The following is a 144,179-nucleotide window of genomic DNA, read 5'->3' on the forward strand; positions in this document are numbered from 1 at the left end:
GGCTCCAGGAACCTACTTAAAAAAAATTAAAAAACAAAAACCGTTCTGAGGAATGGCAGCATTGTTCTGCTGGCTGCTGGCCATCCCTCTGATAACTCTTGAGAGAATAGTAATCATTTTGATGAATTCGCTTTCAGCGTCTTGTATTTTGATAAAAATGCTTAATATAAATGTGCAACATTTGGAATTGTTAGACTGACAGATTGGAATCTAACTTCTGATTGATAAGTGTTTGCAAAGATAACTCAGAAGTCTTTATAAGTTCTGGGCAATTGAATGAAATAAGTGTACTGGAATTTTTAAGTAAACTTATCTCTCCAGGGGTACCTGGTGGCTAGTCAGTTAAGTATCTGACTCTGATTTCGGCTCAGGTCATGATCTCAGGGTTGTGGGATGGAGCCCCACATTGGGCTCAGCCCTCAGTGGGGGTCTGCTTGTCATTCTCCCTCCTCTTCTGCCCCTCCCCCTGCTCACACAACTTATCTCTCCGGGCCAGGATGTCTATAAAATAATCTCATATTTTGTCTTTTTATAAATTGTGGTATAATTGACATACATTATATTAGTTTCAGGTATACAATATAATGATTTGATTTTTTTATATATTACAAAACAATCACCACAATAAGTCTAGTTATTTTTTTTAATTAATTAATTAATTAATTTATGATAGTCACAGAGAGAGAGAGAGAAAGAGAGAGAGAGAGGGGCAGAGGGAGAAGCAGGCTCCATGCAGGGAGCCCGATGTGGGATTCGATCCCGGGTCTCCAGGATCGTGCCCTGGGCCAAAGGCAGGCGCTAAACCGCTGCGCCACCCAGGGATCCCAATAAGTCTAGTCATTATCTGTCACCACAGTAGGCACAGAATTTCTTTCTTGGGATGAGAACTTTTAAGTTCTATTCTCTTAGCAACTTTCAGCTATGCATTACAGTATCATTAACTAAAATTGCCATGCTGTACATCACATCCCTAGGACTTACTTATTTTATAACTCGAAGTTTGTACATTTGGACTCCCTCCATCCATTTTGCCCACCCCCCTACCCCTAACTCTGACAACCAGCAGTCTGTCCTCTTTGTTTGTGAGCTTGGTTTTTTGTTTTGTTTGTTTATTTTAGATTCCACATATAAAGGAGAATATACAGTATTTGTTTTTCTATGTCTGATTCATTTAACTTAGTGTAGCTTCCTCAGGGTCTATTCATGCTGTCACAAATGGCAGATTGTGACATTCTTTTTTATGGCTGAATGGTATTCCAGTGTGATTTTATATATATGTGTGTATATATATATATATATAATGTTTTCTTTATTCATCCATTGATGGACACTTTGGTTGTTTCCATATTTTGGTTATTGGAAAAAATACTGCAATGAACATAGGGGTGCATATATCTTTTTGAGTTAGTATTTTCATTTTCTTTGGCTAAATATCCAGAAGTGGAAGTGCTGCATCATATTGTAGTTCTGTTTTAATTTTTTTCAGAACCTCCATACGGTTTGCCCTAGTGGCTGCACCAATTTACATTCCCACTAACAGGGCACATCCACATCCTCACCAACACTTACTTCTTTTGCCTTTTGATACTAGCCATTCTAACAGGTATAAGGTGATATCTCATTGTAGTTTTGATTTGTCACCTTTTGTCTTTCTAGTGAAACAGGAAACATTAGAACCATGGTTTTCCCAGTGATGTATATCAATGAGGTAAGTCCTGGGAGGGAGCCACATATATATTTTACTTGTGGAAGCTTGGAAAACTTCCATTATGATGTCTACTATTGTAGCTCTGTAATTTAAAATGTGAGAAAGGGGGAAAGGTGATTTTTAAAAATCTGTCCTCAGAATATTTGTTTATATGTTTATATGAGGCTGCCAATGTTTGAGATTTGAAAATGACAGAAACAAAATTTCCTTTCTCAAGAACATATTTTGGGTTCTGTCTTCTGAGAAGCTGGTTATGTAAGAAACAAAGTGCAAAGGTAAATGAAGTAATGTCAGACACTGTCGAAGCAGAATAAATAGCCAAAACTCAGACAGATGGGCAGTTAAACCTTTCTTTGCATCTCCTCCATCTTTGAAACTCTCCCGGTTTGTAGAATGTTATCAGTTTACCATTCATGTAGTTGAGCAGGAGAAAAAGTGGGTAAAATTAAAATGATTAGCAATATTACGTGGAAGTTTTATGTATGGTGGTTAAAGAAATGACTGAATAAAATGAGATACATTCTCATTAATTTTACTGGTGTATGGTTACCTTATCTTTTATATAGCATTGACGGTTTTTCTTACTTTATGGTAAACAAACATATATCATAGGACATAGATCGTGTCATAGTTCAAACAAAAAGGATTTCCCTAATGAAATATTTCTTTCTTTCACAATGTACCCACAAAAATTTTATCCCTAGATGTTAGATATAAATTGAAGTTTTGCAAGTAAAAACTTTTTTTTGGAAAGCTCAGAAAACACCTGCTATGTAAGACACTTTTGATAAATTCTTTTATGAATCATGTGCATTTATTGTATATATATATATATATATATATCCTCAAGTTCCCTCTTTCTTCCACCCAGTTTTGTGGGGGAATACACTTGTAAGGGTGTTCCTTCTCCAATAAATTCTTGATTGGCTTGCTTCTGTTGTTAACAGTAGCGTCATTTTAAAAAGTTTTTATTATTTTTTCTGTTCCCTAAACTTGTTCTGTGTAGAAGATTCAGTAACGGGGATTGGCAAGAAAAAGGAAAATTAAAATAACTTTCACAAAACCTGGGCCACACTGACATTGTTTTGTTCTTGACTTGCTTCGTTTTACTCAAAAATGTTGTAAAATTGTTTCCAATTATACCTTTGTAAAATATAATTTAACAAAAAAAAAATATATATATATATATATAATTTAACATCTTACGCTTCGTAAAACGAACACATGCTCTTTATAGACCTCTTGGAAAACTAAAAATCTGTATTTTAGAAGTGAATTACCATACAGATATTGAATCATTATCTTGTACGCCCAAAACTAATATGTTATGTGTCCATTATACCTCAATTAAAAAATTTTTTTAATATTTAACAAGTGAATCACTGATAAACTGTCCCTCAAAGACAAGTATAGCTGACATCTGCTTATGTTGTCTCTTAGTATTTTTCTAGTGTTGATATTAGATAGTTGAGACCATCCTGTAGATGCAGTTTTATAACATTCTTCTTTTTTTTTTTTTATAAAGATTTTATTTATTTATTCATGAGAGACAGAGAGAGAGAGAGAGGCAGAGACACAGGCAGAGGGAGAAGCAGGCCCCATGCAGGGAGCCCAACATGGGTCTCCATCCCAGGACTCCAGGATCACGCCCAGGGCTGAAGGTGGCGCTAAACCGCTGTGCCAACCAGGCTGCCCTCTTTTTTTTTTTCCATTTGGCATTACTTTGGTAGCCACATTTATAACCTTTGAAGGGTTTGTGCTTACAATTCTAAGATAAGGCTTTTATCATTCCATAGGAAAAATTTAGGCAATACTTACCAACTTTTAGAATCTATTTGTGATTGCTCCTGAGTCATCACTGTTCTTGTTTGTGGAGAGGCACATGAAAGCAGGGCTTTTTGAAAACAAGGAGGGACCCTGTTCTGGCAGCTTATGTTCATAGGTATGGCATATTTGAAGTCCCCTCCAGCTCAGCCTTTGCTTTGCTTTGCTTTTTGGTTGAAGACTATATTGAGTCCAGGGAATTATGGAGTAAAACCCTGTGCTTTCGGTGCCTCCCTAGAAAGAATTCGACTTTACTCTAGAAAAAGAAAACATTAAACCTTGAGGTGACCTTGACATTGCTCTCCCACTTCCTTTTTTCAGAGAAGGAGACTCTAACATGGATGGATCTTGGTCAGTTGCTGGAACCACCAGCCCTAGAAACGCATCCTTTGTTTCAGTCTAGTACAGATTCAGCCTAAATTAAGCCGAAAGTTTCATTTGTTGCTCATAATTTTTATGAAATTAAGTTCTCCAAACACCTCACTCATTGTAATTTACAGAGATAAGATCTTTGTTCTGTTTAGAAAGTGTTATCCTAGAACATTTTCTTGGTTATCAACACCCTCTGGAATTCTAGTGAGCCTCAAGACTTCCTTGGACACTCTACTGAGACCTCTGGTCTTTTTTAAGAAATGTATTTTTTTAAGAAGCATTTTATTAAAGATTTTATTTTTAAGTAATCTCTACACCTAACATGGGGCTTGAACTTATAACCTAGAACTTACAGCCTAGAGCCCAAGAGTCTCATGCTCTACTAACTGAGTCAGCCAGGTGCCCCGAGACCTCTGGTCTTGATTACTAGAGATTAACCAAAACAATAAATTATACTTTCCACATACCATTGTTGGAATGTTTCATTCATTCAACCAACTGACATTAATGTAGCACCTACTGTGTGTAGAGTGCTATTCCTAAAGTTGAGGTGACTGAGATATAAGTCTTTCCTCTGGAAATCTGTCACGAGGAGATCTGCAGATAAACAGACAGTTACAACACAGAGTGCAGAGTGATTTTAGGGGTGTTTTAGGGGAGTAATTTGAAAGAGCAATAAAGGGCTAACCAGGCCTGAGGTGGCCAGAGAAAACTTCTGGGTGGAAGTTAGGCTGAGTTGGATTTTAAAGGATGAGTTGGAGTGGTCAGATACAAAAGATGGTATTATCTCATTATTTTTTTAATACTTTTTCCCTCCTATTTCCAACCTTCCTTCCTTTGAAAGGAAGACATGTTTTCAGGGGAAAAAAAATGTAAATGAGTAAATGCCCCCTCTGGTTACTCTAATTTATAAATGGATTTTCGGTATCTCTGATTTGCTAATGGGAAGACTTACCCAAACCGTGTTTAATGATTTGGAGGAGAGATATAGCAAAAAAAAAATCTACACCCTGAATATTAAGTAATCGGGGGATATTATTTTCTTGCCTTCCAGAGTGTTCTCATTGATAAAGATACTGCAAGTCGACTAAAGTCTGTGATTAACACTACTTTGATCATCACCAACATACCCTACATTGTCATGGCGCTGGGTGTGTTTTTTGGTTTGATCTTCACTTGGCTTGCATGCAAAGGACAGGGATCCATGGATGAGGTGAGCAGTGGCTGAAGGAACTTCTCTCTTACTGGATAACTTTATCTGAGGAAGTCAACTGTACTTCATTGAAGGGCTGTCAACTGGCTCTCTCACCCAGAATCCTCAGGATGGATTCTGAGATTTTATGCTGAGCACAGTGACTTCGTGGTTACATCACTACTAAACCAAATGGGAAGCAAGGGGAGTGTCTCAAAGAGGGATGAGTAATACAATAGTATTGTCCCATCTTGGGGGCTGTCTTCATGGATGTGGAATCCCTGGGAGTAAGCTTAATGTTTCTGAAAATAGCCAGAAAGGAGAGGAAGATCATTTAACAGCTAAACATCTGGGCTTTGGTGTCAGACTGCCTAGGTTCAAATCCCAATTCTGCCATTTAATGGTTATGTGGCACTAGAAACTGTGCCTCAGTTCTTCATCTGTAAGGTGAGATAAGAGAGCTTGCTTTTGGAGGTTTTTGTAAGGATTAGATGATATAGTAAACAGAAAGCAGTTGGCCCAATGTTAGCATTTAGTAGGAGCTCGATAAACATTAGTTATGTGATGAAATAATTCGAAGATTGTAGAGCAAGGCAACCAGAGACTTGCTTGGAAAGAATCGTATTATATTAGAAGATACCTATCACTGAGTCGTCACTGCATAAGAAATGACTGGCGCAGGGGAGCAGTAACTTTCTTGGAGTGAAGGGAACTCCCTCTACCCCCCCCCCCCCCCCCCCCCCGCCACTCCCCAACCAAATGGATGGGCTAAATAAGGTTAGGTTGGCCTCCCTGAGTGACCAGCCAGCCAACCTAGCTCAACCTTCAATAAGCCTTTCCTGTGGGATCCTTTCTTAAAATTCTCAGCAACTTTCCTTTTTTGCAACAAAGGCTTCCCCCCACGCCCCTTCTAGCTGCTTCAGCTAAGTGTCTGAAGCAAATGTGAAGTAGGAAATGAAATAGGTTGAAACCATCTCAATAATATTAGCTCAGATTTCCCTGTGTTCTGTATTCTTCCATGATTTCCCTTAACCTGTGCCCATCAAGTTAGCATGAATTAGGTGTGAGGCAATTATTTTGCCATTTCTCTGTGTGGATCTCACTTCCAGTCTGATGTGCCATCACTGAGATTTCCATAAGCACAGGTGATAGCCCATGTATGTTATTACCACTCCTACAATTAACTACCTTCATGGAATCAACAAGCAAGCAATGATTGAGCAGCCCCCACCTCTGAGACATTGTTCTCTGACAGGTTTCAAACCAGGGAGGAGCCAAAGCCATGGAGTGTGATGAGGGTTATAGTCCAGGTGGATACCAGGAAGGGCACTGCTCTGGTATCAGGGGTGGGGAAGGGGAGGTTGGAGCAGGCCTCGTGAGAGGGTGAGGGCTGAATGGCAAAGCAGCAGCAGGCTGAGTGACAAGAGAGGTGAGTGTGACAGCTGACATCCTGTCAGTCTCCCCTCCTTTCATCTTCCTCCACCTCCTGCACCCCAACGTTTTCCATCCTGGGAGAACTTTCTGAAGTGAATACCTGACCTCTCTGTCCCCTCTCTTCCGAGTCTCAGGGAACTCCAGATGAAAGAGCACCCCTCATACGAACCTAACCTAACGGAGGCCCGAGCTTGGTGAAGGAGCCCTGTGACTGTCCTGACAGGGACCCAACATGAGGAAACTATCCACGTCTTCACAGGAATGTTGCCTGTTGTAGTGAGGAGGGAGGAGACCCTGTGCTGGCAAATGACCAGAGCATTCTGGCAGGAGGTTAAAGAATGGACTGACATGGTTGCCTATTAGGCTTTATAAAATTGTTTTGTTTTCCATGTGTCTAGCAAGTATTTAATAAACTCTTGTATAGTAATTTTTTTTGTTATCAGGTGCTGGTAGCTCCAGAATTTTGTGACCACTGTTGTGGTTAAAATGTATCTGTATCGCTTGTTAACGTTCCCTGGTCTAACCTTACTCAGTGAGCTTTATTCACCAAACTTTGTGCTCAAAATATATCAATACTATTTTATGTTGTATTCCTCCATTCATTTCACCCCAAAAGAGAAGTAAATAAGAGTTCGGAACCCAGGGTAAAATGGTAGCCTCATTCAGTACATCATTAAAATGCATCTTATTTCCTCTTGAAAAAACGTGATTTATTGTATTTCATGCTAATCGTCAGTTCAGAATTCCTCCAGGAAAATAATTCAATCTTTTGACTACTTTCACACTGGCTGCAAACCAAGCAGGGAAAGCATAGGGTGAGGGGAGGTTATGCAGTGGAGCAGTACCCTGGAGTTGATAGTGATAAACCCCTGAGGCTTTTGTATTTGTACTTTTGTGAATTTAGAGAATGCAAACATAATGTTGGTGAGGACATTCTTCTCATAAAGAGTAGAAGTAAATGCTGGTTGTGAATTTGTGGGTAGCCTGGATTTTTTTTTCTTTTTTTTTTTTTCTTTTTTAGTTTAATGATCTTAATGTGGAAAGGTGCTTCTGGGAAGTGCTTCTGGGAGGTGTCTAATTTTTTCCCCCAGTCACCCTTGCCAAATATGATACCCTATTAAGTACAATATTATTGAGTGATTCTTTGTGCAGTTATTTATGAGTATGGGAGATCTCTCCATATCTAGCTCAGTGTTTTTCCTTCCTCACATCTGGTGCCTTCCAGTTCTATGGCTCACTGTCACTCACTGAATAGAGAAACACGTGCCTTGCACTTCCTGTGACAGTCGTCTTGCTGACAGAATGAATGACGGTGTTTTAAAATATTGCACAGGAAATGCTTTAAAGAAAGGTCCCTGGGCACCCAGGAGCAGAACTATCTCTCCTCAGAAGACCTTGTGGTTTGCAGTGCCACCTAAATCAGAGGGTTAGGAACCATCATATGTTACAAGTTCAAGCATATTTAAGGGAATTTTCTTCCTCCTCAAAGCTCACTATTCATTTTTGATTGAGAAACTTATACAGTTATCCAGCAAAGTGCACATAGAATTTCTTAACAACTGAATCATTTTATAGGATTTTCTGTCTAAAACTGGATTTCAAAAAAAAAATAAAATAAAACTGGATTTCAGTGTAAGCAAGTGAAAAAAAGCAAGCCATGGATTTCACAAATATAGCTTCTGATTCCTCTATGGAGGCAATAAATCCCATTGTTTGCCCTAATTTCTTTCTCGCTACACTAAAGCAGGATGTGACATGTTCCCTTCCTGAAGGGGCAATTCATTGACTCCCAACTTCTCTATAAATTAAGAGAACTTCTAGATATCCCAAATCACCAAAATGTGAAAAACTAAATCGAGAATATCTTGTCTTCAATAACACCAAATATCTAGATTCTTTAAATTTCTCAACATTAAACTATATAATTGGCACACCTTCTTCTTTTGTGCATCCACTTACCCACACCAATAAAACTGGTAAACCAGTGCATATTCATTGTTTCACCCTATTATCAGAGTATAGTCATCTGTGAGGAGGAAATTTTTAAATACTATGAATGATAACAGTTGATTTACACTTTACACTGAATTCCACACAGGCAAGGGAGACCAAAAATATATTACTGCCATGTGATTTTTTTTTTTTAAATCTTTTTTTTTTTTTAATTTTTATTTATTTATGATAGGAACACAGTGAGAGAGAGAGAGAGGCAGAGACACAGGCAGAGGGAGAAGCAGGCTCCATATACCGGGAGCCTGATGTGGGATTCGATCCCGGATCTCCAGGATCACGCCCTGGGCCAAAGGCAGGCGCCAAACCGCTGCGCCACCCAGGGATCCCTGCCATGTGATTTTTAATAGTTATTTGGCTTGGAATCCCATTTGATATTCTTTCTGAAAAATCTGTGGCAAACCCAAAAGCTGCAGTCAAGATTATAGATTGGTTAAGAAGAATGAATGTGCCTATTGGCTTTAGGTTGAAAATAACAAACTATTCCTCATGCATTATCCTGGAAAGGCCCCCAAAGTCTTCGTGATTCTCATAATCACAGAGTATGTGTGTCCTGTACTATGATACTCCACTTAGGGAAAAACCAGAGGGAGGCTACCTTGCTTCTCTCAGAGAAAATTGAGAGTTAAGCACAGGACAGCAAATGGGCTTTGCCACTTTTAGCTCAAGGCTTTTCCTCCTGGACTTTATTTCCTCATGTTCTAGAAAGATTGCTAATGGTCAAGTGGAACAAGTACTATATGACTAACCCCTATTGGGGTTTTTACTTAAGGTAGGCTTTTTTTTTTTTTTTTTAAAGATTTTATTTATTTATTCATGAGAGACACAGAGAAAGAGAGGCAGAGACACAGGCAGAGGGAGAAGCAGGCTCCATGCCGGAAGCCTGATGCGGGACTTGATCCCGGGTCTCCAGGATCACACCCTGGGCTGAAGGCAGCCGCTAAACCGCTGAGCCACCTGGGCTGCCCAAGTAGGCTCTTTTTTTAATTTAAATTGCTTGAGATTTGAGTTCTGCAGAAGGTGACCTTCACACTTGGGCATTATTAGTGGACTTAATTGCTCATGGCTATTAAACAGAATACTGAGCAGAATGTTCTTACTGTAGCTTAAATAGTTGGTTCATTTCATGTGATTCTTGACGTGTTTACTTCTATCCTTAATGCAATGGAGTATTTTGCTAATAAAACTATTTATATGAAATTGCACTGGAAATGGTATGTCATCAGATGACCACTCATCTCAAGAGTTTCATTTGAAAGATGCTCTTTGCCTCTTGACAGATGCAGGCCTGAATCTCATCTGTTGGGCCATTTGTGACTTCTGTTCAGCTGTGGTGGACAGTTCTAGGCAGCCTGACAAGTCGAACTTGAAGCAGGTCCCATACTGTGCTCATCTGCCCGAGGGCTTTCTCCAGAACCCTGGAAGTCCCACAGAAGCCCTGAGGGCTCAGGAGACCCAGTATTGACCCTTAACCAAAGGGGCAGGAGTCAGCTGATAAGTACTTCAGTCCTCAGAGGTTCATTCTATGTGGTTCCTCAACTAGGACTGCCCACAGTAGGATTGCCTTCATATCATCATTTCTTCCTTCCCTGTCTCACACTCCCCAAGCCCCCCTCCACCACCACCCTTTCGACTGCTGCTTCCTCCCAAATAACCTACCTGCACTAACATCCTTATTCATGCCTGCTTCCAGGTAAACATGAACTAAGTGCATGCAAGTCCACCCAGAAGGGCCTGGAAGGGCCAGAGAGCTATGGGAGAGGTAGTGGACCTATGTTTCTACAGACATTGCTACTGAAATTATTAGTCTCCAAATTAAGACTACCTTTAAAACCTTTCCCATCCAAATAACACTGCATCTTATTTCTGGAATCAGAGCAAATTCAGATCAGTCATAACATATCTTAGCTCAGTGTTATAAATGTCTTTATGTATCAAGGACACTTGATCCCCGACGTATGTGCTTCCAAGGAATCCTGAATTTGATTTTAGCCGGCTTATGTCATAAGGGGAACTCTGAATATCTATTTCTGTTTTCTCAAAGGTATATAGAGACATCTGGAATGTGGTAACATACCAATCTGCATTATTTCAAATCAAGAAGAACGGTCCAGAAAATATATTTAAAAGAATACTGATAAGGGGTGACATGTGCTGCCAGGTATTAAAGCATATACATACCCATGAACAGTAATTAAGAAAGTGTGGTATAGGGTGAGTGATAGAGAATAGAAAGTCCAGAAACATGGATACACGCCTAACACAAGATAAAGTTCCCATTTCCAGTGATAACTGTAGTCTTTCATGTATTCGGCTAATGTATATTTTATTTTTAAACCTTTATTGAGCCATAACTCTCATGCCATAAAAATTTAAAAGCACAACACAATGGTTTTTAGTAAATTTACTAAGCTGTGTAGTTTTAGAACATGATCACCTCACTAAAATTCCTCATGCTGGTTTATAGTTAATCTCCATTCCCATTCTCAGCCCCAAGAAGCCACTAATCTACTTTCTCTGTATAGATTTGCTTTTTCTGGACATTTCATAGAAGGAAACTCATATAGTGTGTGGTCTTTAGGGCCTAGCTTCTTTCTACATTATACTTTAAAATAATGTATTCAACAGATTTTATTGGGTAGCCCCTTTATGCCAGGCACTATTAACTAGGCTACTGGATCTTACAGTCTACCAGGGGAAACAGCAACCAAATAATCATAAATGTAAAATTTCAACCAAGTGTCACGATACTCTGGGAACATGGCTTGGAATTGAAGGAAGGCTTCCCCAAAGAAGTAGCATTTACTGAGACTGAAGACTAGGTGTAATTAGGCAAAGTGAAACATTTCAGAGGAAAGAGGTCATGGCCAGGAACAGGAAGAAACACATTTATAAGTAACAAAATATTTGCTCGGAGTTCAGAGGGAAGAAAAGTGGAAGATAAGGTTGGAGAGAAAGGCAGGGTCCAGGTCAAGTTGGGTCTTATTAAGCCAGTTTAAAGATTTTGGTCTATTTTAAGACCAATGGGAAACCATTGAATGTTGTAAATTGGATTTTGGGAGACAGGAGAGAAATGGGACACGTGGCAGGTTTGTTTAGAAAGGCCTACACTAACTGCAAGGTGAATGAATTGGAAGAGTCTACATGAATGCAGGGTGGTCAGTTTGGAGGCTGCTGTGTTAGGTGGGTCCCTTTGGGGTCTCCGTTGGCATGCAAGATGGATCTTGCCTGGGGGTGTCTACCACAAAGCCGCATAGCAGGGGCTTTATTGGGGAAAATAAAGATATATAGGGGCAGGACAGCAAGAAAAAAGGCATCCTTCTTGTCATCCCATGGAGAGGCCAATATGGGCCAGAGTCCTGTTTGGTCTCACAAAGGAGCACACACATATCTGCCTTCTAGTCCCCTCTTTTAAGGAGCAAGCATGAAGAAACAGTCCTGTCAATGAAGGAATGTACAAGCCACCGAGCAACAGGAAGTTGGGATTGAGGCGAATGCTTTATAGAAATTGTGAATGCAGCTGCCTATGGAATGTTACAGTCTCCACCACTGGGGTAAAGAAAACTCTGGTTCCATGGGACCTGAGCTTGTGTGCAGAAGGGGGAACTCTTAGCCACAGCTAGCTTGTTGTCCAGGCAACCCAGAATGAAGTCACAGTGCAACAGTCCTGCTCATTGCACTTTAGGGGTTACTGCAGTGTCTAGGTAGGGGTTGGCAAACCTTGTCTATAAAGGGCCAGATGAAAAAGTTTTGGCTTTGCAGGCCTCTCTTGTCACAACTACTCAACTCTGCTCTTGTATAATAAAAGCAGTTGTAGACAACATGTAAACAAATGGATGTGTCTGTGTTCCGATAAAACTGTATTTATACAAATAGACGACAGTCCACATTTGGCCATCATTAGCTGATCCCTGATCTAGGCAAAAGATTATGGTAATTTCAATTGTGGAGATGGCAGTGGGGATGAAATATTTTACAAATGTTTAAGAGGAAAAATATGTGGGACTTGAAGATGAATATGGGAAAGGCAAGGGAGAGGGACAGGTCAAATAACTCATTCATCCGTTCCATGGTCCTGAGTAAGGTCTGTCATGGGGGCAGGCACTCTGTTAGCAGTAGGGATACAAGTAGTAAAAACAAAAACAAGAACAAAAAAAACAAAACAGTTCCCTACCTCACAGATCTTATATTAAATCTGGGAAGCAATATATAGGTGGTAGTAAGTACTAAGAATATTTAAGTAGCCACAGTGACAAGACAGGAATGTGTTATTTTAGAAAAGGTAATCAGGGAAGGCTTCCTATGGAAGAAACATTCACCCATTCCTTTCATCCCCAGTCTTTCTCCCCTTCCATCCATTATTTCTGTGATTTCACTCTGCGGGTTCTCCTAGCTCTCCAGCCATACTCTCTCAGGTTCCCTTGAGGGCTGTTCTCTTAATTCCTGTGATCAGCTGCAACTTCTCTCTTGGTAACTCTTCCTGACAATCTCATTGACTCCCTGACTTCAATGACAACCTAAACACCTACAACCAAAACACAAATCTCTGTTCAACCTCAGCCACATGTACCAAACACCTGCTGGATATCCTCAGCCAGACTGTCCCCAAATCCAGAAAGTAAAAAAAGGGAATTTTTCCTTGTCTTCGTTCCAAATTCCCATTGCTGGGGAACGGCATCACCATCTACCCAGCTGTACATGCTAGGAAGCAGGACTCTTGCTAGACTCCTTCCCTCTCCCTCCCTTCCCTCCACATCCCATTAGTCATCAAGGCCATCTGCTCTGTGTCTCACCCTGCGGTCCTCTTCCCTGCCTCAGTGCTCTCACTGGGACTCCTGCAGTTACTATTGCCATGATTTAATTTTTGAACAGGTAAACCGTTTACATTTTCAAAAAGCATAAAATGGGTTTACAGTGAAAAGTCTTCCTCCACCCTCTTCATCCTCCCAGAGGCAACTAATTTACTCACTTTTTAATATATACTTTTCCAGGAATAGTTTATACAAAAATGTATATTTATATATTCTAAACCTTTTTTCAGTCACTAAAATTGTAGCATACCATAGACAGTTTTCTATGTAATACATCTTTGAGATCTCTCTTTTCAGTAAAGAGCTTTACTGTTCCCATTTCATGCCTGAATAGTATTCATTTGTATAAATGCTGCTTTTTAAGCAAACCCGTTTGTTTCCAGTCACTGGTTATTATAAACAATGCTGCACCAATAACTTTGTATTCCATAATTTTGCCAAATCATTTATAAGATAAATTCCTAGAAGTAGCTGGGTCCAAGGATTTGTAATTTTGATAGACAAAATGGCTTTTGTTATTATTTTTATTTAGGTATTTAAGCACACAGATTTAAGAATCAAATAATTCTATAAGGTTATTAAAGGAAAAAAAAAAGGAACCTAAACAGATACCCTTCTCAAAGAAACCTGTTAACGCCTTTTTTTTTTTTTTTTTTTTTACCACCATGACTATCATACTTTGGATGATACATTTGTTGCTATAATGTGTGAAATAAAGTAGATGCTCAAAACATACATATACACCTTTCCTAATTGATATAGTCTTTACTTGCTTCAAAACTTCCCACTATTTGTACAATCTCCATAATTCTTCTTAATTTCGTGTATTCCTTTTCTTTTCAATGATTGATGTAAAATAGTGTAATGTCTTTTCTCTCACGAGAGGTGAAATATCCAAATCACAAAATACTGCAGACAAAAGTTTGCAAAAATTAATGTGATGCAGCATATATTCTGAAATATTAACAATAAATTCAATTCTTTTGAAAATTATCACATTATCATTAATAATAAATAAATAAATTATTAATTAATCATTACGTTATTTTACAATAATGATTGAAATAAACACTTTCACCTGCTGGCTTCTAGCTCCTTCCCTCCTTTGTCTTTAAGATGACAGTGCTAGAGAGATTAACACTTGGGTATGAATCGCGGATACAAGTGTTAACATTTTCCATCATCTTGAGAAAATTTTCAGTACCATACAATCAAAAAATCAATTTCCAATACACCTGTACATGTCTTAAAAAATGCATTCATAAACAAGAATGGGAAAAATACCAGGCCAGCACCGCCCTGGAGACGAGCGGGCGCCCTGAAGACACCGGGTCCCGTGGCTGGGCCAGGATGTGCGTCCACGTCCGCGCGGAGCGCCAGCTCCTCACTGAGACCCTCGCCTGGCCTGCGAGGGGAAGCAGCCAAGATGGTCGCGCCGGAAGGGCCCCCACGAGATTCGCCGCAATCCAGGGCTGAAGAGTCTGTTCCTCAACCCCTGGGGCCCAGAGGAGGGTGTGTACGGTGGGTCCGGCCACTTGTCATTCGCGGACTCAGATCAAACGAGAGCAGCAGAATACAAGAAAGGCTCCGAAAGAGGCTGCTTCGCGAATCCTCGTGAGCTCCAGCACTGCCGTGGGCTCCACGCTGCGGAGACGACGGCGCCCCCCACCTGGGCCTCGCTGCACCCCCGTATGCAGCCCACCGCACACCTTTCCCCGGGGCCCTCCCCACCGCACCCCGTCAGGCGGTCCCGGCCGACGCCCCGGGAACGCCCCGCGCCCCAGAAGCCCTCAGGCCCCGGAAGCTGCCGGACCCGGCGCGCTCCCGCCAGGCCCCGCCCCCGGCGCCTTTCCGGCGTTCCGGCTTCTCAGGCTAGGCCAGAAAAGGGCCGGAACTTCGTGACCCGCAGGCAGTTCTCCGCGGGACTGAAGAGCGGAGCGCACGGAGTGTCGTGGGAGCGGCGCCTTAGTCCCCTGCGCCCGCGACATGGCCTTCAACTTCGGGGCTCCCTCGGGCACCTCTGGCACCGCCGCGGCCCCCGCGGCCCCCGCGGGTGAGTGATCCTCCCGGGAAGGGAGGGAGGCCTCCGGTCCAGCCCCTCGGCCCGAGATTGTCCGGTTCGGAGACCCGGGGACTTCAGGTGCCTCGGCCAAGGGCGGGCAGCGGCAGGGCGGGCCCAGGCGGCTCCTGAGGAGGCCGCGGGGGATTTCGAGGCCCAGCCTGTGGCTCTCCGGCTGCGCGTGGGTCCCCGCAGAGCCTTGCCCTCCTGGGGTTCGCTTCCCGCCGCCGGGGAGTCCCCGAGAGGCCAGCCAGCGGCTCCGCCTTCCCACTGCCGGAGACCGGCCTGGCTGTCCCCGCGCGAGCCTCCGGGGCCCGCGGGAACGTTTGCTCGGCTCCCGCTGGTTGGGGCCGGCGGGCCGCGGGCGCTGCACTGCGGCCCCCTCGGTCCTGGCCCCTTGGTCAGTGCTGCGGGACTTCACGCTCCTGCTCCTTCCTCCTGTCCCCGCCTCCACCTCCGCTTTCTTAACTCGCTGGAGCGAAGTCAAGGTTTGTCCTTGTTCCCTTCTGTGAAACCTGCTGACTCTTCTAACCCTTTTCTTGCTTTCTTTTCCTTTTCTTTCCCTCCCCCGTTTTAAAATTTTGTTTCTGTGCCTACACGCCGATCAGGATTTGGTGGGCTTGAGACTGCCAACTCCACCGCCAGTGGGTTTAATTTTGGGGGTTTCGGATTAACTGCTAATCCTGCAGTGAACTTTAATATTGGGAATTTCGGTGTTTCTACTACCGCGGCGACTCCGTTCAATTTTGGTAACAGTCTGGCAAGTGCAGGTAGATACTGCGGGTCGTATGTGTGACGGATGTTGGGAGCTGGAGTCCAAGAATGTTCTGTAGTTCCTAGTTTTGGGAAGAGCAGCGACTTGTCTAAAGAGGAAAGGAAATTCATTTCCTAGAGTCGAATCAAAAACATTTGTATCTAGTTTTGACTGTCTTAAAAGATTTGGTTTTTAGAAGTCTTGCAAGTTATAATGTTCCTTTGTTAAACTTGCATTTAATTGGACAGAATATACCTTCCAAGTGATAAGAATTTGGAACGGATTATTTTAAGTAGAATATGTTTCCCAAATTGTTATGTTATCTCTTACAAAATAGAAACTCACCAGTCAGGCCCTTTTCTCTGGGATTCTTGGACTCCTGCAGTCATTTTTTTCATCTTTCCTGCATCTTTCATTGCAATTTCATTCGACTGTCTTTGTGTTTCCCAAGAGAAACAAGTCTTATACGAACAGCAATATCCTGTATTTTTAAAATGTGTTTAACAACAATAATGTATTTCTTTGGTCCACTTGGCAGATTAGGATGCATTTCTATAAGATATGTAATTATAAAGAGTCTTGGTTTTTCACAGGATTTTTTGAGAAATAAGTAGGGCAGTTTAATTTGTCAGATAGCATTGAGTCTAGTAGGTAGGCTAGACATATTTGTATTAAATAATAATGAAGATTTTAGTACCTATATGGATTGAAGCTCATTGGAAATTTGCAAAGCACAAACTATAATGTGTTTATATGTATATATAAATTTAAAATAGGTCTGTGTATTTTACATAGTTATCCTATAGAAAAGTCTTGTTCCTCTGCTGCTCGTATATGAATATATTGTCCATATTCTCTTGCATTATGCCACTTCTACCCATGCCAATTATATGCATTTTGTAAACATTATTTATTCCCTAAAATTTATTTGGAAAGTCTGGTATTTGTGCAGTATTTGTTAGAGCAGTACGAATATCACCTTGGCATCTGATTTGAAATGTTTTGAGAAATACGTTTGAATTCCTTGAATTCCAAAGATAAAACAGTCCTTGTCGTTAAGGTATATTTAAAGTGATCATGTATCACTGTCATTTACTGTCATGTACGTTTATTTTTCCATTTGCTTAAAATTGGCACTGGGTAAAACAGCTGTATTTTGAAATTTGTGTTTCTGAACAAAGCCACCCAGCTTGTAATTCAACAACAATAAATAAACTTATTGGTATTTGCTTGATTTCATGTTCATTTGGAGTTATCACTGTTAAGTGTTGAGTTGTGATAATATAACTGTATTTTATAACTGTATTTTAACCACTTCTATGTATGTTCAGTAACTGAACCTTCAGCAAGGGGATGATAGAAATTCTTATTTTTTTTATTATTTTTTTTTAACTCTTGTTTATTTTGTATCTTTACAGATTCACTATTACATTTTTGGTATTAGGAACCATGATAAGCTACTAATATTGTGTAGCCAAATCAGAATATATCATAGTTATTCTATGTAAGGGAAGATAATGAAAAAGATTGAGAGCAGTGTTTTATACTTTTTAGTTGATTTTTTTTTTTTTAGTCCAAATGTTTACAGTTTGCAGTACTGCAATAGAACCTACAAGAAAATAGCGTATTTGGTTATGACTACAGTATGCAGTCTATTCTTGAGTAATTTTCCAAATCAAAATTATATGGTGAATATCAAAAGGTTGAGGTTTTTTCTTTCTTATATCCTTTATGTAACATGAATCTATCTCTTAAACTAGAAATATAGGAAATTAGAAGTTAGAATTGTGAAAAACTGTGGCGTAATGCAGCACTAATGGTTCAAACATTTTTTTTTTAAGATTTATTTATTTATTCATGATAGAGAGAGTGGGGGGGCAGAGACACAAGCAGAGGGAGAAGCAGGCTCCATGCCGGGAGCCCGATGTAGGATTCGATCCCAGGACTCTAGGATCATGCCCTGGGCCAAAGGCAGGCGCCAAACCGCTGAGCCACCCAGGGATCCCCATTTTTCTTAAAAGTCTTTTTGGCACCACATTGGTAATCAGGTAAAAACTGACAATAGGAAAAAAAATATAAAACAATATTAGATTGTCTATATTCCATCCCATTCATATGTCAAATTACATATGGTTAAGATTAGTTTCATCTCTAAACTTACCTAAAAATTAAATGTGTGTATCTGTCGGTTGCCACACTGGTGCAGAGAACTATGCTAGTTCCACTCTCCTTTCCTACTACTTCATTCCAGTTGAAACTTGTTTTTCCCCCCATATCTCTTTCTTCAAGAAACACATTCTTGTTGTAGGGAGGTCAGTGTGTTTCCTTTAGAAAGTTGCAAAGTTTTCATGAAGACTAAGTAGAAATATAAGCTGAAATACAAGTTAATTCACCAAACCCAAAGTTGCAAACTGGCCCCACAATCTGCTGATATGATGTTTCACACTATTTTAAAAACATTTGAGATGCCTGGGTGGCTCAGTGGTTTAGCACCTGCTTTCCACCCAGGGTGTGATCCCGAGTTCCGGGATCAAGGCCCATATCCCTGTATGGAGCCTGCTTCTCCTTCTGCCTGTGTCTCTGCCTCTCTCTCTGTCTCTCTCTCTGCCTCATGAATAAATAAATAAAATCTTAAAAAAAAAAAAAAAAATTTGAGTTTTTGCCCCTCTCCCCCAAATGAATTAGGGTTTAAAATTCTGTAAATTTCACATAGAAAATTTAGATCCTCTGTTTCTCTTAGAAAAAATGAAATATACAACACTATGAAACTACCATTCTCCCAGAGCAGTAATCTGGAATTTAGAAATTTTTTTTTTTTTTTTTTGCTGCCACTTTTAAAAACTATTCACATTGAACAGTTCTATCAGTCAGTAAACATCCAGTCTATTTCACTCTTTAATGTTATCAGCCTTAATCTTGTAGGGATTTGAATTTGCAACTCCTACTCTAAAAAGTACATGCATAGTCATTTTAGAGTTTGTTAAGCATGGTAATAGGCTTAACGTTTTCTTAGCTGTAACTGTTAATCACCCCTTTAGTTTGAAGGGTGTATATTGCATTGTGGTTATTTCTATTTTAAATACTTAGTCATTATTTCTTGCAACATACTGACTTCATGATGAGTAGCGTAGTTTTTTAAAAACTGAAGTTGAAAGTAGAGAAAGGAAAAATTAGATCAAACTATTTTGTCTTTTTATGTGGTAATGATGTAGAATAATTTGAAAAAGAAATTAATGCATACAAAAGATTCTTCCTTTCTGTTTTATTTATCCTTTTTAAATTAGGTGGGTTTGGAGGATTTGGGACAACATCTACAACAGCAGGTTCTGCTTTCAGCTTTTCTGCTCCAGCTAACACAGGTGCTACTGGTAAGAAGATATCTAAATCATTTGTAAAGTGAATGAGCTAGACATCAGCTTTTTTTTTTTTTTAACTTATGCAATTTAAATTTTTCCTTCAAAGGACTCTTTGGTGGTACTCAGAACAAAGGTTTTGGATTTGGTACTGGTTTTGGCACAACAACTGGAAGTAGTACTGGTTTAGGTACTGGTTTGGGAACAGGACTGGGATTTGGAGGATTTAATACACAGCAGCAGCAGCAGCAAACTAGTAAGTATAAGAGGCCTTCATCCTACTTCAAATATAAAACTGTAACATGTACCTAACATTGAGTGCACTGTTCAAAACACTTTAGTGGATATCTCTTGTTTTGAAGATTTATCAGTATTCCACAAAATTCCAAAAGCTACTTCTCATGTTTATATATGATGATAGCAACTGGGGAGAAGAGAAGACTGACTGACAGGATGAGGATATTAACCCTCTGTGTTTAATAGCATTCTGTTGAACTTTCGTTGCTGAAAGTAACACAGAAAACAGCACAGAAGTACAGCTTAATGAATTATATATAAGGTGATCACCTGTACCATTGCCTGTGCCGGGCAGTGGCCCTGGCCAGCCACTTGAGAAGCTCTTCACATTGCCCTCGCAGTCACTGCCCTGTCAGAGGAACTATATAATTCTGTCTTTCATGGTGACCTGTTCTTTACTTGACTTTATAATTTTGTCATGTAAGTGTAAATATTATTTAGTTTTATTTATCTTCAAACTTTGTTAAGTTCCCCTGTAGCCCTTTTTTTGTTTTGTTTTTACAGTTTGCTAAATCAGATACTTGTTCTATACAGTTTTTCAAGTCAGGACTTTACTAGATTGCATTCCTGTGGTATAGTTTAACATATTTTGTATGTAGTCTTCTCTGTTTCTTGTAAATTGGGTTGGATCTAGACACTTTGGCTGCAAGACTATATTGCATTCTTTATTAAGAGGTATATAATGTCAGTGATGTCTTTTTTGTTGTGTTAGCAGTAGCCATTGGTGATCAGTACTTAGATCCATTAATTTTTTAGGGGTTACAAAATGGTATCATTCCAACCCTGTGACTCCTTTTACATGTATATTATAAAGAAAAACTTTATTATTTGGTTGATTCTTTTCCATATTTATAATTAGTTTTCATGGCGATAGAGTTCTGAAGACCTGCAGATGACAAAGACATTTGTTTGTGAAAACCAGAAGCCCTCTGCTCAAGTTTTTCAGTTGATACGGAATCTTTATTAACAGTTTTAGTCTCAGGGTTCACGGCTGTAGAGCCCTCCCAAGACCATCTTTTTTGATGACAATCGACAGGCTGCTCCGTTCCAGTGTTCAATAGAGAACAGCTTTGAACCTCTCCCTTTCCTCCTGTAGTTTTTGCTTCCTTTTTCTTCAGCAGATATTCTCCGTTGCTCATCCTTTTCTTTTTGTTCTTTCAGCTTTCGTTGTTTCTCCTCCATTTGCCTCTCATATTGGATCCTGGACTTTCTTTCCTTCTCAAGGATCTGGGTTTCTTTTTTGGCTTCTTGTTGTCTCTTCTTTTCTTCTCTGCGCTCCTTCACCAGTCTCTGCTTCACATCATTTTTAAGTACGGATCCATCGATGACTGGTCTAAATGTTGATCATAAGATCAATTTGAGGACTGTGATGGAAGAGAGCAGAGACCACTCTGATTCTGTCTTTCTTCGGCAAGGGCATGAGCTGCAGCAACCATCCGTTCGCGCAGCCCCCTGAGGGATGTGCTGCCGCCGGCGCGCTCCGCCCTCTTCGAGCCGCCGAGTGGAGAACCTCGGGAGGCGCAGGGGACCCAGTGCGCAGGCTCCGGTGTGACCGTCTCCTATAATTAGTTTTCAAAATAAAGAGTTGGAAGAAAAAAATAAAGAGTTGGTTTTCTGTGATTCTCCGATGGAGACTAATTGCATTTTTTTTAATGTTAGGAACTTAAGTATTTCAACTATTTGGTATTTTTTAATCTGTTGCAGTTATTATCCTTATCGATGTTTGAACTGTCCCATCTTTGGCCAAAGATACAAGGCTTTTCAGGTTGGCTTCCAAATCCTTTGACACAAGCTTTGAATTAGTCTTTGATAGCATCCTTACTAGCTGGTATGGCGATATGTTCCAGGGTTATCTTGTATGATTAATTTATTTAATTCTCACAAGAACCTTATGAAATAGTACTCTTGTACCACTTGACTGACTGTATGTTATATGTCAGGCATTGGGTATATAAGGTTGAGAGCCACAAAGCCTGTTTATAGTCTACTTGGAGATAGAATGACAGATATCTAATTAGAATAACAATATCCATTTATACAAAATACATATATATGTGAAAGTTCTAAAATGAATCCCTACAAGGTGCTGTGGAATACAGAGGAAGAACTGAATCTTGAAAGAATTAGGTTAGATGAAGTCAGAAAAGGGTATTCCAAGTAGAATAACTGACAAAAGCATCATTGCATGGCATAGTATAAGGAATTTGGGACCTGCTGCTGTAAGGAGTTTGAGTTTAACCTACAAAGATTATGGAGCTGTTGTCTTATTTTTAAAACAGGTGCTTGCTGTCTGGCTATACCATCTGTGATATGTCTAATCTCAGTTGTCTGCTGACTTCCTGGACAGTACCTCTTATTCATTTAAAACTTTAGCAGTTGGCTCTTAGTCTTACTTTACTTTTCAATTTCTATCTGGGTTAAACATCACATGGCTGTATACTCAAACAGCCATGCCGTCTACCTTTTTTTCCAAAGACCTCTTCCACTTTACCTAAACAGTTCTTACCCTGGACCTTGGCAACATCTGAAAATGTTCTAATTTTAAAATCACTAACATGAACATCCCACAACTTGCTCTTTTAGCCTGCCTTTATAAGAACTTCCAATATAGCTGTTCCTAGACCTCATTAGGTCTTTAAACCAGTGACATTGTCATTTAGACCATTTTCTATTCTTTATCTGCTCCTTCTTGTCTTCACTATCCTCTCTAATTAGCTTAGATTCTATGTCCTTCCATTTCAGTCACTGGTTGCCAATATGCTAAACTTCCTTGTCCTTGTATCATGTGCCTGGGGGTGGGGGGGATCCCACGCTGGTGTAAGCCCAACTGTCTATCTAGATACTGCTTGAGAAGATCACACAATACAAAATACTGAATAGTACCCCTAAATTCTTAATCACTGACCTAACTTGGGGCCTCAGCATTACCTGGTAATCCTTTGAAGTTTCTCTATTTAATTTATTCTCCAACCTTCTATAATAGTTATTTTAAACCTTTATTCTCTTCAAATCTCAGATTTCTCTGTTCTTATTTTCAGCAGATAGCCTTGACCTCTTCTTCATAGAGAAAACAGTAATTCCTCATTGTAATTCCTTCAGCTTCCCAGTACCAAATCTGTTTATCTACCTCCCTCTCTGCTCATCCTTTTCTCTTTTCACCAGTGCTCTGGATCTCATTCTCCCAAAGGACCCTTGTACTGTTGGTTATTCTTTCCAGTAACCCCCCCACCCCCAATAGTCAACTTCTCTCCCCAGTGATCCTTCTTACCCACATTTCAACAACCTGAAGTATCTTTTTCCTTAAAACAGTAACCACAGAACAAAACTACTTTAATCTCATATCACACTTCAGTTGCTGTTCTCTGTTCCCCTTTATAAATTACATGAAATTGTTATGGAAGAAGGGGATCCCCTTCTGTTGTCTTCTGTTTCCTCTTAGCCCACAGTGATTTGGATTCTGTTATTTTTTACCCAAATAGTTAAGATCATTAGTCCTCTCCAATCCAGTGAATACTTAATGTTCTTTACTTATGAAACATTTAACACAAAAATAAGAGAGTAAAATGACCGTATATTCTACTGAATAGATTCCCCCAAAAGTCAGAATTTGCCGTACTTGTTTTATCTATCTCCTTTCCTCACTCTTTTTTTTTTTATTACTGAAGTATTTTAAAGCAAATCCTAAACGTGTCTTTTCACTCTCACTTTACTATGCCTCCCTCTTTAAAAATATGGACATCACTCCAATTCATTATTTATAATTCCTTGGTATCATCTAATACCTAGTCCTTAATCACATTTCCCTATGTTTCATTCAGGTTTTCTTCAGCTCGTTTATTCAAATCATGAGCCAAACAAGATCCTCACATTCATTTTCTTTTTATGTCTCAAGTTGTGTGTGTGTGTGTGTGTGTGTGTGTGTTTTAAGAGAGAGCGTTGCTCAGAGAGGGAGGAGAGGGAGAAAGAGAGGGAGAATCTTAAGCAGGCTCCCCAACCAGTGCAGAGCCTGATGAAGAGCTGGATCTCACAACCCTGAGATCATAACCTAAACCAAAATTAAGAGTCAGCTTTTTTTTTTTTTTGGGGGGGGTAATAAATAAAAGCTGCATTTCTAGAGAAGCCTAAAAAAAATAGAATATTAATTTTTTTAAAAAAAATTAAAACATTTGAAATTTTTTTTTTTTTTTTTTTTTTTTTTAGGAGTTCAGCTTTTTATTGAGCAGCTTATAAAAGTTTAGTCAAAGAGACCAAAGCCCATGTCATCATCAGACTCCTCAGATTCTTCTTTCTTGGCTTCCACTTTTTTCTCCTCAGCTGGGGCAGCAGCGGTGGAAGGAGCAGGACCTCCCGCTGGCGCAGCGCCAGCTGCTGGGGCAGGTCCACCAGCTCCTACATTGCAGATGAGGCTCCCAATGTTCACGTTGGCCAGGGCCTTTGCAAACAAACCCGGCCAGAAAGGCTCAACATTCACACCCGCTGCTTTAATGAGGGCATTGATCTTATCCTCCGTGACCGTCACCTCGTCGTCGTGCAGGATGAGGGCCGAGTAGATGCAGGCGAGCTCCATCCAGGCACCTCTCAAGTTTCTTTTAGTATAGAGAGTTCCCCACTCCTTTTTGCCCCACTCCTTTTTGCCCCATCAAGAATTGGAATTGGAGAAACTGGGCCAGTTGTCCTATGAAATGTCCCCAAATCTAGGTTTCCTTTCGGTATCATTTAACTTTATACCCCATTTTCTTTTTCTTTTTTTTAATTTTTTTATTTATTTATGATAGTCACAGAGAGAGAGAGAGAGGGAGAGAGGCAGAGACACAGGCAGAGGGAGAAGCAGGCTCCATGCACCGGGAGCCTGACGTGGGATTTGATCCCGGGTCTCCAGGATCGCGCCCTGGGCCAAAGGCAGGCGCCAAACCGCTGCGCCACCCAGGGATCCCTATACCCCATTTTCTAAAGCTAAATGAAGTTAGCTTTATATTCGATTCAAGTTTGACTTCTTGGCATGGATACTTTGCCAGTTGTGCAATGTACTTCATACTGCATCACATTAAAAGGTTTATCCCTCTTTTGATGACACTAAGATTGATCAGTGGGTTCGGGGGATGACACCCAATCTGTCTTGTAAAGTTCCCCATTAGTCTTTAACTTAATGGTTTCATTCATTGATGATCACTGCCTCAGTTATTTTATTAGGAGTTGCAAAATGGTGATTTTTGCCCTCCCTTTCACACTAAAATTCTGTAAAAGGAAGTTTTTCTTCGTCCCCCAAGAGTGCTTGGTCACCCTAAAATATAATTTGTATAGGAAAGGCAAACTAAATTCTTTTTATTTATTTATTTATTTTTTATTTATTTATGATAGAGAGAGAGAGAGAGGGAGAAGCAGGCTCCATGCACTGGGAGCCCGACGTGGGATTCGATCCCGGGTCTCCAGGATCGTGCCCTGGGCCAAAGGCAGGTGCCAAACCGCTGCGCCACCCAGGGATCCCTAAATTCTTTTTAATTGACAAGGTTTTTTGTTTGTTTTTAAAATATTTTATTTATTAAATAGAGAGTACACACACAAATGGAGCAGTAGGCAGAGGGCGAGGGAGCAGCAGACTCCCTGCTGATAAGGGAGCTCGATGTGGGGCTCCATCCCAGAACCCTGGGATCACGATCTTAGCTGAAGGCAGATGCTTAACCTACTGAGCCACCCAGGTGCCCCTAATTGACAGTTTTTGTAGGAAGTTGTTGGTAGCCTGATTATTTCCAGTGGTGTCCAAGGAATTGAGGTTTTTAAATTTTTTGATCTTTTAAAAAATATAATTCTGAATGCATGAGTTTTATTAAATTGAATGTGCTTGAGTTGGTTGCTTTTTTTTTTTTTTTAATGCTCAAATTGTCAGTTTTGGCTAACATGAGCCCTTAATTTCAACAATAATCTGGTCAATTTTTTTCTTACCTCATTGTTTAGTACTCCTTATTGCTTCTGCTGGTTTATGTTCCTCTTCCTCTTTACCAGAGATTTGCACATGCTGTTCATCTTTGCCCCTACATCATGGCCTGGCTGACCTCTTCCTTTATGCCTTAGTGAATTTCTAGTGGAGCAGCCTTCTTTTGACCTTCCGCGCCCCACTTGATTAGCTCCCTCATTTAGTATTCTCATAGCCTCTGTACTTCTCTGAGGAATTTACCACAGTTGTTACTATTTGTTTGATATGCTGTTTGTTTACCACTCTGTCCTTAGTCTTTAGCTCTGTGTCTGATATTTAGTGGATACTCATTCGTGAATGAAAGTACGTATTTATGTATGAGATATAAAACCTGGAGAGACTATGTATTGTCAGAAAAATGTAAGGGAAAAGAGCTTTTCAAGGAGGATGTGTGTTCAATGAAAGTTGAAGATTTTTCTTTAGGAGCTGAAGGAATAATCAACAGCATGAGGGCCCTGGGAAGGTAGAAAGGTATGAGAAGTCTAATATGTTAAGGTTTGAAAAGAATGTTTTGGATTTTGTAATTTGAGCTCATCTATTCCTTCCAGCTAGTGAACTCTGAATAGACTAGTATGGCTGTAATCTAGTTTGAAGTGTAAAAAGGAAGCTAAATGTAAATCAGTACAGATCATAGTTTATCTCATTTAGAAGTTGAGATAAAGTGTAGGAATTTTTCTTGGCAAAAGCTACAATAAATAGCTTATTGAGCTTTTAATAAGGATTCAAATCTTCTGGCTTCTAGTTAGTCCATTTCTTTACAATTTTTGTATGTGCCCATTTGGAAATTAATACTGTTCATCTGGAAGGTAATAAGAGACCCTTTATAGCCCTGTAGCAGCCCCAATGATCTTGTGGTATTTAGAATCTTTAGACCTGAAAGAAAACTTAAATATCATCTAATATAGTAGCCCTAAAACTCAAGAGCATTTGGTGTTCATGATTTTTCTCTTACCTATGTACCATTTGTATTATTAAGAATTTTCTTTAAGTCAGTTTACTTTTAAATATTACATTTATTTTAAAAGGAAGATTTGTACTACTGCTATACATGGAAAACCAGTATTATTTGCTATAAAGGCAGGATAATTGAAATTAAGTACACAGAAGATGTAATGTTTGTAAGTTCTAATTAATACTTTTGCCTTAAGCTCTGACCTTTAGACTTTTTTCCTTTGATATAATATGAGCTAAACAGGTGTTTGTGAGGCATTAAAAGCAGGCTAGCATTAAACTGAGACTTATTTAAAATATATTATCAGAAAATTAAAAGATTTTTTTTTGTTATGTGAATTAGTCCATAATTAGTCAACTGTTGCCTGACAGCTATAATTTCATATACTGGGGATATTTACCTCCCACTTTGGAAATACTGGCCTGATCTAACAACTTTACCCTTTCTGTTGGAGAAATTGTAGCACAGACTTATCAAACCTACACACCCTGCTAAGGTTTTTAGCTTAGAAGCCTAATGATTAGTTCAACTGTTCTTTTTACTGTATATTTCTTCATAATAAGAGAAGGAAAAGTGCTTGATATTGATAAAATACTGATACAATGATTTTTTGTATCCTCCAATTTGTATTTATTATATACATATAACAGCAATAAAGATTTAAGAACTAATTCTGCAACTTCACAAACTTTACTTTTCCATGTCATATCCATTCTTTTTTTGTTGTTGTTGTTGACGTGGGTCTAATAAGGACTCCATCTAGTGTACTGGTAATGGAATTATTTGTATTAAAAAGATAATCATTAGAAAAGTAAGTTTAACATTATAAGGACTGCCCTAGTATATTAGTTTCCTAATGTTGCTGTAAGAGTATCACAGACTTAGTGTATTAAGTTAATATTTATTATTTTACAGTTCTGGAGATTAGAGATTCAGAAATGGGTTTCACTGGGCTAAAATCAAGATATTGTTGGCACGGCTGTGTTACTCTAGTCTTTCTCTGCATTTCCTGGCTTGTAGCCCCTTCATCTTTACATCACTTTGAGTCTGACTTCCCCCTTCCCTCCTTAGGACCTTTATGATTGTGTTGAGCCCATTCTGATAATCCAGGATAGTCTGAACAAAGTCTTTTAATTTAAGCACATCTACAAAGTTTCTTATGCTGTGCAAAGTAACATATTTACAGATTCTGGGGATTAGGATGTGTGTGTGTGTGTGTGTGTGTGTGTGTGTGTAGGGGGGTGCGTTGTTATTCTGCCTACCATACCTAGGATCTGAATTGATTGATTCTTTTTTTTTAATACTAATTATGGGGTACATTTCTAGCATTAGGTGGTCTCTTCAGTCAGCCCACACAAGCTCCTACCCAGTCCAATCAACTGATAAATACTGCAAGTGCTCTTTCTGCTCCAACGCTGTTGGGAGATGAGAGAGATGCTATTTTAGCAAAATGGAATCAGCTGCAGGCCTTTTGGGGAACAGGAAAAGGATATTTCAACAATAACATTCCACCAGTGGAATTCACACAAGAAAATCCCTTTTGCCGATTTAAGGTATTAGTATTTCTTTTGATCCTCACTTGAGTGTGTGTAAAAGAGAATATAATACTGGATTTAAATTATAGGAAGAGAGCAATTGCTTGGTCTTTAGTACTCCTTGAACATGGTGCAATTATACTTTTGTTTTAAAGATTTAGAAGTTATTAAATTGAAGTGATTTCTTACCTATATGTGATTAAAGGTGACCAGAATATGAATGAAGGAAGGTGTGATTAGAATGTAATTTAAAACTGAGGAAAAAATGTTAACAGAAGGGGAGTGGTCTGCTTTGCATCTATAAAGAGACCCAAAACTAGAATTTAGTGATAATTCATCTAATATTGTCCAGGAAAGTACACCGTGGCCAGCAGACAAGAGTATAAGTTCTGTTTGTCACTATTATAGCTGCAATTAAAGCCATTAAGACAGTATAATCTATTTTCTTTCTGATTTCCATGCCTACCAAACAACTTGCCTCTCATTTGAATTTGACTTCTCAGAGATTCTGTATCATCAGCAGTGAGAGTATTTAGGTCAACTTGATGGTTTTTTTTTTTTTTTTTTAAGATTTTATTTATTTATTTGAGAGAGAGTGCGTGCACCATAATCAGGTAGGGGCAGAGGGAGAGGGAGAAGCAGAATAATCGCCACTGAGCAGAGAACCAGATGTAGGGCTTGATACCAGGACCCCAGGATTGTGACCTGAGCCGAAGGCAGACACTTAGCCAACTGAGCCACTCAGGTACCCTGATGGTGTATTTTTCATAACTAATGTATTACAATCTAGTTTATACTTCAGCCACTTTTTTTTTTAAGACGTACAATTTTTTTTTAGAGAAGAGCACACACATGTGCAACCTGGGTGAAAGGCAGACGGAGAGAGAGCATGGGGCCTGACATGGGACTGGATCTCATGACCCTAAGAATCTGACCTGAGGGTGGTGGGGAGGGGCAAGGAAAGAGGGACAGAGAGAATCTCCAGGATATTTCCCACTGACTGAGGAGCCCTACATGCAGCTGGATCCCACAACTCTAAGATCATGACCTGAGCCAAAATCAAAAGTCAGATGCTCAATTGAGTGAGCCATGCAGGTGTCCCGGCCACTTTTCAATGGCAAAAAAAATCACTTTTTGTTGCCTAGGTCAGTGTCTAATCAATATGTATGTAAGCCTGTGTTTGAAGCTTCAAGGCTGAGGATCAGACCCTTTTCAACATGGTTAAGTGACAAAAAGTGACTATCTTATTAAAAAATATCTCTTTATCTCATCACTCTAACAAAAAGTTTTTAAGTGTATTATATAGTTGAAATTTTAATACTTTTGTTAAGTGACTAAGGGCTATACCGTGGACATAGGCTGAATATAACTTTTTTTTAAGTTGATGTATAACATACAAATGGCAAAATGAGAACTAGTCTAGAATGAATTTAAGTTCTTTAAAAGTTGCATTATGGGGTACCTGAGTAGCTCAGTTGGTTAAGCGTCTGACTCTTGATTTTGGCTCAGGTCATGATCTTGGAGTTGTGGGATGCAGCCGTGTGTAGGGCTCCTCAGTCAGCAGGAAGTCTGCTGGAGATTCTCTCTGTCCCTCTTCCCTTGCCTACATACATACATACATACATACATACATACATACATAAATAAATAGTTTCTTTTTTTCTTTTTCTTTTTTAATTTTTTTTTATTTAAAGATTTTATTTATTAGAGACACACAGAGAGAGAGAGAGAGAGAGGCAGAGACACAGGCAGAGGGAGAAGCAGGCTCCATCCAGGGAGCCCGACGTGGGACTTAATCCCGGGTCTCCAGGATCAGGCCCTGGGCTGAAGGCGGCGCTAAACCACTGAGCCACCCGGGCTGCCCTGTTTCTTTTTTTAAAGTTGCATTATAAATGGTGACAAGAGAAAAGGCTTCTATCTAAAAGAGTAATTCTTTAGAAAGGTATAGTATGTCATATTTAATATTATGTTAAAAACTAACATTTTTCATAAAGTTTTATATTACATGAAACCATAAAATGATGTAAATATTCTTTATAGTAAGTTTGACAGTGTTCTATTTTTAAAATATTTATATTCAGAAAAAAAAGTATAGTAAATCATTTATTTGTGTATCTAAAACTTAGTTTAAGATTCCGTAAGTCATGGGGCACCTGGGTGGCTCCATGGTTGGGCATCTGCCTTTGGCTTAGGTCGTGATCCCGGAGTCCCAGGATCGAGTTCCACATAGAGCTCCCCAGAGGGAGCCTGCTTCTCCCTCTGCCTGTGTCTCTGCCTTTCTGTGTCTCTCATGAATAAGTAAAATCTTAAAAAAGAAAAAAAAAAAGATTCCATAAGTCAATATAGCAAAATAAATTAGGTCTTGGTCCATGACTTTTCAAACAGTCATTTTTATAATGACATGCAGAATTGTTTCATCAGAATTCAGGAACACTCAACAATAATGAATATCGAAGTTCTTCAGAGGAGAAGCTATTTGGTTACTGTTAAAGGGGACATTTTAATTTCACTATAAGTTTATATTATCCTTGGGTAAAATAGTTTCTCTTTATACTTTTGTCATGACCTAGGGCACAGTGTGGTGGGAAGAATCATTCTCTTCATTAGTAGATATTAAACTGTTTTCCCTGTTTTAGCAGGTATTTAAGGTATTAATATTAAACATCTGATGTAAAATCTGTACATTTTTAAAAATTTTGTTTACTTTGTCATTCTACAGGCAGTAGGATATAGTTGTATGCCCAATAATAAAGATGAAGATGGGCTACTGGTTTTAGTTTTCAACAAAAAAGAAACAGATATTCGAAGCCAGCAACCGCAGTTGGTAGAATCATTGCATAAAGTTTTGGGAGGAAACCAGACACTTACTGTAAATGTAGAGGGTATTAAAACATTGCCAGATGATCAGTAAGTATACGTTAAATATATTTATTTCTGTGTGCCTTGGTTCAAAGAGAGTGATCCAACAGCATTTTTGTTGATAAAGCACAAATTAAATCTTAAAGCAGAATGTTATCACTCAACTAATGATTATTCAGTATTTATAGCAACATTTGTTTAAAAGCTTTTTTTCTTAATCTTGGAGTTCATTTTTTTTTCTTGAATTATTTTTGTTTTTTAGAGGTGGGAAAGGCAGAGGGAGAGAGAGAATCTTGCAGGCTCCACGCCAAGTGTGGAGGCCAGATGCGGGGCTTGATCTCACAACCCTTGTATCTTGATCTGAGCTGAATTCAAGAGTCAGACATTTAACTGGCTGAGCCACTAAGGCGCCCCTTAATCTTGGAGTTCTTAATTTATCAGATGCTAATAATTCTTTAGATTTTTCATTCAGAAACAGGAAGAAACAGTAATCATGGCTGTGTATACAAATCAAAGGCCACAAAGATGTTACTGGAAAGTTTTAACTGATGACTGTTTATGCTCCTTCATGGATAAATACGATTAATTTACTTGTCTTCTGTATAATTTTTACACTTAGTGGCAAAAACATTTACTTGGGGATATTTTGGGTTAGAAGAAATTATTATTATCAGTGAGATATAATATGTGAGATAAGCTTCAATAGGATCTCCAAAGTACTTCTCAATTCTGGAAAAGATAGTAATGTTTACATAGGACTTTGCAGCTAAGCAAACCTTTTATAAATATTAAAATGTCTGTCTCATTTTAATTTTATTGTTATTTAAGTTGATTTGTAAATGAACATACTATTAAATAAGTAAGGGTTCCTCATTTTCCAAGATTTAAGAAAATACTCTTTTCTCTTCTAAAATGACAAGTTCTGAATTCAGCTAGCACCTTTCTGAAATCACATGCTGTACTGTTACTGAGTTGTATCTATGAGTTGTGTGCTATTTTATAACTTGTTTATTTTTCCCCCAGGACAGAAGTTGTCATTTACGTTGTTGAACGCTCTCCAAATGGTACTTCAAGAAGAGTTCCAGCTACAACACTATATGCCCATTTTGAACAAACTAATATAAAAACACAGTTGCAGCAACTTGGTATAACCCTTTCTATGACTAGAACTGAACTTTCTCCTGCACAAATCAAACAACTTTTACAGAACCCTCCTGCTGGTAAGTTTTTAGTCACAAAGTTGAGGAAATGAAATATTTAAAAATATATAAGCTTCCTCTATTTTGGAATGTGTTAGTTGATTATTAATAAAACCAGTATTTATTATGTCTGCTAATTTGGGACAAAGTTTTAAATGTTTTTATTGTATGTATTCATTTAGCTTTTTTATTATATAGCTAATATGTTTGTTAGAAATTTTGGAAAATAAAGAAAAATGGTCCATAATCCATCTACCCAAAGATAATTCACTTTTAATATTTTTGTTTCTAACTTATCTCTTGTTGTGAGTATTCAAGTAAAATCTAAATGTGTTCTCACAAGGAGTACCTGGGTGGCTTAGCAGATGAGCATCTGCCTTTGGCTCAGGGTGTGATCCCAGGGTCCTGGGATCGAGTTCCGCATCGGGCTCCCCGCAGGGAGCCTCCTTCTCCCCTCTCTCTGTGTCTGCCTCTTTCTCTGTGTCTCTCATGAACAGATAAATAAAATCTTTAAAAAAAAAAATGTGTTCTCATTGAAAAGGATTATAGATGGCATAACTAGATGGACTGTATTACAGACCCTCTTTATCTCCTTTGCACAGAAATAGCTACTACTAATGATTGTACTCTATTAGTCCTTTATTTTTTTATTTTTATTTTTTTAAAGATTTTGTTTATTTATTCATAGACACAGAGAGAGAGAGAGAGAGGCAGAGACACAGGGAGAGGGGGAAAGCAGGCTCCATGCAGGGAGCCCGATGTGGGACTTGATCCCGAGTCTCCAGGATCACACCCAAGGCTGTAGGCGGCGCCAAACCGCTGCGCCACCAGGGCTGCCCTCTATTAGTCCTTTATCTGTGATTTTAATATAACATATATATATATATGGAAATCCTTTTAAAAAAAGGATTCTGCACTGTACATCAATTGCAACTTGCCTTTTCAGCTATAGTATTCCTTAGTACTTCCTTTTTTTTTTTTAAATTTCTTTTTATTGGAGTTCAGTTTGCCAACATATAGCATAACACCCAGTGCTCATCCCATCAAGTGCCCTGCTCAGTGACCATCACCCACCCAGTCAACCCAACCCCCCCCCCCTCCCGCTCACCTTCCTTTCCACCACCCCTTGTTCATTTCCCTGAGTTAGGAGTCTCTCATGTTCTGTCTCCCTCTGATATTTCCCACTCATTTTCTCTCCTTTCCCCTTTATTCCCTTTCACTATTTTTTATATTCCCCAAATGAATGAGACCATATAATGTTTGTTCTTCTCTGATTGACTTATTTCACTCAGCATAATACCCTCCAGTTCCATCCACGTCGAAGCAGTGCTTGGTACTTCCTATCCAATGTCAGTAAATGGAAGTATTCTTTTTAATCTACATGGAATACCATGGATGTACCTTACTTCACTTGAGTTATGTGTCGTTTCTTTTTATTATTATAAACTATGCAGCAATTAAATATCCTTGTAAATATGTCTTAGAACAAATAGGTGGACATGTATTTTAGATCTCTGGTAATGAAATTTTTGAGTCAAGATTACGTATATTTTATGTATTATTAGATACTGCCAAATTGCTCTCCACAGAAAGATGTACACACTGTAACAGGAATGTGTTATTTTCATATTTTTCATTTTGTATAACATTTTCTTACTTTGATCTGTCAACGAGATTATCAGTCATTTTTCACCACTCTGCAAAAATCACTTTTCATTTGCATTTCCCTGATTTCTAGTAAAACTGAGCATCTTTTTGTATGTTTATTAGCCACTTTTGTATCTTTTGTGAATTAAGATTTCAAGTAATCCATTTTCAGTAAGTGTTTTTGTCTTCCTTTCTGATTTATAGGAGCTTTCTATATTCTGGAGGTTAATCTATTATCCTGTAGGTTATAGGTATTTCCTTTCAATCTATAATTTTTTTTTAAGCTTTATCCTACAAAAATTTTCATTTTTGTAGTGGCCATATTTGATAGTCATTTTTCATTACAGCTCCTGGGTTTTTTTTGTTGTTTTTTTTTTTATCTTACTTTAGGAAGGCCTTTCCCATACAGATATTTAAAAGATGGAGAATAGTTTTTTTGTTTGTTTTGTTTTGTTTTCAGAAAAATTTCTCCTTTTTGATAGGTGTTGATCCCATTATCTGGGAACAAGCCAAGGTGGATAACCCTGATTCTGAAAAGTAAGTGTATCTTCAGCTTATTTTCATATAGGAACTAAAATTGCTATCAGGGAAGCAAACAAATGCCAACCATTTATTATATTTCTTACACTTGATGTGAATTTTTTCATTGCTTTTTAAAGAATGTTGACCCCTGGCTTGTTCAGTTGGTAGAGCATGGGACTCTATCTCAGGGTCATGAGTTCAAGTCCCACATCAGGCATGGAGCCTAATTAAAACATAAAAATTTGCTGGTAAGGATGTATAGTATGGTGAAAACTTTGAAATCTAAACTTTACTTGTTTGTAAGATAAGGTTGAATAAAATCTGTAGTTTAATATTATGATTTCATAGTCATTGATCTGCCTTTGAACCCTAGAAATTTATTGTGAAATTACATGAATGTGGTTATGAGAATTCTAATTTCTTGTACTTTGTAATACTCGTAAAAAACTTTAGATCTGATAAGTTGGCCACTTGAATTTCCTCAGGTTAATTCCTGTACCCATGGTGGGTTTCAAAGAACTTCTTCGAAGACTGAAGGTTCAAGATCAGATGACTAAGCAGCATCAGACCAGATTAGATGTAAGCATTTAACTTCATTCTCTGCCTCTGGGAATAATAAAAGAGATTATGCACACTTCTTTTTACCATGTGGATTACTGTTTTATAACAACATAGTATATGCTGCAAATTAACAATTATAGTTTTGTGCAACTACTTAATATAGTGCCTCCAAAATCATGTAAATCTGATTTGATATATTTTAACAATGAATTGAGAATTGTTGGCTTAGCATTGTTATTAGGCTGTTATTTCCATTTCCAGCCAAGGAATGCATATTACTTAATTAAACACTCTTATTTATGATGCCTTACCAAAATGAAGGCTACAATTGTGATTCTTTGTTGGTGTAGTATAATTGTAGATTAATGAAGCAAACTTAAATTATTGAATGCTTAAATCTCTTAATATCTTTCTAAGTAGATTTGTAAGTAGATCTTAATATCTTAATAATATCTTATTAAGTAGACTGTAATCAAATACTTAAAAGTTACCTTCAAATTCTCTGATGTGATATAACCTGTTGATTCAGTCTCAATAGTGAAAAGCTTCCTGCTTTAGGAAGCAACCCATTTCATTGTGTCAGTTAACTCAAATTGATATAAATTCTTTTGCTTACATTAATTCAGTATCTGCCTAGGTATAATTTATACCCATTTTCTCAGACATTAATTTGCAGGTGATCACTGTGCTTCCAATGGTAGCACTACAGATATTTGAACATCATAATCATTTCTTCCTTTGTAGTATTCTCTGGCTATAAATTTAAGCATGGTTTTTCATGTGACATGATTTCCAGAGCCCTGATTATCTTAGGCTGGACACTGAATTTATCAGCATCACTTTTAAAATGAATTGCCGCAGTACTTACTATAAGTAGGGTATGACCAGAGTTCTTCAAAGTAAGACCAAAGAAGGTATTACCTCTATTTGTGTTAGTCTTAGTAGAGGTTTGTCAATTGAACAAAGTTTGTGGTCTCATTGATTTTTTTCTAATATTTTGTTATAATTTCATTAATTTCTGTTTTTAACCATTTTCTTGATTCTGCTTGCTTTGGGTTTTTCTTTTTTCTAGTTCCTTAAAGTAGCAGCTTAGGTTATTAATTTGAGACTTTTCCTAATATAGCATTTAATGCTATTAATTTCCTTCTAAGCACTGCTTCAGCTGATTCAGGTTAGGTAGCCTTAATGAAATAGGATTTTAACTCTGTAAGGTTAAGACTTTATAAGATAAAACCATATGATTTCAGGCCAGGCAAAGAGCAAATCCAAGGTACAGAGGCATAAAAATGTATTTGGGTGTATAATTAGTATTCTTCCCTTTTCCCTCCACTCTCATCACTCCCTCTCAACAGTTAATACTGGACCATACTTTCCAGAAGTAGTCTTATGTAATTGTTTATTAAGGCCACTCCTGGATGTCACTTTATAGATACTAACTTTTTCCATTCATGAGCTGGTGGTTAATATTACTAAAAATTCCTCATTTCTGAAGTATGTTTTATTTTTCTGTATAGTGACTCATCACTAAATTTCCTAGAGCTCTTAAGGAGCCTTTGAATGGTACTTTTTAGTTTTTACATGCACAAAAGGAAAGAAATATAAAGCAGATATAAAGTGTGTATTTTGAGAGATGAATCCAATCTCATTTTAGAATTAGACTTTGCATATAATAAACCTCATAAATATTTTGATGTCTATATTTCAAAACTTTCTTTTAAAAAACAGATCATATCTGAAGATATTAGTGAATTACAGAAGAATCAAACTACAACTATGGCCAAAATTGCACAATATAAGAGGAAACTCATGGATCTTTCCCATAGAACCTTACAGGTAGTAATTTGGAATTTTTTTTGAACATTTTTAAGACTGTTTGACAGTGCCAAATATAGATTTTTGAAATAGAGAAAAACACACTGAAAGAAGTATTAGTGATTTGAACTGAAAGTACCTATCTTTCTCAGTAAAACTTAGAAGATGGAGGAGAGGTCTCACAGGAGTGGGTAAAGAAAGTAAGTATATTCTAAAATTTACCTCTTATTGAAGGGTAGAAGCAGTGAAGACGTAAGTCATCCTGGTGCAAAGAAAACATGTAGCATATCACTAACATCTAGTTTTCATAAAAGTAGTAGGAAAAAATATTTGATTTTCAGTGTTAGAAAAGGGGCTGTAACCATTAATAAAAACAACAGGATGAAAAACAATAGAACTTCAAAATTAACAAGAGGGAATAAAAGCATGAATAGCAACAAAAACTGAAATTATAAACTATCATGAGAACAGAAATACTACCTACCAAAATCAATGGTATAGAGCAAGAGCTATATGGCAGAGTAAAATTTATAGCCTTTAAGCCTTCATTTTAAAATACAAATGCAAAAAACAAAACCTAGTACTCAAGAAGTTAGAAAGGCTATCCAGAAAAGCCAATAAGAAAGAAATAAAGATATAAAATGAAACAAGAAAACCATAGTACAAAAAATAAACTGAAAGCTGTTTCTTTGAAAAGATCTTTAAAATAGCTAAACATCTTATGAGACTGAAGAAGGAAAAGAAAAATTAGTAGTGAGAAAGGAAATATTCCTATAGATAACAGAACAGAATGAGAAAATATTGCATGCAATTCAGGGCAACAAATTTGGGAACTAGGGAACAGCTTAATTTTGCTGATTTCAAATATGCTAAAAACTCATCTATAGAGACACAGAAATCTTAAATAGACAAATACTATAGAAACAATTGAGAAACTTACTAAAGATCAGCCATGAAAAATACCAAAGCCAGATAGTTTAATCGCTGAACTTTGTCTAACCATTAAAGAGCTAATTCCAAAGTTACTATTCTAGACAAAAGAAAACATATATAGACCATTTCTCCATTTTAAAAAATCACTTTTAGGGATCCCTGGGTGGCGCAGCAGTTTGGCGCCTGCCTTTGGCCCAGGGCGCGATCCTGGAGACCCGGGATTGAATCCCACATCGGGCTTCCGGTGCATGGAGCCTGCTTCTCCCTCTGCCTATGTCTCTGCCTCTCTCTCTCTCTCTGTGTGTGACTATCATAAATAAAGAAAAATTAAAAAAAAAAAAATCACTTTTAAACAAAATTCACCAACCGTATTATCACTCATTTAAAGTACGCAATTCAGTGGTTTTTAGTCTAGTCTGTGCAACATTGCCACAATCAATTTTAAAACATTTTTGATCACCCTAAAAAGAAACTCCATCCCTATCAGCAGTCACTCTCCAGTTTCTCACCAACCTAGGCAACCACTTCATGTCTCTCTGGATTTGCCTTCTGGACACTTCATATAAATGGAATCCTGAGATACGGTCTTTTGTGACTGGCTTCTTTCATGTAGCATATGGTTTTCAAGGTTCATCTATGTTGTAGCATGTAGCATTCCATTATATGAATATACCACATTTTTACCCATCAATTGATAAACATTTTGGTTGTTTTCCGTTTAGCTATTATGAATGTTGCTATTAACATTTGTGTATGAATGTTTGTGTAAATGTGTGCTTTCATTTCTCTTGGGTACATAAACCTAGGATTAGAATTGCTTGGTTTTTTTTTTTTTTTTTTTTAAAGATTTTATTTATTTATTCATAGAGACACAGCTAGAGAGAGAGAGAGAGGCAGAGACACAGGCAGAGGGAGAAGCAGGCACCATGCAGGGAGCCTGGTGCGGGACTTGATCCCGGGTCTCCAGGATCACACCCTGGGCTGCAGGCGGCGCTAAACCGCTGCGCCACCAGGTCTGCCCCTAGAATTGCTTGGTTCTATGGTAACTCTATGTTTAACTTTTTGAAGAACTGGTAAAAACTTTTCCAGAGTAGCTGCACTATTTTACAGCTGTTTTTGTTACCCCCAAATAAAAATCTATTAATAGATACTTTTAATAAATAGAGATACAAATTATGCTAAGTGAAGAAAGCCAGATTTAAAAGCTATATATGACATGATTCCATTTATATTATGTTATGGAAAAAGCAAAACTAGAGAGTTAACAGATCCATCCATAGTTGTTGCTAGGGGAGGTAGTAAGGAGAGAGGAGTGACTACAAGGAATAAATGGAAATGTTCTCTATCTTGATTGTGGCAATGGTAACATGACTTTGTCAAGATTCATAGTAACTGTACACCTAAAATGGGTGAATTTTGTTTTGTGTGGATTATACCTCAGTAAATATGACCAAAAACAATAGAAATGCAGTAGTTTTAAATGAAATATAAGCAAAAAGATTCCGACTATTTATCAAATCCTAAAGGAATAAACTGTGACTAAGTAAGGTTTATTTCAGGAATGCAGGGTTGGCTTTTATAACAAATCTTATCAGCATGTAACTTATTATGATCAACACATTAAAGGAAAAAACATGATAAAGACTTACCAAACTGAACAGCAAACATTCAGAGAAGCAAAGCACTAAAATCACATTTCAGAAAGTAATATCCGATATTATTCAGTGTTATCTTGGAAGTTTTCATAAATATAATGAACAGGTAAGTAAGTAAACTAACTTAAACATTGGAAAAGATTATCTTTTTGCTATTTGCGAGTGGCATGATTGTGTATCTAGAAAATTCAAGGAAAAAAGCACAGATTATAGCTAGATCCAAGATAAATGTACAAAACCCAGCATTTTTTTATACTATTAATGGATATAGGAAGATATTCCATTTACTAGAAGGGAAAAAATTGTAAAATACTGAAGAATAAATTTATGAGGGAAGTAAAAAATGTGGATTTAAAGTCTTTGCAAATAAACCTATAAACCATATTCTTAGATGAGAAGATTTACTATTCATTTTATAAGGTTAAAAATTACAACTTTTAAAGGCTTGATTAAAGTCGTTCAGTTTATAAAGGACAAGTGTTTTGAGAATAGCTTTTGGTGGAACACAAATAGAGGGACTTGCCAGATTTTAGTACCTATTTTAAAGCTTCTTCAACAAATCAATGTGGGATATAAAGACAACAGAACAGAATAGAGAATCCAAAAATAAATGCCAGTATATCTCAAAATTTGGTATGACAAAGTGGTGGTGGTATCTCAGTTCAGTTGGCTTATTTAATAAATAATGCTAGAGTAACTGGCTGTCTGGGGAAAAAATGGACTGTTCTGTCTTACCAGAGACAAAAATAGCTGGATTAAAGACATTTAACTCTGTAAGAAATTTGTGAAGCTACATGTACACCTATAAGGATTGGAGAGATTTTTGGCCAGAAAGCCAGGAACTATAACCCAAACTGGCTATGTAATTAGAAAGTTTTCTGTAGCAAAAGATATCAGAAGCCATAGTCATGTGACAGCTATCCGAAAAAGAAAACTAGATTTGCAAAGGGCACTAACTATTCATATTATACAAAGAGATCCTTTAATTTTGACCAAAAGAGGAAAGAATGCATGAAGGCAGTTCATAGAAGAGCAGATGCAAAGTAGTTAACTATTAAAAGATGATCCTTTAACTTTCAGGGAAGTACACTTTAAAGAAAAAAATGTAGGCTCCATTTACACTCATTACTTTGGGAAAAATTTAAACTTCTGATTGGGATGGGGGGAAAAGGGTACTACTCTTCATGTAGCTTATGAATTTAAATTGTGAAACAGTCTAGCAGCTTCTTTTAGACTGAAAACATGCTTTTAAACCCAGCAGTCTCATTCTTGGGGGTATCAGCAAATCTATATATAAAAAATGTTTATAACAGTATTGTTTATAATACCAAAACTACAAACAAAATATATCTCTTAATAAGAAGAATAACTGAATAAATTGTTGGTTATTAATGCATGAAAAATTATGCAGGCATTAAAAACAAATTAGAGGCATTATCAATATGCTAAATGTGGACTGCCAAATAAAAATGGGCAGACCTAATTCAAATCTCGAACTGTTAGGATTCTTGCTGTATTGTTAGTGTATTATTCAACTTGTTTTCTTTCGATAACTAATAAAGTTACTTACATAATTAAAAAGAATCATGATTCTGTTGATATTGTTGGTGGATTTTCTTTATATAGGTCCTAATCAAACAGGAAATTCAAAGGAAAAGTGGGTATGCCATCCAAGCTGATGAAGAGCAATTGCGAGTTCAGCTAGATACAATTCAGTGTGAGCTGAATGCACCTACCCAGTTTAAGGTAGGTATTTGTAAGATCATAAAGCTAGAATTTGCTAGTCTTCAAAAGGGAATTTTGTATACTGGTTTTTATTATTAAGTTTTTTGTTCTCTTTAATCAAAACTTCCTTTCTAAAGTAGATGCTTAATGATGATGTTTCACATAACAGAGAGAATTAGAAAACTTTATTAGAGTAGTAACCATCTTTTTTAAAAAAGAAGATTCTCTCTGGGTGCCTGGGTGGCTCAGTTAAATATCCGACTCTTCATTTTCCACTCAGGTCATGATCTCAGGGTCATGAGATTGAGCCTCTCCCTGTCAGGCTTCATACTCAGCAAATAGTCTGCATGATATTCTCTCACCCCCCAGACACATACACACACATGTGCACGTTTTTTTTTTTTTTAAGATTTTATTTATTTATTCATGAGAGACAGAGAGAGGCATTGACACAGGCAGAGGGAGAAGCAGGCTCCCTGCAGGGAGCCTAATGTGGGACTCGATCCCAGGACTCCAGGATCACGCCCTGAGCCAAAGGCTCAACCACTCAGTTCAACCACTGAGTCACCCAGGTGTCCGCACACTCTCTCAGATAAATCAGTCTTTTTTTTTTTTCCTAAAGATTGTATTTATTCATAGAGACACACAGAGAGAGAGAAAGAGAGAGGCAGAGGGAGAAGCAGGCACCATGCAGGGAACCTGACGTGGGACTCGATCCCGGGTCTCCAGGATCATGCCCTGGGCTGTAGGCGGCGCTAAACTGCTGTGCCACCGGGGCTGCCCTCAGATAAATCAGTCTTAAAGCAAAAAACCTGTTGTTAGCAATTGTAATTTGACTTGGTCTTATATTTTTAGGGCCGACTAAATGAACTGATGTCCCAAATCAGGATGCAGAATCATTTTGGAGCAGTCAAATCGGAGGAAAGATATTACATAGATGCAGATCTGTTACGAGAAATCAAGCAGGTAAGTGCACTAAGCACTAGAGTGCATTTTTAAAAAGGTGAATTCACATCCTTTAGGTTTGCTATTACCCAAAAAACACAGTTGTTGACAAGGATGTGAATAAAATACAATCCGTGTGCATTGCTGGTGGCAATGTAAAATGGTGCAGCTGCTGTGGAAAACAGTACCTCTGTCTACCATATGATCCAGCAATCATTCTGTAGTTCTGGATATATGCCTGGAAGAATTGAAAGCAAACTCAGATGTTTGTACACCTATGTTCTTAAGCCAAAATGTGGAAGCAACTCAAATGGCAGATTGAATAAATAAACTAAATAGGGTATATATACATTGTGGAATATTATTCAGCCTTAAAAACAAAGGAAATTCTGATACTCAGTACAACATAGATGAATCTTGAAAGTATTACGCCAAGTGAATTAAGCCAGTTTAAAAGGACCCATATTGTATAATTCCACTTTTACAGTATGCCTAGCATAGTACAATATGCCTAGCATAGTACAATTCATAGCAGCATGGTGGTTGCTAGGGGCCTGAGGGGAAGCGGGATGGGGAATTAGTATTTATTAGTATTTAGGAAGATGAAAAGTTCTAGATTGTAGTGATTTTGCATACTACTGAACTGTATACTTTTAAAAATGGTTAAAATAGATATTTCTGTTTTGTATATTTTTACAATAAAAGATGAATTCAGTTATTAGAGGTACCAGAGTCCCCAAGGCACTGCTATTCAATGGGTAGGTGATAGTGGCAGCAGCAACAGCACCTGAGAGGTCATTAGAGATGTATAATCTCAGTCCTTACTCTGTACCTACTTAATCTACATTTTATTTGATGTCCGTGATTTGTAGTACATTAAAGTTTGAGAAGTAAGTGCTCTATGTCCTATATTCCCAACCTGTCCACATATTAATTGTGATTATGTAGAGATATGGATCCCCCTCAGCCCTTAGGGGAGGTTAGGAGTGGCCAGAACCACTCCAACCACTTTTAGGCTCCTCTCATTTGAAAAATTTGGAAAGTACTGCTCTAGTTTATTTTTCTTAGTGTAAATAGAGATTGATTTAATGAAAAATAACCATTGACTGTACATAAAGATATCAGATTTGTAGAACGTATTAGGACGGTTGGTGTGGCCCTGAGGATTTTAGATGGTTACATTTGGCATCCACAAATCCAATTTTTTATTATGTGCTTTAGAATGGATATTGTCATTTTATACAGCTAAAGACCAATCTGGCTCCTAGATTCTTGGGAACTGAGGTATACGTACACTTGATTATATTCCATTGTATATACCTGCAATAAAATTAGCTGAGAAGATCCAGCATATTGAGGTGAAGAACCATATTAAAGAGTTTATGCAATACAATCTGGGATAAAACAAACACCTACCTAAAACAAAAGCAGTATATTGTTTTGGGATTGAATCACATCTCATCACCTAGTTTATGACCTTAAGCAAGTTTCTTACCTGCATCTCAATTTTTGTATCTGTGGCACCACAGACTGCCTAAAAGAATTTTTAAATAACTTATTTAATACCCATGAAGCTCTTAAAACTTGCTTTAACACTTGAGATACTAAAACATGTTTGTAATTATAGTTAACACCATTATCATAATATACTTGAAAAGTTTGTTTTCAGAATGATTGTTTTGCTAGTCATCTATATTTGAGTACCTTGCACTCTTTTTAAATACAAAATCTGCATCTTATAAAATTTACATCTTCTGTAAAGTTTCTTTTGAAGACTATTGTTCATTTTTTTACAGTATGTTATGATAGGTCATAGAAATGTGTTTGCAAAAGATGTAATATGAATGTTTAAATATGCACATGCACTGTATTTAGGGCAGCTATTAAGTGCTGTGTTGCTAGTAAAATAGTGAAAAAAGTCCTTATTCTCATGGGTAACTTGCAGTTTAATTTTAATAGATCAATACATTAATATATATTTTTAATTCCTTCTAGCATTTGAAACAACAACAGGAAGGCCTTAGCCACTTGATTAGTATCATAAAAGATGACCTAGAAGATATAAAGTTGGTAGAACATGGATTGAATGAAACCATCCACATGAGAGGTGGTGTCTTTAGTTGACAGTTCACAAACCTATGTGAAGGGTTTGTGAAATGTTATCTTCATGCTACATCAGACCTTCCCTAAGAATGAAACTGACCACACGGAGGGAAAAAAGGAAAACAATCCTCTCCTGGCTTTTGAGGAGGTTACTGACAATTTTCAAATCTGAAATGACGTCCACTTCACAGTTCTTCAAAGATAGCCTTTGAAAGATTTATACCTGAAAGCTGTTCTTTACTGTAATAAAGTACATAAAAGTACATAATTACCAAAAATATGTACCATTGTACATTTTGATAACAGCATTATTCTTAAAACTAATCAGTGTTTAATGATTATTCTCCATTGAGCCTGTACTCTGCTTTCCATAGCAAGGAAATATGAAATACCTACTTGCACGTAACAAAATAAACTGTGTAACTACCTGGCTATTGGAGCTTTGTACTTCAGAATGTAAACGTACATCAGTTTTTATATATTTGTGAATTCATCTGTGGGAGGAGTAAAGGAAATCCAAGAGTATTTAATGATTAATGTGGTTTTCTTTTCATTCTGTAAAGATTTGAAAATATATTTTTATATTATTTTACTTATTTGGAATTTACAGAACACACTTAAGTGATTACGATATAGCAAAATTACATTTTATCATTTTTGCAACTTTTTTGTTTTTTAGGCCTTTATTTCTAAAAAAGATGAAAATTTAAATAAATTGATTGTACTTTTATATAATTCTGTCTGATGCTTTATTTGGCTCTGAGAGAGTAACCATTAATGTCCTCATAAATATTAAATCATAATGACAATTCAAGGATTTCAGTCTTGTCTGATTTTTTCCTCCTATGGGGAATGTATCAATGCTGACGTATTTTGACTAGGTTATGGCAGAGAAAACGTATTTTAAGTATCATCTAAAGAATTCCCTAGGGGCACCTGCCTGGCTCAGCGGTTGAATGTCTGCCTGTGGTTCGAGGCATGATCCTAGGGTCCTGGGATTGAGTCCTGCAGTGGGTTCCCCACAGGGAGCCTGCTTCTCCCTCTGCCTGTATGTGTCTCTGCCTCTCTTTCTGTGTCTCTTGAATTAACAGAATCTTAAAAAATAATAATTCCCTAATATATTAGTATTTGTAAACACTAGAGAATCTGAATTAGACATCATGATGTGAAAGTGATTTATCAGATTTTCTGACTACAAACTTCACACGTGGCCTGCATGTTGGCCCTGCCTATAATGCTTGAACTTTGCATTTCTTTATAATGGTTTGGCTTGTAATGAGAGGTGTTTTGAGAAGCAGGCCCGTGAATCTTGCTGTTATGTTTACGAGGATGGTGAGGAGTATGATAAATATCTAGAGGTCATCCTTTCAGATAACCACTGAAGGAATTTGTCCAGTTGCAAACTGGGTAACAGTTGTGTAGGAGACTGGGAACTTTATTTATTTATTTTTTTTTTTATTTTTATTTTTTTGAGACTGGGAACTTTAAAAAATGACTGGTTCTAAGCTGCTCAAAGTTTGCAGCTACTTTTGCCAGGCTGATGGCATGCAAACTTGTTATATGCCCTCTTCCATCATACTTTCCTACTCAACTCACTGTTGCAATTCCAATAGTGCTGGAAGAGAAATTTCTTTTCTTGAGTTTTCTCCTTGGCCCAGAAAACAGGCAATCTCACATCTTTCTCTTCTGTGTAGCAGAGTATAGGAGTTCCAGTCCCTTTGTACACCGTTTTACAGTGGAAAGAGTTGTTGGTCTGATGAGGATTTTTACTTGAGCCATATATGCCAGTGCACAGATTGCTAATACCATGTTCACTTCTCACAGCCTTTCATTTTTCATGCTCTGATACTTTTAGGATCTGCCTTTTAAAGACTGACATAGCCTCTTGTTTCAGTCCCACTGACTGCATGTGTTAAGGCAGGCCTATCAACTTTGTTCATGTAGCCTTTTAGATAATTGGACCTGGTCAAATAATAGGTGTGACCAGAGCAAGTAAGTGGTAGTCAAGTTTGTGGATGGGTCCGAGGATAGGTAGGAGGGGGAAGACCCACTTTGGCCTGAGGATAAGGTTGTGTTCTCCAGCACTATTAGAGAAGTTCTATGTTTAATCTCCAACTAATATATCTTCGACGGCTAACAGTTCTTGTGGATAGCCCACTCAAAATTCTGACATGAAGAATGGTAAACAGAATTGAAGCAACTAAGACTGCAGGTAAGATAATAGCACAGGAGAATCATGAGATTTCCTCTTACCAAAGACACTGAGGATGCACCTACATATAATACAACTAACTCTGACAACGACCTCAACACTAGCAGCACACCTCTTCCACAGCCAGAGATATAAAAAAAACCACATTAGAAGGGCAGAGGAGGCAAAGATGCAGTTGAGAATCAAACACCTAGCATGATTACCCATAAGCAGGAGGGATAATTACAGGTCTTCCTTAGTAGGGGATCTGATCTCAAAAGGGCACCTCCACCCACCCTGGAGACATGCACTGGGAAGATGAGCTACCATAACACCCGGCTTTGAAAAATCAGCAGGATTCATAACCAGGAGACCTGGAGGGCAATAGGAAACTGAGACTCCTCTCTTAGAAGGGTCACTGGGTTCAAGAGCAGCACAGAGGTAGTTGAAAGTGTCTGGCTTATACATGGAGATTTATTGACTAATTTTAGGGTATGTTCTGGAGGGTATGGATCTGTGGACATTCTCTCCATGAGCAGATCTGCTAGTGCCCCACATCAGGCTCTTTGCTCAGCAGGAAGTATGCTTCTCCCTCTCCCCCCACTGCCCCCCCCCTCATGCTCGCTTGTGCTCTCTTTCAAAAATAAATTTAAGAAAAGGAAGGGACAGAGAAATATCTTGCAAATGGATGCCACAAGAAAACCAGGGTAACAATATTTATATTGGGCAAAACAGACTTTAAAACAAAGACTGTAACAAGAGACAAAGAAAGACACTGTAATAATAAAAGGGATGACCTAGTAAAAGGATATAACAATTTTAAATATTTATGCACCCAACATGAGAACAGCGCAGTACATAAAACAGTTAATAACAAACAGAAATAATAGTAATACTATAGTAGTAGGGGACATTAGCACCCCACTTACATGGATGGACAGTCCAAAAAGAAAACCAACGAGGAAACAGTGACTTTGCATGACAAACTGAACCAGATGGACTTAATGTTATTCAGAACATTACTTCTTAAAACGGCAGAATACACATTCTTTGCAAGTACACATGGAACATTACAAAACATCGTATATTAGGCCACAAAACAAGCTTCAACAGTTAAAAAAAAAAAAATCAAACCCATACCATGCATCTTTTCTGGCCATGATACTATGAAACTAGAAATCAACCACAAGAAAAAAACATTCAGTAAAGTACTTAAAACAATCCCATTTACAGTTGCACCAAAAACAATAAAATAGGAATAAACTAACGAGGTAAGAGATCTGTATTCTGAAAACTATAAAACACTGATGAAAGAAATTCAACATGATGCAAAGAAATGAAAACACATTTCAGGCTCATGGGTTGGAAAAACAAATATTGTTAAAATGCCTACACTACAGATTTTTTAAGATTTCATTTATTTATTCATGAGAGACACAAAGAGTGAGAGAGAGGCAGAGACACAGGCAGAGGGAGAAGCAGGCTCCATGCAGGAAGCCCAATGTGGGACGCGATTCCAGGACTCCAGGATCATGCCCTGGGCCGAAGGCAGGCACTAAACCACTGAGCCATGCAGGGACCCCCGCCCCCACCCCCCGCCATACTACAGATTTAATGTAACTCCTATCCAAATACTTACAGCATTTTTCACAGAGCCAAAACAATCCTAAAATTTGTATGGAACCACAAAAGACTGAATAGTCAAAGCAATCTTGAAAAAAACCTGGAGGTATCACATTTCCCGATTTCAAGTCTCATTACAAAATGGTAATAATTAAAACAGTATGACATAAAAAGAGACATACAAGATCAATGGAAAAGAACAGAAAGTCCAGAAATCCACAATTACATGGTCAATTAATCTTCAACAAAGGATGAATGAATATGGGAAAGAGTCTCTTTGACAAACAGTGCTGGGAAAACTGGACAGCAACATGCAGAAGAATGAAACTCGACCACTTTTACCACACACAAAAATAAAATGGATTTAAGATCAAAATGTGAGACCTGCAACCATTAAAATGCTTGAAGAAAGCATCCGCAATAATTACTCTCGTATCGTATCGGCTGTAGCAACATTCTCTAAGTATGTCTCCTGAGGCAAGGGAAAGAAAAGCAAACATAAACTATTAGAACTTCATCAAAATAAAAAACTTCTGCATGGCAAAGGAAACAATCAAACTAAAAGCCAACTTACTGAATGGGAAAATATATCTGCAAATGACGCATCCAGTAAATAGTATCCAAAATATATAAACAACCAATCCAACTCAATACCCAAAAAATCAACCTGATTAAAAAATGGGCGGAAGACATTGAACAGACATTTCTCTAAAGTTGACATCCAGATCATCAGCAGACACATGAAAAGATGTTCAACATCACTCATCATCAGGGAAATGCAAATCAAAACCACGATGAGATATCATTTCACACTTCAGAAAGGCTAAGATAAAAAACACAAGAAACAAGTGTTGATGAAGATATGGATAAAAAGGAACCCTCTTGTTCTGTTGGTGGGAATACAAATTGGACAGCCATTGTAATAGTATGGAGGTTCCTGAAATTAAAAATAGAACTACCTTATGATTCAGGAATTGCACTACTGGGTGTTTACCTAAAGAATACAAAAACACTAATTCAAAGAGATACGTGCACCCCTATGTTTACTGCAGCATTATTTACAATGGCCAAATTATGGAAGCAGTGTAGGTGTCCATCAATATATGACTGGATAAAGATGAGATAGTATATACACACAATGGAATATTATTCAGCTGTGAGAATGAAATCTTGTCATTTGTAACATGGAAGGATCTTGAGAGTATAATGCTAAGCAAAATAAGTTACTCAGAGAAAGACAAATACCATATGATCTCACTCATGTGAAATTTAAGAAACAAAACCAATGAACAAAGGAAAATTCAAAGAAAGACAAACCAAGAAACAGACTCTTAACTATAGAGAACAAACTGATGGTTACCAGAAGGGAAGTGGGTGCAAGATGGGAGAAATAGAGAATAGGGATTAAAGAGTACGCTTACGATGAAAAAAAATGATTAAAATATGTAAATAAAATGAAGGCTGTAAGAGGGACAAGGGTACTAAATAATCATAAAGGAATCAATCCAACAAGAGGGTGTAACAATTATACACCCAATATGTAAGAACCTGAATATATAAAGCAAATATTAACAGACCGATACAATTAGTAAGGAGACTTTAACACACCACTTACATCAACAGAGAGATAATCCATACAGAAAATCAATAAGGAAACTGGCTTTGAACAACATGGATTTAACTGATATATATAGAACATTCCATCCAACAACAGAATACACATCCTTTTCAAGTGCACAGGAAACATTTCCCATGAAATATCATGTGTTAGATCACAAAACAAGTCTCAATAAATTTAAGGTGACTGAAATCATATTAGTATCTTTTCCAACCATAACATTATGAAACTGAACTCTGTTACAAGAAAAAACACAACCATGTGAAGACTAAACAACACACTACTCAATAAACAATGGGTCAAGAAATAAATGAAAGAAGAAATAAAAAAACACCTTTAGACAAATGACAATGGCAACACAATCGTTCAAAATCTTTATGATGCAGCAAAAGCAGTTCAAAGAGGAAAGTCTATGGTGCTAAACCTATTTATCAAGAAACAAAAGAAATCTCACACAATCTAACCTTCACCTAAAGGAACTAGGAAAAGAACAAAGCCCAAAGTTAGTAGAAGGAAATAATGAAGATCAAAGCAGAAATAAATAACATATAATAAAGAAAATAAAAATGATTAATGAAACTAAGCTGTTTCTTTGAAAAGATAAACTGATAAACTTTTAACCAAACTCATCAAAAAAAAAAAAGAGGTCCCAAACCAGAAATGAAAGTTACAACTAACACCACAGAAGTACAAAGGATTATAAGACACTACTATGAATAATGTGTATCAACAAATTTGACAACACAGAAAAAAATACATAAATTTCCAGAAACATACAATATTCCAAGATGGCATTAGAAACAGAAAATGTGAAGAGACCAATTGCTGGTAACAAGACTGAATTGGTAATCAAAACACTCCTAACATCAAAAGTCTAGGACTAGATGGCTTCACAGGTGATTTCTACTCAACAATTCACTTTTTTTTTTTTAAAGACTATATTTATTTATTTGACACAGAGAGAGAGCACAAGCAGGGGGAAAGACAGAAGCAGGCTCCCCACTGAGCAGGGAGGCTGATGCAGGGCTCAATCCCAGGGTCCTGGGACCATGACCTGAGCTGAATGCAGATGTTTAACTGACTGAGCCACCCAGGTGCCCTCCACCCAACATTTAAAGAAGAGTTAATACCTATCATTTTCAGCTATTCCAAAAAAAAAGAATAGGAAAGAATGCTTCCAAATTCATTCTACGAGACCAGCATTATTCTGATACAAAACCCAAACAGAAACATTAGCAAAAAAAATTATAGATTAATATTCATGATGAACATAGATGCAAAAATCCTCAACAAAATATTCACAAACTGAATTCAACAATACATTTACAAAGGATCATTCACCATGATAAAGTGGAATTTATTTCAGGGATGCAAGAACAGTTCAGTTTTAACAAAATGAAGGATAAAAATTCTGAGTATTTCAACAGATGCAGAAAAAAACATGTGACAGAATTCAACATCCATTTATGATAAAAATTCTCAACAGAGTTGGTAGAGAGGGAATATAATCCAACATAATAATAGGCCATATATGACAAGCCTATAGCTAACACAGTGAAAAGCTGAAAGCTTTTCTTCTAAGATCAGGAACAAGACAAGGATGTCCACCCTCACCACATCTATTCAACATAGTACAGGAAGTCCTATGGATCAGACAAGAAAAGGAAATAAAGGCACCTACAATAGTAAAGAAGAAATGAAACTATCACTATCTGCAGGTGACATGACACTATATAAAGAAAACTCTAAAGGCTCCACCAAAAAAATATCAGAATAAATTATTTAGTAAAGTTTCAGGATAAAAAATTAATATACAGAATCTGTTGTTTCAATATACGAATAAGTATGTGAAAGAAATTAACAATCCTATGTATAATTGCCTCAAAAAGAGTAAAATACCAAGAATAAATTAAACCAAGGAGGTAGAAGACTTGCACTCTGAAAACTATTAAGATAGTGATGAAAGAAGTTGAAGATGATACAGATAAACAGAAAAATATTCTGTGCTAATGAACTGGAAGAATAATGTTAAAATGTCCATACCAACCAAAGCAAACTACAGATTTGGTACAATCCCTATCAAAATGCTAATAGTATTTTTCATGAACTAAAAGCAAATAATTCTAAAATTTGTACGGAAAAACAAAATACCCCAAACAGCAAAAGCAATCTTGAGAAAGAACAAAGCTGGGGTATCATGCTCCTTTATTTCAAACTATATTACAAATCTATCATGTTAAAAACAGTATGGTATTGGCATAAAAAAGATACATTATCTATTGAACAGACTAGAGCCCAGAAATAAACTCACATTTATATGGTGAATTAATCTATGATAAAGAAGGCAAGAATATAGAAGAGAAAGTCTCTTCAATAAACGCTGCTGGGAAAACTGGATAGCTACACCCACACACAAAAATAAACTCAAAATGTATTAAAGACCTAAATATGAGACCTGAAACCATAAAACTGCTTAAAGAAAACAGAGGTGGTAAACTTCTGGACATTGGCCCCAGAAATATTTTCCTGGATCTGTGCCTTCAGACAAGGGAAACAAAAGTAAAAATAAATAACTGAGACTACAACCAATGAAAAGGCTTTTGGAGGGACACCTGGGTGGCTCAGTGGTTGAGTGTCTGCCTTTGGCTCAGGGTGTGATCCTGGAGTCCTGGGGCTGAGTCCCACCTTGGGCTCCCTGCATGGAGCCTGCTTCTCTCTCTGCCTATGTCTCCGCCTCTCTCTCTGTGTCTCTTATGAATAAATAAAATATTTATGACACACAAAAAAGTTGCTTACAAATAAAATCTTAAAAAAAAAAACGGCTTTTGGAGAGCAAAGGACTATCAACAAAACAAAGGCAACCTACAGAAGGGGAGAGCCTATTTGCAAATTATATATCCAATGATACCCCAAAAATATAAAGAATTTGTATAACTAAGGAAAAAAATAAACAATCTGATTGAAAATGGAGCAGAGGATCTGAATACGCATTTTTTTACAAAGAGGATATACTGATGGCCAACAGACACATGAAGAGATGCTCAACATCACTAATCATTAGGGAAATGCAAATCAAAACCATAATGAGATAGCACCTCACACCAGTCAGAATGCCTAGTCTAGTACCAAAGAGACATTTAAGAAGTAAGTTCTGGTGAGGATGTAGAAAAAAGGGAACACTTGTGCACTGCCGGTGGAAATGTAAATTGGTACAGCCAATATGGAAAAAAGTATGGAGGTTCCTAAAGAAATTTTAAAAAGAAATACTATATAATCCAGTAATCCTACTACTGGGTATTTAGCCAAAGAAAACCAAAACGCTAACTCGAAAAGATATATGCACCCCAAGTTCACTGAAGCATTATTTGCAATAGTCACAATATGAAAGCAACCCAAGAGTCCACTGATAGATGAATGGACAAATAGGTTGTGGTACATATGTACAAGAGAGTATTACTCAGCCATAAAGAGAATGAAACCTTGCCATCTGTGATGACACATAAACTAGAGGGTATTATGTAATTAAGTCAGACAAGGAAAACCAAATACCATATTATTTCATTTATATGTGCTATCTAAAAAACAAGACAAATGAACAAACAAAACACACAAACAGACCCATAAATACAGAGAACTGGTGGTTGCCAGAGAAGTAGGGAGATGGGTAAAATGGATGAAGGGGATTAAGAGGTACCAGCTTGTACAGTGATAGCTGGTAACTACACTTATTGGGGTAAGCACTTCATAATAGAATTCTTAAATCACTGTTGTATACCTGAAACTAATATACTTCAATTAAAAAGTTTTAAAATAAATATAAATAAGCCAGATTGGCTTATTGGGGGATGTGTAGACTACTTTTTTAAAAAAAGCACATTGAACCCATTAACACCTAGTTTAGATTTTAAGTAGTTTTTCTCTTATCTTTCAAGGTGGACTTAAATCGTTTTGAAACACTGCAAAATGTAATAAACAAGTGCCTGTTACCAAAGCTCATGCCTAAATCAGTCACTATTCAACCACCACAATACCTTGGGAAAAAGGATACCATATTGTATAATCTCATTTTTTCCTTGCTTACTTAGCATATACATTCATTCACTACTGTCTACTTTCCTGGGTTAATATGAGATTTAACTTAGGGACTATTATGTAAAACACTTGGTAAACACTCATGTTTACAGAAACATAGTCTTTATCAGAGGAAGATGAAGAGATGAGGGTGATACTATTTGAAGTCAAAGTCTGATCTTTCAAAGATAAGTAAAACTTTAAAATTCTAATTCAGGAATTAAATTCATGTTAATCACTAACAGTACTAGATATTTTAGTATCTAACAATTTTAATTAAATTACATCCAATAATCTTAAAGTCTTTTATTGAATTCAATCAGGAATATACAGTGCTTTTGCAACCATAAATTAATATAGAAATAAATGAAAAATGAATTCTATGACATATCTGGACCAACTCTGAATTTGCAAAGTAAATAAATACTCAGTTCTCATTTTATCAAGTGACTCTGACCAACAAGTGAAAAATACATCATTCCTGTTGGTTTCCTGTGGGATCCCTTGAGTATACATTTTTTAAAATTTTTATTTACTTATGATAGTCACACAGGGAGAGAGAGAGAGAGAGGCAGAGACACAGGCAGAGGGAGAAGCAGGCTCCATGCACCGGGAGCCCGATGTGGGATTCGATCCCTGGTCTTCAGTATCGTGCCCTGGGCCAAAGGCAGGCGCTAAACCGCTGCGCCACCCAGGGATCCCCCTGGAGTATATTTTAAGTAAATAAAGAATGTATTAGACTACAGAGCAACAAAGAGATATACAGTGGAAGCACTGATTAAAATGATGGATGTCCCCAATGGTGGAAAGAGCATTTTGCCAGAAGATGCAGAGGGATGTATTTTGGGACCTGGGACCGGAACTGGACCTGGAGCTGTTAATGAGAACACACAGTAATTGACACATGTCATTTTTGTATCTGAATTTCATCCACCTACACCATTTATCCTTAATATGTAGACATTCAAGTTGAGTTGCAAACTTACCTAAATACTAACTAGAAACAATGTTGAAATAAATATAGTTCATGAGATTTCAGGCTATATTTTCATATATATCATCAGGGTGTGCTGACATAGGTTTTATCTAGGATTCCACAGCCTTTTTAATATCTATGTAGACAAGGTACTTTTGCTGTTGTACTAATTCTCTAGAATTCCTTACAATTTTTTGTTTCAATTTCTGTATATACATGCAAGGTAAATTTTAATTCTGTGCCTATTTCAAGTCTACATTTCTAAACTTTTTTTTTTTTTTTTTTTTTTTTATGATAGTCACAGAGAGAGAGAGAGAGAGAGGCAGAGACACAGGCAGAGGGAGAAGCAGGCTCCATGCACCGGGAGCCTGATGTGGGATTCGATCCCGGGTCTCCAGGATCGCGCCCTGGGCCAAAGGCAAGCGCCAAACCACTGCGCCACCCAGGGATCCCTCAAGTCTACATTTCATATGTATTTGCTAATAGCTACCAATATGAGATTAAATATAGCTGCATTTTTAAACACTAATTTAGAAAAAGTTATTTCAATTTTTTCCCTTCACACATGAAACACTGGTCTGGAGGAAACAGCTTCCCTTTCATCTGAACTAGTGAAGAGAAACAGTGGAATCCATCCATGTGAGGATGATCTGTTTCACACTGCCCTTAACTGAATTATGGCTGTGTTTTGGTTTAGACTGTAGAAGGGAGAACTGGGAAGTATCCAAATGGGATCACCACTCAGATTTCAAGAGAAACAGCCAATAAATTTTATAAGTCTTTAACTCTATATTATCAATTCACTTGCCATAATTATAAACATGCAGTTCTATGAATATAGATGGGGTGCACTCATACATTAGTTTGTTACTATAGAGCAGTGGCTCTCAAGGGAGTAGTATAGTACTTCCTCATAACAGGCAGTCCTAATTTGTCAATCACAACAGTGCAGTAGAAGTAAAAGGCTAAATATCTTGCAATGCTCTGGAGAGTGTTTGTACAATGAAAACCTAACCCATTTCCACACAAATTTCAAATGCAGTGGAAGACATACATACAAGTTAATAACCTGTATATAATGCATAAGGCCAGAACGTAGACTTCAATTGTACATAGAAACATTATTTTTGGATCGTTTTAATAAACATCAGTTTCTATCTAGCTTCTATTTCTTGTCTTTCATTTTCTTATACTTGCACAGAATAGCTTCTAGTCTTTTTTTAAATCCAATTTGTATAAGTAAATACAATGAACTGTTCACTATCTTTTACTATAATAGAGACACATACTGAAATCTATATGTTTGTTATAAGTTATAATTAGGACATTATACTTGATATTCTTATGGGTGCAGGTAGGTCTTATCTATGAATGATATTCCAGGACGCTATAAAGTCTTTATAAATATTTGTTATAAAAAAGGGAGAACTGGGTTGATGGGGTTGAGAACCACTGCTCTAAACAGAACAGAGTTGAAAATAAAGATATAAAGTCAAGTTGCTCCCACCATATACAAACATTTGCATATGACACTATATTGTTACTATGATGCCTTAAACTCCTGAAACTTTGCTCCTGTTATTGAGGAAAAATAAATTTGTTACTTTTTCTATACAGCAGATCAGACATTATCAACTACGGAAATGAAATATTTCTTACCAGGATTGCCGATACCTTCTTGACTTTTGTCTTCTAAAATATAAACAGATTTTGAATTAATTACATTGTACATCTATCCAGAAGAGAAAAATCTGATTAAATGATTAAGTAAACTTGGCTATCTCTGAAAATGGGCCTGCAGAAAAGAGTATTAGGTTTAGATTTATGTGTGGCATTGGGGAAGGGTTTAAATTTTACTCACTTGTGCTTTGATTTTTTTTTTACCATCTATGTGTATGTTTTTCCATTCAAAGAGAGATTAAAATTTTATTTACAAAAAAGTACTTTTTCTGCACACTGAACAAGTACATTAATACCTATCATTTACTGAGGGCTTTCTATGTGTCGTGCTTCATGCAATTGATTTATGTACATTGTCATTTTTTAAAAAGATTTTATTCATTTATTCATGACAGAAAGGGGGGGGGGCAGGCAGAGATAAGCCAGAGGGAGAAGCAGGCTCCATGCAAGGAGCCCGATGTGGGACTCGATCTGGGGACTCCAGTATCACGCCCTGGGCCAAGGCAGGCGCCAAACCGCTAAGCCACCCAAGGGATCCCCCACTGTCAGGCTTTTTACAGTCTAAATAGGTCGGCATAGTTACCAGTATTATATAGATGTTCTTCAAAACTTGATTAAATCACAAAGGTAACCAGATAGCAATGTTTGATTATAAAGCTTCTGCTCTCAATTACTATGACATATGACCTCATTTACAACGCTATACTAGCACTGAAATATTACGATATTGCCATATTTTGATAACTTTGAAGCCAAATGCCAATTCTAGGAGCCCAGGATAGAGGTGTATTTTCTATAACTAAATTTGGTTGGAAGACAAGTGTCACGTGACAGAAAGTGAGCAAAATTTGAAAAGCATGAATCCTAGTTTTCTCTTTCTAGCCCTTTACAAGTTTCTTAAATTTCCTACAGTCTATATCTTCCTCTCTGAAATGGCAATAACAATATTTATCTGAAGTAGATTAAACGAGATCCTGTGTCAATGTTTTCTTTTAAAAACCCTGCACTACATACAGCTTTCCAGGAGAGGGCATAATACAAAACATTCCCAGCCAAACCTAGGGGCCTATTTGTTGGAGGACTTGGTGAGTGCAGTGAGGAACACAGAATGACTGGTCTCATGCTGTAGGGTTCTCTCTCTTTTTTTAAAAAAAGATTTATTTATTTATTTTTGATAGACAGAGAAAGAGAGGCAGAGATACAGGAGGAGGGAGAAGCAGGCTCCATGCCAGGAGCCCGATGCAGGACTCGATCCCGGGACTCCAGGATCGCACCCTGTGCCAAAGGCAGGAACCAAACTGCTAAGCCACCCAGGGATCTCCCTCATGCTGTAGGGTTCTCATACACACCTCTTTGATGATGCTGTTCCAATTACTACAGATTCCCTCACAGTGGCCACCTTACCTTTGGAAACTTTCTGTCCTATTCTGGAATAGATACGTGCAGCGGGAAGCCAACTGTTCCAGTTGCAGGTCAACTGTTTTTTTTTTTCTCTGCTTAGCCCAGAGAGCCACAAGAGCAGCCTACTGCTACTGGTTTCTCAACATTTTCTCACTCTGGCTGGCAGACTGGGATATCAGAAGCTGTACAGCCCAGGTGTTTTTCTTAGTCCTCTTAAGACTGAGCTAACAATGATGATGGTAAAGGACCCAGGAACCCATGCTATCTCCACCCCTAATAAAGAATTTATTACCAGGTTTTTCATCCAGTTGTACCACTTTTATTCCTAGATGAGAAAGAATTTCAGATAATAATAAAGACAACTACCATTTACTTCTATTTTAAACTACCATTCATTTTGCCAGACTTTATCTCATTAGGACTTTAATTAGTCCGGCAAGACAGAAGTTTTCTTCATGTTACAGATTTGGAAGAAGCAAAAAAAAAAAAAAGAAAGAAAGAAAGAAATAACTTATATAATGTTACCCAGAGGAAAATGGCAGAGAAGAGACTTCATGAAACTGGGTCTGTCTACACAGCCTGTGTTCATTCCCTATCCAAGCTCAGCAGCTGCCTTTCAGATAACCACTGTGCCTTGCAGGAGCCAGTAAGAATACTATGCAAACTCAGGTCGCTGAACTGAAAAGTTGTAGCCACACAAAATGGCTCATCAGTGTTGGCAGAGGGTCACTTCGAAGTTGTGAGCAAACAAACATGTGGGCCAATATGGCAAATTCGGATGAATGTAAGAGTTGCTGGACAGTCTCTCTGGGCCTGTATCTGTGATTTAGGTGATTAATTATGAATATGAGGTTTCTGTATACAGGACACAGTTTCCATAGATAGCAATGTTAGGCAAAGCTTAGCACTGTGTTGTTCATTCCATAATAATAAGACATACCAAAAATTATTTTCAAAATACTATATGAACTCAGGAGAAAGGATTTAAGCATTAAATAGGGGCTTGCACCCTGAGATTTTACATTTTTATAGTCCTTATAAGATAACCCCAAAAGGTAAACATGACAAGTATTAGCTGTATTTGAAAGACAACAATCCTGAGGCAGAGAAATGTTATTACTGTCCATAGCTGTCTTGTAAATTATGTCCACTTTAAAAAAATTTTATTTAAAGATTATATTTATTTATTTGAGGAAGAAAGCACAAGCAGGGGGAGGGGCGGAGGGAAAAGGAGAAGCAGGCTCCCAGCTGAGCAGGAAACCAAGTGAGCCAGGGCTCAATCCTGGAACTCCAGGATCATGACCTGAGCCGAAGGCAGATGCTTCACTGACTGAACCACCCAAGCACCCCAACTTTTTAAAAAATTTACTTCTCTGTCCCAGAAAAAAAAAAAAATTAAGTTTAGGGACTTTTTAATGGTTTTCCTCCTCTAAGCATAAGTTCTGAGACCCTTCTGAGGAACTTGACAGAAATCACTGTTCAGTTTCTCTGGCCACAGAAGCTCAAGGCCCCTCAATGGCCTTGTCCTCAGCAACAGCGTCACACTGTTTAAATATCTATTTAACATTTTCATGATTATATCTTACAGGTAGGTTAAATCTGCCATGGTAAATAAAACTGGAAAAACACTTGAGGGACCCCAAGTCTTAAGGAATGGGTACTAAGAAATGTGGGTCCTTTATTCACTGATGTGATCTTAGTCCCCCTGCATTATCTAATGGTGGCAATTATAACTATACCCCCCAAATTGGCAGCTTCCTCTCTCATATGCCAACCACTTCTTACCAGGTAGTGAAAAAGTTTCTGGAATTTTCATTCCTAAATGAGAAAGAAGTTTTCAGTGACTTAACAGCTTGCTCCAGTCAGTACACATTTTCCCAATTCTTATCTGATGAGCTTAAGTGATACATGTGCCAAAGCCCCACTGCCCTTGTACTTTCTGGCTTTTTATTTAAAACGTCTGGCTATGAGAACCCTCACTGTGCAAATCCACTTCAAAGAGAGAGGACCTTTCTACCATGGCACTGCACTGAGTTTGTCCATATGCCAGAAGACTATATTTTGCTACCTGGAAATTCTAGATGTTGAGTTGTCAGCCAAAGCTAAAAGTCAGCTTTCACATGAAACTGAAGTTTCTACTGAATAACAGCTGTAACTGCAGAACCTAGAATGTGTTGGCTTGCATGCCTCTAGGTCCCAGCAGCCTTGCCTTCAGCCATGTCCCCTACCAAGCTAATTTCCCTGGTCCAGGAACACACATATAATAGAAGACAGACACTTTTTTCCTCTCTACTCTCTTCCCCAGCTAAATCTTTGTAGAATGGCTAACAGGCAGCTGTAAGGGAAATGTTAATGTATAGTCTCATGACAATATATTCTTTAATGCCTGGGGGAATTAATCTTACCTCATACTTGGGCCCAGAGAGTAAAAAAGAAAGCTGTCTTACCAGGTATTTGGGTGGGTTCATGGCTCATCATACCTCAAGACAGAAAGGAGTATTAGTTATTTTGCATTGTGAATGCTCTTTTGTCTACACCTCCCCCCCTCCAACCCTAAAAAAAGAAGAAAAGAGTAACAACAAAAACACTTTTCAACTGCTCTTCATTCTCTGACAAAGCCCACTCCTTAGCCTGCACTTTAAAAACTTCATGATCTGGCCCATATCTCTCCAAACTTCTCTTTATAAGGCAGTCCTAACATAAGCTTTTAAATGAATAGTCCTAAGTTTAAGACCCTGCTTGATTTAGTTCTATTGTCATTATAATTACTAGCTCTATGATTGGGCAGGTTTCTTAATCCTTTTGAGCTTCAATTACTTATTTAGGCAAAAGAAATACTTATAATGTAGGTTTGTACTAAGTGATCATCAAAGGAAATAAATCATAAAATTGCTTAGCACACTGCAGGGAACATACAAAGCATTCAATTAATGGAGTCCCTCTCCTCTTGCTTAACTTCTTCCTCAAACTCTCCATGTCCAGTAATATCCTTAGTCCTAGGAGTCAGCCCTTAAGTCTCCTCCTAACCTTGTAGCTAGTCTCAGAGGGTAAGGAAAAAGATCGCTTACCAGGTAAGACAGTGGACTCTTGGTTTTTCATTCCTTAAGACGAGAAGAGAAACTGTTTAGTTAAAAATGCATCAACTTGAAAATTAATTTAAGCTTGTATTTATATTGCTATCTACAGTGGAAAACTAAAATCTTTGAGAGATGGCAGGAACAGGGTAAAAGGGGAGAACATTTAACTCACTGGAGTCTGACCTATGCTAAAAACTATGGCTAGTTACCCAGGCTCTCTCCTAGATTAAGTAATACAGCTGTTCGTGATTTCTTTTTTTTTAAGATTCAGTCCAAAGACTCTGACCTACAGTTGTCATATTTATTAAAAATAAAATTTCTTGGGGATCCCTGGGTGGCTCAGCGGTTTCGCGCCTGCCTTTGGCCCAGGGCGTGATCTTGGAGTCCCCGGATCAAGTCCCCATCAGGCTCCCTGCATGGAGCCTGCTTCTCCCTCTACCTCTCTCTTTCTTTCTGTCTCTCTGTCTCTCATGAATAAATAAAATCTTTAAAAAAAAATAAAATAAAATTTCTTGATTACATAATACATTATAATAACAGGTAATTTGGAAAAACACATGAAATATTAAAAATTACTCATAATTTTAGATCTCAGAGCTACTCATTCTCAATATTTTTGGCATATCTCCTTTCAGTTTCTTTGCTATATATAGGTGCATACACATTTGTAAGCATTTTTCCAGCTTTATTGAGATGTAATTGATAGTACTGAATAAGTTTAAGGTTTATAGTATGATTTGATTTACATGTATTGTGAAATGATCACCGCAATTAACATCTAATATCTCATGCAGACATTTAAAGAAAGAAATTATGGCTTTTTTCCTTGTGATAAGGACTCTCAAGATCTACTCTCTTAACAACTTTCAAATGTACCATGCTGCTATACTACTATACTCATCCTACTATATATTTCATCTCCATTATTGATTTCTCTTATAACTAGAAGTTTGTATCTTTTCACATTTTTTTAAGATTTATTTGAGAGAGACAGATTTCCGACTAAGCACAGAACCCAACGTGGGACTCGATCTCACAACTCTGAGATCATGACCTGAGCTGAAATCAAGAGTCAGATAGTCAACCAACTGAGCCTGAGCCACAAATATCTACATAAATTGCTATTACAGTCCATATGTTTTATATCACATTTATATTTGCCACTATATTATAAGCACTTTCTTGTACCTTTAAATATTTTTCAAAAACGTGATTTTTAGGGGCATCTGGCTCAGCAGAGTCGGCTTCTCTTTCTTCCCCTCCCCTGCTCACATGTGTCATGTGCTCTCTCATTGTCTCTAATGTAGTTAAGTAAATCTTTTAAAAAAATATGATTTTTAAGTTGTTTAGTGTTTCATTATATGGATATTATTTAACAATATCCAACTGTTGGATACTAAGGTTATTTATAAATTTTGGCGACCACACACAGTAAACGTTTTGTACCACATATCTTTATTTCCTTAGTACAAATACCTCAAAGTGTTATGATAAGGTTAAAAGGTATGGGCATTTTTAAGGCTGGTAATATATACTATCAAACTGTCCTTCAGAAAAGTTCCAATTTATAATCTTACCAGTAATTTATGAGTGTCCCTATCCCAGCACCCTTGAGGTCATTTGAGTAATATCATTATAAAAAACGACAACAAAAACCTGGGAATGAGCTGTACTTCAAAATATACTAAATAATCAGATGGATACAGCTAATAGCATCTATTACTCAGACTGCTAGAAGCAGAAATACATAAACAAGATCATTTTAAATTAGGAAAAGATAACACCATTTTTTAATGCCTCTGCCTTCCTCTATCCATGTAACAGCTAACATAAAAGCAGAAAATATGCTCTTTAGTATATCTGCTGCCAAAGCAAGCACAGAAAATATGCTCTGTAGAACTAGTTCCTCATATCTTATCCCTAACTGCTCTGTGGGTCATCTTGAAGATAGAGTCAGGTAAATGAGAGAGCTGCTGTGCCTTCTTTATAAAGGAGGTCTAACTCAGGAGGGCTTCTTTATACCAAGCTAGTAAGTTAAAATGGGTTCTGCCTTCTTCCCATTTTTCCTTACCGCGCCATACTTACGTGTTTCCATCCCTAAGAGAGCTATATTGCAAAGGAAAACCCCCAGAGTTTACAAAAATGTCTTACCAGGGTCTTCAAGGTTCTGACTTTTCTCACCTAAGTGATAAGAAGAAACTTACCCATTTTATTTTATTTTTTTTTTAACTTACCCATTTTAATGATAAAACAAAATAAATGAGAATTGCTATAGTTAACGGCAAACTATTTTCAGATATCATAGCCATAAAGAACCACCTGGTATGTCCAACAAATTATACTAAATGTAAGTGTCAGCCAGAGTCTAAATGCACCGAATTGGGCTGCAACCTTCCTCTGGTCCTCTCTATTAAGAAAAATCATCACATATAGCCAGTCTTCTAGGGATCTCAATGAGCTAGAAAAAATATCTGTCTTGAAAAGTTAGCTGAAGTCCCTGTGAAATAACCAGTAAAACTTGTTGACTGCAGTGAGTCAATAAGAAATGTTGCTAAAAGCAAGTCCTCAGGAGCTTCACATGAAGCTGCACAAAATGCTTCACGTAAGGACAGGAAGCATCTTCCAAACATCAGGTAAACTACATAGTTAGGGAAAAACCAGATGCTTTTCTCTCCTCGGTAAAGATATACTTACTGTAGCTACATGGGCCAAACATACAATAAGGAACTTAAATGCAACAAAGTGATTTGAGTCAAATCACTGAAGTAGAAACTTAGCAGGGAAAGCATCTAATCACCCAAATACTTTAGTCAAATGATAGCAAACAGCATATTTAACAGATGAAAATGAGTAGCTTTTCTACTTTTATCTGGATGTGTGATGCCACACAGGCTAATCTCAACAATGAAAAACAGAGCTATACTAAGAGGCCCTCAGATCTGTCAAGAGCAACTAGTCCTTCAGGTCCTACCAACTTTACTACTCCCTGGAATATTTATTTCCATATTATTCAGCTCTCCAGAGAGCCAACCCTCTCATTTGCAAAAAGGTAAGTTTCCCCTAGAATAAATTCTTTTTTCCACTTCTCTTACCTCTCAAGTTACTCCTTCACATCTGCAAAGTATTCTTTCTTCAGCTAAAAAGTTAATTTGCTAAATAGGAAAGAGCTACTAAATACTACTAAATACTAAATATCCACGTAAGGATTATTTTTAAAAATCAGAGCACACTTACCAGGGTTGTAGACATTGATGAGTTGATGATATTCTGAAATACAAACATGTTTTCATTACCTAGTACTATGCTCAGATGTACATAAATGTCAGGTTCAGTCTATTTTTATTTTATTTTTTTTTCAGTCTATTTTTAAATGCCTATTAATAAAAAAGATTTGAGTTGGCTTCCAAAAATATAGTAATGACAAATATAAAATTTCAATATCAAAAACAAATGGGTATGGATTTATTTTAATTACATGAAGAATTCAAGAAAAATTTGCCAGAAACACAGCTAGAAACAGACTTTTATTCTCAAACTTTTTAACAAGGAAATCTTCAGAAGGATCCACCCAAAACATGCATTAGCCTAAAGCACTTTCTGGAAACTTTGGTTCAAATCTGATGGGCTTATGGGATATGCTCCTCCTCCTAAAATTCCTGTTTATCTTCTGAAATCTTTCCCGCGGTCTGCTAAGGAAGATTACTTTTATTACTTCTTCCTACTTTTCACTGAAGAAGCTGAGACAGACCCCATTACTTCTGTCCCCTGTATCTCCCCCTTTCAGCCATATGTACTCTATTCCTTCCCTTTTTAGTCTCCCAAATGTTATTTCCTAAGATATCAAAATGTAAGAATATGAATCTGGCACTGTGCATACGAATCATGCAGGGGGATTCAAAAGTCCTTAAGGCTAGGGTGAGAGTGGCATAGTCCTTGCATGCCCAAGGCAATTGCAGTGTTTGAGGGTACAGCCATAAGCATGGCTGGGGGTGGAAAGCAAGCAGCAGACATTCCTGGGCCCTCCACCTGACAAGGTGGTGGTGGTGGTGGTAGTGGTGGTAGTAGTAGTAGTAGCAGCAGCAGCAGCACAACTCAGCCTTGAGAAAATGATGGCTGCAGTATGACAATATGGTGGGGTGGCTCTGACCCATACCTGGGAGAATTTAACATTCCCATTACAGCAGTAATTAAAAGCATATCTTACCCACGTTCTCAACACAATCTTCATTTTTTAGTCCTGAAACATGAAGATAAAGCTTTATTAATGAGATACAATCTTCCCTAGTAAAGATTTCAAATTGGTAATCTAATCTGTAGATCTACCTATCAGATCCATAATTCAGTGGGATTCAAAATGCAGAACAATTACAGTTTTGTACTCACATTACAGCTAACAAACAGCATGATCTTTAATAAAACAAAATGTCTCTGGAATTCAGTTTCCTTATCTGTATCTTTTACTGGGAATTTGCTTCAAATAACCTCCAAATGGCCATCCAAAGCTAACACTTTAGGATTGTATTCTATGATTAGTCTGCAAAAATTAGGGAAAAATTTACCTGGCTGTTCAACTAATTTTCTCTTCGGATACTAAATGTCCTCAACATAAAACCTATCCTTTTACTATGACAATTTTTTTTTTTTTTTTTAAGAAGAGAGCGCAAGCCTGTGCATGCACAAGAGCAAGGAGAGGGACAGACAGAGAGGGAGAATCTTAAGCAGACTCCATGTTCAACATGGAGCCCGAATGGGGCTTGATCTCTCAGACTATGATCATTACCTGAGCTTAAATCAAAAGTCAGATGCTTACCCAACTGAGCCACCAAGGTGCCCTTATGATAATTCCTATTCATTGAGAAAAAAATTTTCAATCAGATCTTCAAGATCCTTGGATATATAAAAAGAAAGATCCTTCACATTCATATAAAGAAACAAGTTGTTCTATCCCAGAACATTGATTGGTGGTCCCAGAACACTGATCTATATATGTAAGGAAATCCACAGTTTTTGTAATGCAAGAATATGGCATCTACCACTATATATTTATAAGGCCTTAGAACTTCTCACCAGTGACGTCCTAGAAAAAGTCATCAGTACTGCAGTAAATCCTCTGAGACGTGACAAACAGGAAATCTGCTCGCCTACCCCACAGTCAAGAACTTCAGTGGGAGGATGTTTAGACTTGGTGCCAGCATGAGCCATGGAGGGCTTCCTAGAATACCACAGGAAGGCCTTGGATGTCCTATGATCTCTTTTCCATGCCTGGCTAACTCACTGATCTAATCTAACCTATTCAGCTACCTGAGAATGAATCTCTCCATCTAAAATGGAGGAATCCCTAAGAGGTCCGTTAGAATCTGGATGGTGCCCTGAGGCTGATAACCTCAGATGCCAAAATAGAAATTAAACAAAAAACAACAGTACAGAGACTAATACAAAATATTGCTTTAGCAGGAGATGAATGAGTACAAGCCTCACTTCAGAGGGCTTAGTTGAGGGTGAGGTAAAGGTAAGGGAAGGTGTAGCTAAGAAAGCTATAGGTATAATAGATTCAGCCAGGAGACTAGACACTGGGGTATTTTTAAAGCCTTCATCTTTCATTGGTACCACAAATTAGAGTAGGTTTCTCAAAGTGTAGTCTTCTAATCACATACTTCAGAATCAACTGGGTGGTTATCGAAATTGCAAATTCCAGGGCCCTAGCCAGAACTATTGATACAGAAATTTTTGGTAGTCTTCTTAGTAGTACAGGATGGATCTCCTTTAATTTTGAATATAGAACCATTTATTTAAGACTGCATTTCTATTTGACTTTGGATTTAATTTTCCAATAGTGTTTCAGCAGCAGAAAGTGAACTATTTGGGGTTTCTAAAGAAGTAGCAGGGTTAAAATAGATCCAGAAATATACACGAAGAAGGCATAAATAAAATATATAGGGAATGAATGAAAGAATAACCACAGATTTGAGAGGTGTAAAAAAACCCATGAGATTGTTACAACTAGCTTTTGGTCAATAAATTCAAAATATAAGATAAATACCTAGAAAAACATACTTTATCAAAAATAACTCAAGAATAAGTAGAAAACTCAAATGACATTATAACCACCAAATAGTTTAAAATTTTTCCACAAAGAAATTACCCAAATAATTTGATTTTACAGCGTACTAAAGAGAAGGTAGCTGCATAGATAGCTTCAGAGATCTCAAAGGGTTTCCCTCAAGTACTGAGCAAAATATTGATCAATTTATATGTGTGAGTAAACTCACCTGAGGCCAGAAAAAGAATCCACAAGAACAAGAGTAGTAGAAACAAGAGTAGACCAGAAAACCTTGTAAGTTGTCATTTTAGCAGTTAACTGTACAGTAACAAGACTTAGAAACAGTCCAGATAAGAGTAATAAGGCCTTCTCAGGAATTCCCCGTGTCCTTTAGATTCCAATAAATTACAGATGTCTGTAACCAAACCTACTGCTGGTTGGAATTTCCAGCAACAAGACTAAGGCAGTATTTGTTAATCACTGGGTTTCTGCAAACAAGCAATTTTTCCCTTTGCAGGGCTGCTACTGCTAGCCTATTACTGGGACTGAAACAGACTGTCTCACTAAAAGACTCTTCAACCCCCTATATTAACATGCAATGGTTCTCTCTGAACTTAAGTCCCTAGGTAGGATAAAACCCCAAAAGTTCCATTGTTGCATGGAAATTTTACTTGTAATTAAGAACCAAACCCAGCTGCTAAGGCCTTAACCGCTTTCACAAACAGGTGCCTGTCCATTTATTAGACCTGCAGTTCCCAAATACTGGTAGAAATTCACAAAATACCAAGGGGTGTTTTAAAATTTTGGGACAAACACAGATGTACTTGGTATCTATCAGACACAGCATGAACTACTAGCTTGAAGTAGAATGCAGTTTTTTTTTTTTTTAAGATTTTACTATTTTTTAAAATTTTTATTTATTTATGATAGAGAGAGAGAGAGAGAGAGGCAGAGACACAGGCAGAGGGAGAAGCAGGCTCCATGCACTGGGAGCCCGATGTGGGATTCGATCCCGGGTCTTCAGGATCGCGCCCTGGGCCAAAGGCAGGCACCAAACCGCTGCGCCACCCAGGGATCCCTAGAACGCAGTTTCAAAGTTATACCATGTAACATTCTGTTTGATATCATGTATTTGCATAGTTGGGTTTTCAGTAATTGTGATAAAAAGCAAATATATGTGAAAATCAATGTGGGTCAGCAAGTAGTGTGGTATATAATCTGATTCCAAGGTTTGAGAAGCTGAACAGTGTCCAATAGGCACATACATTCCATTAGCAAATTACTGAGGTTAAGAATGGAATATTTAAAAAAATATTTTTAAAAAGCCTTATTTACTATTTTATCCAAACTACTGACTCAATAGGGGCCTTACCTATAAGACTTGCACCTGAAAAGACAGTACAGTTTTCTATTAAACCAGCCTGCCTGCAGGTTGGGCAACTCCAATAGAATGCTGCATCCATCCATTGTAATAATAATTTGTTCACTGCCTTGGCTGATCTTGTGAAGAGCAGAACTTCAAATGGTGATCCTGGCAAGGAGTGTACCACCTTGGGGCTGACTGACATCTACCAGTGCCAACACTAATGGTCTAGGCTGTAGAGACACTCAGAACTCCATTGCCAAAGATAAAATCATATGTAGTCCTCTCTATGGAAACAAACACAGCTAACACAACTCATGAACTCAATATTTATGCTACACACATACATGTTCATATGCAGTGAATATATCTAAAGAAAGGCATCTGGGGGAGCCTGGGTGGCCTGGTTGATCTAGAGTTTGCCTTTGGCTCAGGGACTCGTGGATCAAGCCCTGCGTTGGGCTCCTCACTCAGCAGGAAGTCTGCTTCTCCCTCTGACCCTCACCCCACTTGTTCTCGCTCTCTCAAATAAATAAATAAATAAAATCTTAAAAAAAAAAGAGAGAGAAAGAGAAAAAGAAACACATCTAGAGACTGACAAAGCAAATCAAGCACGTGTAGCCATTGTCTTTACTACAGCTTCTGGCTATGTAAGCAAATCTACCACAGTAAGGAAATCATTTATAAAGGATTAGGACTTCCAATAAAAAATTCCATCAGCCTCCCCGTAACAATCTCTCCAGAACTGACTGGCTGTCTCAGCTATTTATAAGTTGCATACAACCATGCTAACCTCTATCTTGGCTGAGTTCCTAAGTACCAAGGAATTAGGTGTTGAAGAATGAGGTGAATTGGAGGAATGGTATGCTCTCCACCTTTTTGTGTAGGTTTGCTTCTTCTGACCTTAGTGGATGGACATTTATATAATATCTGCTTTTACTTCAGTAGATAAATTTTATGTATTTCATATGATTTCAGTAAAATGACAAATGGTTCATATTGATTAGATCAAAAACACCAGTATATGAAACTGGAGGCTAACTTTGCTTCTAGTGGTTCTGTAGCTAATCTCCTTGCCAGAGAGGTCACTATGAACTAATCATTATGGAAAAAGGACAGCCAATCTGGATCATCCCAAGAGGAAGTGACAGCACATAATGGGTTGGTATTATGGTAGGCAGCTTCTGACATCGTTCCCAATGACGCTGCTTCCTGGTATTCACATCCTTAGATAATCCTCTCCTTCTGAGTGTGTACTGAACTAGTGACTTACTTCTAACAAAGAGAATATATAGCATTGGTGATATTACTTCTGTGATTAGGTTGCGAAAGGCTATGATTTGCTGGTTTTCTTTCTTGCTCGTTCTCTTGCTTACTCTGATGAAGCAAGCTGCCATGTTTTGAGATACTCTATGAAGAGGCCTATGTGGTTAGGAACAAGAGAGGTCTCTGGTCAACAGCTCATGAAGAACTGAGGTCTTAGTTAACAACCTATAAGGAACTGGATCTTGCCAAAACGTGAACTGGGAAGCAGATCTTTCCCAGTCAAGTCTTATGATGACTGCAGCCTTGTGAAACAGTAAGAGCCAAAAGACTTAGATATACTACACTCAAATTCCTGACCCAAGGTAACTGTGAAATAATAAATGTTGTTTTAAGCCATTAAATTCTGGAGTAATTTGTTATGCAGTGATGGATAACTAATATAGATATGAGGGTCAGTTTTATTTATGTGTCAGATGTCTAGGATACAGTCTTCTGTTATCCAGTAAAACACTAACTAATTGTTGCCTTGAAAGTATTTTGTAGATGTGATTAAAGTCTATGATAAGTTAACTTGAAGTAAAAAAGACAGCCATGATAATCTGGTGGGCCTGATTAAATCAGCTGAAAGACCTTAAGAGACTGAGGCTTCCCAGAAGAAATTCTGCCTATAGACAGCAGCTTTAGCTCATGTCCAAGAGTCCTTGCCTGTCCTTCCTGAAAGCCTGACCTACAGATTTCAGACTTGCCTTGCTAGCCTGAATCACATAAGCCAATTCCTTGTAGTTACTGGCTTGATATATGTTTCTTATATTTTCTACTGATTCTGTTTCTCTGGTTGAATCCTGACTGATACAATAGGAATGAACAAGTCTGGTGGATGAAAGTCTAGAGGAAGTTAGTGGTAAAGAGTACTCTCTTTTGCTATAAATACAGATAAACAGTCTGAACAGCCTTCCAATTGCTCTAGGTGTTAACTCATACTGTGAATTTCTCATGGTGATAAATATGTCACTTCCTATCTGTTCTAACTATGTGAGATCTTATTGATGTCCCAGTTCCAGACAATCTCAGACAACAGCACAGAAACTTCAATCCTCCCAAGGAAGCCTAAAAAAGAGCGTCCTTTAGAACCAGTAAGATATTTATGTTTAATGAGCCCTCAAGGGCTAGGTGTAGATTTATAAAAACTAAATCTTTGATAGCTCTGTAGGTTTATCTTCCTTTATCCTTCTGATGCCTTAATAGAGAACTGGGCTCAACATGTCTGAGTAAGATTAACAAAGTAATACCAGCCACTGGAGTCCAGGTGCTCCTCCTCCTTTCTAACAGGGTCACTTTTCTAGCGAAAGAGTCTTGATATTCCCTTCCCCCATGACTCTAATATGTAGAACATATTACATATATACAGCCTTGCCCCTCTCTATAGGAACACTGGCCAAAATGCCAGATGATCTATGCCCACCCCGTCCATAAAATAGAGTTCAGAGTATGATGTATACTCTACTATTTCTCCAAATTTTCTTCCAATAAAACCTTAATCTGCACTCTAAGAGACAGGGAATCCCAAAGCTATGGTTTTCCACCAGGTATTACAATTCATCTATAGTCTTCCCAATCCAGGTAGTTTTCCAAATGAGGTCATTTTTTAAAAATAACACACATAGCCTGACTACACCACTGACATTCCACATTTAACCAAGTTTTCTAGAAAAACTGTATAGAAGAACGTTAACTGGTAGTAATTTTCCCATGAGGAAGGAGAAAGGGTGTTGTCATGGACTCACAGTTCACTGACATAATCTTGGATTAATACCAAAATCAGTATTTTTGACCACCAGGAAACTGTATTATCTAATGGGATATTGATGTTTTCTCCAGTTCCTAAACAACTGATCTATTTTTTTTTTTAGATAAAAATTTATTGTGGGCCTTAAAAAAATTAGTTATCTTGGAAATCATAAGCAAGTTTAAAACAACACAGGCCTGTGTTAGTGCTAAATTTAGTATAATTTTTTATCCCATTTAGACACGACTATTTTATAACCCTCTAGAGACCAGAGGGTTATATTCAGTTATATTCAGTCACAATGTAACAAGGTTCTGATTATATCCTCCTAGCTTGAGTTTTTAAAACCCCTGCCTATTATCCTTCATAGTGTTGAAAACACTAGCTTTGTTTTTGCCCCTGAGATCCCAGTAGTTGTCTCTAGATGGCAACAGAGAACATTGGTTAGATTCCAGTTTGGCACTAAATCAACACAATTGCAGTGGACTTTGTCAGAGCTACCCAAAAGAACAGTGCATGTGAGCCTCCACAAAGGTCTCCCCTTGTGGTTTGAACATTAACTTGCTGTATAGCCTTTGCCTGCCCTTGTGGGCAGGCCCCACAGTGGTGTGCATCTTCCTCTCCTGCCTTCCTCACATGAATTCATAATGCACTTCCTCATGCTGATCTGTGCCCTGGCTCATTCTGAATCAACCCAATGGCTCCACCCCATTTGTTCATAATTCCACTCACAACAACTCTGTGGGTTTCAGTATCACCTTTTGTCCATCACCCAGTGATTGATTTCAAGCCGATAGCGACTGCAGCCAGGGTTTTTGCATAACCAATGCCTCCACAAATGGCATTTAGCTGAATGCACTGGGAGCACCAAAGTGGGATCATTTTGTCAGCCCATCTTCAATTTGGTTTCTGACTGTGATGTCCTAGTTTAGTTGAACAGGTTCTGTGGCGGGTGGTGGGGTCCTGATTTGTAGTGTTCACTGATTTCCATGGTTAAGCTCTCAACCATAGCCAATTTCAAGCTACTGCAATATATGAGAAACTGGGAAGAGATGCATGTCCATGATCAGCTCCCACAGCTGTATAAGCCAACTCTAACCGGCTTGGATTTTGGTCAGGTCCACTATATGGTTGGTAAGGAGAATGGGCACTTTTCCTCTCAATACAAATTTATTCACTCCAGTCCTCATCTGCCCTCTCAAGGTGAACAGTTTCATTTACTTACAACTCAGGTCCAGAACTGCAGTAAGGCAAATGAGGCGCCTACGAGGGCAAAATTTATAAAGGCACTCACTCTTAAAATCATGCAATTTTGCAGATGGTACAAGTGTATGAATCTGAGAGTAAGGACCTTCCCTAAATTTTGTGCCTGAAGTGCTGCTGCCACAACACTTCTGCCACTAAATCATAAGTAGATCAGCCCCCCCACCCCCACCCAGGCATGGTGTCTCACCAGCATTTCTCTACCTGTTCTTTTTAATCTCATAGTGCCTTGGTTAGAATGAGTCAAGGTCTAAAAGTCTATCCCACGTCTGAGGTCATATTGCAATACTCACTCTGCTTCATCAGCAGCTCTGGTTTTGGGTTCAGTTAGACAGTCACATTCATAAGACCCAAAAAGGTTCTTCTCTCACCAGTTTACTCAGTTTTGCAGAGGAATGCAAGGCAAGGAACACAGCACACTATTTAGCAGAAGGGCAGCATCAGATATATCCCTTCAACACAAGTCCTCATAGCAATCCAGGGCTGTTCATTAGCTCCCAAAATGATAGCTCAGGTACAAGGAAACTACCTTCAGTAGATTACAGAGAGACAGTGCTAGAAGATCGACAAGAGGCCATTTTCATAGGAAGAAGGGGAAAGGGTTTTGGTATTCTTTCACTCATTTACACCAAGCCACAATATCATATCATTTCAGAATGTTGGGGATAAAGAAAAATTCTAAAACCACCCAGAGGAAAATGTAAGGTCTAATTCAAAGTTTTAGTAATCAGAATGGCTTCACATTTTTCTTCAACAGCAGCATCAGAAATCAGAAGACGATGGAGGAATATCTCCAAAATTCCAAGGAAAATGATTTCTAAAACAAAAATACGAATCTATGTAAACTATTATTCAAGCCTACAAGTAGATCTTTCAGACATGCAAAGTCTTAAAAATTTCCCTCGATGTCTCTTTTCTCAAAAAAACTTTTAGAGAACCCATTATCCCTGCCAAACAAAGGAATAATTCAAGAAAGAGAAGAAAATTCAAGATATAGTGGATTCTTCACAGGGAAGAAACAAAAGAAAGTTTCTACAGTTGTGAGGAGAGATTTCAGGATATTCAGCTGGCCTATAAAGTATATCATAGAGCAGTATGATGGGGGAATTCAGAAGGAGTCTATTCTGTTAACAAAAAAAAAAAAAAAGAAGAAGAAGAAGAAAAAAAAGAGAGTATCTGATATGTCTAAATGTACTAAGAGGAGATTTATATTTCTCAGGATTTGGGGATGAATTATTGACGGGATATAAAAAAAACTAAGGAAACAGAAAACTCGTATAACTAATAATCCTGGGGTAAAAGAGATATTTAAAAAGGTACCAGTCTTGGGGTACCTGGGTGGCTCAGTCAGTTAAGCATCTGCCTTTGGCTCAAGGTCATGATCCTAGGGTCCTGGGATGGAGCCCCACATCAGGCTCCCTCCTCAGTGGGAAGTCTGCTGCTCCCTCTCCCTCTGCCCCTTACCCCCTGCTCATGCTCTCTCTAATAAATAAATAAAATCTTAAAAAATAAATAAGTAAAAAGGTACCAGTCGTTATTACACTGGGAGATTGAGAAGGTGGAAATGCACAAATACTAAGGAAGAACATAGGGTGGTGGTTATCAGGTAGATTTGGTTTACTGACATGACAGCTATTTCTAACTCCCTTCTCCTTGTCTACACTAGAGAGGTTGGACAAGCTAATTACCCCATTTTCAAGCTTTCTTCTTCAAGCTATAGATTATCAAGTTCTGGTCAATGATATGTAATCAGAAATCTACTAGGACTTTCTGGGAAAGCCTTTACTTTCCTGATCAAATAGATATAATTGCCATGCTACTTCCCTTTTTCTTGAACATGGATTGATACCTGCAGCTCCAATAGTCACACTGAAACATGAATCAATAAACCCAACATGCTAAGACTGGTGGAACAGAGAGACAAAAGAGTCTGAGTTACTGATGATATAACTGATGACATCTAAAAATTTCAAATCAAGAAATAACATGCTGAAGCATGTTACTAAAAACTAGCTGAAAAACTAAAAATGAATGCCACTGAGGAGTGAAAATTGAGGATAGAGAGCAGTTGGGCAGGGAGTTGCTATTTTTCATTGTAAGCCTTATAAGTAAAGTTATGGGCCAGGTACTTCTTTGTTGTGGGGGCTGTTTCTGTGCCTTTTGTTTAGCAGTGTCCTTGGTTGGCCTCTACCCATTAGATACTAGTCATGGCAACTAAGTACAACTGTGACAGTTATAAATTCTAGTTACTGCCAAATGACCTTGCAGGGCAAAATTGCCCAGTTGAGAACACTGCCTTGTAGTATTTTCTTTCTTTAATGTTCCAAAATGCTATAAATGTATTATTCTGACAAAATTAAATTACAGGAAAAAAACCCTAAATGATATGAAGAGAGCTAACGTCATCAATGTGGTTTTTTCTTTCAAACATCTGTCAGTTTCTTTCCTGACCTTTCCCTGGGCCTAAGAATCCCACTCCTTCCCTTCAGATAAGCAGAGACAGAACAGAGATACTTACCACCTAGAAATGCACACTCATAATGGCTGCAGGTCTTGTTTGTGCTTTGAAGGATAAAGTTATTGCTGGCCCCATCCTGTGACACATTAAAAATCTCATTCAGAGGTATTAAAATAATTCTTTCACTTTCTTTATCAAAAAAATTTTCAATGGCAACACCAAAGCACGTGTGGATGGTTAACAGAATGTGTTGGTCATCAGCAGCTTGAGGTTTGACTGAATATGCCAAGGTGAAATGGCCAAATCTGGCTTGATTTAGCCCTCCAAATGCAAATGAGGTATCCTGGCTTATACTATACACCGCATTTTTATAACTGTCCTCACAAGGTCGTCTCAGCAACTGAAGGGCTTTTGTCAGATAAAAATGAAAAGCTTTGAACTGGAAGTCATAGATATAATCTTTTCGAGATAGGCCTGCCGTCTTCACAGCTTCACTGAACATATGGTAAAAAGGAGTCTGTCTTTGAGCTTCAGAAACATATGCTATCAGTGCTATTCCATGGTTATCTTTAAAACTCATAGGGAGAAAGATGTGAGTCTTCTGGGCTTTCCATTTGGCTTCTGCATTTTCCCACACGTTCTTCAGGAGTTGATGGCTTGCTTTCTCCTCCTTCAGCAGTTGGGGAACATATTTGACTTCCATCCTGTCAGTGCATTTCAGGTATTCATCATCAAATGCATTATCTGCCATGTTTAACATTTCAGCCTTCATCTTGAAAAGAAAAGGAAAAGGAAATTATTAATACTCTTGAAATAAGATATTTGGTATATATCATTTTCTCTCCCTTACTGTCCCCACCCTCTCATGCCCTGCCTAGAAACTCTTCCTTGCTTAGAACCAACTTTGGACATGATTTTTATGTAGGAAGTATATTCCACTGTTACTGATAACTTTTCTCAGCTGTGACCTTTTTGTATGGAATAGCAAATGTTAGCAGTGAGAAGTATGGGAATGATTATGACTGTAACTCATTCATGTGAACGTTATGGTGCTGAGGAAAGGAGCGTGAAATTGAAGAAATGGGTGGCAGTCCTGGAACTCTGAACAATATTCTTATCTAATTTTTTCAACCCCTTAAGACTGCTCAATGAATCTGAAATATCCTGTGAAATATTGTACATGATAAATACATAATGGTAAGTATTATTTCTTTTTCTTTGAGGATTCCCCCACCCTTGTCCATGTTGTTTGGGTACTGATTCTGCACCATCCACTGCAATGAAAAGCAATGACACAGGGCTTTTTTGAGTGGAGAGAGAGCAAGTGCAAGAGAGCATGTGAACAGGGATGGAGGTGGGGAAAGAGGGGTATAGGGAGAGGGAGAAAAAGAATCTTAGGCAGGCTCCACACTTGGGAGAGGAGAGAGCCCCATGCAGGGCTCAATCTAACAACTCTGAGATCATGACCTGAGCTGAAATCAAGAATCAGATGCTGACTGAGCCACCCAGGTGCCCCAGTGATGCAGGTTCAAAAACAAGAGCTCTCCCAGGGGAGAGAAATAAAGCTTTCTTCCTCTACAACCATAAGCTCTGACAGTAATATTGGCTTGGGGCAGCCAACAGTTATCCTTTTAGTTCCATGGAGAATCCTATCTGTAAACAAAGCCAACAAAGGAAGGCTTGCAGAGAGCTGAAAGTGAGAGAGACAAGAGACAAGGCGCTGATGACATTAGTAAGGCCATGGGTCTAGCTGTACCTGAAGACTATATTCTACCTCAGTCGTAAGAATCAATAAATTCCCTATTTGCTTGAGATAGTTTGAATTTTGTTTCTGTTACATCCGAGAAAGGCCAAATGTATCTTTAAATTATATATATACACACATATACATATGGTTGTGTAATATATAATCAGCACTAGCTTGGAGCCAGACAGATCTGGGTTCGAATTCCATAACTAGATACTAATCAGATATGAGAAAGTTACTTTACATTTCTGAGCTTCAATTTTTTCATCTAAAAATAAGGATACAGGAAATAATATCTTAATTGCAGGACTATTGTAAAGAACTAATGATAAAATGAATATATGCAAAGCCCTTACCCACACTGCCTACCACCTATTAAGCCTTCAACATGCTGTGGTTATCTTCATGATTCCATGATAGGAATGCATGTATTATACTGTAAGTTCCTCAAGAGCAGGATCTGTGTCACATTTACCTTTTGAATTCCAAACAAAATATTCAAGTGAAATAAATTAATGAAGGATAGTCAGAAGAAAGGCAGGCAAGGACAACCCTCTCCCTCCACCCCAAAGAAAACTACCCTTAAAAGGATTTTACAGCACCCTGGAAGGAGCTGGCCACCCTTTCCCACATAATAGATGACAAAAACCTGATTGGATGACAGGCACTGGGAGGATCAATCACATTAAAACAGCGGCTAACAAGCTCATATAAGCCTCCAGACTTAGAAACTCTGGTGACAACCCTCTTGGGTCTCCTCCTTTTTCAGGAGCTTTGTACTATCACTCAATAAACTTTGCTTTGCTGTCCACCACTCTTAGTCTGGTCTGCCTCATTCTCTGAAGTGGGCTGACCAAGAACTGTGGGCACTAAAGGAATAGAAATCCTATAAAATAAGAACCCTCTACTCTGGCCTATGGATGAAAACACAGTATGAGCAAATCTGCCCTGGGACACCATTTAAGGGTTTCTACAAATAAAAGGACAATGCCTTCACTGCTTTCTCTTTCCACTATTTTATACTTGTAATTGTACATTGGTTGCATAAGCTGCTACCTAAGCAGGAGACCTCAGCTGGAAACTATAAATTATTAGCCTGAAGCTGGTAGAGTTCCAGCCTCTGCGTGAATGATTGTTTTTTCCCCTGCATGAATGATTCTTGAAAAATGTGTGTGAGTGAGTGACATTGTGTGTGGCAGGGAGAGAGAAGCAGGGAGAGAGAGAAAATCAACTTAAAAAAGCAAAGTAAGTATCCCAGGATAACTGCTTCCTTTCTTCTCCCCCTCACAACCTTCTTGAAAGAAACATCCACCTTCCTATCTCCATTTCATTTCTACTCCTATTCAATCCTCTCCAATCAGCTTCCAACATACATTCCTCCACTCAAACAGCTCTCACTAAGGGGAACATCTCTTAGGTTCCTTTGAAGATGCAACATACTCTCCTGGCCATTAAGTGGTGGAGTTTCTCAAGGCTTCTTATTTTTTAACTTTCAACTCTGCCCTTAGGCAATTATATACATGTCCATAGGATCAATTATCTAAATACCTCTGACCTGTCCTTGTAAGTGCCAGACCTGTATCATCAACTGTCTACTTACTAAGTTCATTTGAATTGCACAAAGACTTTTCAACTGTTAATAGTCTTAGACCAAACTTATCAACTGTTAATAGTCTAAGACCAAAGTTATCATCCTACTGCCTACAACAGCTATCAACAACCTGGTCCTTACACACCATCATCTATTCATTTTTTAGTTTTCCTAGGTATCTTCTTCTCAGTCACCCTCTTGTGGCCATTGCATCACTGAGAACTAACAAACTTCTCCAGGGTGTCTTCTGTATGCTAAGTGCTAAGTGTTTCTATATATTAATGAATTCATTTAATCCTCATGGCAACTCTGTGTGGTAAATAATATTAGTCCCTTTTTTTAAGGATGAGCAAACTAAGACAGACTAAGTAACTTGTCTGAAATCAAGATTTGAAGACAGGCAATCTGGCCTCAGAGTCTATCTTCTTAAACAAAATGTCCAATGATAAAGTTCATTGAGATTTATGTAGCACTTCCAAAAGACTAATTTTCTCCTCCTAACAACTATTATGAAAGCTTGGACAGACAATTCATAACATCATTCTACAAATGAAGAAACTGTGCCAGCATGAGAAACTATCTTTACTACCAGTCACAGAATATTCTGCTGGGGAAGTCACTGAGACCCCTGAACTCCTGGGTCTGTAGGTCAGTTTCCTGAAATGGGAATCTGAGCTTCAGGAGATTAAATCATTGTCATTTCCTAGCCAAGAAATGCACTTTCCTCTGCAGCACAGAATGTACCATGGTGTATCTTGGCCAGTGATACCTGATTCATCTTCCAGACTTCAAGGTATTATAAAACATAACACTCTGAAACCACCTCTCACATTCCTCACATCATATCTGAGTCACATCATATCACAGTCACATCATATCCTATCCAGCATATTCCTATCTTTTCCCTATGCCTCTAACCAGTCTCCAACAGTCTAATTTTAGGCATCCAGTCTTTCTGGCCCAAAGCCACAGCTGATTGTGTGTTCTGTACAGTGAGTGCCTTGAGCAGTGAAAAAGTTCACAAATGCCACCACCATTCAGGGAAAACTGAATGGATATTAAGGGACTGTCCAAAAGGCTAGGGAAAAACACTGATTATATTTTCATCCTCTGTTTTATCCACTGAAACAAAAGCCAATACTAAAGAAATTTAATTATTAAAAATTTATTACAAAATATTACCAAAAAATGTGAAATTATCTGAATGTTCATGAAAATAAATTGGTTATAAACAAATAATGGAACATTCAAAGAACACACATGAAAATTATGTTACAAAAGACTTTGATATGCATAATGTAAAAATGCATATCAAAACCACAATGAGATATCACTTCACACCCATTACAATGGCTATAATCATAAGGGGGAAAAAGGAAAGTAAGTGTTGGCAAGGATGTAGAGAAACCGAACCCTCATACATTGCGGGTGCGAATATAAAATGGCGCAGCCCCTGTGGAATACAGTTTGGAAGTTCCTCCAATATTAAAACATAAAGTTACCACATAACAGAAATTAGGTATATACCCAAGAGAACTGAAAACATGTTCACATAATAATCTGTACATGAAAGTTCAGAGCAGGATTATTCATTCCTTTAAAAAACTTGAGAATCCAAATGTCCATCAATCTATAAATGGAGAGGGGTGCCTGGGTGGTTCAGTCGGTTTAGTATCTGCGTCAGTCTGCTCTGGTCATGATCTAGGGGTCCTGGGATTGAACCCTGCATCAAGCTCCCTGCTCAGCAAGAAGTCTGCTTCCTTTCTCCCTCTGCCTGCCTCCTGCTCATGCTCTTTCTCTCTCTCTCAAATAAAATCTTTGAAGAAAATTAATAAATGGATAAATAAAATGTGGCATAACCATATAATGGAATATTATTCAGCTCTAATAAGTAATGAAGTACACTAGTATATGCTACAACATGGTTGAACCTTGTAAACAATACACTAAGTGAAAGAAGCCATACAAAGGGTCAGATACGGTATGGTTCCATTCAAGTGAAATATCTAGAATACACAAATCCATTGAAACAGGAAGTAGATTAATGGTTGGTAGGGGAGAGACGCCTGGGTGGCTCAGTGGTTGAGTATCTGCCTTTGGCTCAGGGCATGATTCTGGGGTTCTGGGATCGAGTCCCACATAGGGCTTCCTACTTCTCCCTTGCCCATGTCTCTGCCTCTCTGTGTTTCTCATGAATAAATAAATAAAATCTCTTTTAAAAAATGGTTGCCATGGGATGCAGGGAAGAGGGAATTGGGACTGACTGCTGATAGCTACAGGGCTTCTTTTGGGGGTGATGGGAATGTTCTGTAACGAATAGTGGTGATGGTTGTACAACACAGTGAATTTATGAAAACCACTGAATTATATACTTTAAAATGGTGATTTTTTCTTTATGACATGTGAACTATACCTCATTTTTAAAAATCATACTGCAGGGATGCCTGGGTGGTTCAGTGGTTGAGTGTCTGCCTTTGGCTGAGGTCACGATCCCAGGTTCTTGGGATCGAGTTTTGTTATCAGGCTTCCCATGGGGAGCCTGCTTCTCCCTCTGCTTGTGTCTCTGCCTCTCTCTGTGTCTCTTGTGAATAAATAAAATCTTTTTAAAAAATCATACTATAGTACAGGCAACAGAATACGCAATGATTCCACAGAGAAGGGGGTCAGAATATTAAATTCAAAATACAATTTTAAGAACTTAACATATTTCAAAGAAGGCACTTCAAATCAGTGGACAAATATTCAGTAGTGAAGTGACACTTAACATTGTGGGGAAAGAAATCAAATGAGATACCTGGCTCATATTTTACATAAAAACATGTCACAAAGTTTAAAGATTCAATCATAAAAAATAAAATCATGAAAGTTTTATCAGAAAAAAAAGAACACTGGATATGAGAAAATGGTCATTATATAGTTCAATAAAATACACATACCGAACACTGCAGTGTTGTATTATTTGAATAAAATACATATTTTAAGAATACTTAAAGATATAGACATTTATGGTACAGAAGTAACTTAAAAAGCAAAGTAAAAAAAATACTTTGGACAGTGTGAACTCATTTTTCTAAATTGCACACACACACACACACACACACAGAAAAAAGCCAAGGAAACTATACACTAACAGATTCTTTCCCTCTGAGTGGAGGGACTGTGGATGATTTTTACTTTCCTCTGTTTGCTTAATTTTAATTTTTTCAACTTTCTACAGTTAGCCTGTCTCTAATGTGTAAAATGAAAAGATAAAAACTACTTCTATAAAACTAATTTACCTAGTCTATTTTATCTGCTCTCGTTTCCAACATCAACCCACACAGATGCCTCAGGCAACATTATATCAAGAGTTCTCATTCTAATGACTACATACTTCCCATTCCCAACATTACCTGGAAAATGTCCATTAGAATCATAGCTGCCAGCAGCATGGTGACCATAACAAAATGTCCTGTCTTCATTTTTCTCTTCTAAATTAAAATGAAGAAATTCCAATTTAGCAGTCTTAAAAAAGTAGTTTAGGGAATTAGAGCAGGATGACACACTATATGTATTTTCATTCAGAGTGAGAGTGGGTATCATGATGGTCAGGAAGTGATTATCAATAAATTTCCAATGGCTGGGAGGGCCATTAGATTTTATCTGGTAATCTAACACCCTCATACTACAGATAGGGAAACAAAAGCTCAGAGAACTTCAGCAAATTTCTCAAGACTCAATCTGTCCAATTCCATTCTCCTCCAGCCATGTTGTCCCTCCCACCACAGAGAGTCACTGGGAATCACATTTTCCTTCTATCTCTAAATTTCTCCTCAGCCTACACATAAAATAACACAAATTAAAAACCAACCATTTCAGACTGGTGGTCTCCTAGCTCCCAGTTTCCAAAAATTCTTCAGTAATTATTGTCCATGCACATAATTCATTCTTTTATCTTTTTTTGCAAACTAAGTCACACCCATCTGGATAGGATGGAGGGAATGATAAGACCAGCAGTGGTTCTAACCAGAGAGTTGACCAAAGGTGCTCCATCCCCCAAATATTCACATTCAAGAGAAGCCCAAGGATAAAACAAGTGTCTTGCATACATTTCTAATGGCAGGAATGAAAATAAGAAAAAATTGGGTAGGCAGTAATTCTAATAAGATTATACGACTCTATTGGACAAAGGTCCAATACTTGTCCCAGTATTTAGGAGACTGAAAGGAGGTTAAGAGGCCCTCAAGAGCTGAAGCTGTCCCACAGCCATTAACAGATTCAATTAAAGGTTGGTTCCTTCCACATACCTACAACAAAGTTGACATTACTGGAACTGAAATCTACTTTATCCTACCAATCATCATATTCTGGCATCTGCAAATAAGAATGAACAGCACAGTGCAAAGGAAGAGTTCCCTTTCGGGAAAGCACAGTGCAAAGTAAGAGTTCCCTTTCGGGCCCCACATTCCCATCTTTACTCAGCAGTTTCTTTCACTAGAGATACTAAAATATACAACTACAATGCTACTTTTGTGTTAAACTTTACTTTCTAAAAAAGATTTGAAATGTAATACTTGACAGATAACTGTCACGAGGCAGTAATTGCCAAGCAAGCTCTGAATCAGGGTTTTCTTGAAAATTCTTTACTTCCGTAGTCTGAGTGTAAATAAGTCAAAATGTTTACCTGGCTTTTCTGCCTGTGGAGGAGGTTTAAATGATGCTAGGTCTCAAACTGTCCCCCCACTCTCTCAGTTGTGGTAAGCGTGTCTTCAGGATGAGAGGTTGTTGACAGTGAGAGCTGAGAAGGGAATGCTTTTCTTTTTATAAACACCCCCAGCAGTAGCTTGGCAGTGGCACATTACCCCATTTGTGTTCTGCTATTTATATCTGGCCCCCACACCATGCTTTGGAATCACTGCTGTTAACACATGAAATCTCCAAGAGGCTTGTAAAGCCACAGCAATTCCCTCTAACACACAGCGTGTTCAATTCTGAGCCCTGTCGTAGGCTTCTTAGAGAGTGATCACCTCCCATTCCTAACCCTTTGACTCGGAGATGTCTAAGTAAAGCAAAGACTTTACCCTAACTAGCTAAGGTGACTTGCTGTGTTAATCTCTGGCAATGATGATGACTATCACCATTCACTCAACCAGCGTACTATTTTTCAGGTACTGTGCCAGCTGCTGGGATGCAAAAGCAAGTAAAACAGCAATAAAAAGCACTCACGATCTGATAAAACGTATCACTATGCATACTTAACCAAAATAGATGTTAAAAGTCTAAGTGAGTTTTAGAAAAAGTCCAGTGAGGACACTAAGAAGGGAAGGATTTCATAATACCTGCAACTATAGCTCTCATTTGAGTAAGGTACACAGAGTAAATACATAGATTGCAACATTGAAGAACACGTAAGAGTTCACTATGGATAAAAAACTGTGAAACTTTTTTTTCCCCCAGAGTATTTATCCATTTAATGTGTTCCTCTAACTACTGCAAGGTAAGATGGGAATTTTAAAGGTGGGACTGGGGGCTTAGGCACAATGGTACATACACAGTCATATCACTAGGACACTGTAAAGGGACAGGCCTGAAATCACAACCCCCACCACCGTGTATTACAATCTACAGGACAGGGTGTGCTAGGAGAAGTAAGGCTCACTGTGACCATTGAGAAGCCTTTGTGAGATTACTTGATATGTTCCCCATCAGGTAAGCACACCCCTGATCCTGTACTCTCTGTTGATCCACAGTAGGTGGGAAATGGTCAGGTGGGGGCTTTTATCTTCCATAGCTGTGAGGAGCATCTGAATCTCCTTGTCAAAAACAGATTTGTCCAGCCCAAACTGCTGCACGGCACAGTCCAGGTGGTTCAGGGCTTCGCACAACACCACCCCCCCACTATAGATAAAAAACTGAAATGTCCTAGGAAATTTATGCTCAAAGTACATTAATATTTATGTATCAAAGTACATTAATATTTCGATGATACACTATGTATATTAGCCCCCAAATGGAAACCATCCAAATGCCTAAGGACAGTAGAATGGATACACTGTTATATTCATACAATGGAATTTTGTGTAGCACTAATAAACTCTAACCATATAGAAGAAATGTGGATAAATCTTAAAATATTTTTGAGCAAAAGAAGAGAACATGTATATACTGCATGATTTAATTCATATATTATGAACAAAATCAAACAAAACACATATATAGCATTAGAGTCAGAATACTGGTTACTCTGAGTAGGATATAATAACTGGAAGGGGGACAAGGAGAGTATCTGGGATGCTTTCAGGTTCTGGTTTGGTTCTGAGTGCTGATTATACTGATATATTCAGTTTATGAAAATTCACCAAACTACATGCTTCTGTGTATTTTCCTCTGTATATGTGGATATATACATATATTTTTACTCAACTAAGTATTTTAAATATTAAAGTACACCCAGTTTTACAAATCCATCTCTAATCTTCAGCCTTCAAAACCTCTAACTTCCTTCCAACCTCACTGGCTTAACTCACAGTTTAAGATACAACTTAACATACTAAATAGACTCCCAGCAATAGCATCATTAAAAAAAAGTTTGGTCAGAAAGAAAAAAGAGGGCTTGTCCATATTTTCAGGTATTATGTTCACACTGACCTTCTTTTAAGTCTCAGGCGTGTGAGCCTATAGTGAATTGAGCAGTGGGATTTTCCCGTCTTTGGCACTAAAACCTACCAGATTTGTCTGTTTCACACAAGATGAAATCTACCAAAAAGCATGTAACAAACACTGCATGAAGTTCAAGGTAAGTCTGACCTTATTTATTTTCAATATGCTTTTGCTCCATTTGTTTTACTTCAGTTTTTAATTTTTTAAAATTGAGGCATAATTAACATACAACATATCAGATTCTGGTGTACAATATGTTTTGATATTTATTTCTTACAAAATGATCACCATAATAAATCTAGTTAACATTTGTCACCATACAAGTTTTTGTGTGTGATAACTTTTAAGACTCACTCTCTTAACTTTCAAATATGCAATGTGGTTTAATTACCTACAATCACTATGTTGTACCTGATATCCCAATGATATTTATTTTATAACTGAAAATTTCTATCTTTTGACTCCCTTTACCCATTTTACTCACCCTTCTGAACCTCCAACTACAGCAACCACCGATCTGTTCTCTGTATCCATGAGTTGCATTTCAAAAAAAAATTTTTTTAAAGATTCCACATATAATTGAGATCATATGATGTTTTTGTTTTTGACGTATTTCATTTACCATACTGCCCTCAAGGTCTATCCATGTTCTCACAAATGCCATGGCTGATAATATTCTTTCATCCTTTTTGGCTCATAATATTCCTTTTTTGGCTGATAGTATTCCATTTTATTTATATATATGTATACGTGTGTATACACACACATACACACACACACATTTTCTTTATCCATTTATCCAGTGATGGACACTTAAATTGTTTTCATATCTTGGCTACTGTAAATAATGCTGTAATGTCATTTAAGTGTTTGGCTACTGTAAATAATGCTGTAATGTCATTTAAGTGTTTTGTTTTCTTCATATAAATACCCAGAAGTGAAACTGTGGGATTATACGGTAGTTCTTTTTTTTTTTTTTTTTTAAAGATTTTATTTATTCATGAGAGACACACAGAGAGAGGCAGAGACACAGGCAGAGGGAGAAGCAGGCTCCCTGATGGGAGCCCAATGTGGGACTCCCTGGTCTCCAGGATCAGGCCCTGGGCTGAAGGCGGCACTAAACCGCTGAGCCACCTGGGCTGCGGTAGTTCTATTTTTTCCATAGTGGCTTCTCCAATATATACTACCACCAACAGGGCACAAAGGTCCCCTTTTCCACATCCTTAAGCTTGGTATTTTTCCCCTCGCAGTCCAACAACCCCTTTGTTCTTTTTTATAATAGCCATTCTAACAGGAGTGTGGTTTTCACTTGCATTTCCCTGATTAGGGACTTTGAAGATCTTTTCACATCCCCATTAACCTTCTGTATGCCTTCTTTGGAAAAATGTCTATTCAGAGTCTCTGTTCATTTTTTAAATTGGATTGTTTATTTTTTTTACTATTGAGTTATAGGAGTTCTTCACATATTTTGGATATTAACCCCTTATCAGATATATGATTTACAAATATTTTTCTCCCATTCAGTAGGCTGCCTTTTCATTTTGTTACTGGTTTCCTTTGCTTGCAGGAACTTTTTAGTTTGATATAATTCCAATTGTTTATTTTTGCTTTTGTTGCCTTTGTTTTTGGTGTCAAATCCAAAAATTACTGCCAAGATTGATGTCAAGGAGCTTACTCCTTGTGTTTTCTTCCAGTTTTTAAAGTTTCATGTTTTTTTTTTTTAAGATTTTATTTATTTATTCATGATAGACATAGAGAGAGAGAAGCAGAGACACAGGCAGAGGGAGAAGCAGGCTCCATGCACCGGGAGCCTGATGTGGGATTCGATCCCGGGTCTCCAGGATCGTGCCCTGGGCCAAAGGCAGGCGCCAAACCACTGCGCCACCCAGGGATCCCAGTTTCATGTTTTAATTCAAGTTTTTAATCCATTTTGAGCGAATTTTTGTGAATGACCTAAGAATGTGGTCCAGTTTCATTCTTTTGCATGTTGCTGTCCAGTTTTCCCAACACCATTTATTAAAGAGATTGTCCTTCCCCCATTGTATATTCTTGGTTCCTTCGTCTAAATTAAATTACCATATACATATTTATTTCTGGGATCTCTATTCTGTTCCATTGATCTGTGTGTCTGGTTTTTGGTTGTTACTGTTTTCTTAAAGATTTATTTATTCATTTCAGAGAGAGAGAGACAGCAAGCAAGAGCAGGGGTGGAGGATGAGAAGGAGAATAGAAGCAGACCCTGATGAGCAGGGTGCTCGACATGAGGCTCAATTCCAGGATCCCAGGATCATGACCTGAGCCAGAGGCAGTAACTTAAATGACATGAGCCACCAACGACTGAGGTGTCCCAGTTGTTTTTTAAGTAGGCTCCAGATCCAGCATGGAGCCCAATGTGAGACTTGAACCCATGATCCTGAGATCAAGACCTGAGCTGAGATCAAGAGCTGGATGCTCAAGTGACTGAGCCATCTATGTGCCCCCGTTGTCTGTTTTATTTTATGCCAATACCATACTAGTTTGATTACTATAGTTTTGTAATATGGTCTGAAAACAGGGAGCCTCATACTTTGTTGTTCTTTCTCAAGACTGCTTAGGCTATCTGGGGTCTTTTGTGGTTCTACCCAAATTTTAAAATTGCTTGTTCTATTTCTGTGAAAAATGCCATTGGAATTTTGATAAAGGTTGCCTTGAATCTATAGATTGCTATGGATAGTATGGACATTTCAACATTTGAATTCTTCCAATCGATGAGCATCCATCCCAGTCTGTACTGAGAAGTCATTCTCCTCCTTGGTTATATTCCTAGTATTCAACTCCTTTTTTTTTTTTTTAAGATTTTTATTCATTTATTCATGAGCGAGAGAGAGAGTGTGAGAGAGAGAGAGACGCAGGGACACAGGCAGAGGGAGAAGCAGGCCCCATGCAAGGAGTCTGACATGGACTCGATCCCGGGTCTCCAGGATCACGCCCCGGGCCAAAGGCAGGCGCCAAACCGCTGAGCCACCCAGGGATCCCCTTATTCTACTCATTTTAATGCAACTGCATATGGGGATTATTTTCTTAATTTCTCCTTTTTTAAAAAGATTTGAGAGAAAGAGAAAAAATGAGAGTGGGGGAGGGGCTGAGGGAGAGAAGAGAGAATCGCAGACTCCCCACTGAGTGCAGAGCCTGATCTGATGCGGGGCTCCATCTCACAACGCTGACATCATGACAGAGCCAAAACTTAACCAACTGAGCCACCCAGGTGCCCCCTTAATTTTTCTTTGATAGTTTGTTATTGGTGTGTAGAAATGCAACGTATTTTTCTATATATTGACTTTGAAAGACATTTTTTTTTTTTAAAGAGCAAGACTGGGCAGGTGGAGGGGCAAAGGGAAGAGGAGAGAAATCCTAAAGCAGACTCCCCTCTGAGCACAGAGCCCAACTCGGGGCTGGAACCCAGGATCCTGAGATCATGACCTGAGCCAGAATCAAGAGTTGGATGCTTGACTGACTGAGCCACCAAGGCACCCCTCTGTATACTGACTCTATATTCTGTAATTTTACTGAATGTATTAGTTCTAACAGTTTTTTGGGGGAGTCTTTAAGGTTTTCTATATATAAAATATGTCATCTGCAGAGTGACAATCTTCCTTCTTTCTCTCCAATTTGGATGTCTTTTATATTTTTCTTGACTGTGTTTAAGACTTCAACATTATGTTGAATAAAAATGACAAGAGTGGGCATCCTTGGGGAAACTTGGGTGGCTCAGTCAGTTAAATGCCTGACCCTTGGTTTCAGCTCAGGTCATCATTTCAGGGTCCTGGGATCAAGCCCTAAACTGAGCTCTGCACTTAGTGGGGAGTCTGCTTGTCTCCCTCTCCCTCTGCCCCCACACTGCTCATGCATGTTCTCTCTCACATAAATGAATAAATCTTTAAAAAAAAAAAAAAAAGGAATGAGCATCCTTGTCTTATTTGCTGCTGTTGTTTTTTTCCCAACTGAGTGAAAGTAAAGCAGAGATTATTGAGAGTGCAAAGCTCCCAAGGATGGAGGGGATCCAAGAGGATTGCCCCTTGCTTTGTAAGGTTAGCTGTGGGCTGGTCATAAATGGCCTTCATTATGTTGAGGGATGTTCCCTCTATACTCACTTTATTGCGAGTTTTTATTATGAATGGATATTGAATTTTGTCACATACCTTTTTTGCATCTATTTAAATGATAATATGATTTTCCCCTTCATTTTGTTAATGTGTGTCACACTGATTGATTTATAAATGTTGAATCATCCTTGCATCTCTGGAATAAATTCCACTTGATCACAGGGTACTATCCTTCTAAAGTATGGTTGAATTTGGTCTGCTAATATTTTGTTCAGGAATTCTATGTCTGTGTCCATTAGAGATATGGTCTGTAGTTTTCTTTTCTCTGTAATTGTCTTTTCTTGTCTGGTTTTGATATCAGGCTGATGCTGGCCTCATAAAATGAGTTTGGAATGTTCTCTTTTATTTTTTGAAGAGTTTGAGAATTATTGATATTAATTCTTCTTTGGTAGAATTTATCAGTGAAGTTATTTGGTCCTGGAATTTTGTTGGGAGGTTTTAAATTATTGCTTCAATCTCCTTACTAAGTAATTGATCTGTTCAGATTTTTTTTTCTCTTCCTGACTCAGTTAGGAAAGGTTTTTGTTTTTTAAAGATTTTATTTATTTCTTCATGAGAGACAGAGAGAGAGAGAGGCAGAGACACAGGCAGAGGAAGAAACAGACTCCCTGTGGGAAGCCCCATGCAGGACTCAATCCCAGGACCCTGGATCACAATGCTCAACCACTGAGCTGCCCAGGTTCCCCAGTTTGGAAAGGTTTTATATTTCTAGGAATTTATCTGTTTTTCTAGGTGGTCCAATATGTCAGTGTATAATTGTTCATAGTCTCTTATGATCCTGTGTATTTCTGTAGTATTAGTTGTAATGACTCCTCTGTCATTCTGGATTTAAGTCCTCTTTTTTTTCTTGGTAAGTTTTAGCCAAAGATTTGGCAATTTTGTTTATAATTTCTAAGAACCAGCTCTTGGTTTCATTGATTTTTTTAAACATTTATTTATTCATGAGAGACACACAGAGAGAGGCAGAGACACAGGCAGAGAGAGAAGCAATCCCCCTGATGCAGGACTCGATCCCAGATCCCTGGGTTTATGCTCGGAGCCAAAGGCAAATGCTCAACCACTGAGCCACCCAGGTGCCCTCATTGATCTTTGATCTTTTCTATTGTCTTTTTGTCTCTATGTCATTTATTCTGCTCAGATTTCTATTTCCTTCCTTTTACTAACTTTGGGCTTTATTTATTTATTTTTTCTAGTCTCCTGAGGTATCAGGTTAGATTGTTTGAGATGTTTTTTTTGTTTCTGAGGTAGGCATTTATTGCTATGTACTTCTTAGAACTCTTTTTGCTGTATCCCATAAGCTTTGATATGTTGCATTTTCCTTTGTCTCGGGTATTTTTTCTATTTCACTTTTGTTTTCTTGTTTTTTTTAATAGTTTTAATTTTTTTCCAACTTATTTATTTATGATAGAGAGAGAGAGAGAGAGAGAGAGGCAGAGACACAGGCAGAGGGAGAAGCAGGATCCATGCACCGGGAGCCCGATGTGGGATTCGATCCCAGGTCTCCAAGATCGCGCCCTGGGCCAAAGGCAGGCGCCAAACCGCTGCGCCACCCAGGGATCCCTCTATTTCACTTTTGAATTCATTGACCCACTCTGCCTGTTTAGTAGCATGCTGTTTAATCTCCACATATTTTTAAATTTTGTTTTTTGTAATTGATTTCCTGTTTCAAACCATTTGGTTTGGAAAAGAAGAGTGATAGGATTTCAATCTTCTTAGATTTGTTAAGACTTGATCTATTCTAGAGTATGTTTCATGTACACTGGAGAAGAATGTGTATTCTATTGCTTTTGGATGGTACATTCTATATATACCTGTTAGGTCTCTCTGGTCAAATGTGTCATTTAAGGTTAATGTTTCCCTAGGTTTTGCTGTCTGATCTATTGATGTAAGAAAGGAGGTGTTCAAGTCCCCTACTATTATTGTGCTGCTAATTCTCTCTATAGGTGTGTTAAGTATTTAGGTGTTTCTACTTTGGGTGCATATAATAATGTTATATTGTCTTGTTAAACTGATCCCTTTTATCATTATGTAATACCCTTTTTTTGTCTATTACAGCCTTTGTTTGAAAGTCCATTTTGTCTGATATAAGTATACCTACCCCAGGTCTCTTTTGGTTTCCATTTGCATGGAATATCTTTTTCTACCTCTTAATTTTCAGTCTCTGTGTGCCTTTATGTTTGTCAACATATAGATGAGTCTTGTTTTATCCATTTAGCCACCCTACATCTTCTGATTGGAGAATTTAGTCCATTTACATTCAAAAAATTATTGATAGGTGTAGACTTATTACTGCCATTTTGTTATTTGCTTTCTGGCTGTTTCATACTTCTTCTGTTCCTTTCTTCTTCTCTTGTTCTTTTCCACTGTGTTTGATGACTTTCCTTAACGGTATGCTTAAGATGCCTTTCTCATTATCTCCTGTTCACCTACTACTGGTTTTTGCTTTGTGGTTATCATGAGGCCTACATATAAAAATTTATGTCTATTTTAAGTTGATGACAACTCAAGTTTGAATGCATTTTAGAGTCTACATTCTTACTCTCCCTCTAATGTCTTGTTTCTGATATTACATTATGCATCTTTTCATCATATCATGTGTATCCCTTAACTAATTATTGTAGTTATATTTTTATATTATTTTGTATATTTGGTTTTCAAACCTCATACTAGCTTTACGTTATTAATATAATCCCTTTAGTAAATATTTACCTTTACCACTGGGATATATTTTTTTCATATGTTTTCTTGTTACTGTTTATATTTCTTTTCAACTTAACAAGTCCCTTTAATATTTAAGACCAGTTTACTGGTGATGAACTCCTTTAGTTTTTGCTTGTCTGGAAAACTCTTTATCTCTCCTTCAATTCTGGTTGATAGCTTTGCTGGGCAGCGTGTTCTTGGCATTGTTTTTTCTTCCAGCACTTTGAATAGATTGTGTCACTCCCTTCTGGCTTGCAAGGTTTCTGCTAAAAAATATGCTCATAGACTATCTGGGTTCCCTTGCTCATAGACTATCTGGGTTCCCTAACAACTCTTTTCCTCTTGTTGATTTTAAGAGTCTCTCCTTCCCCTTAACTTTTGACATTTTAATTATAATTCTTTAATTACAATAGGTCTAGATTTGGGTGTCTTTGGTTTCATCTTATTTGGAATCCTCTGGACTTCCTGGATCTGCAAGTCTGCTTCTTTCCTCATTTAGGGAAGTTTTCAGTCATTATTCCCTCAAATTAATTTTCTGTACCTTTCTTCTCTTTCTGGGACCCTATAAACAACTTGAGGTTGTCCAATAAGTTCCTTAATCTATCTTGATCTTTGAAAATTCTCTTTGTTGAAGTTCTGTGTTCATCCAAATTTTCCCAAGTTTGGTAAGCATTTTTAAGACCACTACTTTGAACTATTTACCAGGTAAATTACTTGCCTCCATTTCAGTAAGGTCTTTTTCCTGGGGTTTTATTTTCTGCTTTTATTTGGAACATATTCTCCTGTTTCTTCATTTTGCTTGACTGTCTACATTGGTTTCTATGCCTTAGATCGAACAACTGTCTCTCTGTCTTGAAGGACTGGCCTTGCGAAGATAAAACTTATTGTTCAACACTGCTCTTGCTCTTGGTTGTCTCTCAAACCTTTGTAATTATACAAGCAACATATTTAATTTTTAATTGGTCCCTGTAATTGAGAGTATGCCAAGACTAATCAGTGTCCCTAAAAGTTAGGATCTGGATTTGGACTGACTGAAAGGCAGATCCTCAAGCAACAGCCTTTAAGAAATGCAAATATATACAGTCCTGCGGGACCACAAGCATAAGTCCTACTAGCCCCTAGAGCCAGGTGATCTGGAAGTGTCTCCTGGGCATCAGTCACAAAACTGGGGCTCCAGAAAAGTGTTTGAGCTCCTTTCTGGGAGGTAATAGTGAGCTGTGGTAAGGTGAGGAAGAGTGCAAACATGGCATTCCTTAACCTACATTCACTGAGAGCATCTGTATAACCTCTAAAGGTGTGCAAAACCTAAAGTTTGCCCTTTAGGCTGAAGTTCCAGGACTAGTAAGTAGGTTTCTTTTATTTTTATTTTTATTTATTTATGATAGTCAGAGAGAGAGAGAGAGAGAGAGAGAGAGAGAGGGGGGGGGGGCAGAGAGACAAGCAGGCTCCATGCACCGGGAGCCCGATGTGGGATTCGATCCCGGATCTCCAGGATCGCGCCCTGGGCCAAAGGCAGGCGCCAAACCGCTGCGCCACCCAGGGATCCCCAGTAGGTTTCTTTCATAAAAAGATGAGGAATGTGTTTCAGTCTGGTCTATACAGTGTCCTGGGATTGGTACCTGCCAAGAATCCTGACTGTTACAGTCCCAAGAGACCCAGGAATGCCAGTGCTCCTAGCCGCCAGAGCCAAGTGATTAGAGGGTATTCCCTGAGGTGACAGCTGCTGAAACCAGGTACCAGATATAAAAACTGGGGCACCAGACATGTATCAGAACTCCCCTCTGAGGGATGATGGCACTCTAGGGTGTGGCAGAGGGAGAGCATAAAAGATAGTGCCTATCTTCTGAAGTGTCAGGGGAGGTTTTAACCTTCAGATGTGTGTGTGATAGAAGCCTGCCCCTTAGGCTGCAACTATGACAATAAACTAACAAGCCTTTCTCACAGAAAGACTGAGTTCTGGATCTATTGCCTCTTGCTGTGTTAGTTCTTGGGGCAGAAGCTGGGAGTGGTAGCTACAGAATTCTGTTGGTTACAGTCCCATGGAACCTAGGAACTGCTACCACCAAACCCAGGCAATGTAGAGGTGTCCCCTGGCAGCAACCGCAAAAATCAGAGCACCAGAGAATGGTGTAAGCTCCTTTCTGGACGATACTGGCAAGCTGGAGCAAGGCAGGAGAGCACAGAGAGGTGCTTTGTGCTGGTATTCTGGGGGAGGGGCCCGCTTTCTGCTCTCTGACTCTCAGGCACCCTTGCCCTATTCAGAAGCACCTGCAGAGGGATCCCTGGGTGGCCCAGCGGTTTGGCGCCTGCCTTTGGCCCAGGGCGCGATCCTGGAGACCCGGGATTGAGTCCCACGTTGGGCTCCCAGTGCATGAAGCCTGCTTCTCCCTCTGCCTATGTCTCTGCCTCTGTGTGTGTGTGTGTGTGTGACTATCATAAATAAATTAAAAAATAAAAAAAATACCTCTGTTTTGAGGCCCCCTTATGTGTGCCAAACCAGAAGCTCATCCCTCAGGCTGAAGCCCCTGGACAAACATTTATCTTTCTCAGAAAGACTAGAGGTGCTATCTGCGCACTGTCTCAGGAGTCTTCACAATGTTCCAGGCACCATTTTAGGTACTGGGGATAGACGAATGAACAAAATAAACATCTTGCCCTTGTTAAACTTACATTCCTGTGGCAGGAGGCAATAAAAAATAATCCAATAATATGAGTATGTTAGAATATAGTAAGTACTACTATTTTCTAAAAAGTATTACAAAGGAAATTGGGAGTGCATATAGTTTGTAATTTAAATTGAATGATTAGAGAGTTAAGATGCCAGAGTCGTAGGACCTTATGCTTGCCTCTCCTCAAATACAGCTAGATAAATGTGAAATCATTCAGAACACCAGGAAATATATCTGAGGACTAAGAGAACAAACTGTACAACTAAAGAGAGAAAAACGGCCACATTGTGGAAGGTAGGAGATGCAGAAATGTGATTTGGGGGAGAAAAGAACAGCCAGTGCTACAGAAGGGAAAGAGTCCTGATCAGGGAGAGAGGAGAGAAAGAGAGAGTAGAGTACAGTGCATTACACAAGAAAAACACTTCCTAAAACCACTGATGTGGAAAACAAGAGGGGTTGGTTATTGCAAGTTTTCACACATGGCTGAGCTCAAAGACTAAAGGCGAAGCCTGGCAGGTATGGAGGTGCTCCTGTGAAGAAAGAGGACGGAGGCCTGGAAAAAACAGCGTGGTCTGAAAATCCCCTGGGTCACATTAGGAGAGATGGTTCCCTCTTCTTGCAGTGCATTTTGGAAAGGTTCCACTGTCTCTGCTGGGAACAGAGCTGGTGGATGCCTGCTGAGGGCTGCTAACGGAGACATCAGCTTTTTGCTACTCTTTGCCATGAACTCCAAGCCAGTCCTCATTGGTGCAACTGCCCTTCTGGGACAAACTGGCATCAGCCATAGCACTGTGAGACCTACCCCCAGAATATCATTGCTGAAATATAAGGTCCCTGAAATTTGGAGTTTCGAAAACCAGCTGGAGGGCCTGAGATAAAACCCAGGAACACAGTGCCACTGGGTGGGTAGATGGCTTAGATACAGTCAGAGTGAAAGGAGGGCTCTGAGACAAGCCTGGGACAAACAAGGGGGGAGGTTATTCACTCTTCAGTGAGGGCTTCTTCAACAGCAGAGGGTGCAAACTCTCCTGAGGAGGAGAGAGTGGGCTGATGCCATTTCCCCCTGCCCAGCTGCACAGACAGACTTCAGCGCCCCACAGCGGAGGTTTGCACCACTTACATCAAGCCTTGCCCCCTTGGGCTCTGCAGGTACTTTTTTTTTTTTTAATTTTTAAATTTATTTATGATAGTCACACACACACACACAGAGAGAGAGAGAGAGAGGCAGAGACATAGGCAGAGGGAGAAGCAGGCTCCATGCACCGGGAGCCCGACGTGGACTCGATCCCGGGTCTCCAGGATCGCGCCCTGGGCCAAAGGCAGGCACCAAACCGCTGCGCCACCCAGGGATCCCTCTGCAGGTGCTTCTGAACTAGGGCAAGGGTGCCTGAGAGTCAGAGAGCAGAAAGCGGGCCCCTCCCCCAGAATACCAGCACAAAACACCCACACACACCAAGTGTACTGACTATAGAGTACCGCAAAGCTTAAGTTTTAGGGGAAATAGGATTTAGTCTCTCTTTTTTTTCCTTTTCTTCTCTTTGATTTTATTATTATTTTTTTATTTTTGTATATTTTTTATTGGAGTTTGATTTGCCAACATATAGCATAACACCCAGCGCTCGTCCCGTCAAGCGCCCCCCTCAGTGCCCATCACCAGTCACCCCAACCCCCCGCCAACCCCCCTTTCCACCACCCCTTGTACGTTTCCCAGACTTAGGTGTCTCTCATGTTCTGTCTCCCTTTCTGATATTTCCCACTCATTTTTTCTCCTTTCCCCTTTATTCCCTTGCACTATTTTTTATATTCTCCAAATGAATGAGACCATATACGTTTGTCCTTATCCGACTGATAAGGACAGTCGGATTTCACTCAGCATAATACTCTCCAGTTCCACCTACGGTGAAGCAAATGCTGGGTATTTGTATACATATACCACAGCTTCTTTATCCATTCATCTTTTGACGGACACCGAGGCTCCTTCCACAGTTTGGCTATTATGGACATTGTTGCTATAAACATTGGGGTGCAGGTGTCCTGCCATTTCACTGCATTTGTTTCTTTGGGGTAAATCCCCAGCAGTGCAATTGCTGGGTCGTAGGGCAGGTCTATTTTTAACTCTTTGAGGAACCTCCGCAGTTTTCCAGAGTGGCTGCACCAGTTCACATTCCCAGCAACAGTGCAAGAGGGTTCCCCTTCTCCACATCCTCTCCAACATTTGTTTCCTGTCTTGTTAAAAAATTAACAATGAAACATCATTCCCACTGTCCTGAGGTGGTATCTCATTGTGGTTTTGATTTGTATTTCCCTGATGGCAAGGGATGCGGAGCATTATCTCATGTGCTTGTTGGCCATGTCTATGTCTTCCTCTGTGAAACTTCTGTTCATGTCTTTTGCCCATTTCATGGTTGGCTTGTTTCTCTGCTATTGAGTTTAAGAAGTTTTTTTAAAATTTTTTAAATTTATTTTTTATTGGTGTTCAATTTGCCAACATATAGTATAACACGAAGTGCTCATCCCATCAAATGCCCCCCTCAGTGCCTGTCACCCAGTCACCCCCACCCGCCGCCACCTCCCTTTCTACCACCCCTTGTTCGTTTCCCAGTTAGGAGTCTCTCATGTTCTGTCTCCCTTTCTGATATTTCCCACTCATTTTTCTCCTTTCCCCTTTATTCCCTTCACTGTTTTTTATATTCCCCAAATGAATGAGACCATATAATTCTCCGATTGACTTATTTCACTCAGCATAATACTAAGAAGTTCTTTATAGATCTTGGATACTAGCCCTTTATCTGATAGGTCACTTGCAAATATCTTCTCCCATTCTGTAGGTTGTCTTTTAGTTTTGTTAACTGTATCCTTTGCTGTGCAAAAGCTTTGTATCTGGATGAAGTCCCAATAGTTCATTTTTGCTTTTGTTTCCTTTGCCTTCCTAGATGTATCTTGCAAGAGGTTGCTGTGGCCAAGTTCAAAAAGGGTGTTGCCTGTGTTCTCCTGTAGGATTTTGTGTTTTTTGTTTTTGTTTTGTTTTGTTTTTTTTTTAATAAATTTTTATGTATTCATGATAGTCACAGAGAGAGAGAGAGAGAGAGAGGCAGAGACATAGGCAGAGGGAGAAGCAGGCTCCATGCACCGGGAGCCCGACGTGGGATTCGATCCTGGGTCTCCAGGATCACGCCCTTGGCCAAAGGCAGGCACTAAACCGCTGCGCCACCCAGGGATCCCTCCTCTAGGATTTTGAAGGATTCTTGTCTCACATTTAGATCTTTCCACCACCCATTTATCTAAAATGGGTTTTAGATAAACCCATTTTGAGTTTATCTTTGTGTATGGTGTAAGAGAATGGTCTAGTTTCATTCTTCTGCACGTGGCTGTCCAATTTTCCCAGCACCATTTATTGAAGAGACTATCCTTTTTCCGGTGGATAGTCTTTCCTGCTTTGTCGAATATTAGTTGACCATAGAGTTGAGGGGCCATTTCTGGGTTCTCTATTTTGTTCCATTGATCTATGTGTCTGTTTTTGTGTCAGTACTACAATGTCTTGATGATCACAGCTTTGTAGCACAACTTGAAATCCGGCATTGTGAGGCCCTTGGCTCTAGTTTTCTTTTTCAATATTCCTCTGGCTATTCGGGGTCTTTTCTGATTCCATACAAATCTTAAGATGAGTTGTTCCAACTCTCTGAAGAAAGTCCATGGTATTTTGATAGAGATTGCATTAAATGTGTAAATTGCCCCGGGTAGCATTGACATTCTTCCAATCCATGAGCATGGAATATTTTTCCATCTCTTTGTGTCTTCCTCAATTTCTTTCAGAAGTGTTCTGTAGTTTTTAGGGTATAGATCCTTTATCTCTTTGGTTAGGCTTATTTCTAGGTATCTTACGCTTTTGGGTGCAATTGTAAATGGGACTGACTCCTTAATTTCTCTTTCTTCAGTCTCATTGTTAGTATATACAAATGCCACTGATTTCTGGGCATTGGTTGTGTATCCTGCCATATTGTCAAATTGCTGTGTGAGTTCTAGCAATCTTGGGGTGGAGTCTTTTGGGTTTTCTATGTACAGTATCATGTCATCTGCAAGGAGGGAGAGTTTGACTTCTTCTTTGCCAATTTGAATGCCTTTTCTTTCTTTCTGTTGTCTGATTGCTGAGGCTAGGACTTCTAGTACTATGTTGAATAGCAGTGGTGAGAGTGGACATCCCTGTCGTGTTCCTGATCTTAGGGGAAAGGCTCCCAGTGTTCCCTATTGAGAATGATATTTGCTGTGGGCTTTTCGTAGATGGCTTTTAAGATGCTGAGGAATGTTCCTTCTATCCCTCCACTCTGAAGAGTTTTGATCAGGAATGGATGTTATATATTGTCAAATGCTTTCTCTGCATCTATTGAGAGGATCATGTGGTTCTTGTTTTTTCTCGTTGATATGATCTATCATGTTGATTTTTTACAAGTGTTGAACCAGCCTTGCATCCCGGGGATAAATCCCACTTGGTCATGGTGAATAATCTTAACGTACTGTTGGATCCTATTGGCTACTATCTTGGTGAGAATTTTTGCATCTGTGTTCATCAGGGATACTGGTCTATAATTATCCTTTTTGGTGGGGTCTTTGTCTAGTTTTATTTTTTCTTTATTTATTTTTTTATTTATGATAGTCATACACACACACACACAGAGAGAGAGAGAGAGAGAGAGAGGCAGAGACACAGGCAGAGGGAGAAGCAGGCTCCATGCACCGGGAGCCCGATGTGGGATTCGATCCCGGGTCTCCAGGATCGTGCCCTGGGCTAAAGGCAGGCGCTAAACCGCTGCGCCACCCAGGGATCCCTTTGTCTAGTTTTAGAATTAAGGTGATGCTGGCCTCATAAAATGGTTTGGAAGTATTCCATCCCTTTCTATCTTTCAGAACAGCTTTAGTAGAATAGGTATTGTTTCTTCTTTAAACGTTTGATAGAATTCCCCTGGGAAGCCATCTGGCCCTGGCCTTTTGTGTCTTGGGAGGTTTTTGATGACTGCTTCAATTTCCTCCCTGGTTACTGGCCTGTTCAGGTTTTCTATTTCTTCCTGTTCCAGTTTTGGTAGTTTGTGTTTTTCCAGAAATGCATCCATTTCTTCTAGATTGTTCTAATTTATTGGTGTATAGCTGCTCATAATGTTTTTAAAATCGTTTGTATTTCCTTGGTATTGGTTGTGATCTCTTCTTTCTCATTCGTGATTTTATTGAGTCTTTTTTCTTTTTAATAAGACTGGCTAGGGGTTTATCTATCTTATTAATTCTTTCAAAGAACCAGCTCCTAGTTTTGTTGATTTATTCTACAGTTCTTCTGGTCTGTATTTCAGTGAGTTTTGCTCAAATCTTTATTAACTCTCTCCTTCTGCTTGGTGTAGATTTGCTGTTCTTTTTTTCCAGTTCCTTTAGGTGCAAGGTTAGCTTGTGTATTTGAGTTTTTTCCAATATTTTGAGGGAGACTTATATTGTGATGTATTTCCCTCTTAGGACTGCTTTTGCTGTATCCCAAAGATTTTGAACGTTTGTATCTTCATTCTCGTTAGTTTCCATGAATCTTTTTAATTCTTCTCTAATGTCCTGGTTGACCCTTTCATCTTTTAGCAGGATTCTCTTTAACCTCCACGTGTCTGTCTTCCAAATTTCTTGTGATTGAGTTCAAGTTTCAAAGCATTATGGTCTGAAAATATGCAGGGGACAATCCCAAACGCTTGGTATCAGTTGAGATCTGATTTGTGACCCAGTATGTGGTCTATTCTGGAGAAAGTTCCATGTGCACTTGAGAAGAATGTGTATTCAATGGCATTTGGATGTAAAGTTCTGTAAATATCTGTGAAATCCATCTGGTCCAGTGTATCATTTAAAGCTCTTGTTTCTTTGGAGATGTTGTGCTTAGAATATCTGTCATTTACAGAAAGTGCCCTGTTGAAGTCTCCCAGTATTAGTGTATTATCATCTAAGTATGTCTTTACTTTGGTTATTGATTGATAGATATACTTGGCAGCTCCCACATTAGGGGCATAAATATTCATTATTGTTAGGTCCTCTTGTTGGATAGATCCTTTAAGTATGATGTAGTGTCCCTCTTCATCTCTTACTACAGTCTTTGGGATAAACTTTAATTTATCTGATATGAGGACTGCTATCCCTGCTTTCTTTTGAGGACCATTTGAATGGTAAATGGTTCTCCAACCTTTCATTTTCAGGCTGTAGGTGTCCTTAGGTCTAAGCCCAGGGGCAGCCTGGGTGGCTCAGCAGTTTAGTGCTGCCTTTAGCCCAGGGCCTGATCCTGGAAACCTGGGATCAAGTCCCATGTTGGGCTCCCTGCATGGGGCCTGCTGCTCCCTCTGCCTGAGTCTCTCTGCCTCTGTCTCTCTCTCTCTGTGTCTCTCATGAATAAATAAATGAAACCTTAAAAAAAAGAGAAAGAAATATATGGGTCTTGCTTTTTTATCCAGTCTGAAACCCTGCGTTTTTTGATGGGATCATTAAGCCCATTCACGTTCAGAGTTACTATTGAAAGATATGAATTTAGTGTCATCATAATACCTATTCAGTCCCTTTTTTTGTGGATTATTTCTTTGGACTTCCTCTTTCTTTTAAAGAATCCCCCTTAATATTTCTTGAAGAGCTGGTTTGGTGGTCACCAAACCATATTCTTTCAGTTTCTGCCTATCTTGGAAGCTCTTTATCTCTCCTTCTATTCTGAATGAGAGCCTTGCTGGATAGAGTATTCTTGGCTGTATGTTCTTCTCATCTAGGACTCTGAATATATCCTGCCAGTCCTTTCTGGCCTGCCAGGTCTCTGTGGAGAGGTCTGCTGTTAATCTAATATTTCTCCCCATATAAATTAGGGATCTCTTGTCTCTCGCTGCTTTAAGGATTTTCTCTTTATCTTTGGAATTTGCAGGTTTCAATATTAAATGTCGAGGTGTTATAAACTAGACCACTCTCTTTCACCATACACAAAGATAAACTCAAAATGGATGAAAGATCTAAATGTGAGACGATTCCATCAAAATCCCACAGGCAACACCCTTTTTGAACTTGGCCACAGTAACTTCCTGCAAGATACATCCATGAAGGCAAAAGAAACAAAAGCAAAAATGAACTATTGGGACTTCATCAAGATAAGAAGCTTTTGCACAGCAAAGGATACAGTCAACAAAACTAAAAGACAACCTACAGAATGGGAGAAGATATTTGTAAATGACGTATCAGATAAAGGGCTAGTTTCCAAGATCTATAAAGAACTTATTAAAGTCAACAGCAAAGAAACAAACAATCCAATCATGAAATGGGCAAAAGACATGAACAGAAATCTCACAGAGGAAGACACAGACATGGCCAACATGCACATGAGAAAATGCTCCGCATCACTTGCCATCAGGGAAATACAAATCAAAACCACAGTGAGATACCACCTCACACCAGTGAGGATGGGGAAAATTAACAAGACAGGAAACCACAAATGTTGGAGAGGATGTGGAGAAAGGGGAACCCTCTTACACTGTTGGTGGGAATGTGAACTGGTGCAGCCACTCTGGAAAACTGTGTGGAGGTTCCTCAAAGAGTTAAAAATAGACCTGCCCTACGACCCAGCAATTGCACTGCTGGGGATTTACCCCAAAGATACACATGCAATGAAACGCCGGAACACCTGCACCCCAATGTTTATAGCAGCAATGTCCACAATAGCCAAGCTGTGGAAGGAGCCTCGGTGTCCATCGAAAGATGAATGGATAAAGAAGATGTGGTTTATGTATACAATGGAATATTACTCAGCCATTACAAATGACAAATACCCACCATTTGCTTCGACATGGATGGAACTGGAGGGTATTATGTTGAGTGAAATAAGTCAATCGGAGAAGGACAAACATTATATGGTCTCATTCATTTGGAGAATATAGATAACAGTGAAAGGGAATAGAGGGGAAGGGAGAAGAAATGGGTAGGAAATATCAGAAAGGGAGATATAAACTTTAATTTATCTGATTAAATAAGTCTTCCATGTGGAAGACTCCTAACTCTGGGAAACGAACTAGGGGTGGTAGAAGGGGAGGAGGGCGGGGGGTGGGGGTGACTGGGTGGCGGGCACTGAGGGGGGCACTTGATGGGGTGAGCACTGGGTGTTTTTCTGTATGTTGGCAAATTAACACCAATAAAAAATAAATTTATTATTAAAAAAATAAAAAATAAATAAATGTCGAGTTGTTGGATGGTTTTTATTGATTTTAAGGGGGGACCTCTCTATCTCCTGGATCCGAATGCCTGTTTTCCTCCCCAAATTAGGGAAGTTCTTAGCTATGATTTCGTTCAAATATGCTTTCTGATCCTCTGTCCCTCTTGGTGCCCTCTGGAACCCCAATTAAACATAGATTTTTCCTTCTGAGGCTGTGATTTATTTCCCTTAATCTCTCCTCATGGTCTTTTAATTGTTTTTCTTTTTCCTCAGCTTCCTTTCTTGCCATCAACTTGTCTTCTATGTCACTCACTTTTTCTTCTATCTCATCCACCCTCATAGTTAGGACCTCTAGTTTGGATTGCATCTCATTTAATTGATTTTTAATTTCGGCCTGATTAGATCTAAATTCTGCAGTCATGAACTCTCTTGAATCCTTTATGCTTTTTTTCCAGAGCCACTAGTAGCTTTATAATTGTGCTTCTGAATTGGCTTTCTGACATCCAATTGTAATCCAAATTCTGTAACTCTGTGGCAGAGAGTACTGTTTCTGATTCTTTCTTTTGTGGTGAGTTCTTTCTAGTCATTTTGCTCAGTGCAGAGTGGCTAAAAATGAGTTGTACTGGAAAAAGGAAGGAAAAAAAAAGGTATCCTCTGGTTCTATATACTGTAAATCCTTCAATTTCCCCTGGAGCTTTCCAGTGCTGCTGCTCGCTCAAGAACTTGCTCTTCCCCTGTTCTTCCAGCTGATCTTCTGGGGCAGGGGCCTGCTGTGCTGATTCTCAGGTGTGTGTACCTGGGGGAGCTGCCCTGCCCCTGCCAGGTGCACAGCTCAGTGGGAGCTGTTTATCCTGTGTGGCCACTGTTCCCTTGTGGCCCATGCATGGGGTGACACCAGGAGGAACAACACTGGCAGCTGCCAGCCCTTCAGCTCCAGTCAATTCCTGCAGTAACTACCGTAGCTCCCAGTCCACACTGGCCTAGATGCTCCCAGGGCGGGGTTCGCTGACCTGCACAGCCCGGCGGCAGAAGTGTCCTCGCTGTCCTGTGCCCTCCCTGCCTCCGTCTGTCCCAAGGGAATCACGCAGGATTCTGGGCTGTGTTCCCCAGCGCCCTGGAATCCGGGGCCTGTGCTGCTGGAATCGCGCTCCCAGGGCCGAGGCTCTGAAGGCAGCAGGGCGCAGCCCAGAGCCACCGCCTGAGCTTCTCCCGAGGCCTCAAGGCCTCGCTGCTCGCGTCCCAGCCCTTTACCCTGCTTGGCCTGCGGTCTATGGTCTGTGGCGTGCTCTCCCCCGGGCGCACTTCCATTGCCCCTCCTGCAATTCTGCCCAATTTTCCTGCTGAGCGCCTTTCTGTCCGGGAATTTTTAAAGTTCCTGCTTCTCCAGGAGGGGACTGGGCTTTCCTGTCCCGGGAGGCTTTTACCGCCGGGCCGTTGACTGGCTTCTCATGGGGGCCCCTCCCCCACTGGATTCTTTTTTATTTTTTTTTTCCCCGCCTTCCTACCTTGTTAGAAGCGCAAACTCTTCTCTCTGTAGCGATCCAGCTGTTATCTCTTTAAATCTCAGGTCAAATTTGTAGATTTTCAGGATGATTTGAAAGTTATTTAGGTAAGCTGGTGGGACAGGTGACTTGAGGACCCTACTCCTCCTCCATCTTGCCCCATCCCCTCACCCCCCAGATTTATTCTCTTTTAAGAAGCTGGCCAAAACACACCTACTTAAAATTCATCACATACTGGACAAGATCCAAACACACCCTACTTCAGGCAAGGTAAAACTCTGCAAAGGCCTGACCTGTGGGAAAGAGCAGTTAACCCGTAATAGCAGAGTGCACACAGCATACACCAGAAACACTATCTGAAACACCAGGGACTGGATAGTATAGGACCTCTTAATATAAGCCATTACTTTCTGGAGCACTAATAGGCTTTCTTAACACACAGAAGACAGAAGCCTAGAAAAAATACCAAGATGGAGAATTCACCCCAAAAGAAAAAGCAAAAAGAGACCTTGGTCAGAGATCTAATCAAAACAGATACAGTAATACACCTGAACTAGAATTTGAAACAACAATCCTAAGGATACTAGCTGAGCTTAAGGAAAGCACAGAAGACATTAGGGAGTCCCTTAGCAAAGAGATAAAAACCCTAAAATTAGGTTAAAATTTAAAAATGCTATAACCAACATGCAAAACTGACTGGATGTAATGACCCCAAGGGTGGAAGGAGCAAAGTATATAAGTGATATAGAAGATAAAATTATGGAAATATGGGCATCTGCCTTTGTCTCAGGTCATGATCTCAGGGTTCTGAGATCAAGCCCAGTGTTGGACTCCACGCTCAGTAGGGTCCATTTCCCTTCACCCTTCCCCCTGCTCATGCTCTCTTTTTCTCTCTCAGGTAAATAAATCTTTAAAAAAAATTATGGAAAATAATGAAGCTGAAAAAAGAGGGAAAGAAAAATATTGGATCATGAGTATAAATTTAGGGAACTCAGAGACTTCATAAGGTGTAATAACATTCATATCATAGGAGTCCCAGAACAAGAGAGGGAAAAGGGTGCAAAAGGTTTACGTGATCAAATTATGGCTGAAAACTTCCCTAATCTGGAAAAGAAACAGGTATCCAAATCCAGAAGGCACAGAGCACTCTCATCAAAATCAATAAAGGCAAGCCAACACCAAGATATAGTATAGTAAAATTTTCAAAATATATAGATATAGAGGGATCCCTGGGTGGCGCAGCGGTTTGGCACCTGCCTTTGGCCCAGGGCACGATCCTGGAGACCCGGGATCGAATCCCACGTCGGGCTTCCGGTGCATGGAGCCTGCTTCTCCCTCTGCCTGTGTGTCTGCCTCTCTCTCTCTCTCTCTGTGACTATCATAAATAAATAAATAAATAAATAAATAAATAAATAAATAAATAAATAAATAAAAGATATAGAAAAAATCCTGAAAGCAGTAAGGGAAAAGAAAACCCTAACCTACAAGGGAAGACAAACAAGGTTAGCAGTGGAGCTCTCCAAATAAATTGGGAGGCCAGAACAAAGTGGCAGGTATTCAATGTGAATTCAAGTAGCAAGAAAAATATGCAGCCAAGAATATCTTATCCAGCAAGGCTGTTATTCAGAATAGAAGGAGAGATAAAGAGTTTCCGAGGAGTTCATGACCACTAAACCAGTCCTGCAAGAAATATTAAAGGGGACTCTGATTCGGAAAGACCAAAAGCAACAAAGACTAGAAAGGAACAGAGAAAATCTCCAAAAACACTGACTTTACAGGTAGTAAAATGGCACGAAATTCATATCATCAATAATCACTTTGAATGTAAATGGACTAAATGCTCCAATCAAAAGATGTCAGAATGGATTAAAAAAAACAAGATCCATTTATGCTGCCTATCAGAGATTCATTTTAGACCTAAAGACACCTGTGGGTTGAAAGCAGGGGATAGAAAACCATTTCTCAAGCTAAAAGACATCAAAAGAAAGCTGGAGTAGCTATACATATATAAGACAAACTAGATTTTAAACCAAAAACTGTAACAAGAGACAAGTAAGGGCAGTATTATCATAATAAAAGGTTCTATCCAACAAAAAGATGTAACAATTGTAAATATTTATGCCCTCAACTTGGGAGCACCAAAATATATAAATCCGTAAAAAAACACAAAGAAACTCCTTGATAATAAAACAGTAATAGTAGGGGACTTTAACACTCCACTTATAACTGTGGACAAAAAATCAACAAGAAAACAATGGTTCTGAATGACACACTGGACAAGATGCACTTAATAGATATATTCAGACTATGTCATCTTAAAGCACAATAGATACATTCTTTTGAGTAAACATGGAAACTTCTCCAGAATAGATCACATACTGGGTCACAAATCAGGCCTCAATTATAAAGTACAAAGAGACAGATCATGCCATGCACATTTTTAGACCACAATGCTATGAAAGTTGAGGTCACCACAAGAAAAATTTGGAGACCACGAATACATGGAGTTAAAGAACATCCTACTAAAAAAATGAATAGGTTAACCAGGAAATTAAAGGAGAAATTTTAAAATGCATGGAAACAAATGAAAATGAAAACGTGACAGTCCAAAACCTTTGGGATGCAGCAAAGGCAGTCCTAAGAAATATATTGCGAAACAGGCCTACCTCAAGAAGCAAGAAAAGTCTCAAATACACTTCCTAACCTTATACCTAAAGGAACTAGAAAAGGAACAGCAAACAAAGCTTAAAGCCAGCAGAAGACAGGAAATAATAAAGAACAAGAAGTAAATGATACAGGGGGGGAAAAAAGGCCAGTATAACAGATCAATCAAATCAGGAGCTTTCTCTTGGAAATAATCAGTAAAATTGATAACCCCTTGCCAGAATTATCAAAAAGAAAAGAGAAAGAACACAAATAAATAAAACAATGAATGAAAGAGGAGAGGATCACAACCAATACCTCAGAAATGCTAACAATTTTAAGGAATATCATGAAAAATAGTATGCCAACAAATTGGACAAGCTGGAAGAAATGGATAAGTTCCTAGAAACATAAACTACCAAAACTGAAACAGGAAGAAATAGAAAATTTGAACAGACCCATAACCTGCAAAGAAATTGAATAAATAATCAGCCTCCCAACAAAGTCCAGGGCCAGGTAGCTTGTCAGGGGAATTCTACAAACATTTAAAGAAGAGTTAATAGCTACTCTCCTCAAACTGTTCCAAACAGTAGAAATGTAAGGAAAACTTGTAAATTCATTCCACGAGGCCAGCATTAGCTTTATTCCAAAACCAGACAAAGACCCATGCTATCAAGGAGAATTACATGCCATTATATTGGATAAAAATGGATGCAAAAATTCTCAACAAGGTACTAGCAAACCGAATCCAACAGCACATTAGAAGAGTTATTCACCACAACCAAGTAGGATTTATTCCTGAGCTAAAGGGTGTTTCAATATTCAAAAATCAATGTCATACACCACTTCAATAAAAGAAAGGATAAGAGACACCTGGGTGGTTCAGTCAGAATCTGACTCTTTATTTTAGTTCAGGTCATGATCTCAGGGTCATAAGATCAAGCCCCAAGTCAGGCTCCACTCTCAGTGTAGAGTCTGCTTGGATTCTTTGTCTCCCTCTCTTTTGCCCCTCTCCCTGCTCACGCACATTCTAAATAAAATCTTTTTTAAAAAGCATAAGAATATGATCCTCTCAATACATGCAGAAAAAGCTTTTGACAAAAAAGGGGAACATAACCTCAACATCATGAAGGCTCTATATGAAAGACCCACAGCTAATATCCTCAATGGGGGAAAAACTGAGAGCTTATCCTTTATTTTTTTTAATTCAAATACTTTATTTAAATAATAACAGTTTAAGTAATAACAATAGAAGTATAGAAGTGAATTACACGCTTTGTTGTATTTTATAATATTGGCTTATGATCATGACAAAGGCAGAAGCCACGGAAGTTCAGGTTAATCTATTTAATTCAGTGAAGATGAGCAAGCTCTGTATTTTTTTCTTTGTGTATTTTTTAATTGGCGTTCAATTTGCCAACATATAGTATAACATCCAGTGCTCATCCTGCAAGTGCCCCCTCAGTGCCCGTCACCCAGTCACCCGATCCCCCTGCCCACCTCCCCTTCCAGAGCTTGTCCTTTAAAGCCATGAACAAGACAGGGATGTCCTCTTTATTTTAACACAGTACTGGAAGTCCTAGCCTCAGCAATCAGACAACAAAAAGAAATAAGAGGCATCCAAATTGGCAAGGAAGAAAGAAAACTTCCACTATTCATAGACAACATAATACTCTAGGTAGAAAATCCAGAAGACTCCACCAAAAAAATTGCTGGAACTGATATATAAATCCAGCAAAGTCACAAGATATAAAATCAATATACATAAATATGTTGCATTTCTATACACCAATAACAAAGCAGCATGAATAGAAATCAAGGAATTGATCCTATTCACTACTGCACCAAATACTATTAGATACCTAGGAATAAACTAAAGAGGTAAAAATGTCTGTACTCTGAAAACTACAGAAAACCTATGAAATGAATTGAAAGAGGATGCAAAGAAATGGAAAAACAGTCCCTGCTCATGCTCATGGATTGGAAGAACAATTACTATTAAAATGTCTATACTACCCAAAGCAATCTACACATTTAATGCACACTCTATCAAAATACCACCAGCATTTTTCACAGTGCTAAAACAAGCAAGCAATCCTAAAATCTGTATGGAGTCACAAAAGGCCCTGTAGAATCAAAACAATCAAACTATATTACAAGTTGTAGTCATCAAGACAGTATGGTACATGCACAAAAACAGACACACAGATCAGTGGAACAGAAAAGAAAACCCAGAAATGGACCCATAGAAGATAACCAATATTCAACAAGGAGGAAAGAATATCCAAAGGAAAAAAGAAAGTCTCTTCAACAAATCATGTTGGGGAAACTGGACAACTGTATGAAAAGAATGAAACTGGACCGCTTTCTAATATCATACACAAAAATAAATTCAAAATGGATGAAATACTTGGATGTGAGATAGGAATCAATCAAAATCCCAGAAAAGAACACAGGCAGCAACCTCTTTGGCCTTGAAAGCAACAACTTCTAGGCAGGCATGTCTCCAAAGGCAAAGGAAACAAAGGCAAAAATGAACTATTGAGATTTCATTAACGTAAGCCTTTTCACAGCAAAGGAAACAGTCGACAAAATAAAAAGCCAACCAACAAAATGGGAGGAGATTTTTGCAAATGTTTTATCAGATAAAGGGTTAATATCCATTATCTATAAAGAACAAAGTCACAAGATATAAAACAAAAAGATATAAAGCAAAAGTAGAACATGATGTCACTTATTTTTAACTCAACACCCAACAAATAATCCAATCAAGCAATAGTCAGAAGACATATAAATGGCCAACAGACACATGAAAAAATGTTCAACATCATTTGCCATCAGGGAAATACAAATCAAAACCACAATGAAATACCACTTCACACCAGTCAGAATGGCTAAAATGAACAAGTCGGAAAACAACAAATGTTGTTGAGGATGCAGAGAGAGGGAAACCCTCTTACACTGCTGGTGGGAATGCAAGCTGGTGCAGCCACTCTGGAAAACAGCATGGAGGTTCCTCAAAGAGTTAAAAATAGAGCTACCCTACAATCTAGCAATTTCACTACTAGGTATATACTCCCAAACTGCAAATGTAGTGATTTGAAGGGGCATCTGCACCCCTGTTTTTATAGCAGCAATGTTCACAATAGCCACACTGTGGAAAGAGCCCAGTTGTCCATCAACAGAAAAATGGATAAAGAAGATGTGGCATATATATACAATTGAATGTTACTCAGCCATAAAAAGAAAGAAAGAAGGAAGAAAGAAAGAAAGAAAGAAGGAAGGAAGGAAGGAAGGAAGGAAGGAAGGAAGGAAGGAAGAAAGAAAGAAAGAAAGAAAGAAAGAAAGAAAGAAAGAAAGAAAAAGAAATCTTGCCATTTGCAATGACATGGATGGAATCAGAGGGTATTTATGCTAAGCAAAATAAGTCAATCAGATAAAGAATTATCATACGATTTCACTAATTTTTGGAATTTAAGAAACAAAACAGAGGAGCATAAAGGAAGGAAGGGTAAAATAAAATAAAATCAGAGGAGGAGACAAACCATAAGAGACGTGACCACAGGAAACAAACTTGAGGGTTGCTGGAGGGAGTAGAGTAACAGGTGATGGGCATTAAGTAGGGCACATGATGTAAGGAGCACTGGGTATTATATACAACTGATCAATCACTGAACTCTACCTCTGAAACTAATACACTGTATGTTAATTAATTGAATTTAAATTTAAAAAAAAGAACTTACAAACTCAACACCCAAAAAACAAATAATCCAGTTAAAGAATGAGCAGAAGACATGAACATTTTTCCAAAGAAGACATACAGCTGGCTAACAGACATATGAAAAAAAGTGCTCAATATAACTCATCAGAGAAATACAAATAAAAAAAACCAGGATGAGATACCACTTCACACCTGTCAGAACGGCTAAAATGAACAAGTCAGGAAACAACAGGTGTTGGTAAGGATGTGGAGAAAGGGGAACCCTCTTGCACTGTTGGTGGGAATGTAAACTGGTGCAGTAACTTTGGAAAATAGTATGGAGGTTCCTCTAAAAGTTAAAAATAGAACTATTCTACTACCCAGCAATTGCACTACTAGGTATTTACTGAAAGGATACAAAAATATTAATTTGAAGAGGGTACATGCACCCCAATCTTTAATGCAGCATTATCAACAATAGCCAAACTTGGGGATCCCTAGGTGGCTCAGCGGTTTGGCGCCTGTCTTTGGCCCAGGGCGCTATCCTCGGGCCCCAGGATCGAGTCCCATGTCGGGCTCCCGGCATGGAGTCTGTCTCTCCCTCTGCCTATGTCTTTGCCTCTCTCTCTCTCTATGTCTATCATAATTAAATAAAATATTAAAAAAAACAATAGCCAAACTATGGAAAGAGCCCAAATGTCCATCGACTGATGATTGGATAAAGAAGTGGTACATATATGCAATGGAATATTACTCAGCCATCAAAAAGAATGAAATCTTGCCATTTTCCATGACTTAGAGCTACAATGTATTATATACTAAGCAAAATAAATCGGTCAGAGAGAGACAAATACCATATGATTTCACTCATGTATTTAAGAAACAAAACAGCTGAAGGGAAAAGAAAACAGAGGAGGCAAACCATAAGAGACTATTAACTACAGAGCACAAACTGAGGGTTGCTGGAGGGGAGGTTGGTGGATGGGTGGGTTAAATGGGTGAAGGGTATTAAGGAGGGCACTTATGATAAGCACTGGGCTTTACATGTAAGTGATGAATCACTAAATTCTACTCCTGAAACCATTATTACACTGTATGTTAACTAAATAGAATTTAAATTAAAACTTAAAAAAATTGGATGATTAGGGAGGACTCAATGAAAAGGTGGTACTTGGGGGAAAAAAAGATGACATTTGAACAAAGATTTGTAGGAGGATAGGGAGGTCAGCTATGAAGATTGTGGTGGAAAAGTGGTCAGGCAGAGGAAATAAAAAAGGCCAATATGGCTGCAACGGGAAGCATGGTAGAGTGATAGGAACTAAGGTCCTAGACGTAAAGGGGGTGGTGGAAAGATCATGCAAGCCTTTGTAGGCCATTGTAAAAATGCTAGCTTTTATTCTAAGAGAAAATGACAAGGTTTGAGCAAAAGTAGAACATGATGTCACTTATTTTTAAAGATCATTTGGCTGCTATGCTGAGCATAGTCTATAGGGTGAAAGTAGGAAGACCAGTTTGCAGGTTATTATAATAATGCAAGGAGAGGGGCTCCTGGGTGACTCGGTTAAGTGTCTGCCTTCAGCTCAGGTCATGATCCTGGGGTCCTTGGATCGAGCCCCAAGTCGGGCTCCCTGCTCAGTAAGGAGTCTGTTTCTCCCTCTCCCTCCACTCATGCTCTCTCTCTCTCAAATAAATAATCTTTAAAAAACTGCAATCAGATATTATGGTGGCTTGAACCAGGATAGCAGCAGTAAAGGTGTTAAGGGTGTGACTGATTCAGCGTAATACTTTGAAATCCAACCACATTGTTGCATTAATCAGTAGTTTTAAAACTGACTGCAGTGATGGCTGAACAATTCTGTGAATATAGTATAAATTAAAATTTATACTCTAAATGGATGAGTTGCATGGTATCTGAATTACATATCGATAAAGCTCTTTTTAAAAATGAATGAACTACTGACATATGTAACAACACAGATGAATCTTAAAAGCATTATGCTAAGAAGTCAGTTACAAAAGGCTATATACAGCATATGTATTTAAATGACATTCTAGAAAAGGCAAAACTGTCATGACAAAAAGCAGATCTGTGATTGTCAAGGGCTTGGGTGGAGGGAGGAGATGGACTACAAGGGGCATGAAAGAATTTTTTGAGGGTAATGAAATGTTTTATATCATAATTATATTAGCGATTACATCATGATATACATTTGTGAAAAGTCATAGTCTTGTACACTTAAAATTGATAAATTTATACAAATCATAAACAGCTGATTTTTAAAAATAAAGTTTTTTATATTCCTTAGAATGTCTTTGTGTACCTCAAGAGTTGTATGTATCCCAATTTGGAAACTACTACTGTCAAGCAACTGTAATATTGCAATGGCCCATAGAATAAGCTGAAAAAGAACTGGGTGGTCCAAAGGAACTTACGGTTGTGATCAGCTAATGTAAAGTACACGTATCTTAGAGACTGGAGGCCAAGCCAAGCATTATAGCAGTAAATGTGAATCACCATTATCCATAGTAAACCAAGCAGGATGAGACACCTCAGTGGAGGCCAGTGACCACTAGAGGTCAGCACCAGAACAAGATACCTTTCTTCCAATGGCAGGATTTTAAATTGCTCTTAGGAAGAACAGAAGATAAGGGAAGAAAAAAATTCTGATTTTAACTATTTACTACTCAATGAAGACTGTTTCAACTTACAAATGACTAAATTTTAATTGACAAGATTAATGTTTCTAACATTAGCGACACGAGGGTTTGTGAACTAAGTTGAATTTCAATATAGAGAAATACAGTTTGGTTTTGCACATTGTCCCCCTCTCTACACTGTGGCACTGTGCTACTAGGGAAAATTGTAGTCTGTTCTCTGCTATAGTGGTTAGGCTGGTTTCCAGAGCTTGTGACATTTAATTGCTGGTTCAGTAACTACCGCTTTTGGGGCCACTGGCACTGGGTATTCTAAAAAATTTCAATGTCCTCTGACCCTATTACCACAGATGAGCTTCTCTGGCCTTGCTGAGCATCTTCTTTTTTATTTTTATTTTTATTTATTTATGATAGTCACACACACACAGAGAGAGAGAGAGAGAGGCAGAGACACAGGCAGAGGGAGAAGCAGGCTCCACACACCGGGAGCCCAATGTGGGATTCGATCCCAGGTCTCCAGGATCGCGCCCTGGGCCAAAGGCAGGCATTAAACCTCTGCGCCACCCAGGGATCCCTTGCTGAGCATCTTCTTAGAAAAAATCATAGCTAGTCTGTGCTCCCGGTTACCTTTACTAGGACCAAAGTCAAACCTAGAAATCCCTTCACAATAACCTTGATTTTGCAGAAAGCTGGACAGGAATCTTTGTTTTCAACATATTCTGCTACTTTGCTATTTCCAACTTACTGCTTGGGTGGTTCCATGTTAGACTTGGTGCTTTTCTAAGAGACCTTGAAAATGGTCCAGTTTGTTGCTCAAAGAGGGTCAAGAAAACAATCTCCATTATTTCAGGATTCCCTGAAACTTACCAGGTTGTTTCTGAACTCCTATATCAACTCTTCGAGGATTTTAGTCCAGAGAAGCCAGGACACAGGAGTCTAGTCTTGTTCCCTTCTCCTTCTCTTTTTGTTTGGGAACCAGCTCTTCCACTCCCACTACCTTCAGGAGTATTTCCTATATGTGATTTCTGTCTCCTCTATCCTATGGAACCTCCTTGTTCTGGCATTACCTACCTTTTCCTTTCCTTGAACTACTTATGACTTAATCTTATTAAAGGTGACTGGAGTACAGACATAAGAAACTTTATAAGAGAAAATATAAAGCTGATCTACTTAGTATTTTCAAAATAATTCAGAATATTACTCCAGTAACATTCCATATATAATGATTATAGTGTCGTATTTGTAGCCACCGCTTTGTTGGTAGATTTTAAGCCTCAAGGCCTTAATTCTCAACTTTTTCTCCTGCAGTGAGAAACACATTTTTATCAAAGACAATGGGTCTCTATGGCAATGATTTCTTTTTTTAATTTTTTATGGCAATGATTTCTAAATGTGTATGTTTATGTGTAGAGTAAGTTATATTAGAGTGTAAGAGGTATGGTATTTTAAAAGGAAACTCCTTCAGAGATTTATCATTTGTCCATTATAGATGTCATCAGCATACTTTTGCATCTCCTATAATGCTTAGTGTGTCTTTCACACTGTAAGTACTTTATAAATGTTTATGAAATAAAGACAGGAATGGAGAGAGGCAGTAAAGAAGATTAGTAGCCTTACCAGGCTTGAAGATTTTCAGGATAAACAGTATCCGAATCCTTAGTCACCAGAGGCAACAATGTAGCCTTTGCAACTAGATCTAATGTATCTACTTCCTTGGGAAGAAATTATACTAATAAAAGTTTCTTTGAAAGTGCTAAGGTGTCCTGTGTCTGGTCATCTGGACTTATAACTTTGCCTTCACTGAAGAGTTAGACGAACTGTGACTTGAAACCATATGCCTCAATGACTCAGCAATCTTATACTATTGGACCATGTTACACACATAAACTCAGTCACAAGTTCATATAAAATACTATGTGCCAAGCCATGGAATTCAATGTCAATGCTCTAATAATTGGAAGCTAACTTTATTTTTCTCATCATTGTGACAGAAATACTTGTAAGTAGAAAGCACTAAGTTATTCCATGAATGTTTTCCTACATGATGATGCTGGATGGAGGCTAAAGCCAAGTGAATTGTGACTGTTCTTAGCTAACGTGTTACAGTCTTACAAATCTTTTTTTCAGCTCTAGATTTCATCCCAGAAATTTCTTATTACATTGAAATCTACAGTTATCTTCTATTATTTAAATCAGATAATTTGGCTCATGGTCAAGAATCTAGACAAGAACCATGAAGTTAGCAATTCTCTTTCCTGTGGAGTAAAGCAGCAGAGTCCAATCCACAAACAAATATCCACCACAGAAACAGCAACTAAAATTACTGTGGCAAAACTTTAAACACAAACTATTCAGATAATCATTTTATTCAATACCCAAAATGAGAACATTTTGGCAGACATCACTCAACAAGTACGAAAGACCTATAGTAATTGTTGACGATTTGGTTTCTTATATACCAATCATTGATTTGGATAATGAACCACTTCTGAGGAAAAGAAATAAGGGCCTGACTATTCCTACTTGCAGTCCATCCTTTCAGGATACTCACAAACTTGTAAACCAAGATTCTGGGACAATGGACATAAATGAAACTTCTGAGAACAATGTTAACACAGATAAGAAAGAAAACCAAAAACTGAAATATGACATTACTAAAATTAGGGGATCCCCTGCACTCACAAAGTACTCTAAAAAAGAAAACAAAGTATCAATAATTTAGGAACACAGACTTAAAAGAAAAAGGAGGTGTGAGAACACAGCACATAGGAGTCAACATCAGGATTTTTCTCCAGGAAGGGCCCAATCTTCAGTGAGTGGCAGGCTATATAAGGCAACTCCAGAGATAGATTTTTGTGGAATTCTCCATATCCATATGATTCTACAAAGGTAGTCATTCACTCATTCATTTATTCTTCACTCTAATACTTACTCAAAGAAACAAAACAAACACAAAAAAAACCCCACAAGCCTTGAGTTGTCTACTACGTGCCAGACCATAGAGTTCAATGCCAATGCTCTAGTATTTGTAAATTGACTTTATTTTCTTCACTATTGTAATAGGAATACTTGCAAGTGGGAAGCACGGAGTTATCTGGTTAGCATTTTCCTAGGTGTTGGACTGCAACTAATGGACTGCCATGTGAATGTGACACCTCTATACCTAACTCTGCCTCAATAGGGTGACCAGAACCTTAAGTGTACAGAGGGTTACACAAACAACTCACAAATATTTACTATTAAGTCAGGTGAGGAATATTAACATTTTTTAAGACAGAGTCTTTGGCTTCTAGATGTTATCTAGTGAATGGTAAAAGATTTAAGATGAGGAAGTTTGGGTACATGATATTGCTAGGAAGGAACAGAGAAGTCTTGATAAGAAGCATATTCTCTTTCTTTCAAATATATAATTTAGTTTTCTTTCAAAGAATATTGGCTTATAATTATTCTTTCTTCTGATATATCTATTCAAAGTGTCTATTATCTTAAAATTTTTTATATAATACATTCAGCTTAAACATCAACTATTTCAGAAAGTTTATAAGATAAACAACAGCCCTTGCTTCATTTGTTGCCAGCAATAATCACTTTCAACTATTTCAACTATTTTTTTAGTATAGCCAACATACATTAGTTTCAGGTGTACAACACAGTGATTTGAATATATACATTAGTTCGTACTATGTTCACCACAAGTGTAGCTACCATCTGCCACCATACAACACTATTACAGTATCACTGACTATAGTGGCCTTTTATTCTCATGACTACTCATTCCATAGCTGGAAGCCTGTATCTCCCACTCCCCTTCATCATTTTGCCCATTCCCCCCCCTCCCTCACCTCTGACAACTATCAATTTGTTCTCTGTATTTATAGGTCTGGTTCTGCTTTTTTGTTTACTCATTTTTTAGATTCCATTTACTAGTGAAATCATATTTGTCCCTTTCAGTCTGACTTCATTTAGCATAATGCCCTCTAGATCCATCCATGTTGTCGCAAATGGCAAAGTCTCATCCTTTTTGATGGCTGTGAAACATCCCTGTGTATATGTGCATATACACACATATAGTGTATATATACTTTGTGTATATACACACAGTGTTTATGTATATATAGTGTGTATACACACACACACCCAGCTTCCTTATCCATCTACCGATGGACACCTGTGGTGCTTCCATACCATGGCTATTATACATAATGCTGCAATAAACATAGGGGTCTATATATTTCAAATTAGTGTTTTCATTTTCTTTGGATAAACATCCAAGAATAGTGGAATTACTGGATAATATGATATTTCTATCTTTAATTTTTTGAGGAACCTCTATACTGTTTTCCACAGTGGCTGCACCAGTTTACTTTCTCACCAACAGTGAAGAAGGCTCCTTTTTCTCAACATCCTTGCCAATGCTTGTTATTTATCTTAGCCATTCTGACAGGTGTGAGGTGATATCTCATTATAGTTTTGATTTGTATTGCACTGATGATTGATGTTGAACATCTTTTTATGTGTCTATTGGCCAGCTGTATGTCCTCTTTGGAAGAATGTCTATTCAGGTCTTCCATTCATTTTTTAATTGGATTATTTGGGGGTTTTTTGGTGTTAAGTTGTAGAACTTCCCTACATATTTTGGATACTAACCCTTCACCAGATACATCATTTGCAAATATCTTTTCTCCATCAATAGGTTGCCTTTTTGTTTTGTTGATAGGTTTCATTTGCTGTGCAAAAGCTTTTTAGTTTGATGTAGTCCTGTTTATTTTTGCTTTTGTTCCCCTTACCTAAAAAGACTTATCTAGAAAAATATTGCTATGGCCTTATGTCCACCTACTGAAAGATATATTGCTTGCTTCCATGTTTTGTCAGTCATCAATAAAGCTGCTATAAACAAACATCTATATGCAGGTTTCTGTGTGGACATATATTTTCAACTCCTCTGAGTCAACTGGGAGTGAAACTGATTATATATATATATATGTGTGTGTGTGTGTGTGTGTATATATATATATATAGTAAGAGTATATTTAGTGTTCTAAGAAATCCCCAAACTGTCTCCCAAATGGTTGTATCATTTTGCATTCACCAGCAAGAAATAAGAAAAAAGAGTTCCTCTTACTCCACATTTTCATGCCAAAATTTGGTGTTGCCAGTGTTCTGGAATTGGCCTTCTAATAGGTGGATAGTGGTTACTTCATTGTTTTAACTGGTATTCCATGATGATCTTTTAATATGTCTTATTTGCCACCTACATATCATTTTTGGTGAGGTATCTGTTAAAATCTTTGACCCATATTTTAATCAGGTTTTTTGTTTTATTAATGTTGACTTCTAAGAGTTCTTTGTATATTTTAGACAACAATCCTTTATCTGATGTGTCTTTGCAAATATTTTCTGTCTGTGGCTTGTCTTCTCATCCTCTAACACTATCATTCACTGAGAGGTTTCTAATTTTAATGAAGTCCAACTTATCAATTACTTCTTTCATGGGTTATACCATTAGTGTTGCATCTAAAAAACCAGAACCATATTCTAGGTCATCTAGGCTTTCTCTTATGTTATTTTCAAGAATGTCTTTTATAATTATGTAGCTTATATAACTTTAACTGTGGATTAACTATATGCACAGTTACACAGTGTATCTCTTATAATTTTCCATTTAACGGGTCTATGATCCATCTTGGGGAATTTTTGTGATGGATATAAGATCTGTGACTAGATTCATCTTTTGCATGTGGATGTTCACTTATTCCAGCACCATTTTAAAAAAAAGATTTGAGAGGAAGAGAGCGCATGTGTGCCCAGGTGGGGGAGGGGCAGAGAGAGGGGAAGAGAATCTCAAGCAGACTCCCTGCTAAGCACAGAGCCTGATGTGGGGCTCAATCCCACCATCTAGAGATCATGTCCTGAGCTGAAACCAAGAGTCTGATACTCAACAGACTGAGCCACCCAGGAATCCCTCCACCACCATTTTTTTTAAAAAGATTTATTTTAGAGAGTGTGCGCACAAGCAGGAGAAGGGGCGGAGAGAGGGAGAGAGAGGGGAAGTTTACTCCCCACTGAGTGGGGAGCCCAATGTGGGATTCAATCCCATGACCCTAGATCATGACCTGAGGCAAAACCAGGAGTTAGACGCTCAAATGACTGAGTCACTGGGGCACCCCATTAGCGCCATTTCTTAAAAGGATATTATCCAAATTCAACTTTTAGAACTGAAATTATTCTCCCTTTCATTGTCATGGCTTTAAACTAGTTTTCAAATTTTCTGATACTCACCATATTTTAAGTCAATTCTCTATAGTGTCTACAATAAAATGCAACATTGTTCATATTTTCTTTTTTTGTGAATCTTGCCTAACTAGATTATAATCTTCTTTGTACTCTTTTCTTTCCCTAGTACTCTCAGCTTAAAACAGTATAAAGTATAGAGAATGCATTCAAGATACATTTAAGAAGGACTTGATCAATACTTTTAACCCTGTATGAATTACATCCACCATATAGTATATATTTATTAATAATTTCAGAAAGTTGGGATGGCTGGGTGGTTCAGTGGTTAAGCATCTGCCTTCAGCTCAGGGCATGGTCCTGGAGTCCTGGGGTCAAGTCCCACATCAGGCTCCCTGCTTCTCCCTCTGCCTGTGTGTCTGCCTCTCTGTGTGTCTCTCATGAATAAATAAAATCTTTAAAAAAAATAAATAATTTCAGGGGCAGCCCCGGTGGTGCAGCGGTTTAGTGCCACCTGCAGTCCGGGGTGTGATCCTGGAGACCCAGGATTGAGTCCCGCGTCAGGCTCCCTGCATGGAGCCTGCTTCTCCCTCTGCCTGTGTCTCTGTCTGTCTCTCTCTCTGAATAAATAAATAAATCTTTAAAAATAAATAAATAAATAATTTCAGAAAGTTTGGGGCACCTGGGTGGCTCAGTCAGTTGACTGTCTGACTCCTGATTTTCACTCAGGTCATAATCTCAGGGCTCTAGGATTGAGCCCCAAGACAAGCTCTCTGCTCAGCAGGGAGTCTGAGGATTCTCTCTTCCCCTCTCCCTCTGCCCCTCACTCCACTCACATACACTCTCTCTAAAATAAATAAATCTTTAAAAAATAAGTTCAGTAAGTTTTTTATCATGATTCATTCATTTTATAAACTTAATCCAGAAGTTTACTGAAGGTCTGCTATGGGCCAAGCACTATTCCAGGCGTTGGGATGTATCAGTAAACAAAACAAAGATCCTTGCCTTCAGGAAGCCTACATCTAGCAAGTAGAAGAAAGGGAGGGAGGCAACTAACAATGAAAATAAGAAGTTAGCAATTATATAGTGAAGAGAGATGAAGTAGAGCAGAGTAAGGGAGATTGGAATTGCTGAGTGTGTTAAGGGGGTAGATTGTAATACTAAACAGTGGTGAAGGAAGGCCTTACAGGGAAAGGGTGAGATTTAGGTAAAAACTTGAAGGAGATGAGAGAGTCAGCCAAGTGATTGTGTGTAGGAAAGCAATCTTTATGGAGAAAGTAGCTAGAACTGCGCTGTCCAATTACACCTATGGCTACCAAGCACTTACAATGTAACTTAGTGACTAAACTAAATTTTTTATTGTTTCATTTTATTTCATTTTTAAAAAATGTACTTGATTTAATAAAAAATTAAAGTATGTTTAAAACAACTCAAGTATGTCTGTTTCAACTATAAATTTTATAATATCTAAATAAAGATCAAATCTCCAGTAAAAATTCAGCATCCAAATGAGATGTGCTATCACAGGGTAAAAACACATATTAAGAAAAAGTAAAACATCTTATTTAGATATATTGGGTTGGATAAGATATACTAATAAAATTAATTTCATTTGTTTCATCTTTTTTAATCTGGCTACTAGAAAAATTTTAAATTACATATGAGGATTGCTTTGTATTTTTTTTGAATAACACTGAACTACAACAGGATGCCTTTCTGCTATCTCTGAAAAAAACCAAGACCATTCAAAGGTAAATGTAGCTGAACTGAGTGAGTGAACAATATAGTATGAAGTCAAACAGATATAGGTCCTCATAAATTTTTTAAACCTTTCTGTGGTAACAATGACAATACCCGAAATTGCAGGGTTGGAAGTTGAACTGACATTTGAAACTAGATGTCAGAAATTTCTAGGAAACCCATTTGGCCCTATAATTGTGCCCCTATGACTATGATGCATTGTTAGATGACATTATGTACAATGGTGGGAAGAAAGGAGTTTCCGTTAAACTTCAATAAAATTTGACAGTGTGCAGGACTGGACGGACAGCTTTCAGAGAGTAGGCTAACCCAATTCCCATGATGCCAGGCCCACAGAGACTCTAGTAGTATCAAGTCAGATCTAGTCCATCATTCCTTCATTCTCCACATCATTACTCCTTCCATCCAAGGCTGCTTCTTCTCCAAGGAGTAAGAAAATAACTCTCTGTATTATTTCTTTTCTTTTCTTTTTTTTTTCTTTTTTTATGATAGGCACACAGTGAGAGAGAGAGAGGCAGAGACATAGGCAGAGGGAGAAGCAGGCTCCATGCACCGGGAGCCCGACGTGGGATTCGATCCCGGATCTCCAGGATCGCGCCCTGGGCCAAAGGCAGGCGCCAAACCGCTGCGCCACCCAGGGATCCCTGTATTATTTCTTTTCTTATACCATAATTTAATTATCACTATCAACTATGCGATGGTCATATGTATTTTTTATTATTTTATTTTTTAAAAAGCAGGTGAAGCAATAGCTATATTATCATCTTCATATTTTCTCTATATAATATAAAATTGAATGATTAACATAGATTTAGGAAGGAGAAAAAGGCTTTTCAATGGGATAAAAAAATAAGCTATTTTCATTCATTCATCATCTATAAGATGTCCAAAATTGCATGGGACATTGTGGATTAAGGAAACAACACAAGGGTATAAACAGGATCTGATTTGCTAATTGGAGAGGCCCTGTGGAAGTTATGCCTTCCTGAGACAGCAGAAAAAAGAAAAATAATTTTTATTTTTTACTCTGTACATTTCCTTTTTAATTAAAAATGCATAAAGAACAATATTAAAATGGTGAACATTTTACATAACATTAAGTTTAGAGTAACATTCTGTCTCTGGGCATGGTTAATATTTTTCAAGAGTTTAGTTTATTAATTCTTTTCCCAAAGCTGGAAACGCCCACACGAAGTAATAACTACTGTTAGAATACCATTCAAACTCAAAAGAAAACTGAAGATAACTTAATGCTTGTTAATTTAAGCTTACTCCTTAGAACAAGAAAACTTGCCTTTTTTAAAAAAAGGAAAGCAAAACTAAAAGTGGGTAGTCCCTTTTGTAAATGAGAAGAGTTGATGGCTACATGAATGAGTCTGGTAGCTTTCTTACATGTGTCTCATCATCCAGAACTGCTTTCTCTTCTGAAAGGATTAAGTGAATGCCTGCTTATTCCTAACCCAAATACTAAACTTAAATGCTGTTAGTTTTTATGTAATACTGACAAAAGGCTGCCACTGAACCATCTCAGAAACTCTGCTAATACCGTCCTAAGAATATCCAGGAAAGATATTCTAAAAACTCACATGAAAACCCACTTTCGCAGCTCACAATCCTATGCTTTGAAATTCTTCTCACTTTTTAAACTAATATTTACTAAACCCCTAAGTATCAAACACTATAACAGGTGCTTAAGACACAAAAATAAAGTCCCCTGTTTATAGAGAGATGATATCATATTAAAAAACAAAAATTATAGTTGTGTGAGGTAGGTGCTAGGTCAGATACATATATAGGGCCCTATGGGTCCATAAAGGAGGGCAACTACTTCAGCTTGGGATGGGGAACAGGTGCTGAAAGAAGTGGCAACTCAGTTGAAGACGAAATAAAATAGTAGTAGTTAGGAAAAAAAACTAGACAGCATTCCAGGAAGATTTAAAAGTATAAATAAGGCACTGATGGCATAAAACAGTAGCACACACTGAAGAAATTGCAAGATATACAGTGTAGCTGGACAGTATGATATGTGTTAAGGTGGTTCAAGGTTAGGGAAATAAGCAGGGGCCAAGATAATAAAAAAGCCTTGTGTGTAATGCTTAGAAACTGGGACTTTTCTGAAATGGCAATGGAAAACCATGAAGCAAGGGAGAAATACCTAATTTCAGAAAAGTCCTGTTTCTTCATAGAACATGAGTATGAATTAGCTAAATTTTAACTAGACAAGGAAATGTCTTGATAGATTTGAGAAATCCAAGTGAGAAGTAGCAAAAGCCTGACCCAAATCAGTGTAACAAATCTAGAATCAAAAAAATTCAGTAAATTGGGGCACCTGGGTGGCTCAGTGGTTGAACGTCTGCCCTCGGCTCATGTGATCCTTGAGGTCGTGGGATCGAGTTCCTCATCAGGCTCTTCACAGGGAGCCTGCTTCTCCCTCTGCTCATGTCTCTGCCTCTCTGCCTCCCTCTCTCCCTCTCTCTCCTCTCTCTCATGAATAAAAAAAATCTTTAAAAAAAATTTGGTAAGTTATATGGGATAGGGATGTATAGAGGGACAGTGTAAGATAAAGGAAGGAGTTTAAGTTGATTCCCAGATTTCTGACTAAGGTATCTGAATGGGTAAGACCAGTAACAGTAACAGTAAAACTTAGGAGCAAGTTTTAGGGAAAAGTTTCATTTCAATGTAATGAATAGAGGTCCCTACAGGATATCACAAAGAAGATAATCCAGTAGGCAGTTGAATTTATGGTTCAGAGAGAAATCTGAGATAGTGTTTCAAATTTGAGTCTTTAATTACATTAGTTTTCTATTGTTGCTATAGCAAATTATCACAGACTGAATGGCTTAAAATAACACAAATGTATTATCTCAGAGTTCCTAGATCAGAAGTCTAACAGAGGTCTCCACAGGCTAACCTCAAAGTGTTGGAAGGGTTAATTCCTTTTTAGAGGCTCTAGGGGAGAATTCATTTCTTTACTCATTCAGATAGTTGGCAGAATTCAGCTCCTTGAAGAGGTCGAGCTGAGATCCCAGTTTCCCTGTTGGCTCTCAGCTCAGCGGGATTCTCAGATTCTAGAGACTAGCACATTCCTTGGTTTGTGGTCCCCCAACCTCCATCTCCAAAACGAACAACAGCAGGTAGAGTCCCTCTCATAAGCAAATCCACCTCCCTTCTTTTGTTGTGTCTGACTGTTCTCTTTAGGTGCCCATGTGATTACACTGGTTCCACTTTATGTGTATATGTATTTTAAGATCCACAACAACCTTAACTCCAGTTGCAAGGTTTCTTTTGCCATGTAATATAAAATATTCACAGGTTCCAGAGATTAAAGCTTGGACATTCTTGGGGAGCTATTATTCTGCCTCCCATACTAGCTAATAAGTATAGTGAGCTTGAATGCGGACGATAACGCTCTGGAGAACACTGACATTTTGGTGCAAATGGAGAGCAGTTATAGAAGGAAATTAGGAAGCAGACTAAGCATAAGGTTTTTTTTTTTAACTTTTTAAAAAGATTTTATTTATTTATTAATGATAGACACACAGAAAGAGACAGACACACAGGTAGAGAGAGGGGCAGAGAGAGAGAAGCAGGCTCCATGCAGGGAGCCCGACGCAGGACTCAATCCTGGGTCTCCAGGATCACACCCTGGGCCAAAGACAGGCGCCAAACCGCTGAGCCACCCAGGCATCCCCCTAAGCAGAAGTTTAAGAAGAGAGATTTTCATGAGGGAGAAAAAAGTTAATTGTCTAAGACCACAAAGAAGTCAAGCTAGACAAGAAACAGAATACTTTGAATTTCATTATATAAGAATAACCAGTAACTTTTGATAGTCAACAACAACAAAAAAATCTGGTATTATCAGGTCAAAAAGAAAAGAGAAAGTACAGAGACTATGCAGGGAGATTACTGAGAGGATGTGATGATGACAATGACAACTGTATTAATCTGCTCCTGCTGCCATAGCAAATACTACAAATTGGGTGGTTTACCAATAGAAATTTATTTTCTCATAGTTTTGGAGGCTAGAAGTCCAAGATCAAAGCACCAAGATGAAGGTTTCTCCAGAGGCCTCTCTTGTTGGCTTGCAGATGGCCACCTTTTCTCTGTGTCTTCACAGGGTCTTTCTCTCTGTGCACACACCCTAGTATCTCTTCATCTTCTTATAAGGATGCTAGTATCACTGAATTAGTGCATCACTCTTATGACTTCATTTAACCTTAACTATCTCCTTTAAAGACCCTATCTCCAAATAAAGTCACATTGCGGGTTAGGGACTACAACCTACAAATTATTAAGTAAGGGGACACAGTTCTATTAATGATGATGATAATGACAATCACTAACATTTACTGATCATTAAATATGTTCCTGACACATTGCTAAGCACTTCACATATACTGTCATTTGACCCTCAAAGCAATCTTATACACAACTATTATTTCTCTCATTTTATCACTTGAAGAGCTGAAGCAAGATTATACAACTAGAAGTGGCAGAGCTGAAACCTGAATCCCGGGCTTTTAGCTTGAGCTCATGTTCTCATATGCTTTGCTCTGTTTTTCAGTAGTTGTAATAGAAAAGAAATAGATAGTAGCCAGATTGAGAATATAAAGATGTGGAAGTGGGGTTTTTTTTTGGTTTTGTTTTTTCCTTCACTTTTGTCTTTTTTTTTTTTTTAATCTAAAGCTAAAAAAGGCTTAATGAGTTAATATCTTAAGTGGGGAAAAAAGCTCACAGAAAGGGAAAGGCTGAAGATTGATTCTACTGTTCCACTTTTCCTTCTGCCCCGACTTTGATGAAAACTGAATAAAAAAGTTGCATTGTACTAAAACTATTCCCTCTACAAATAATTCTTAACTACCTATCATGTGATAGGCACTATATAAGATTCTTACAACTCCACAGTGAGCAAAAAAAGGGAACGGGGCAGCCTGGGTAGCTCAGCAGTTTACTGCCTCCTTCGGCCCAGGGCATGATCCTGGAGACCCGGGATGGAGTCCCACATCGGGCTCCCTGCATGGAGTCTGCTTCTCCCTCTGCCTGAGTCTCTGCCTCTCTGTCTCTCTGTTTCTCATGAATAAATAAATAAAATCTTTAAAAAAAAGGGGGGGGGGAATAGTCTTCCCCTTGTAACAGTAGTTACATAGTCTAGTGGGGGAGGCAGATACTAAATACTAATGAAGTATATAATAATAAACTGAGATAAGTGGTATGAAAAAACATACTTTGTGAGACTATTTTATAAAGGAAACTGGGGGCACCTGGGTGGCTCCGTCAGGTAAGTTAGGGCCTCTCTTGCTCTCATTCTGTGTCTCTTTTGATCTCAGCTCAGGTCTTGATTTCATAGTCATGAGTTCAAGGCCCATGCATGTTGGATGTGCAGCCTATTTTTAAGTAAAATAAAACAGGAATCTGACCTAGACTAACGGGGATTGGGGAAAGCTATTCTTTTTTTTTTTTTTTTTTAAGATTTATTTATTTATTTATTTATTTATTTATTTATTTATTTATTTATTTATTTATGATAGACACACAGAGAGAGAGAGAGGCAGAGACAGGCAGAGGGAGAAGCAGGCTCCATGCCAGAGCCCGATGCGGGACTCGATCGATCCCGGGACTCCAGGATCGCGCCCTGGGCTAAAGGCAGGCGCCAAACTGCTGAGCCACCCAGGGATCCCCGGGAAGGCTATTCTTAAAGAAAGTTACTACTGAACTCAAAGCAGAAGAATGAACAATATGTGTAATGGGGAAGAGGATAGACAATGTTCTGGGCATAGAGATATGAGCAAGACAAAGGCCTTGTGTGATGTGTGGCAGATTTGAGGAACTGAAAGAAGGTTAGTATAGCTGGTGTTAGACAACAAGGGACAGAGTAGTGGAAGATGAAGCTGGGCAGGCATGCAGGGCCATCATAATTAATTGGTCTTATTCCTAAAGGCTTTCAGGATGTTTTAAGAATACCACAGAGATACAAGATTGGATCTGCCTTTTTATAAAGATGCCTTTGGCTTCACTGTAGAGACTAGTTGTGATGTCTCATACAATCAGACTAGGTACATGTAGGAGGAAAGAATTTATGACTTTGGATTTGGATATGCTGAATTTGAGGTGCCTTTTAAATACTCAAAGAGGAATGTCAAGTATGCAGTTGTGTATATGGGTCTAGAACTCAAAGAAGAGGTCTGGATTGGAAATATAATTTGGGAACCAATGATGTATATGTAATTACTGAAACGATCATTAACTATATTGCCAAGATACAGCTAATGACACAGGACAGAGGTTATAGGATAGAAAGTGGTAGGGCTATCTAGATTTGAATCAGAAAGAGAAAGACTAAAGAGAGACAGAAATAAGAAGAGAAAGACAGAAATACAGATGGTTGACATTTTATTAACAGGGAAGGAAAGATAGGCCTACAAAGAAAGCCAAAAGAGAGGATGATAAATCATGAGTACAATACCAAAGAAACCAAAGGAAGGTAAGTTCCTTTGAAGATGTTCAACCGCATGAAATGCTCTGATAAACACCAATACTCCTACTATTAGAACTTAAAGGAATCTTAGGAACAATCTGATTCAGTAGTCCCTTATTTCTCAACTATGGAATTAAGATCAGGGAATATTCTAGTTAGTTTGTGGAATCTAGATTAAACCTAAAATTCTTAACAAATAGGACAATACTCTTCTCATATACTCAGTTGTCTGATGACTAGTACTTGACTCATCTTTTCCTTCTTTTTTTTTTTTTTTTAAAGATTTTACTTATTAATTTATAGAGACACACAGAGAGAATGAGAGGCAGAGACACAGGCAGAGGGAGAAGCAGGCTCCATGCAGAGAGCCCGATGCAGAGGGAGAAGCAGGCTCCATGCAGAGAGCCCGAGGTGGGACTCAATCCAGGGTCTCCAGGATCACACCCTGGGCTGCAGGCAGCACTAAACCGCTGCGCCACCAGGGCTGCCCTCATCTTTTCCTTCTTAAGTCACCTTTACTCCTTTAGTCTTTCACAGTATTTCACCAAATCTCTGGCTATCTAAAAGTCACATTTCTAAAGCTTCTCCAAGTCCTTACGTGATATTCCATTCTAAGAGAAGCCTTCACCAACTCTAAATTAAGCTGCAGATTGATCTGAAGCTGCAGCAAGAAAGTAATTTGTCATCCACTCCCTACCCTTACCCATTCCCACCACCCCAAACCAAAGTCATTACACATCAGGGTTTCCATCTTGTACTCCATATTCAAAGGACTGTTTGGGAAACAACTGGAAGAGAGGTCTAGAATGTCAAAGTGGCATATTCAATCATCCTCTCTTGCTGTGGTAATATCAAAAGTTGAGCCCCACAGCGGTTTAGCCCTGGATCACACCCTGGGCTGAAGGCGGCGCTAAACCTCTGAGCCATCCAGGCAGCCCGAGAATAATCTTTACATCTGAATTTGGTTTGGTACTAATAATCTAGGAACCCATAATACTTTAAAATAAAGAACTATCCTGTCAAGATACAATCTCCATAGTCTCTGTACCAACTCTGCTTCTCACTTCATGTTCCGAATGAATAACATCACCTTTCAAACTGATATTGTTGGGGTTTTTCTGTTTTTGTTTTCTATCTATAGACATCTTGGTTGTTTCATACTGCCTACATCAGACTCTGGGGTAGATGGTTGATCAAGATTTTTGACTTAAGAGATGTCCTTCCTTAACTTCTACAGTTTTCGAATGAATGAAAGACTTTTCCCATATAGGCATACCTCAGAGATATTGAAGGTTCAGTTCTAGACAACCGCAATTAAACAAAGCACAAAGCAGTGAGTCAAATGAAATTTTCTGGTTTCCCAGTGCATATCAAAGTCATGTGTACCCTCTACTATAGTCTACTAAGTGTACAATAGCATTATGTCTAAAAAAATGTGAATGCCTTTTTTTTTTTTTAAAAAGTAGGCTCCATACTGGGCTTGAATGTGGGGCTTAAATTCACAGCTCTGAGATCAAGATCTAAGCTGAGATTAAGAATTGGATGTTTGGGGACACCTGGATGGTTCAGCGGTTGAGCATCTGCCTTCGGCTCAGGGCATGATCCTGGGTCCAGGGATCAAGTCCCACATCAGGCTCCCTGTAGGGAGCCTGTTTCTCCCTCCGCCTATGTCTCTGCCTCTCTCTCTCTCTCTCTCTCTCTCTCTCTCTCTGTCTCTCATGAATAAATAAATAAAATCTTAAAAAAAAAAAAAGAGCTGGACGTTTGGAGCACCTGGTGGCTCAGTGGTTGAGCATCTGCCTTTGGCTCCGGTCATGATCCCAGGGTTCTGGGGTCTAGTCCTGCATCTAGCTCCCTGCAGGGAATCTGCTTCTCCCTCTGCCTATCTCTGCCTTTCTATGTCTGTCTGAAATAAATAAATAAATAAATAAATAAATAAATAAATAAATAAATCCCTTAAAAAAATAAAAGGGTCAGACATTTAACTGAGCCACCCAGGAGACCCAAAAATGCATATACCTTAATTAAAAGATACTTTTATTGCTAAAAAGAAAAATGCTAACCATCACCTGAACCTTTAGCAAGTCAATCTTTTTGCTGGTAGAAGGTCTTCTTGCCTTAATGCTGATGGCTGCTGACTGATCAGAGGGGTAGTTACTGAAGGTTGGGGTGGCTGTAGCAATTTCTTAAAATAAGACAATAAAGTTTGCTGTATCAATCAACTCTTCCTTTCATGAACAACTCCCCTGTAACATATGGTACTGTTTGATAACACTACCCACAGTGAAACTTCTTTCAAAATTGGAATTAATCCTTTCAAACCCTGCCACTGCTTTATTAACTCAGTTTATGTAACATTTTAAGTTCTTTGTTGTCATTTCAACAATCTTCACAGCATCTTCACCAGTAAGAAGTTTCATCTAAAGAAATTACTTTCTTTATTCATCGATAAGAACATGTCCTTGCGACACCTGGGTGGCTCAGTCAGTTAGGCACCTGCCTTCAGCTCAGGTCACGACCCCAAGGTCCTGGGAAAGAGTCCCACATTGGGCTCCCTGCTCAGCAGAGAGCCTGGTTCTCCCTCTCCCTTTGTTACTCCTCCTGCTTATGCTATCAAATAAACAAGTAAAATCTTAAAAAAAAAAAAAGCCACAAACAGGTCCTCATCAGATAGTTTTATCACGGGATTGTAGCAACTCAATCACTTCTTCAGGCTCCATTGCTAGTTCTCTTGCTACTTCCACCACATCTGCAGTTACTGCCTCAGTTACTAAAGTCTTGAATCCCTCAAAGTCATTCATAAGACCGGAATTAATGTTTTCTAAACTGTCAATGATGACATTTGACCTCTTTCCATGTCACTACTGTTCTCAATGGCTTCTAGAATGGTGAATCCTTTCCAGAAGGTGTTTATTTTGCCAGATTCATCAGAGAAATCACTATCTATGGCAGCAGTAGCCCTACAAAATGTGTATCTTAAGTAAAACAAACTGAAAAGTTGAAATTACTCCTTGATCCATGAACTGCAAAATGGAAGTTGTAGTAGCAGGCATGAAAAATTTTAAAAGCCCTAGGACTTTCAGAATGGTAAATGAGCACTGGCTTCAACTCAAATCACCAGCTACATGTGCCCCTAATAAGAGAGTCTGCCTATCCTTTGAAGCTTTGAAGCCTGGTATCAACTTCTCTCTAGCTATGAAAGTCCTAGATGTCTTCTTCCAGGAGAAAGCTGTTTGGTCTATACTGACACTGTGTTTAGTGTAGTCACTTTCATTAATTACCATAGCTAGATCTTCTTTTTTTTTTTTTTTCATAGCTAGATCTTCTGAATAACTTACTGCAGCTTCTATTTAAGCACGTGCTGCTTCACCTTGTACTTTGATGTCATGGAGATGAGCTTCTTTCCTTAGACCTCATAAACCAACATATAGCAGTTTCCAACATGTTCTGCAACTCACTCACCTCTCCCAACCTTCATAAAATTGAAGAGAACTAGGGCCTTGCTGTGGGTTTAGGCTTTGGCTTACAAGACTGTTGTGGCTGGTTTGATCTTCTATCCAGGTAACTAAAATTTTCTCTGTATCAGCAAGAAGACCATTTCACTTTCTTATCATTCGTGTGTTTACTGTAGTAGCACTTTTAATTTCAAGAACTTTTTCTTTGCATTTACAACTTGACTGATGAAAAGAGGTCTAGCTTTCAGCCTATCTTAGCTTTCGACATGCCTTCCTCACTAATCTTAATCAGTTCTAGCTTTTGATTTGAAGTGATAGACGTGTGACTCTATTCACCTGAACACTTAGAGGCCACTGTAGGATTAGCAATTGGCTTAGTTTCAGTAAGTTGTGTCTCAGGGAATAGAGAGGGAGAGGGAGAGAAATGGGGAACAACAGAGCTGTCAAAACACACAAAACATTAAATTCACTGTCTTATGTAGGTACAGTTCATGACTTTCCAAAACAATTACAATACTAATAACAAATATCACTGATCCCAGATCACTGTAACAAATATAATAATGAAAAAGTTCGAAATATTACAAGAATTACCAAATGTTGCACAAAGACACAGTTAGTAGATGCTATTGGGAAAATGAGGCTCAACACAAGGTTCCCACAAATCTTCAATACGTAAAAAAAAAAAACAAACAACCATGGTATTTGTAAGTGTAATGAAGTGAAGCTCAATAAAATGAGGTATGCCTGTATCAATCAAAGACTTAGGTAGACTATATAACAATGCTAATAAAATTTGGAAATAGGTATTTGACTGTAACTCAGGGTTCCCCTATGTTTTAATCCTAATGTAGCATAACTGATTATTATATATTCTTCATATCTCAGCATCAACAGACTGGTTTACTTATCAGAGAGAGACTTTTTTCCAATCCAGAAGCACTGCATGAGATTCTGAGGTTTCTTGTTTCTTCATGCTTCCCCTTCTTTGTCTATTGCAAATATCAGATTTTCCTGAGATCACAGATGTCCTCAACCTACTCTTCCTTGTCAAAGGATAGATTCAGGTACAGGTCTACAGTGGCTAGTGGCCAGAAAGAGAAAAAAGGGAAGTTTCATCAACACCTTATGATTCTGAAAGACACTATTATTATTTAATGGCTAAGATCCATAGTGCTCTTGGGCTTGAATTTCAGGTACCCTAGATATTAACTATGTTCTGTAAGCCAAGAATTACATAAATATATTTATTAAGATTTATTTTACTTGACCTCATGTGACATATGGAATCTAAAAAAACCAACCAAGCTCACAGATGGCCAGACATGGAGGTCGGGAGGTTGGGGAAATGGTAGAAGGGAGTCAAAAAGTATAAAATCCCAGTATAAAATGAGTCATCAGGATGTGATAAGTAGCACAACAACTATAGTTAATAATACTATATTGCATGTATGAAAGTTGCTAAGAGAGTAGACCTTAAAAGTTGTCACAAAAAAGAATTCTGTATGTACTGTGGCAGACATTAATTAGACTTGTGGTGATCATTTTGCAATATTTATAAATATTAGATTATGTTGTATATACCTAAGACTCATATAATGTATGTCAATTATACCTCAACTTAAATATTCACATATATTTGGAGAGAGAAAAGTTTTATGCAAAGGAATTAGGGGGAAATAGATAAATCAAAGTTACCATCTTGGACGGACCTCTCAAGTTTAATAATTACACCATCTTAACATCTATAAAAATGTAGGTTCTGATTTCCTAACCCAGAACTCACAGATTTCTTGATTATATTCACTTTTGCTTACTTTATTAGTGTTAGTGCTATTTATCCAACTCATATTTAGCTAATGGTTTATTTGGTATCCCTCATCTCTCTTCATCAGACATGTAGGAATGTGGTAGTTTTCCAACTTATATTTACATGGTTTGCTTGTTTTTTTTCTCAAGTAAATTCCTCTAGCCTTAATGCTACCGAACTTCATTAATTCATTTTTTTAAATGTCAAAGTCATTTAGTAGTTTGAGTTGTCCACACAACTAAGGATCACCTGAATATGTAATGGGAGTACTGAATGGCAAGTAAAAGCATTTATTTTTCTCCTGAGGTATCTACAAGTAGAAAAATCATTTGAGGGGGCACCTGGATGGCTTAGTCGGTTAAGCATCTGCCTTTGGCTCAGGTCATGATCCTGGTCCCGGGACCAGCCCCTGTGTCAGGTTCCCTACACAGCAGGGAGTCTGCTTCTCCCTCTCCCACTGCTCCTCCCCCCTGCCCATGCACTCACTCGCGTGCTCTCTCCCCAGTAAATAAAATCTTTAAAAAAAATCGAGAACTGAGATTGTAAGCTAAAAGCCAATTCAAGTTTTTAGAGAAACAAAAGTTCAAAGGTTCAACAACCATCTCTCAAGCTTTGAAAATGAAGAAATAACCTTTTAAAAAATAAATTTTATAGATATTTTTTAAAATTCCATATTATGATCAATACAAAGAAGAAACAAAAAAACTGGGAATGTGAATAAAAATTTTAAAAAGAGCAAGAGAAAAAAAGGACAGTAAGAAAGCTAAAAGAACTTTGGCCTTTGGATTTCCAAAGCAAATGTCTGCAATTAGCTTTTTCCCCTGCACCATGAATCCAAAGACAACAGAAATCATTACTGCTGTTTACAAATTTTTACTCAAAACATAATGAAAAATGCCCCAACTATGGAAAGAAAAACAAATGTAAGCTGCTTCTGCAACAAAGACTACGTAGTTGCTATGTTTGTCTATATGTATATAGGTAGGAAATTCCTGCTCTTTTTCTCACCTTTTAAATAACTAGTTTTTCTTTTTTTGCCCCAGATAACAAAAGAAATGAATTTTTCTAAACAAATGTAGACAGTGATTAATTCCTAGAATTACAAGGCTCAGTTAACAGTTAATATAGGCATTTTATCAACTTTCCTCTTTCACTAAAACAATCTTTCTTCAGAGTAATATGCACCTGTAGAAACCTCTACCTCTGTCAGTTGTAGGAAGCTCAAGTTCAGTCTCTACATTATCTGGTAACCAGACTAAAGCAATTCATTCAAACTTCCAAAGGCCCTATCTACAGTACTCCACACATCATAATCTTCATTTTAAAAAATACAAAGAAAGCCATTGTTACAATGGCTACCAAGTTGGGTTTAAAATAAATAGGCAATTTCAATATTTAAGATGAAAAGGGCATTCATTCGGTGCCTGGGTGGCCCAGTTGGTTAAGCATACAACTCTTGTTTTCAGCTCAGGTCATGATCCCAGGGTCATGAGATCAAGCCCGGAGTCAGGCTCTGTGCTCAGTGCTGAGTCCACCTCTCTCCCTCTGCCCCTCCCTCCCCCAGCTCACACACATGCTCCTTCTCTAGAATAAATGAATCTTAAAAAAAAAAAAGGAAAGAAAGAAAAGGGCATTCATGTTAATTAAAGCACACAGAGAATAACAGCAGAACTTCTTGGTGAAATTCTAAATGAAGTTTGATTCTAATTTTATTGTACAGGTTGCACCTGTTACTTACGAGCAATTAACACTACAGCTGACCCTTGAACAATGCAGAGATTAGGGGCACCGAATCCCCACACAATGGAAAGTTTGTGTATGATTTTTGATTCCCCCAAAATTTAGCAGTCTGCTGTTGATCAAAAGCCTTACCAATAACATAAATAGTTGTTTAACACATATTTCATTTTATTATATACAGTATTCTTATAATAAAGTAAGCTAGAGAAAAAATGTTAAGAAAATCATGATAAAATGTATCTACAGTACTATATCTATCAAAATATATCCACTATTAGTGGACCCACACAGTTCAAATCCATGTTGTTCAATGGTCAATTGTATTCACAAAGGCTTCTTGTCAGAAGACCATCTCAGATGAGTTTCCCTAGTTTCCAACACAGTTGTTATCCACAACAGTCAGCATGCCATGAAAACAAAATATTGCTGAAGCTCAGCTCTGAATATCATGGATGAAAACCAAAGAGGGCTGCTATCAATGTTCAAGGGTAAGTATTCCCTGAAAGATTAAAAAAACCTGGTTAGGGATCCCTGGGTGGCGCAGCGGTTTGGCGCCTGCCTTTGGCCCAGGGCGCGATCCTGGAGACCCGGGATCGAATCCCACGTCGGGCTCCCGGTGCATGGAGCCTGCTTCTCCCTCTGCCTGTGTCTCTGCCTCTCTCTATCTCTCTGTGACTATCATAAATAAATAAAAATTAAAAAAAAAAAACCTGGTTAACAGAGATTGCCTCAGGAAAAGATAGACCTCTTTTTGCTAACTCTCAATCTTCCTTTTTTCTGAGAGAGAAAATTGGTATGTAACATTATGTAAGTTTCAAGTGTACATAATTCGATATCTGTATGCACTACATCAAAAGTCTAGTTACCATCCATCAGCATATAATCAACCCCCTTCTTTCATTTCACCTATCCTCCAGATCCCCTCCCACTCTGATAAACAATCTGTTCTCTGCATTTGTTTTTGTACTCTTTTTTTCTTTAGATTCCATTCATGAGTGAAATCATTTGGTATTTGTCCTTCACCCATCTGACTTATTTCACTTAGCATTCTACCCTCAAAGTCCATTTGTGTCTTCACAAACAACAAAATTTCATTCTTCTTTATGGCTTAGTAATATTCGTAATCACACACACACGCACATATATATACCACAACTTTACTCATTCACCTATCAAAGGTTATTTGGATTATTTCCATATCTTGGCTATTGTAAATAATGGTAGAATGGATACAGCAGTGCATATGTTTTTGAATTAGTGTTTTCACATTCAGTGGATAAATATCAAGAAATGGAGTAGCTGGGTCATACTGTAAATGTATTCTTTTTTCAGAAATCTCCATTAAATGATTTTCAATAGTGGCTGCACCAATTTACATTCCCACCAACAGTGTGTAAGTGTTCTCTTTTCTCCACATCCTTTCCAACATTTGCTATTTCTTGTCTTTTTGATAATACCCATTCTAAAGGTGTGAGGTGGTATCTCACTGTGGTTCTGATTTTCATTTCCCAAGGAACTAGTGATACAGAACATCTTTTTAGGTGACTGTTGGCCATCTCTATATCTTCCTTGGAAAAATGCTATTCATATCCTCTGCTCATTCTTCTGATTCCTTTTTTATTTCCATTGTTGAGGTGTAGAAATTTTTATATATTTTGGATATTAAGCCCCTTACTTGATATTCGATTTGCAAAGATCTTCTCTATTCAGTAGGTTGCCCTTTAATTTTGGGGATAGTTTTCTTCACTGTACAGAGGCTTTTCAGTTTGATAGTCCCATTTCCTTATTTTTGTTTTTGCTTCTCTTCCCTTTGGAGTGAGACCCACAACACATTAAGACCAATGTCAAGGAGCTTACCACCTTGCTTTCTTTCTTCTAGGAATTTTATGTTTTCAGGTCATTTCTATAATCCATTTTAATTTTTGTGTATAAAGATAGGTCTATTCAGGTCTTCACAAATAACAAGATTTCATTCTTCTTTATGGTTCAATATTCCACTGTGTAAATTTCCATTCTAAGCTCTACTTTCATTCTTTTGCATGTGGCTGCTCAGTTTTCCCAGCACCACTTTTTCTTTTTAAAGATTTTATTTATTCATGAGAGATAGATAGATAGATAGATAGAGAGAGAGAGAGAGAGAGAGAGAGAGGCAGAGGGAGAAGCAGGCTCCATGCAGGAAGCCCAATGTGGGACTTGATCCCCAGTCTCCAGGATCACGCCCTGGGCTGAAGGTGGCGCTAAACCGCTGAGCAACCCGGGCTGCCCTCCCAGCACCACTTTTGAGGAAAATTATCCTTTCTCCATTGTATGTTCTTGGCTTCCTGGTCACAAACTAATTACCCATTTACATGTGGATTTATTTCTGGGTTCATAGTTCTGTTTCATTAATCTGTGTGTCTGTTTTATGCTAAAACCATACTGTTTTGATTACTATAGCTTTATGTTATAGTTTGAATTCAGAAAGCATGCATCCAGCTTTGTTCTTAAGATTATTTTAGTAATTTGATATTTTTTATGGTCCTATACAGATTTTTTTTAAAGATTTTTATCTATTTATTCATGAGAAACAGAGAGAGAGAGAGGCAGAGGGAGAAGCAGGCTCCACGCAGGGAGCCTGATGCAGGACTCAATCCTGGGTCTCCAAGATCCTGCCCTGGGCTGAATGCGGGGCTAAACCACTGAGCCACCAGGGCTGCCCTCTATACAGATTTTTAATTATTTGTTCTAGTTCTATGAAAAATGCCATTGGAATTTTAATAGGAATTACACTGAATCTGCAGATTGCTTTGAGTAATATGGACATTTTAACATTATTAATTCTAACCCATGAGCACAAATTATCTTTCCATTTATTTGTGTCTTCTTCAGTATTTTTTAAAATTTTTTATTTATTTATGATAGGCGCGCACACACACACACACAGAGGCAGAGACACAGGCAGAGGGAGAAGCAGGCTCCATGCAGGGAGCCCAATGTGGGACTCAATCCTGGGACTCCAGGATCACACCCTGAGCCAAAGGCAGATGCTCAACAGTTGAGCCACCCAGGCATCCCATAAAATGAGTTTAGAAGCATTGCTTTCTCATCAATTTTTTGGAAGAGTTTGAGAACAATAGGTGTTAAATCTTCTTTGCAAGTTTGGTACAATTCACCAGTGAAATTGTCTGGTTCTGGAATTTTGTTGGGAGGTTTTTGATTATGATTCAATCTTTTTACTAGAACTCTGTCTTTTCAGATTTTCTACTTCTTTATGATTCAGTCTTGGAAGATTCTGTTTCTAGGAATTTATCCATTTATTCTAGGCTGTCCAAGTTGTTGGTATATAAATGTTCACAATACAGTTGATCCTTGAACAAAAATGGGTTTGAATCATGTAGGTCCACTTATACGTGAATTTTTTTTCAGTAAAAATAATGCAGTACTATAAATGTATTTTCCTTATAATTTTCTTAACATTTTATTTTCTGTAGCTTATTTTATTGTAAAAATACAGTATATACTAGATATGACATACAAACTATGTTCAATAACTGCTTATGTTATCAGTAAGGCTTCCAGTCAACAGTAGCTATTAGTAGTTAATTTTGGGGAGAACGGAAAGTTATATGTAGATTTTTGACTGTGTAGAGAATTGGCGCCCTTAACCTTTGTGTTGTTCAAGAATCTACTGTAGTTTGTCATGATTTATTTTTTAAGACTTATTTATTTATCTATGATAGACAGAGAAAGAAAGAGGCAGAGACACAGGAGGAGGGAGAAGCAGGCTCCATGCCAGGAGCCCAATGTGGGACTCGATCCCGGGACTCCAGGATCGCACCCTGGGCCAAAGGCAGGCGCTAAACCGCTGAGCCACCCAGGGATCCCCTGTCATGATCTTGTGTATTTCTGCAGTAATTTCTCCTCTTTCATCTCTGATTTAAAAAATTTTTAATTCTAGTATAGTTAACATACAGAATTACATCCGTTTCATTTCATTTCTGATTTTACTTATTTGAACTCTTTTTTACTTAGTGCATCTAGCTAAAGGAATTTTTTTTTTAATCTTTTCAAAGAACCAGCTCTCTTAGTTTCACTGATCTTTCGATCTTGTCTTTTTTAGTCTCTATCTTATTTCTGCTCTGATCTTTATTATCTACTGTATTCTACTAACCTTTGGCTTCATTTGTTCTTTTTCTCATTCCTAGTTGTAAAGTTTTATATTTATTTAAGGTTTTTCTTGTTTCTCGGGGTAGGTCTCTAATACTATAAACTTCCCTCTTAAAAATGCTTTTGTGGCACCAAAGATTTTGGTCTATCATATTTCTGTTTTCATTTGTCTCAAGATATTTTTTGATTTCTCATTTGATTTCTTCATTATCCACTGATTGTTCAGTAGCATATTGTTTAATATCCACATTTCTGTGGTTTTTCGAGTTTTCTTCTCCTTCTAAGATTAGAGAGAGAGAAAGAGAGACATAAAGATTGAGGGGAGAGGCAGGAGAAAATCTTCAGGCAGACTCCCTGCCAACTGGGGAGCCCAACATGGGGCTTGATCCCATGATGAGATCATGACCTGAGCAAAAACCAAGATCATGACCTGAGCAAAAACCAAGAGTTAACTGACTAAGCCACCCAGGTGCCCTTCCAATTTCCTCTTTTAATTGATTTCCAGTTTCATACCACTGTGGTTAGAAAAGATGCTTGATAGAATTTCAATCTTCTAAATTTGTTAAAACTTGTTTTGTGGCTTAATATATGATCCATCCTGGAAAATGTTCCTTGTGCACTTGAGAATAATGTGTATTGCTACTTTAAGATGACATGTTCCGTATATATCTTTAAGTCCATCTGCTCTAATCTGCCATGGAAGGCTGATATTTCCTTATTGCTTTCTGTCTCACTGATCTATCCAGTGATATAAATGGAGAGTTAAAGTCCCCTACTATTATCTATGGCTGTCCATTTCTCCCTTCAGGTCTGTAAAGATTTGCCTTATATATTTTTATGCTTCTATGTTGGGTGCATATATATTTATGCTATTGCTTCTTACTGGATTGACCCCTTTATTGTTATGTGATGCCCTTGACTTTTAGGACAGTCTGTAATAATTAATTTCTTAAAAAATCTATTTTGTCTGATGTAAGTATGGCTATACCAGGTTTCTTTTGATTTCCATTTGCCTGGACTATCTTTCTCTATCCCTTCACTTTATTCTCTGTGGCCTTACTTCAGAAGTGAATCTCTATGTAATAGGCAGCATACATAGATGGGTCTCATTTTTTTAATCCTTTCAGCCACTATTTATCTTTTGGAGAGTTCAGTCCATTTATGTTTAATTATTGAGAGGTATATAATTATTGCCATTTTGTTAATTGTTTTCTGGTTGTTTTTATAGTTCCTCTGTTCCTTCCTTCCTTCCCTTTCTTCCCTTGTCATTTGATGGTACTCTTCACTGTTGTATTTTGAGTCCTTTCCCATTTTCTTTAATGTATTTACAATACTGTTTTGCTTCTAATTATCACGAAGTTCACATTTAACATACTATATATATATACACACATATATATATGACAGTTGGTTTTAACAGGAATTTTAATTTGAACACATTCCAGAACTTTACGTTTTTATTCATCCTTCATGTTTTATATTCCAGTCACATTTCACATCTTTTTATTTTATGTATCTCTTAATTATTGTAGTCTTAGTTAATTTTACTATTGTCTTTTAAAATTCATATTCCTTTAGAAGTTATTTACCACTGTCTTTACTGTATATTGACCTTTTCCAGTGATATTTTTATTTTTGTATGCTTTTTTAAAGATTTTATTTGAGAGTGAGCAAGAGAGAGGGTGAGAGAGAGGACAAGTAGGGAGGAGGGGTAAACGGAGAAGCAGACTCCCTGTCTAAAGCCTGACATGGGACTTGATGACAGGACCCTGGGATCATGACCTGAGCTGAAGGCAGATGCTTAACTGACTGAGCCACCCAGGTGCCCCGTATGTTTTCTTGATATTAATTAGTGCCATCTCTTTTCACTTTAAAGCCTCTTTATAACAGGGCGCCTGGGTGGCTCAGTGATTGGGTGGCTGAGGGTATGATCCTGGAGTGCTGGGATCGAGTCCTACATTGGGCTCCCTGCAGGGAGCCTGCTTCTCCCCCTGCCTGTGTCTCTGCCTCTTTCTGTGTGTGTCTCATAAATAAACTAATAAAATAAAATCTTTTAAAAAGAAAATAAAGTTTCTTTAGCATTTTTGTAAGGCCAGTAGTGATGACTCTCTTAAATTTTTGTTTATCTGGAAAGCTTTTTAGATCTCCTCTTTAATCCTAAATCATAACTTTGCCAGTTAGAGAATTCTTGGTTGGAAATTTTTTTCCTTGCAGCACTTTGCGTATGTCATGTCACTTCTTTCTACTCTGCAAAGTTTCTGCTGAAAAATCTGCTGACAGCCTTAAGGAATTTCCCTTGTATATAACAAGTTGTTTTTCTCTTGCTGCTTTTAAGATTCTCTCTTTAACTTTCACAATTTCTATTATAAAGTATCTTGGTGTAGATCTTTCAGGGTTCATCATATTTGGAACTTTCTGGACTTCCAGAACTTGAATGTTTCCTTTTCCAGAATAGGAAAGTCTTCAGCCATTATTTCTTAGAGTAAGTTTTCTAGCACTTTCTCTCTCTCTTTTCCTTCTGGGACCTCTGTAATGTAAATGTTATTACTCCAGATGTTGTTCCAAAAGCCATTAAGGTAGCTTTACTTTTTAAAACTTTTTTCTTTTTTGTTGCTCTGTCTGGGTGAGTTCCCCTGCTTTGTCTTCCAGCTCACTAACATGTTCTGCTTCATTTAATCTGCTATTGAACCCCTGTAATAAAATTTTTCAGTTAAGTTACTGTATTTTTCAGCTAACTTCTGTTTAATGGTTTCATTTCCTATCTCTTTGTTGAAGTTCTTACTGTGTTCACCTATTCTTCTCCCAACTTCAGCATGCATCTTTATAATCATGACGTTGAACTCTTTATTGGGCAGATTTCTTATCTCTGTACATGAAAGTCTTCTTCTGAAGTTCTGTCTTGTTCTTTCATTTGGATCACATTCCTTGGTCTCTTCATTTTGCCTGAATCTGTGTTTGTTTTTATGTATTAGGCAAATCAGCTATCATTAAGCCCTGAAGGAGTAGTTTTGTGTAAGAGCTATCCAATGGACTGAGAAGTGCTATCCTCTCTGGCCCCCCTTGCCAAGGACTCAAGGAGCATCCCTCTGGGAGCTGTGCACAGCCGCCTGCTTTAGTGGGGTCACAACATGAGAGTAGGTGCAGCTCTGGCTGTGATGCAAGACTGCAGTGCATCAATGGGCATAGCCCTCAGCAGGTTGTGAACTCCCGAGCCAAACGCCTAGTAAAAGAGTTCCAAAATGGCAACTGGTGGTGCTGGCACCACTACATTAGAAAAAGATTACAAAAATGACACCTACCAGTGTCTCCATCCCAGCAGAGTCCCAACAAGTTCCTGTCTCTCAGGTAGACACTTCAAGATTAGTAAATGAATGTCCTTCACTTACAATTTAGGTGTTTTCCAAACTGGTATTTCTGTACTGGGTCCAATGACCAGGGAGTGTATGTATAAGCCATTTAACACCAAGTTCTTGGGGCACCTGAGTGGCTCAATCAGTTAAGTGACTTCAGCTTGGGTCATGATCTCAGGGTTCTAGGATTGAGTCCCATATTGGGCTCCATGCTCAGTAGGGAGTCTGCTTGTTTTTCTCCCTCTGCCCGTCTCATACCCCCTGCTTGTCGCGCTTTCTCCCTCTCTCAAATAAACAAATAGAATAAAATTTAAAAAGTCAAGTTTTTCTCCATTCCCTACAGTTCTATGGTTTCCCTGAACATAATCCCTGTTGGTTTTCAAAGCCAGGAACATAGAGGGTTCATCTTGTCTATGCAGGTTGGGGTGCCTAATATGCAGCAGAGACCCTTGCTTCTCAAAGAGAAGTTCCATATTTTTGAAATCCTTCCTGGTTGTGGATTGCTGTGTCTGGTGTGGGTTTTTTGGTGTGTTGTTGTTGGTGGTGGCGGTGGTGGTAGTTTTTTGCAGACCATGTCTCTGCCTCTCCTACCTGTTTCAATGCTGCCCTTTTAGTCTCTGTTGAGGAGGTTCTGTTCATCTGGTTTGCAGGTCCTCTTTTAGAGGAAATTATTCCATATGTAGCTGTAAATCTGTTATGTCTGTGGTAGGAAGTGGGTTCAGGATCTTCCTACATGGCCATCTTGAACCTGTCTCTTTACGAACTATTTTTAAGCCATTTCTGGGAGTGGGGGTGGGGAGGAAGAGATGAAGTGGGAAATGCATGCAAATATGCAGGAGCACACTGAAAGCCAGGATGATGCAATGAATTTCTGGATCCAGAATGCCTCAGTTTAATCCCAACACAGTCATTTTATAGCCCCTAACAACCATGTGACACTGGAGATGTTTTTTACTTCTCTGTATCTAGTTTTCTAATCTGTCAAATGCGGAAAATAATAGTTCCCCTCACAGAGTTATTGAGAGGAATCAGAATTAAAATAAACACAGAGGGATCCCTGGGTGGCGCAGCGGTTTGGCGCCTGCCTTTGGCCCAGGGCGCGATCCTGGAGACCCGGGATCGAATCCCACGTCGGGCTCCCGGTGCATGGAGCCTGCTTCTCCCTCTGCCTGTGTCTCTGCCTCTCTCTCTCTCTGTGACTATCATAAATAAATAAAAATTTAAAAAAAAAAAATAAAATAAAATAAACACAGAGTCTTTACTTACATACTTATATAGTAGGCATTAGATATTATTTTTACTTATGTAAAAAGTAACATTACATATTACATATTAATTATATGTTAATTAATTAATAATATTAATTAATATAATTATAATTATAATTATAATATAATTATAATTATATTAATAATATAATTAATTATATTAATTAATTATATTAATATTACATATTAATTAATACATATTACATATTACTTGTGTAAGCATTAGATATTATTTTTAACTTTTCGAGTTCATTTTAGACTTTCAGAAATTTGCAAAAATAGTACAGTGTATACTGACCTCACTCATTCTTCTTCCCCTACTGTTACCATCTTATATTACCATAGTACAATTATCAAGAACAGAAAATGAACAGTGGTACAGTATTAACTAAACTACAGACTTTAATTTCACCAGTTTTTCCACCAATGTCTTTTTAAGGATCTCCTCCAAGATCTACATTGTATTTAATTATTTCTTCTTAGTCTTCCCTAGTCTGTGTTAATTCTTTAAGGTAGGGCAGCCCAGGTGGCTCAGCGGTTTAGTGTCGCCTTCAACCCAGGGCATGATCCTGGGGATCCGGGATCGAGTCCCGTGTCGGGCTTCCTTCATGGAGCCTGCTTCTCCCTCTGCCTGTGTCTGTGTCTCTCTTTCTCTCTCTCTCTTTGTCTCTCATGAATAAAATCTCGAAAAAAAAATCTTTACGGTAGACAGACATAATAG

At 38.2% G+C, this 144,179-nt stretch overlaps 3 protein-coding genes and 1 pseudogene across 13 annotated transcripts in view; 2 read left to right on the plus strand and 2 right to left on the minus strand.

Annotated features, from left to right (window-relative positions):
* SCARB2 (scavenger receptor class B member 2) overlaps positions 1 to 7,234 on the plus strand; it is a 102,950-nt gene extending 95,716 nt beyond the window's left edge. For both annotated transcript variants that reach the window (XM_072745432.1, XM_025992966.2), the window contains exons 10-12: positions 1,657 to 1,708; positions 4,959 to 5,117; positions 6,665 to 7,234. In XM_072745432.1, the coding sequence (XP_072601533.1) occupies positions 1,657 to 1,708; positions 4,959 to 5,117; positions 6,665 to 6,703 (250 nt within the window). In that variant the 3' untranslated portion in view covers positions 6,704 to 7,234. The remainder of the gene's footprint in view (positions 1 to 1,656; positions 1,709 to 4,958; positions 5,118 to 6,664) is intronic.
* A 7,932-nt stretch (positions 7,235 to 15,166) lies between these two features.
* Positions 15,167 to 45,047, plus strand: NUP54 (nucleoporin 54). Of its 2 annotated transcripts, XM_025992967.2 has the most exons (13): positions 15,167 to 15,404; positions 16,019 to 16,180; positions 19,449 to 19,532; positions 19,627 to 19,773; positions 28,064 to 28,290; positions 30,992 to 31,179; positions 32,155 to 32,351; positions 34,460 to 34,514; positions 34,985 to 35,078; positions 36,786 to 36,893; positions 41,087 to 41,206; positions 42,041 to 42,151; positions 44,126 to 45,047. In XM_025992967.2, the coding sequence occupies exons 1-13, from the start codon at positions 15,338 to 15,340 to the stop codon at positions 44,252 to 44,254; spliced, it is 1,689 nt and encodes a 562-aa protein (XP_025848752.1). In that variant the 5' UTR covers positions 15,167 to 15,337; the 3' UTR covers positions 44,255 to 45,047. The 2 variants fall into 2 exon arrangements, with proteins under 2 accessions (XP_025848752.1, XP_025848753.1); XM_025992968.2 differs by lacking the exon at positions 16,019 to 16,180 and having other exon boundaries at positions 15,190 to 15,404.
* On the minus strand, positions 24,024 to 25,024 carry LOC112915533 (large ribosomal subunit protein P1 pseudogene; annotated as a pseudogene).
* On the minus strand, positions 34,857 to 83,218 carry ART3 (ADP-ribosyltransferase 3 (inactive)). 9 transcript variants are annotated; one of them, XM_072745437.1, is made up of 14 exons: positions 83,048 to 83,162; positions 81,777 to 81,854; positions 75,107 to 75,818; positions 65,075 to 65,107; positions 64,105 to 64,137; positions 63,022 to 63,051; positions 60,862 to 60,894; positions 60,241 to 60,273; positions 59,579 to 59,611; positions 58,086 to 58,118; positions 56,372 to 56,404; positions 42,319 to 42,368; positions 37,095 to 37,134; positions 34,857 to 35,105 (listed from the first exon to the last, which is right to left on the minus strand). In XM_072745437.1, the coding sequence occupies exons 2-12, from the start codon at positions 81,843 to 81,845 to the stop codon at positions 42,325 to 42,327; spliced, it is 1,086 nt and encodes a 361-aa protein (XP_072601538.1). In that variant the 5' UTR covers positions 81,846 to 81,854; positions 83,048 to 83,162; the 3' UTR covers positions 34,857 to 35,105; positions 37,095 to 37,134; positions 42,319 to 42,324. The 9 variants fall into 9 exon arrangements, with proteins under 9 accessions (XP_072601538.1, XP_072601541.1, XP_072601542.1 ...); XM_072745440.1 differs by lacking the exon at positions 58,086 to 58,118 and having other exon boundaries at positions 83,048 to 83,163; XM_072745434.1 differs by lacking the exons at positions 34,857 to 35,105; positions 37,095 to 37,134; positions 42,319 to 42,368 and adding an exon at positions 54,028 to 54,610 and having other exon boundaries at positions 83,048 to 83,204.
* Positions 83,219 to 144,179: the final 60,961 nt, after the last annotated feature.

This window comes from Vulpes vulpes, unplaced genomic scaffold (genome assembly GCF_048418805.1).
Source record: "Vulpes vulpes isolate BD-2025 unplaced genomic scaffold, VulVul3 u000000899, whole genome shotgun sequence".
NCBI lineage: Eukaryota > Metazoa > Chordata > Mammalia > Carnivora > Canidae > Vulpes > Vulpes vulpes.

Coding starts and splice junctions, on each gene's coding strand:
- NUP54 (XM_025992967.2), top strand. CDS start 15,338: ATGGCCTTCAACTTCGGGGCTCCCTCGGGCACCTCTGGCACCGCCGCG. Junction 15,405..16,018: donor GGCCCCCGCGGCCCCCGCGG/GTGAGTGATCCT, acceptor CACGCCGATCAG/GATTTGGTGGGCTTGAGACT. Junction 19,533..19,626: donor AGCTAACACAGGTGCTACTG/GTAAGAAGATAT, acceptor TTTCCTTCAAAG/GACTCTTTGGTGGTACTCAG.
- ART3 (XM_072745434.1), bottom strand. CDS start 81,845: ATGAAGACAGGACATTTTGTTATGGTCACCATGCTGCTGGCAGCTATG. Junction 75,819..81,776: donor TTCTAATGGACATTTTCCAG/GTAATGTTGGGA, acceptor TTTCTTTTCAAG/ATGAAGGCTGAAATGTTAAA. Junction 63,052..64,104: donor CATCAATGTCTACAACCCTG/GTAAGTGTGCTC, acceptor CTTATCACTTAG/GTGAGAAAAGTCAGAACCTT.